At 40.2% G+C, this 117,972-nt stretch overlaps 9 protein-coding genes, 1 long non-coding RNA gene and 1 other non-coding gene across 19 annotated transcripts; 2 read left to right on the plus strand and 9 right to left on the minus strand.

Moving 5' to 3' along the window:
• Nucleotides 1-6,154: 6,154 nt before the first annotated feature.
• On the minus strand, nucleotides 6,155-8,911 carry LOC135633003 (protein WALLS ARE THIN 1-like). Its single transcript, XM_065141996.1, has 6 exons — nucleotides 8,634-8,911; nucleotides 8,327-8,389; nucleotides 8,123-8,239; nucleotides 7,627-8,047; nucleotides 6,686-6,837; nucleotides 6,155-6,600 (listed from the first exon to the last, which is right to left on the minus strand). Exons 1-6 carry the CDS (start codon nucleotides 8,840-8,842, stop codon nucleotides 6,399-6,401), a joined length of 1,164 nt encoding a protein of 387 aa, XP_064998068.1. The 5' UTR covers nucleotides 8,843-8,911; the 3' UTR covers nucleotides 6,155-6,398.
• Nucleotides 8,912-15,727: 6,816 nt separating this feature from the next.
• On the plus strand, nucleotides 15,728-17,184 carry LOC103973382 (protein RGF1 INDUCIBLE TRANSCRIPTION FACTOR 1-like). Its single transcript, XM_009387936.3, has 3 exons — nucleotides 15,728-16,099; nucleotides 16,229-16,489; nucleotides 16,605-17,184. Exons 1-3 carry the CDS (start codon nucleotides 15,896-15,898, stop codon nucleotides 16,851-16,853), a joined length of 714 nt encoding a protein of 237 aa, XP_009386211.2. The 5' UTR covers nucleotides 15,728-15,895; the 3' UTR covers nucleotides 16,854-17,184.
• Nucleotides 17,185-22,505: 5,321 nt separating this feature from the next.
• LOC103973381 (probable 2-oxoglutarate-dependent dioxygenase SLC1) lies at nucleotides 22,506-25,005 on the minus strand. The gene is made up of 4 exons (XM_009387935.3): nucleotides 24,609-25,005; nucleotides 24,278-24,525; nucleotides 23,229-23,547; nucleotides 22,506-23,043 (listed from the first exon to the last, which is right to left on the minus strand). Exons 1-4 carry the CDS (start codon nucleotides 24,897-24,899, stop codon nucleotides 22,771-22,773), a joined length of 1,131 nt encoding a protein of 376 aa, XP_009386210.2. The 5' UTR covers nucleotides 24,900-25,005; the 3' UTR covers nucleotides 22,506-22,770.
• On the plus strand, nucleotides 23,544-24,494 carry LOC135632357 (uncharacterized). Its single transcript, XR_010494684.1, has 2 exons — nucleotides 23,544-24,032; nucleotides 24,130-24,494. It is a non-coding gene; the product is annotated as an uncharacterized LOC135632357 (long non-coding RNA).
• A 27,047-nt stretch (nucleotides 25,006-52,052) lies between the features above and the next one.
• On the minus strand, nucleotides 52,053-60,528 carry LOC135633743 (uncharacterized). Its single transcript, XM_065143604.1, has 8 exons — nucleotides 60,405-60,528; nucleotides 58,364-59,444; nucleotides 57,040-57,164; nucleotides 54,909-55,538; nucleotides 54,504-54,807; nucleotides 53,910-54,075; nucleotides 52,586-52,688; nucleotides 52,053-52,496 (listed from the first exon to the last, which is right to left on the minus strand). The coding sequence occupies exons 2-8, from the start codon at nucleotides 59,432-59,434 to the stop codon at nucleotides 52,379-52,381; spliced, it is 2,517 nt and encodes an 838-aa protein (XP_064999676.1). The 5' UTR covers nucleotides 59,435-59,444; nucleotides 60,405-60,528; the 3' UTR covers nucleotides 52,053-52,378.
• A 684-nt stretch (nucleotides 60,529-61,212) lies between these two features.
• On the minus strand, nucleotides 61,213-61,375 carry LOC135634432 (U1 spliceosomal RNA). The gene has a single exon (XR_010495349.1). It is a non-coding gene; the product is annotated as a U1 spliceosomal RNA (small nuclear RNA).
• Nucleotides 61,376-61,514: 139 nt separating this feature from the next.
• On the minus strand, nucleotides 61,515-67,312 carry LOC135634121 (short-chain dehydrogenase TIC 32, chloroplastic-like). Its single transcript, XM_065144352.1, has 8 exons — nucleotides 67,063-67,312; nucleotides 66,260-66,491; nucleotides 66,064-66,143; nucleotides 65,288-65,441; nucleotides 65,030-65,108; nucleotides 63,869-63,953; nucleotides 63,186-63,232; nucleotides 61,515-61,805 (listed from the first exon to the last, which is right to left on the minus strand). The coding sequence occupies exons 1-8, from the start codon at nucleotides 67,166-67,168 to the stop codon at nucleotides 61,647-61,649; spliced, it is 942 nt and encodes a 313-aa protein (XP_065000424.1). The 5' UTR covers nucleotides 67,169-67,312; the 3' UTR covers nucleotides 61,515-61,646.
• A 2,151-nt stretch (nucleotides 67,313-69,463) lies between these two features.
• Nucleotides 69,464-70,811, minus strand: LOC103973378 (aquaporin PIP1-1). Its single transcript, XM_009387931.3, has 4 exons — nucleotides 70,423-70,811; nucleotides 70,054-70,349; nucleotides 69,841-69,981; nucleotides 69,464-69,767 (listed from the first exon to the last, which is right to left on the minus strand). The coding sequence occupies exons 1-4, from the start codon at nucleotides 70,748-70,750 to the stop codon at nucleotides 69,672-69,674; spliced, it is 861 nt and encodes a 286-aa protein (XP_009386206.1). The 5' UTR covers nucleotides 70,751-70,811; the 3' UTR covers nucleotides 69,464-69,671.
• A 2,066-nt stretch (nucleotides 70,812-72,877) lies between these two features.
• On the minus strand, nucleotides 72,878-81,165 carry LOC135634120 (uncharacterized). Of its 5 annotated transcripts, none has more exons than XM_065144348.1 (11): nucleotides 80,870-81,165; nucleotides 78,777-78,939; nucleotides 78,488-78,679; nucleotides 78,218-78,354; nucleotides 77,615-77,659; nucleotides 77,345-77,398; nucleotides 76,629-76,733; nucleotides 76,332-76,538; nucleotides 76,152-76,237; nucleotides 73,676-74,598; nucleotides 72,878-73,452 (listed from the first exon to the last, which is right to left on the minus strand). In XM_065144348.1, the coding sequence occupies exons 2-11, from the start codon at nucleotides 78,865-78,867 to the stop codon at nucleotides 73,172-73,174; spliced, it is 2,121 nt and encodes a 706-aa protein (XP_065000420.1). In that variant the 5' UTR covers nucleotides 78,868-78,939; nucleotides 80,870-81,165; the 3' UTR covers nucleotides 72,878-73,171. The 5 variants fall into 5 exon arrangements, with proteins under 5 accessions (XP_065000420.1, XP_065000419.1, XP_065000422.1 ...); XM_065144347.1 differs by having other exon boundaries at nucleotides 78,473-78,679; XM_065144350.1 differs by lacking the exon at nucleotides 80,870-81,165 and having other exon boundaries at nucleotides 78,473-78,551; nucleotides 78,647-78,679; nucleotides 78,777-78,867.
• A 926-nt stretch (nucleotides 81,166-82,091) lies between these two features.
• LOC103973376 (V-type proton ATPase subunit D) lies at nucleotides 82,092-88,978 on the minus strand. Its single transcript, XM_009387926.3, has 3 exons — nucleotides 88,842-88,978; nucleotides 87,746-88,641; nucleotides 82,092-82,373 (listed from the first exon to the last, which is right to left on the minus strand). The coding sequence occupies exon 2, from the start codon at nucleotides 88,565-88,567 to the stop codon at nucleotides 87,773-87,775; it is 795 nt and encodes a 264-aa protein (XP_009386201.1). The 5' UTR covers nucleotides 88,568-88,641; nucleotides 88,842-88,978; the 3' UTR covers nucleotides 82,092-82,373; nucleotides 87,746-87,772.
• A 521-nt stretch (nucleotides 88,979-89,499) lies between these two features.
• LOC135632726 (U-box domain-containing protein 33-like) lies at nucleotides 89,500-95,780 on the minus strand. 5 transcript variants are annotated; one of them, XM_065141436.1, is made up of 9 exons: nucleotides 95,196-95,780; nucleotides 94,727-94,848; nucleotides 94,337-94,461; nucleotides 93,567-93,671; nucleotides 92,555-92,990; nucleotides 92,036-92,176; nucleotides 91,256-91,786; nucleotides 90,395-91,174; nucleotides 89,500-90,005 (listed from the first exon to the last, which is right to left on the minus strand). In XM_065141436.1, the coding sequence occupies exons 1-9, from the start codon at nucleotides 95,371-95,373 to the stop codon at nucleotides 89,820-89,822; spliced, it is 2,604 nt and encodes an 867-aa protein (XP_064997508.1). In that variant the 5' UTR covers nucleotides 95,374-95,780; the 3' UTR covers nucleotides 89,500-89,819. The 5 variants fall into 5 exon arrangements, with proteins under 5 accessions (XP_064997508.1, XP_064997509.1, XP_064997510.1 ...); XM_065141437.1 differs by lacking the exon at nucleotides 95,196-95,780 and having other exon boundaries at nucleotides 93,756-94,461; nucleotides 94,727-94,750; XM_065141438.1 differs by lacking the exon at nucleotides 95,196-95,780 and having other exon boundaries at nucleotides 93,567-93,679; nucleotides 93,756-94,461; nucleotides 94,727-94,750.
• Nucleotides 95,781-117,972: the final 22,192 nt, after the last annotated feature.

A 117,972-nucleotide genomic window follows, 5' to 3' on the forward strand; every position in this document is an offset into this window, starting at 1 on the left:
ACGCAGGCGAGCAGGCCGCGCAGGCGTGTCTCGGGAGGCATGGACCGAGGAGCACGACGCAGGCGGGCAGACCGCGCAGGTGGGCTCGGCCGTATATGGCCGAGGGATATGGCAAAAAGCTGGGGGGCTTGATTCAAGCGGGCAGACCGTGCTGAGGTGCATCTCGGCGGTGTGGCCAAGGGACACCGCTCAGGCGGGCAAACCGCGCTGAGGTGAACTCGGTAGCGTATGGCCGAGAAGCTCGACGCAAGCAGGCTACGGCTAAGGGACGTGACCCAGGTGGGCAAGCCGTCCTGAGATGGACTCGGCAGTGAATATGGCCGAGGAGCTCGGCGCAGGCAGGCTGGCCGCGCAGGCGTGTCTCGGGGAGTATGGAGCCGAGGGGCACGTAGCAGGCGTGCTGGCCGCGCTGGTGTGTCTCGGGAACACGGAGCCAAGGAGCACGACGCAGGCGGGCTGGTCGCGCAGGTGTGTCTCGAGGATGATGGGAGCGAGGAGCACGACGCAGGCGGGCAAGCCGCGTAGGTGTGGTCTCGGGCATCATGCTGCCGAGGAGAACGACGTAGGCGAGCAGACTGCGCAGGCGTAGTCGCGAGGGCCATGCAGCCGAGTAGCACGACGTAAGCGGGCTGGACGCGCGGACGTGGTCTCGGGCACCATGTGGCCGAGTAGCACGACACAGGCGGACAGGACGCGTGGACGTGGTCTCGAGCACTAGGCAGCCAAGTAGCACGACACAGGCGGACAGGGCGCGCCGAGGTGGATCTCGGCAGTGTGTGGCCGAGGTGCTCGGCGCAAGCATGCTGCGACTGAGGGGCACCGCTCAGGCGCGCAGGCCGCGCTGAGGTGGACTCGGGCCGTCTAAGACTGAGTCATGCGAATGCAAAAAAGAGGGGGGTTAGGTCGAAGCTAACCGTGAGCCAAGAGGCGGTCAGGTAAACATGGAGCATTCGCTTGGAAGAGACTGAGGCAGGGGCTAGATTCCTTGCACGAGGATTACACCGGATAGCAACCGCAGGTGTTTGACCGCTGCTATGGGGCCCGCTACCCAGAGTCACTCCTCTTCCTTGCGGTCACCCAAGCCTCCGCCGCGATATACCGGTTAGCCCGCTGGAGCATATCTGGTACTGTGGTGGGGAGTCGCTCCACGAGGGACTAGTAGAATCTGGAAGGTCGCAAGCCTACCATAAACGCTTGCACTAATAGAGAGGGGTGAGTGTTCGGTAAGCTCCGGATTTGCGTGGCAAAGCGATCTACGAAATGTGAGAGGGACTCGTCCTCTCTTTGTTTGAGTCCGAGGAACAGTATCGCGGAGGGCTTTGGCCGGGCATGGGCTGCGAAGTGGAGCTCGAAGTCCTTGGCGAGTTGGCCGAAGGAGGTGATTGTGCTGATCTTCAGGCCGCTGTACCATGTGCGGGCTGGACCCCTCAGGGTCGTGGGAAACGCCATGCACATTAAAGCGTCAGACGTTCCATACAGTGCCAGTTGGGCACGGAAAGCGGCGACATGGTCCGTTGGGTCAGTGGAGCCATCGTATGCATCCAGAGAAGGGAGTTGGAAGTTCGGGGGAACCGCGTGATCTCGTATCTCTGGTGCGAACGGAGATCCTCGGTATGTGTCCACCCCGAGCTCTCCCTTCGAGTTGCGAAACTCTTTCTCTAGTTCGTCGAACCGCTGCCAAAGAAAGCGTAGCTGGGCTCGCAGGGAGTCCGTTGAATTCGGAGATAGTACCTCGGGCTCCGGGTAGCCGCACGGGTTTGTCCTCACTGGATCCCCAAGTGGGGTCGGTCTGACCCGAGGAGTAATGGAAGGCTCCAGAGGCGTCACGTGGGCCCAGGTGGGCGGCTCTTGTTGCCGTAGCAGCTGAGTCATAAGTGGGGGTGTCGGTTGGGAGACGAGTGGGATGATGGTTTGCACCATATCCGTTAGAGCTCGGACTTGACGAGCGAGGTCGTGAAAGGCCTCGGATGATACTGATGAGGGGGCGCTTAGAGCGCCCTCGGGCGTAAGCAGATCCGGGTTGTCAAATGAATGCCAGTAGCGTTCCGAGGTCGCGGGGAGGTCGTCAGCCCGCGGCCCGTCGCGCAAGGGACGCACGGTCTGCGCCCCCGCTAAGAACGATCCCTTGGCAGGGAGTTCGTTGGGATTAGTCTGAGGATCCCTCAACATTCGAGCCCTCCTTCTAGCGCCAAAATGATGCCGGGGGGGGGGGGCATCTGTTTAAGCCGTGGCCTTGGGGTCGTCGCGGCTCGGTTCGGGGGTCCGATGTCGGGGATCTCGGGCGGCGTCCCTCGGGGTCTCCCGGCGGCCCAGCACGGTGGTTTAGGTTGAGAGGTCGGCTTGGCGGGTCGGGTCGGGAGAAAGCTCCGTCGCAGCGTCGAGAAGGGGTGATCTCATCCTTCGCACCTGCACACAGGTCGGGCCGGGAGCTCGGCTCGACCCCTCCGACGATCAAGTTAGCGATGTGGAAAGGATTGTGGATGAGGCAGAAGAAGAACCTCTGAGTGTTGAGTGTTTTGTGTCTGAGTGAGTTCGTCTCCCCCCTTTGTTCGTTTAGAACTCTAGGGTATTTATAGATGAGCTTGATGTTACCTGATGTGGCTGCCTGTATGAGGCAGGCTGATAGCGTCTAACATGGGGCTGGGCCTGATTTAGGTGTTAATGCGCCTCGACCAGTGTTCCGGCTCGGTTAACCGAGTGCAATTGCGCCAATCGAGACATGAGGCGTCAACTGACGTCATGGTGTGTCACATCGCCATTTTTATCCTTATCAATATTGATGCATCATTATTTATACTTATCCTATCAACATAAAAGTTATATGCTGATAAAATATATAAATCTTTAACCCTTTATTTATATTCACTATATCTATATTTAATTCTTTTATGTTACGAAGAAACTTGACTTAGATATGACCAAAAAAAATTTATTTCTAGCATCAACTAAAAAAAAAGAGATTTTTCCTCGTATGATACACCCTCTTTAATGTAATAAGATCATTATCTTTATTTGAGATTATGATGTTGTCTTCTTTCTCCACTTGATAAATAATATTATTTACTATAAAAATAATATCATTATCTTCATGTTCACGAAAATGGATGAATTTGGTAATCCTTGTGAGATGATGATCACATCCCGAATCAACTATCCACTCACATTCGAAATTAATGGATGTTATGGCCTTAGGAATTTCAACCATAAAACATTTACCTTAATTCTCATTAGTAGCATTAGAATAATCTTCTTTATTTATAATATTTCTTGTGTTAATCTTAACATGATAATTTTTCTTATGACTTAACTTGTCATACTTATAATATTTACTCTTCTTTTTATTTATACTATTGTTTGAAGAAGACTATGATTTGTTATTAGCATCATTCTTTTTCTTTTTATCTTTATTAAAAAAGAATTATTTATAGAAAAGACATCTCTATCTCTCCCTAAAGTGGAAACTCTACTAAAGGATTGTTATTGAATCCATCATTTAATAGATGTAGCATAAAGAATATATTATTTTCAAATATCATAAATAATATAATATTTTCTTCTGTGCATCAGAAATATATTAATCTGAATTTAAGAGTGATATCTCTGAATATAAATTTTTTATCTTTAAATAGTCCTTAGAAATTGAGAGATCACAGTATTTATCAAATCATTCTTCAAATATTAAAGTTGAGCCATTTTGTTTTTGTTGAGATTGATATGGAAGTTCAAATGTGTTCAAAAAATAGAACTCTCTAATACAATTCTAATTTTTACATTTAATGTCGTTTATATGTCTTCATATGTAATATTTGGTACTGAAAATCCATCAATCACATCTCATAGATTATCTCTTATAGAAATAAATTTTTTTAAAATTTTATAGTTAGACTAATTAAGAAGTTTAATATAAAATTCATCAATTCGACTATTATAATCGATAGTTAAAAAATATTATTTTTCTAGTCAAGAAGATGTTAAATTATAAATTATCCATCTTCTGAATTAATCAAAACCTTTGGTGTCAGTGAAGTGCACGTCTTGATTGGCGTTGTAGCTCAAGCAAACGCGGGGATATTTATGACCATAAAGCTGGCGTTGACAGCGCCACAAGGAACAGATAACTGATCATCCATCACACACCACCAATCTGATATCCGTGTATTTAATGCTTCTCAATTAACTCATTCTTCTTCGAGTCCATCATGCGATATATATATATATATATATATATATATGAGCACCGAGGGAAACAAAAACAACATGTTCCACACCCGTAGTTCTTCTGCGACCACGGGATGGTAGAGGAAGTGCGCACAATGGAATGGGCGGCTCTGTGTACGTGCTACATGACATTGCATGGCTACTACATGTGTCGCGTCTCTACAGAGCAAGTACTTGGCGGTGTGATTGGCATGGCAATCAAACACCACACGATGGGCAAATTACGGTGGGTCTCGAGATAAGGAAATTAATGTTCCAAGTAAAAATACAATTTTTTCTTAAGGTAGTGGACGTATAATTATATCTTATGGTTTTGTTTTTATGGGAAGTGATTTCAGCTGGAAAGACGCAAGCACGATGAGGCAAAATTGCCGCCTAGTTTCAAATGGTTGACGCGGTAACACAACCGGAATGGCCGATGGTGGTGTCACCATTACCTACTTTGCAAGGTCTGAACTCGTGTGGAAATGGTGGCTGCTTTTTGATATGGTGTGAATTCTGCTCTGGAAAGATCCAATTTGACGTCTCTATCTCTCTCTCTCGTGACTCATAGGGCATGCGTGGTGTGTCAACCTACTACTATTCTGCCTGTGGAAAACGCTGTTCAAAAGCTTTATGATCTAAGCTTAAACTTAGTTACGAGGAATAGGAAATTAACCACCAACTTGTGTTGGGGACAGGTTATTGAAAGGGGAGAGGGAGACCTTAAAGCCATCTTTACTTTTAGTCTATCTACTTATTGAAAGGGGAGAGGGAGAACTTAATAGGTGGCTTAGTTTGCAGATGACTTCTCAACTTAAATTACATTTTTTTAAACTTCTCATCTAAATCTTGATTTTTTTTTTTTTAAATTAGGTCTTCTTTCAATAATGGAGGTAAAATATTAACAAAATTATATATATATATATATATAGCAATTAATAGTTTATTTCCAAAAACTATCCTTTCTGCCGCTTTAGAATATATTGAGCACATATTTTTTTGTTTATCAATTTATCACTACTATCTGATCGCAAAACCAAAGGTTAAACATTAGATTGGTCTTCTATCTGGATTGGATTATTCATCCCGAGTTTCTTAAGGCTTTGCTTGCCAACTTATTATGGGGAATTTAGAAAGTTGTAAATGAAATCAATTTTCAGGAAAAAAAAACTTAGTGCTAAAGGTATTTAGCCTACGCTATCCATTTAATATTTATAAAAGGAAACAACATAAGCAATCTTATTGACTTCAAATAGATCAAACCCCTGCTTGATCTTATTCAATTGAATACTAATGGCTCCAAAAGACCTCAAGTGTTTTTTTTTTCTTTAGTGGCACTCACTGCCTCATAGATTGCAATAGAGCAGCCCATTGGGTTGCCTCAAAGGGGCGAGTCACAATCTTTGGTTTTTCTTTTTTTCTTTTTGGTAGTATTTTATGAAGAATATTATTGTTAATTGTAATTACTAATATGAGATGTATGCCTATACCACATGTACACCATCCTCTTATCAAAAGTCTAATTCTTCTTACATATCGCTTCCTTCCTTCCTTCCGTGTAGACGATAGCAAATTTATAAATAAGAACAAAATATTATGAATGACATTGAAAATTGGGTATCCTACATTTGAACTAACGTTATTTGATTTTTAATTCTGACATTAAATTATTTTTATATAATAATAATCTGATTCTATTTTTTTATATATTTATAAATTCAGGTTTTCAGGATCCTAAGTTTGTGCATAGGCCATGGGGAAGAAACCGATCATTAGCATGAGATTGTCAAAGATTCAAGCATGGAAAGCCATCATAATATAGTGCTTGCTTTGGTTAGTGGGTCATGGTTGATGTGACTGAGACTGTAGGGTGATTTGAAGACCATGCATGCCGCCTTCTGCTTGTCACTCTCTAGTCGCTGGTGGATCGATAGAGATGAACAGACACTCCAAATGATACCCAAAAGATGCTCGCTCCTCTGATTCTGTTCTACAGGTTTATATCATACAAACAGTGGAAGATGGACAGCAAACAAACCAAAAGCAAACTTAGTAGCTTCTTCAAACAGGGCACTCATCAATCTCATCAAGGAAAACACAGACCAACCGTGCTGAACACATCTACGTCGACTCTGCTTTCAAGCAAACACCAGTCTTCCTCCTGGCAATATCGCATTACGATTAGTCTACGGTTTGGATCACACGTTCTCAGAGGGTGGCGAGGGCAACAGCGGCTGAGTTAGGGTGGAAGCTTTCGGCGAAGCAATGGGTCTGACGCCGTCATGGTCGCAGGTGGAGGAGACAACCATGGCTGCCTCCTTAGCAGCGAAGGCTCGCTCTTCACTCTTTCCCCACAGCACCAGGTACAGCCCAGCTATGATGAACACGGCACCAATAATGCTGCATGAATCATTGAAACAAAACAGAGAAACTTAGCCGACTCTAAAACAAAACTCTTTGTTCTTTGACACACACTGGTCAATACCCGCCGAGGTAGAATTGCTCTCCCAAAGCAATCGACGCCATGATTGCAACAACCAGAGTCTGGACTGGCTGGTAGACGGCCACGAAGACAGGGCCGCCCCTGTCAATGCACCATATCTGCACAGCGAAGGCGATGCCGGAAGCAACAAATCCCTGCATAGAATTCATGTCAAATATACTTCGTTATGCAGTCGGTATCACTTTAGTTTCTAATGGCTCCTTCTTAGCCTTCGTAACATAAAAGTTTTGGGTTTGTAGCTGCACCATCTAAAATTGCACACGTATAATTAAAGGAAATCTCTCTCTCTCTCTCTCTCTCTCTCTCTCTCTCTCTCTACCCTAATCATTCGCCACAGAGTCCGACAATGATTCATAGGGCAGTGCCTAGTGGAAACTTTGTCGCTAATTATGCCCACCGCTGAGTTGGACACTGAGCACAACATAGATATATTTGCTTCAAATCTACAAGGAAAAAAAGCTGGGCACAAAGATAGCTTTGGCCAGCCAGTCTATAAAGTATGCGAGCAATAACAAGGAGGGAAAAGAGAACAAGTTCTAGGGTGGGTGATGACCTCGTGTTTCCTTGCATGATTGCAAGGATCCTAGCAAGGATGTCAGTCAGAACATGTGGGAGAGAACAAAGCACTTGAAATTTTCTGGAAAAACGCAAATTGGAGCCTTAGCTCCTTTATTCCGTTTCCTTAAATCTTTGGTGGTACCTGCGCCCTTTTCACTGTTCGTGCTTACAGGGCATGGAATAGCATGGCTGATTCCTCTAAGCATTTTTCTTGGATAGGGGCATTTATTGGAGTGAATGATTGATTAGGTTTGGGAGACACTTCATTAGGTCATATTTCTTATGAATCATAGTAATTGGTCATGCTTTAAGATTCCGACACTCATGCATCCATGCACATCCGGAACTAAAGATGGAAGGCTCACCGCGTAGAGGATGGTGAAGAGCTCGCCGCCGGAGTGAAAGATCCAAGCATCGGCGTCCCTCTCGATGAAGGCGGCGATGATGAGGAACTGGATCACTCCGAAGAAGCACGTGTACGAGGTCACCGAGAGCCTCGCCGGGTACTTCTTCAACACGGGCGCCTGGAGCACCAGCCACCCCGACCACGACAAGCAGTGACCGATGAGGAAGAGGCAGCCCAGCGTCCAGTTCTTCCCCTTGGCATCACCCAACCACAGCATTGTGGACGCGGAGGACGACGGGGTCGCTTCGTTCAAAGTGCGCGACGGGCTGAATATGGAGGGACCTTTGTACAACGTGATGATCGTCGCGCCGCCGACGCAGGCTAGAGTTCCGACGAGCTTCGCGATCCCATCGCGTCGGTCGAACCGTACCTTCTCTATTCTGCTCGAGACAAGTTTTGGGAATTACTACGGACCGAGAAAGCAACCAAGTGAGGAAAACGTGAAGGGATGTCACCTGAGGGCAGCAGCCATGGCAAAGGTGATGGCTGGGACAGAGTTTTGGATGGCGGAGGCGAAGGTGGGAGAGGTGTTGTCGAGCCCAAGCAGATAGAATCCCTGGTTTGCAGTTATACTGATTCCACGTATCGAAAACTAGGGTCAATATCATCGCTCGCATCCATCGAATCAGAGCAAGAATGTCTTAAACAAACGATCTTACCCGCACAAAGCGAGGAAGAAGAATTGGATGAGGAAAGAGAGCGTCATCGCCGGCCTGTCCTTCCTGCATTGACCAACACCAAATTAGAGCTTTACGTGATCTGGTTATATGACAAGTTCAGTGAACGCCCGTGTCATTGGTTGAAATTTGATTAGTTGGTACAGATTAAGCTTGAGAAGCCAATCAGAGTTTCTCGATCGTCAGTACCCCGCCGTCCATACGAGGGACATGGCGTAGGTTATTAGCGCAGGAGCCAAATCTAACAGTCGTGTGTGGAGATGCAAAGATGGAGCCATCGAGGTCGTACTTCTCGAGGAAGTAGGCGAAGGGAACGAGCAGGATCAAGGCGATGATGTTCCGGTACACGGGAAACACCACTTTACTGATCCCCATATTGAGGGCCGCCCGGGAGACGACATGGAAGCCGGCGTACCCGAACTGCAGGGCCAGCATGGCCACATGCAGCTGCACCCTCTCCGGCACGCCGCATATGCTCCTCGCTCCGGCCTCTGCCATCCCTCCACCGCCACGACTAACGATCAACCAACCACGACGGAGACAGAGAGCGAGAGAGGGAACGAAGGATGAAGAGGTGTGATGCTCGGTGGGGGTCTATATATCCGCGAGAGAAGAAGAATGTACGTGTCACTGTCAGCGTGGAGTCGTCCCCACCGGCGGCCAGGCTCTAATTAAAGATGAAAAGCTTCATTCCCCGACTCGAGTCACGACCAAAGTCACGACCGAGGAGGTGGCGCGCATTCGTGCCTCGGATATGCGCCACGGCCTAATCAAAGAGACGTCACGTCAACTGTCGCATGTCCTGGGTGGTCGACCGCATTCTCCATCGCTGCTCTTCGGCGCATTTCAACAAACAGTTGGATCTTTGGCGAGCAGCTGTTAACGATGTAGAAATTACATGTACAAAAAGGAGTAGAAATCTGCTCGCAGGTCCGACCGCCGTGGCCTTTATCCATCGGCGATTCCTTTGCATTTGGCGACATGCTGCTAATGATGACTAGAACCGATGGGAGGAGGATGGAGAGGACGCACGGGTAGGTTTCGTGATGAGCCCCACCTTCCGGTGGCGACTGACCTTACAACATGCTCGAGGTATCTCACTTGTACTGCACATGCTCATGAGAGGTCACCAACAAAGCAGGCTTTTCTTTGTTTATTCCTGTTCACATAGACCTTCCGGATGTTGAGGGCGGTATGGCTGTATGAATTGAATCTGTACGAGAGAAGCACGTAGCGATCATACAAAAACGTCGCCTTCGTCGATGACAACTCCACATATGTCGCATGGTTCTTCCATGTCTACTGCAAGCTAACGTATGTATTAAAAGATACTGATCGAATGGTGAAATCAGTAGCAGCACTGTGGCCGACAGGGACACATCGTGAACTGTATGATACGCTCTGACGTTTGATTACGGAGACGCGACCTCACTAACTCTTCAATCTTCGACATAAGTACACGCTCGCACTGTCATTGTTAGAAGCACAAGTTTCGAGCTTCACCTGTCGTTCTCTTTCCCATTCGGCGCAGTAACACGCGTTTCACTTTTCACTGTTGGGGGGTATCAATTCACCAGCCTTTGTCGGGTAAAAATCATGAGAATTTCCTTGAAGAGAGGAGCTTCTTCCACCTCGTGAAACATTCTTTACCTAACATACGTCAGTACAAGAGTAACTTCGTTGTTTAATGTATGAATTCCCACTCCCGGAATCTGCTCGTGCACTTGCTTGTGGGTGTTTTCAGGTGCTGAGCTTTCCTGCTTTTAGGGACAGCTTGCCCGCCCCAATAGAGACAGGTCATCAATTTAATATATCTCTCCAGTGTGCCCTTAAAAGAGTTGTGTGGTAAAGAGAATTGCATTGGCTCTCTTTGCTTTCACTTTATAAAGCACTCTCATCAACCATCACCGCCACCACCACCACCACCATCACCACCGACAACCAATCTCTTCTCTGCTACTTCATGCGGTGTGGGAAATGTCTCGCAAATTCCCATGCACAGTCATATGCTATCATGTTGGGTAACTGCTGGTGTGTATGCGAGAGAATCTGCTTCTGGCCACATGTAAGATCAGGTCAAGAACATGAGTGCACATGAATGGGAAGGTTAAGCAAGGTTGATCTATAATTATCTCTGTCCTTATTTTATTGACTTGTGAGGCTACTTTGCCCATTCAATGATTCTACATGTTTCTTAGCTTTTTTTTCATATCTTTAATATTAAATTCAAATAATTTTGATCACGCTTTAATTCGAATCAATATGATGATTCGTTAGTTTCAAACTCAACTAAGATCATGCTAACCTGAGACAATTCGATCTTGATTTTATTAAATATATATCTATATCTATTTATATTATATTTACAAATATAAATAATATTATGGGATGATGGTTACATTGTTAAGTTTAATTCAAAAGACTTGGGTTGGACTCTTGAGAAAGATATTTAGTCTCATTAAAATGTTTATAAATTTATTTTTTTTAATCAAATTTACCCATTATAGTTATACATATATTTTTAAATTTTTAAAAATTAAATTATATTTTTTTTAAAATTATATATATATATATATATATATATATATATATATATTATAATAATAATAATAATAATAATAATAATAATAATAATAATAATAATAATAATAATAATAATAACGATTCGAACCAAAACCTTCCGAACTAGAATCGATCGATTCCAAAACCGACAATTTCGGTTCAATTCGAGAATCGAATCTTTTGACGATTCGATTTTAATTTTTTTTTGTTTTGGAAAATCAGAACAGATAGATAGTTCCGAAATCGAAATCGTGGCAAAGGGCTATCTTCGAGGATCAATGTTTTAATATAAATAGCTTAGCTTATAGAATAGTAATTCCTAAGACGATCGAGATGAGCTTATAATTAATTAATTAAGTAAAAGCTGTCAAACAGCCAAGTACTACTACTATTATGACTCATCTATTAGCAGCCGGCCGACATCACGCACGAGACCATACTGCAAAAGGCCACTCGTATCATGCAGATTCCTTCTCCTTGTTGCCAACAGCCACCACGTTAGTGTGTCTACTTCTGTCGATCAGGAAGTCGGATTCATGCTGGTGAAACTCCCAGTGGTGGATGCACAGTGTGATATCTCTGATGACTTTTGTTTGGCCTCTTCGCCGGATGAGGGGATTCTCGCAGACTCCAGAGGAAATGACAAGGAGATGCGGAGTCGTACAGTGGCAGGTCCTGCTTTGTCCCTGTCCAACCCAAACGCATGCTTGCAAGGGCTCGATGCCATGGAACGACTGCAAGTTTGCTGCTCCTTTGCCCACTCGTCGAATCTTAAAGGTGACAACCTTTGCGCCGGTGGTCGTGGCTGCTAGTGAACTGCGTCCAGGGGACTCCTCGTATAAGATTACTACATGTACAAGGACTAACTTGTTTTGGAACGATGGGTTGGTTGTCCGTGAGATTAGGTTCATTCTTCGCTCCATCGTGTGAATGGATCCATTTGCCCATAAACACATGAAACTTGCTCTGCCGTGGCATCACCATTAAAAGAATGAAATCTAAGTCAAACATAAGCGGACGATCGGTACAGAAGCCACGTTTCCAAGTCCTATAAAGCTTTAAACATTTAGGGATGATGATCTACTTGCAAGTTGACCGTCTGCGTCTGGTCCACCTATTGGACCATGGACATGGGAACCATACCCAACCGGTGCATATGAAGACATCCTCAAGCTGCCATGGCTCCCTGTGCTGCTGATTTCTTCAACAGGAGGACCAACCGAGAGGCGGTTCCACCACCATCAAACGTGCAGCGGAACCAAATGATCGCGTGGAATATGTGCATCATCGCTTGCGTAAATTCTACTACCAGTGACGCCCACAAGGAAGACTTAGAGAAGCATGCATGTGTGAGACGACAAAGTTAAGAACGAGTCTTATCGGAGAACATGACGTGCTTAATTTGGTTCGGGGTAGCTATTGATAGCCACAATACGATGGGGTGTTGAATAATTCGACGAGATTTATGGATTGCGTCGAAGATGAAGAAACGTCAGCGTTCTATGGATGCATCAAAGAGCAAGGACTGAGAGTTCTTTATGCGTTGGGAGAAAGGGGAAAGGGGAAAGGCGAAAGAAGACGACGCATCATCAGTTCGAGGGTCAAAAGTTGCAGCAAACACACCACGCCCACGCTCCATCATGAATGCCCCAAAAGCTTTTGGGTGCTCTCTCCATCCGACACACACCTCAACAGGGTGATACATCCCACCGAGGTCACTAATTGGGATGAGGGGATTGATGAGCGTTCGAATCCCATGAAAGCAGCCCACCAGACGTCGTCCCACCCGGATTCCTCCTCGCCGCTGCGCGCCCTCGCCCTCGAGCCATGATGGCGAGCCCTGCGGGGGCGATATGGGCGGGGCAAGATTGCTGCTACGATGCTACAGACCTGGATGGGCGGCGCGGACGAGGAGACGGCACCGGCCGTGGGGGAGAGTGCGTGCGGTGGCGACGGGCGGATCAGCACACAAGGTTGATTGGCACGTGGAAGACACGAATAGTTTGGATCTCGTAATCTATGGATCCAAACACAAGGATCGACATGAGATCGGGAATGCTGTTTGTTTAGTTGATGGAAATGATTTATTTGTGGGACGGACCATAGGAGACGCCCCATGCGGTGGGGCCCCACGCATAAAGGGTTATGAGAAGCTTTATGCTAAAAGGGAATCACTTTTATGAGGTGATACTGTGAATCGAAATGGCCATCGTTGAGTACCGTGTATCCTAACGTGTGATGCAGCCGATCATTTTGACCACTGACGGATCATTCCTTTTGCGTCAAGATCCGTGCATGCGTCCTTGTCACGGGGGGCTTTCAATTTAGGATAGGAGAGTTTGCTGTGGTGATGTGGGCCCACATTGTGAATTGGATCAGCCCGAACTCGAGAAGGGCCCATTAGGAGCTGTGCACATTCGATCAAAATTGGCATGTTAGATTTGACCACTATACTCCCAAAGCATGTCAAACGACCGAGTAAGTACTTTTTTTTAATTTTATTTTCACTCAAATTTAAAGATCAATACAGTTGTTTAGGGAATAGTTTTTTTTGTTCTGAAATCTGAAAGGTTCTCTTTGGATTGGTAGGCCACCTTGCCAAGTGATATACGGTGATGGATGCATGGGTTCTCTTTAGAGCAGTGGGATCGTCTCTCTCACTGATGCTCGATGGTATTTAACTCGAGAAGCCTCGATGAACGCCTTCAAAGGAGTATATTTACAAGGATAAAAAAAAAAAAATCCTTATCGCGTAGTTTAATTATCCTCAACCTCCTAGCAAATATTAGCTCCATCTTTGTCACATGAAATATTTTGCATGCATATTCTCGCTTCACGAAAGCTTACTCGTTGGCGACGTATCTTCTCACAATCAATTACAATTTGACCATCACATATTTGGATTTAACCTTTTGTTTTTTTTTTTGGTCACACAGCCCATTTCAATTTTGATCATCTGCCATATACCACTAACTAATGTTACTTATCTTCATCTTTATTTATTATGATCCGAGCCTGATGGGCTAACTTATCTTCATCAATTTCATTTAGTCTAAATCACTAACCAAAATGCTTAAGTTAAAGTTGATAGTAGTATACTCATCATACCCTTATAAGTCAATCTTAATCTTACCCACTTTCGACGTGGGACTAATCAGGGGTGTTACATTATTGATATATTATTTTTATTTACTCGATTTTATCTCCATTTGGCCAATGCTCCTATCCTTTCTAGTCAACATGTCATTAGGGTCTGACGTTACAAGTTTTATAATATGACACTAATAAAGATTTCAACTCGACTCCATTGTTTTGATCAAGTATTACTTCTAACTTTTAAGTTAACCCAACAAAGTGATTATTTTATATCCTCGATTCAAATAATAATTTCATGATCTTATTGATGGCCGAAGGATGTGTTTAATCATTCCTAACATTTACCATGACTTCGATCTAACGATCATATGCCACGTTATAAAAAAAGATTGCTAAGTACAATCTTAAGAATGCATAGATGGAATCATTAAAATCAATAAAAAACTTAAGAAACTTTATCGAGTATATTCTTCAACGTAATTTTTATATAATTTTGAATCAAGTGTCTAGGGCATTTCAAAGTGGACATCGGTTGACTTTGACTCTCCCTATCTATTAAATCAGAATAATACTACTTAAATTTATAATAAATTATATCGAGTTTTATGTGATATTAATGAATTTTTTTATTTTTAACTTTTGAGATAATATTTCTTTGTATAAAAAAAATGATCGTGTAGGTCTGGAAATGCCTTCGACACCGAAATGAAAAAGAAAAAAAAAAAAAGAGCCAAACGATCCTGACCATGAGTCTCATCTGTACGGGCCAAGTCCCAATGATTATATCCGCTGCCACGTACGGGCTTGACCGTTTGTCGAAGTCGCGCGATCGATTGACTTGGGGTGCGAGAGGTGGTGGGGTCGTCGGTGAGGGTGATACGCCTCTACATGCCCACGCCTTCAACTCGTGCCCGCAATTACTGCGTCGGGTCGTCCTGCTGCCGTGCCAAGTGTCCATTTTTGGGTTTCTTTTTAGCGGGTGCACCAGCCGTTCCCGTTTAGGTCCCATCTTTGACCTCTTACCGAACTCTTACAATTCCGCGCCCGCCTTCGACTCGGCCGTCAAAAAAACGTCGAAATCCGTGCGGCTTAGTGCCTAACGCATCTGACCGCAGCGAGCACTCCCCGACGCCCCCCATCCCACTTTGCGTCCGGGATTCTTTTCGCTCCCTCACGATCCCGTGTCCCCGTGAAGCCGCACACGTCACGCCACACGCTGGCCACGCGCTCCACGTGGGATCATCCCTGGGCCCAGCTCACGCCCATTCGACTTCCCATCTTTCCTTGCCCCCAAAAAGGGCAAGTTTCCAACCCCCACACCAAGCGTGCGCCGCTCCCCCCTCCTCATCATCCGGCGCGCGCCGGCCCTCACACGCAAGCGTTCCGGGCGCCCTCGATCCGACAAGTCACATGGGTCCCGCATATAATTGCGAATCATGTGAAGCCACGTTACTCGACAGAATGGCCTCCGTGTTGGAGATCGAACAGCGGATCCGTGGCTCTTAGACCATCGCGTAGCCCAGCTGCCGACCTCGGCGGGGGAGCGCTTACGAAGGGACGCGAGTAACGTAGGCCGAACCACAACCCGATCCAACGGCCTCGTGCCCTCCCTATCTACCCTTCGCACGATGCCATCCGTTGATCAAATCCGCTTTGCCTCTCTTTCTTTCCTCGTTCACCGCTTTTATTTTTGTTAATGTTTTTCCCCTCTCCGCCCACCCCGTTGTTGCTTTACGGGTTACTGAGTTCAAAAGTCTCTTGTTTCCTTCCCCTTTTCCTCTCCTCCCTGCCTCTTCGCTTCCCTTCCCTTGCGTCTCCCGATTTCCGCTACCAGCCTCCGCCTCGTCGCGGTGCCGACATTGATCGGAGCCGTTGGATCGGGCGCGGGCGGCGATGATGATGAGGAGGGTGGCGGCGTCGCTGGTGCCTCCGTGGCTGGAGCCCCTCCTCTCCACCCATTTCTTCGCCGCGTGTCCTCTCCACCCGGACGCCCCCCGCAGCGAGAGCAACATGTTCTGCCTCGACTGCGGCGCTTCCGCCGCCTCCTTCTGCTTCTATTGCCGCTCCGACCGCCATTCCGGCCACCGCGTCATCCAGGTCAACCACATTAGCCTGTTCTTCTCTCGTTTCTTTTCCTTTTCTCGTTTTTCGCCCCTCCTCCGTTCAATTGTCGGTGACGAGGGCGTCTTGTTTTGTTACTGGTGGCGGCGGCGGCGGCTGTGGCAGATACGGCGGTCGTCGTACCACGACGTCGTGCGGGTGGCGGAGATCCAGAAGGTGCTCGACATCAGCGGCGTCCAGACCTACGTCATCAACAGCGCGCGCGTCCTCTTCCTCAACGAGCGGCCGCAGCCGCGCGGTACCGGACGTGGCGGCGCCTCCGGTTCCTCGGCTGCCGGCCCACCCTCCTCCTCATCACCCCACACCTGCGAGATCTGTGCCCGCTCCCTCCTCGACCCCTTCCGCTTCTGCTCCCTGGGCTGCAAGGTCGGTACACATTCTTCCCCTCCTCCAATCGCACCGTAATTCGCGCGCCCGACCCAAGCGATCCTAATTAATCCAACATCTGACGGTGCGCACGCACACAAACCAAAAAATGTAGTTGGCTGGGATAAAGCGCAACGGCGACGCGACTTTTGTGCTGCACCCGGGCGACGAGGACGCCAGCGGCGGCGGGGAATCATCGTCGACAGCAGCCGCAGAGGAGAGCAAGGGTGGGCGGAGGGGAAGATGGGGTGGGGGATCCTGCGAGGAAGTGGGCCACGACGCCCGAGACCCCGCGCGTCCTCCGCCCCCGCCGAACTCGAGAAGGCGAAAGGGCATCCCCCACCGCGCCCCCTTCGCCTCCTGACCTGCTGCAGCATGTGAATTACTAAGAAGAAGAAGAAGCAGAAGCATATATTACTATTAAAACAAGACGAGCCATTTAGATTCAACGCTTCCCATCCCAGGAAAACTCCTCCTCCTCTCGGTAATAGCACACGGCAACACAAAGAGAGAGAGAGAGAGAGAGGGCCAAACCGAAACAGGTGCAAATTCTATTCCATTCACAGTGCGAGTGTAATAAGTGAATCATTGATATTACAATTATGGTTATTCGCTGTCTATTCTTATGCGATGCCTTTATAACGAGGCAATCCTTCTTCTTTTCTCTCCCCATAAGAAATGTAGGTCTTCTCTCACTTGCTTGCTTTTGCATAGAGCCTCCACTAGAGTTCCTCAAATTATTAGCCGCATTCATTGTCACATTATGCTGTACAATATTGATCTCGCATGCATTGTCACAATATTAATGTTCTCTGTGAGCTGTGCGCACATCGGAAGGCATATGGAAGGAATAGTTCCCCCGATGTGAAACTTGTTTACTCGAAATGTTGCTTCCTGTCACTTCAAACCAGATGCCACTACATGTTGCAGCGGTAGCATCGTTGGTCTTTATCGTCTCTATGCGAATATAGAATTGAATTCTACCTGTGCATGTAATGAAATGGTAGAATTTTATGAATCGTATCGAAGCTTTATTGGTGGAGAAGAAAAGGTTTTCAGGTTCGTGCTAGTTGGGGCATCTGATCTAGACAATTCTGTAGGTGGCGGATCACTTTCTTTGTATTGTAGACAAGTAAGCTAAAGCACAGTAACAAATAATAGCATCAAGTAAGGAGTAGGTCCTATAGATCAAACATGTACTTCCCCCCTCCCCCACTCCAGTGAATGGCATCAGTGAAATAGTTGATGTCACCGGCAATGACACAAGTGCCGACTTGATGTAATGCGGAGGGAGGGCGTCCATTTGCATTAAATAGGAGCAGGAGCAGGTCCAGGTTGGCCGAACCCAGCGCATGGTTGATGAGGACGACTGGGCCCAGGAATGGGCGGGGCATAGATCTAGCTAGTCTTTCTCATGGCTTTACACCCATGAACGAAGTAGACGAAGAAGAAAGATCGACTGAGGTCGAGGACCAGTATACGTGGGGCGTCCTCCTTGGCTGCTTTTTCTTGACGAATTTTGTTGACAGCCTCATGAGACGGGGATTTGAGTTCCATATGAACTGGCTTCTTGAAGGCCTGCTAGTACGCCCTCGGCAGGACCACTTTGGGCTCTCTCTCCTCCTCCCCTTTCGCTGCGTGAGGACCATGATGAGGGCGAGGCGGGTGGGGCGTTCTAGGAAGATTTCTTAAGGGCTAAACTAATGGTAAATGGTCGGCCCTCGTCTTCCCGGTGTGGTAGTTTAGTCGGTTAGGTCTGCTGTTGAGCTGTAGGTTGCTGTCACAAACCTTCTCCGGCATGTGTCACTCCTTCACAAATTAGGTTCAAGATTCCCCTCATAATGATTCGCTTCCACCGCCCCTGTGCTTTGCTTTCCTGCGTGCAGCGTAGCACCCTATGTTTCACGCCATGAACGAGTCAAAAGCCACCACTTATGTGCTGTTATGGCAACTTCTCCACCGGTACATGCTATTGCGTCCTTTTTGCCGTGCCGCGGTAACACTTCTGAACTAGAAAAGTACGCTTCGGCGTTGTACGCTCGTCACTGAGATGATAGTTGACAGGAATAATCTGGGCCCCGCGGGTGATGTCATTTTAACCCTACCTTTGATTCTACTCTTTACGGCTGCAGCAATCGATGTACTTGATCTTTTCCTGACGGCTCATGTCGCGCCTTGGGTGCATCGAATTACGTGCACATGGCGGGTAGATCTGAGGAACGTAAGCTTCTTTCTTCCTCCGGGGGAGTTGTTACAACATCACTCGTGAGCCAGCGGACGAGCCTTGAAGCTGCTCCGTAAGCCAGCGGATGAGCATTATAAATCGTTGATGGGACGTAGCAGTAGTACTTGAAACAGATGCCCTTCGTTTCGGTGGTGGTGTGAAGGCATCCCATCCCATCCCATCCCATCGATCCCTCATGTGCATAACTTTCCGATGTGTCTTCTCGCTGTGTCAGATCGAACTCTCGCTACAGCGGCCACCCGCCGGCCTGGAATCGTTTTCGTCCAGACAAGGTTGCGAGAGTTAATAGACAATAACATCGTTTTTTTGATGGCGATGCTTCACCTTCTTCGCTTCACCGGCCCAACGTAGATCCTTTGTTCTTTTCATGGTTGTAAATGCCACTCGTGTTAATTACATCGTGGGCAATGTAGACAAATAACGCCACGGTAGAGGCCAAGGAAGCTCGAGTTACCGTCGCCCTGGTCACCACCTACCGAAGCAAAGAGAAGGTAGCGGAAGCACCCAGAAGAGGCTGCAGACGAACGGAAGGAAAGGAAGCAGAGTCCATCACCGAGGAGGAAACGCAGGAAGAGGAGTTAAGAGGTGGCGAATCGAGGACAAGAAAGCAGACCCTCAAACTCCCAAGAAAGTGGAACAGCCTGATCCGCGAACCAGAAGCGGAGGGACTGAAGCCGATGCACCCGGGGCTGGGAAATCGTCGCGGGGGATGGCGGCGGTCGACGGCATAGTGTGCGACATGTTCGAGAGGCCGCCGGACAATTTGCTGCATGACCGATGCTGACACGGTTACACAGCGAGATGATTCCTAGTAGTGTGGTTGTGGAATTCTCGAGTGGGACAAGGCTACCGCTAAGGGTTTCTCGGCTTTTGTCGGGCTCCCGAATCCATGTGGCTGGGTGAGATCGGCCGAGGCCTGTTCTTCAAACTTGGGTGGGCGGTTCAATGGGCTCTGACGTTGAGAGCCTGAATGTGCCAAAAGCATTGTGACATACATACACCCACTGTTCTTCAATAAACTCGTCTCAGCTTTTTTCCCTCTTTTGGGTTGCATGGGATCTTTCGGCTGCTGTCTACTCACCGCATGAATAGAATGCGAGGCGAGGTGTCCAAAGTGCAAAGTAACAGCCCACACTCCAAACTTAAACTCCTCCCTTTAAAGCCACCGGATTCCGCCGTAGACCGACCGCTTTGCCTCCTCGCCTCCTACTCCCCTTTATGCCCCTATCGCTTTGCTTCCAACGTTCACCCTCCTCCCTTGCTTTGCGTTCGTAGATGCCCACATGTGGCTTTCGTCACGCTGAAGCCTTTCGTAAACGCGAGTCTGTGAGCATGCATCATTCGTACTTTTTAACTGTTGATCGGTTCGCTGCAGAGACTGGACACCCCGAAGCCATTACCATACGTCCTGCTCTCGTGCCTTCACGTCTCGGAATGATGATGCGGTCTATCTATATCCCTGTCGTAATCAACGACTGTAATGTGATTGATTCTTAACGAGGTATGCGAGGTGGGTAGAAAATTGTTTTCGCTCCTTCCCAGCATAGGATTCCCCGAAATGGACGCCGACCCGTGTCGTTTAGAATTTATACCCACCACACGTGTACGCTCGGCCGCCCCACAGGGGGAGCAGGACTTCAACTACGGCGCGATCCCCGTGAGTTTTACCTGTTGATTGCTTCACGCTGGCCTAAAATTCCTTTTTTTTTTTTTTTCCTTCGAACGAAAATACATAAAATTCCTTATGGCATTCCTACAAAGTCAAGGTTACAGTACATGGAGATTACATATCACTTTGACCGTGTGAGACGCACATCAGTCTTATCTCTATCTCTATCTCTATCCTAATGTTGCTCCAACCAGGAAAGCTAAAGAATCCAAGGCAAGCTTCATTTGCTTAATGCGTGCAACGTAGAGCCCATAATACCATACGATGCACGTGAATATGACAAGAAACATTTATCATTGTATAAATATGTATACTTTAGTTCACAATTTATTTCAGATCGATCTCACCTAATATTAAATAGATTCCGTAAGCGACGAATGCGTAAAAGCCGAAACGTCGCACCTTCCCATCTCTTGGTAGCTATAATTATCGAGGAGAGAATAACCAAAAATTCTTATAGCTGATGTGAGCATCACTATCTTCAATTACGCTGCTGCTGCAGCTGCAATAACTAAATGTGGCCGATCCATCACTCGCATCATTCAACCTTGTACATACGTCACAAAGGCGAAAAAAACAAGAAATAAATATGTAAAAGAAAAAGAAAACGAAATACAAAGACAATATCACCTTGGATCACAAGGTCTAAGGAACCATATCAACTGTCACCTCACATATAAAAAGCTTCTAACAAGAAGAAACATAGAAGATTATGAACCAAATCCTATCAGATCTGAGTGCACATCCATGAGGAACAGCAAAAATAAGCTGAATGCTGCCATCGATCTTACTTGTCGTCTGGACTATCACACCTTTGCCTCTTGGCATGTCGCGGTGGCTGATCTATCCTCGAGAACAGCTGCTCCATCTCTTTGGCCCCAACCACGATGAACTCCACCTGGTCCGGCCGTGGCCGCCTCCTGCTAACGGAGATCCTCCTGCGCTTCCTCGGCGCAGGCGGGCAGTTCAAGGGAGTAGATGGCAGCTTGCTCTCTTCTGACGTCGGAGTGTGGCACCCTTCATTGCCGTCACCATCTCTTAATGGCGAGGTGGTTCTGCCGTCGTCTTCTTCTGATCTCACTGTCACGATGGGCCGCAACACTGGCTCTGCAGCCGCACAGCCACAGGATAGCTTGGGGGAGTCTGACATACTATAAGAGAGATAACACTTCCCCTGTTAAACGGGACAGGGATAACATATATATATATATATATATATATATATATATATATATATATATACGGGCGAGGGGAAAGGACGGGAGGGAGGGTGGCAAGGCTTAACACGGAAGGTAGGGTTTGGGGAAAGAGTTATTGCTCGGCCAGTAGGTGTTACGCAACAATATTCTCTTCTTTTCCATCCTCACTCTCTTCCGCAGCGCTCTAGTGCTTTCTTCCAAGATGATCTCCTTGGCTTTTTACTTTTGCTTCATGGGCCCTTTGTAAGCTATCTTATCTTCTTGTTCTTCTTCTTCTGTCCGTTCTAGGATAGAGACAACGTGATGTGTTTCCATGCTTACATCTTTATCTCTTGTTCTGTACCATCCGCAAACGCTCAACAAGCAAGGATTAATAGCAGTGGTTGGTCAAAAACCTAAAACATGGTGACTGGCAACCCCCAGGGGACTAATTAACCCTTTATTCTCTCCCACATAGGATACCTTCCCGGGAAAGCAAGAAGGCATCCTACCTTCCTGGTTATGGTGCGTAACGATGGGTAACGGTGCGGGGCCCTGCAGTAACTCAACCCGCATTGGATGCCGCTGGAGGCATTAAATGCGCGGATACATATATATATATATATATTTTCATTTCTTTCTTTTTCTGTTTGTATGGATTAGGAGAATTTTGACTTGAGTCAAAGAAATAGACACGCTGGAGGCTCGTGATTCACGGTTCGCTGAAATTAAAACTGCATACGGATGGGCCAACATCAATCATCAGGATTATAGGTTCTCTAGAATTAAAGAACCTCCGACATGTATTCTACGAGTCGAGGCTCGATTTCGTGCATGATCTCTAAAATCGGGCCGTTCGGACCGGGCTCCAAGCCTTAGGTTACGCTCTTCTTCCACTAGACCACCGCAAGTTCAACAGATCACTGAGCTGTAGGAGTTCAACCTACTAAAGCTTTCTGGTGCACTTGATCAGGAGATTTTTACACGCAAAAATGAATGCTGTCTTCTGTGCCCTCTCCGTGGGGGGGGGGGGAGGGGGGTGCCGCCTTCTTTGACTTCTTACGACGCTGAGGTACAGCGCAAGAGGACGATGAGTCGAGTTACACTACACACATACTGCCCGACAAATATTTAGGTTACAATGCATGGACTCTTACGGACATCTCACGCCACCGAAGATGCCTGCACCTCATTGACTTTTGGACCGCACCTCATGGGGAGGCAACTTCCTCGACTCCAGGAAGCTCTTGCGCTTCGGCTCGTGGGAGGATATGTAGTCAAGGAAGGCGGCGAAGTCGGTGTCCTTGTACAGCCTCGGGTTCTCCCGGTCGACCAGCTCCGGCGAAGGACTGACCACGCTCGCGAAGGGGAGGCTGTGGAGGGACGCGATCGACATCCGGGGTTTCGTCGAGTTAACGACGACGCGATGCAGCACGCTCTTGTACCTCCCGTTGCTAAATATCTGCGTCGGCAAATCCAACGAGAGCCATTAGTTGGAGGCATGAAGGAAGCCACCCGTCCTGCTTCCATGACGCGTAAATTTTAAGGTCCGTAGGATAATGCTCGTCGTAACTTGTGAAGCAGAAGGCGTCCAGAAAGCCACTCATGCTGCTTCTAATCCCGACGCAACAGACATCGAACACTGACCTCTAGATGATCGCCGATGTTGACCACGAAAGAGTTGGGAATGGGCTCGACGGTGATCCACTTGCCGCGAAGTTGAACCTGGAGCCCCTTGATATCGTCCTGCAACAGGAGAGTGAGGAAGCCGTAGTCGGAATGGGGCGGCATTCCGAGTGTCAGATCGGGTTCAGGGCAGGGTGGATAGTAGTTTATGACCACGAGGTGCGTTCCATCATCGAATTCCTCGAGGTAGCCACTGTTCACTCCCAGGATCTCAAGGACCGCTGCCATGATATCACAGAACAAGGATTTGATTTGCTTAGCATATGAAACCGCCTCATCCCTGCATCAACCATAACATCAGATACAACAACTACTTACTCCTACAACATTCCATGATTATCTAGTCGGATATATTCTGGACAGTGACACAGAAGCCATGATTAATGATTTGCTTTTCTTTCGCTGGCTTCTTTTTGCATATCCTCAATAATAGCATTTTTCTTCTTTGTCACATAAAAGCATTTCTGGCCGGTAAGAGTGACATAGAAAAAAATATCACCCAGGCGACCAACCACATAGATAACGTTTGATCTACAGAGAGCTAAGGTTGTGGCTGCAGAGAAGGTTCCTAGAAGCATCTAAGAGTGACAAAGACATGCGAAACATACATTAGTTATCTATATGACTGAAGTGCTACTACCATATATTCTTTAATCGGGGGTGGCTACCTGTGCTACCGGATGTGCTGGCTCACACTAATGAAGTACCGACAGCCCCAAAACCAGTTAATCTCAGAGCAGCTATGCACTGGGCACCACAGTGCATGTTAGTAGACTTGTCCCCATTGTTTCCAAATCTTTTATTTAATAGATCACTGCTTCCGAGTCTACTGCTATGACGGCTATATTTATCTGCTGCATAGGATTACTCAACAGGGGGATGGCATCTCGTTGTTTCCAAGATTTTGTGGCAGGATTACTGTGGGATGAACGTTGACAGCATGGGCAATTGTGAATGAATCAAGCGAATGCATTCTGATGGACAACACACCACGTGGGAGGGAGCCTCACCTCAAATCCATTGGAGCAGAGGGCCAGAACGGGAGGACCTCCTCCAGTGGATGGCAGCTGAGCTTCAAGAAGTCCCTCCAACAGAACACGCTGTCCTGTATCTGGTTGTAGCTGGTGCCGTACCTCACCGGCCCCCTGATGTCGCTCGTCATGTACTTGGATCTCTCCTCCAGTGGGAGCCCGAAGAATCTCCTCCCGACATCCATTATTCTCCGTAGAGCTTCGCTGCTCATGCCGTGGTTCACCACCTACACGCAACACACAGCGATCACAACCATGTTCTATAACGTCTACCGATCATATGAACTCAAGGAACCACCAAAGCAGACACCTGGAAGAAGCCATGCTCCCTGCAGGCTCTATCCAAGCACTCCAAAACTCGACCGCGATCCGGCGTACGCAGTCGAGCCACATCAATCACGGGCAGCCTTAGATTGGAACCAGTGTTATCCTTCCTCTCATGTGGAGCAACTTGAGGCCGGTCCGGGACAGGGAGGATGTACTTGGCAGGGACCCTCGAAATGCCACTCTCGCACAGGTGCCTTACCCCCTTCACGTAGTTTTCATCAGCTGTCTCTTCTTCCCTTCCGCCAGCCCCCACCACCACGTCCATTGCCACCATTTCCTTGGTTCTTCTGCTTGAGAAAAACCTGGACAGGGTGTGTATGAGAGAGAGAAAGAAGGCAATCAAGTGTGCTGGAAGAAGATGGATGGAATGCGATGAAGGGGTAGAGGTACATATATATATATATATATATTTTAGACCCGGAGGGTGGGGGTTTTGGGGGTGGTAATGTATGGCCATGGCAACACTAGAAGGAACTATTCCGAAACCGCGGTCTTTCTTTCGGAGCTCCGTAATCCGGACCACGGTTCACATGCTGGCGTCACGAACAAATCTCACCCGAAAGCTTCGATTCGGTCATTTGCATGGTTCGACGCACTATATCCCAACCATCCAAATGTGGTGGCGACGATCCACACACATCGACGGCGCCGAACGGAGTCCATCAATTGGATCATCAAACTATTCGTCGGCGACCCCAACCCCGAGCCCAGACCTGGTCAAACCGGCAGTCAATTGGGGTACGAGCTGACTTGCCTCCACCACCCGATTCCACGGCATAATAATGATAATAAAAGATCGAGGAGCGAGTCGTCGGCTCACTCGAAGCAAGCAAGTTCGGAAGGCAAGAGGGAGGTTGACCTTTTGGAGCGTAGTGATAAGAAAAAGACGTGACGTCGCGTTTCAGCGTCACGTTTTGTTGGGGGGGATGGGAAGGCTTCAGCTCGGAAATAAGAATGGACTGGATGAGATCGGAGATTGCAGATCTAACGCCGGATGCTGTGTGGTCGGGTGTTTTGACTTGCGGCGGATGCAAACAAATCCCTTCTCCATTAAACAAAAATGGGGGAGAGAAATTGATGCCGCTGGTTTCATCAAGAACGCAGAATTGTCCATCTACTCGGCTGCCGAACTACCATAAAAGGATGAAGTCAGAGAGCACTCCGACGGTGACACGAAATTTTCTTGCATAAAATAATGATCAAGTCAAACAATAAATAATTCCGGAATCAACTAACGCTGCACGGAGGTTGGTTGCCCGCTACCTCTTCGAAAGCACCACAAATTAATCGAAGATTTCTATCATCTTCGAGTCTTCTGCAGCTCCAGATAAAGAATATTTAGTAACAATTTCATCAGAGATTGTGCCAGAACAAAGTCATCCAATAAGAGAGAGAGAGAGAGAGAGAGAGAGAGAGAGAGACAGAGAGATAAATTATGTGAAGCAAGGATGACAAGCCGGATGACAACTGCTCCGACCTGATGGCCAGTGATGCAAGAACACATGGCCGGCGTTGTGCAGCTGGGAGCTAATAATACGATGATGACTTCCTAAAAGTTGGTGTATCGTCTGAGATTGGTATCGACTCCTACGTTATAGGGGTTGCGTGGTGCTCACGTACGCTGCAGCTGTTGGTGGCAACATGCACACATGCACAGCATTATTAGCGTTGCACCTCTGGCTCTCAATTTAAAAGCCTATCTAAAATTTTGGACCCCGTGCTCTTCATCCCATCATTGCTATATCATCGAATAATGTATATAATTATTGATTGCTGTCGAGCATAATGAGCATGATTAGACCACCCAAGAATGAATGGATGACTGCTGGATCACAATACCTGCAATAACGCACCGAAAGGGAATCAGACAAGTCATTTACCATCTTACCCACGAGAAGATGCACCATTCAACAGTGACCTCCACAAGCTATCGTGCATGAATTAAAATAGTAATAGATGAAAAAAAAAGCTATATTGATGCACAATTCCTTTTGTATCTCTGAGAGCAATAGTATGTGCCTAAGCACCCAATCTTATGTTACATCTGTTGTTACTCTAGTGGATATCTGCGTGCATGATGCAGTGCGGGTTGGATCCCCGAGTAAGAATCCTCTTTTCCGAATCAAATCCGACGAGAAGCAACGAATTTGTATAGCTTATAATATAACTGTCATCTTAACGAGATTGGATATCTCGAGGGGTAAGAACCCAGTCATTAATATCAAATCAACAAAGTGGAACAAAATCAATGACCTTTGTGATCTCTCTAGGAAAAGATTTGGTGGTGCTTTTGTCTTTCTTTTTTACTCGGAGATTGATCCCACCTGTTAGCCAAGCCGGCTACACCATATCCCTAAGACACTGAACTTTAGAGGTGAAGATGAAGATATCGAACACAATGTAAGAAAGATTTGGTGGCGATCGAGTGACTAGATCTTCTTACGAGTCTTCTCTGGCAAGAATATTCTATGCTGCATGCTTCTCCGTTCACTGGACGTATCCAAGATGGTGGTAGTTGGAATCTGGGTATGGAAATATGACAATTGATAAAATTAATTTAAATAATTAGGATTTCGATGAGTAGTTGATTTTTTTTTGTGCATGGATAAGAATGAGAAGGTCCGTTGGACTTTAGTTAGTTTTTTTTTTAAAAGTATACTTTATCCTTTTGACTAATATAAGTTTAAGATGATAAGTACTTTTATTATATTCTTTTTCTTTTACTTCAAGATCTACAAACACCAAACAAACATAATATCAAAGTCTTATTCAAAGAAGACCAGCATAAATATGTTAATTAAAAAAAATAAAAGATAAAAGAAATAAGAAGACTTACATCTTTGTATAACTTACATCATCTCATTTTCTCTTAAACACTCTTACATTCATGATATATGGAATAATATCTAGCATAAATAAATTATTATGTAATGTTTCTTGATTTTATTATCCACTATTACTAAACAACCATTATTCTCAAAATTAATTTATATCTACTAACTATCAAACATGAAATGGAAATAATATTTTTGATAATAGAAGGAATAAAATAATATACATCCAATATAATAATAGCTCTACCAAGTATATGTAAAGTGACTTCGTCGACAACAACAATAGTAACTCTTGCTCTATTGCCCATCTTGAGATCCATCTCACCTTTCACCAATCTCCGAGATCTTGCTAGAATCTACAATAAATTACATATGTGATAAGCACTATCGAAATCCAATACCCATGTATTATCATAAAAATCTAACAAATGGAGATTGATAAAAAAATACCTAAAGCTTCTACAAGCTTCTGTTATGCCTTTTCTACAAGGTACTCCTTATAGTTCTTCTTCCAATATCCATCTTTGCCATAGTGGAAGGACTGGTCTTTGTCATTCATTGGGTCATTCTTGGCAATCTTTGCTTTACTCGGTCTGTCGTTGCCTTTACCCTTTAAGCTTATTCATATTAACATTTATGATGAACTAAGAAAAAAAATCTAGTAGGGACTAAAACACAAGATCCACACACATGTTATCCTCTAGAGCCATTCTTAGACCTATGAGTTTTTCTATCTACTCAATCATCTTAAAGATATGGTTATGAACCGATGTCTCCTCAGTCATCCTAGCATAGAAGAGACTCTTAAATATCTCATATCGTTGAATCCTTCCCTGTTCCTCAAATAATTTGTGGAGATGCAGGAGAATGAATTTGACATCTATCTTTTTATTCTGTCTCTATAACTTGAAAGTCATAGAGCCCAACATATAACATTGAGCAAAAGTAGAGTAATCTATATACTTCATGTAGCGAGTGATCTCATCATCGCTTGCCCCTTCCTCGGGTGTAGGCATCACTATATCAAGGATTTACATGATTTTCTCCATCGTAAGAATGATTCTAATGTTGCGGAGCCAATCCGTGTAATTTGGACTAGTGAGACGGTTGACATCAAGTATGCTACATAAGAGATTTGAAAGCGACATGTTTCTGACAAACAAGAGATGTAGCATAAATAAATAACATGTAATTTTTGTAAAAACATAAACAATCAAGATAAGGACTTCTATCTTAATCTATTCCTATTATTTTCTCGTAAAATATATAACTCTCTCCAATTTGTGAATCAGAGTTTCCCAACAGATCTCTAATAGGGATCGGGATCCAATTGGCATCTTAACATAATTTTGAGGGACTCGACCAATCATGCTAAGCCCAAAAAGGCATGCAACTCTTCTCGATCACAACTAATTATTATTCTTGTCTTGTTTGGCCTCCGAACCATCATGGTCTCGAGAGACTCGACCAACCATGATGTTCGGTTAAGTCATCACCATCGTTAAAAGATAAGTTTGATTCGATGATATGCCCTCAAGGGACTCGACCAAACATACCACGTCCTCAGGTCACCGCTGACACCTCTATGTCATAGGCAATATATCGAATCATGATATAGGTGAGTCTCGAGGGACTCAACCAACTCAACCTACGCCGAGAATTGATTTCTCCCTATAACAATGGAAGGCCATGTGGGTCAATCTAATTACCTCAAGTTTATCAACTTAATATTATCGAGAGGGGAGACTTTGATTTGGTCTCCTATGACGTATCATACATATATATATTTAATATATATTTTTACATCACATGCAAATATATATACATATCTAATAGGTGTATAAGTAATCACACATCATACGAGTAATCACACCAAATAATCATGGACCATAATCTAATATGATCAAGCCCGAGCCAATGGGCCCAATCACTTACATCATAATCTATGTGTGCATCGACACATCTCTATGCCCTGTGATCGTCCATCTCGTCCTAATCGATTCCGTCAACATCTCTATACGTCGCAATCGTCCATCTCAACCTCATGAGTCCCGCTATCGCTTTTACGCTCCTACTGTGCCTCCTTGTGTAATTACAGCACAATCACAAGCACGTAGGCCCGATAATAAATGAGAAAAAATAGAGGCTCGCAAGGCATAATAATAATAATAATAATAATAATAATAATAATAATAATAATAATAATATACACATGTATCACATCACATGGTCCATGATTATCTGTCCACATCATACATCACCTGTACATATCACCATGTAGGACTACTAGATAATAATAATTAATTAAACTATTTAATTAATTATGCTATAGTATTTTGGAAACCCTACTAGAGGGTGCCCTACTATGTGTCTAGGAAACCTTAGCCACTAGGGACTCACCTACGATTAGGAATCCTAGGTCATAGGGCTGCCTTGTGTGGCTTGGGAACTCTAGCCACCAAGGAGTTCTCTGCAACCAAAATACCCTAGCTATAGTATAACCTTGGGCGACTAGGAAGCCTAGCCACCAACTTGCCCCATGTAGCTAGGAATCCTAATCGTTAGGGTCTCCTTGGAGGCTAGGAAATCCTAATCGCCATGGGTGCCCCTTGTAGTCAGGAAACCTAATTGCAGGGGCTGCCAATCCTATAGGTCGAGAGCACCCTTGCTACTCTCGGCAAAGCTTTTGTCGAGAGCAGCAAGCTGTGCTCTCAACTAAGGCTACAAGCAGCTTTCAACCAAATTGTAGTGTAGCAACGGTTGCTACCCTCTCTCCCCTATTCTGCGACAATAATTTTGACGACAAAATATTGATCTAAAACACCTTTTAGCAAGGAGAAGATGTTCAGTCCAGATCTCATGTCCGAACCCCTACTCGTCGTAATACTTACCATTTGTGTGTAACCCTCTAAGCCCAATATCAAGTTGGTCATGAGTCATGCCTATCAGAACTCTTTATAGCTTAGTGAATTATTATCTTTATAATAATTCACTCGACTAATCAACTATAGATGTACTAGGCTACTACGCCGTAGTCCCCAGACTATATAAAGGAATCCAATCATTTGGATCTATCTATTCTCAATTACCATGTATCTATAGTCCCTAATCCATTTAATATCCTAGAGATAATATATCGTGTATGGTGTTTTCAAGCCCATATAGTTTCTACTTGAGTCTCACTCTAATCGGATTCTCCCGTAAAACTCTCTCTCTCAATCCGAATGACTATGGTTAGGGATTTGTTTGAGAAAGAATACATGGAATATTTCTCTCATGACACCAAGGACGGATGATCCTATGTCGATAATCAATAGCCTTCGTAAGGTTGTCTGTCAATTCCGATGATCGATTATGCTAGATCTAGAACATCCAGGTCGATAAGTTTGATATCAAAGAGTGGAGTACTTATATAGGATATTCTTAGTGTCTCAAATCTAAGGTCCAGATACACCACTATGATGATGGAATTACTGTTTGGTAATGAGGTATCATCAACTATCTAACATTCATGAGCAGATCAATCAGTGAACTTATTTTCCAATAAGCACCTACGCAATATCCCTAGTGTCCCCATGAGCAACTATGAAACTAGCTGCTTTCATCACATAGACGGGTGTACAACACATCAGTATATTCGGTCATCTTGATGTCATTCTCGAGTGACCAATGTTTGGGATTATTTAGGATCTGGCGAATTGGTTTCATTATCGTGATCTTATCACGATCCAATTCCCATTGCATAGATCCATAGATATCGCAATATATGCAGCATGCAAGATAAAGTAATAAAATATCAAATACTATACTAAATAAACAGAATGTATATTATGTCACATGTGTCATCATTCACGTAATTGGCTTACAGGGCACATGTGACTAGTAGTTACTCCTACTTTATTACTTTCACTGACGATTTTACTTGGTATGAACATATATACTTGATGAAGTATAAGTTCGAGGCCTTCGAGAAATTTAGGGAATATAAGAATGAGGTAGAGAATCAGAATGGAAAGAGTATCAAGACTCTTCGATTAGATCGAGGAGGTGAGTATTTGAGTACATAGTTCACACAGTTCCTCAAGGACCATGACATTCTATCATAGTGGACGCCTCCTTATACACCTCAGCTTAATGGTACGTTCGAAAGGAGGAATCACATACTATTAGACATAGTGTGGTCCATGATGAGTTTCACTGATATACCTATCTCATTCTGGGGATACACCCTAGAGTCCACATTTTACCTTCTGAACAGAGTTCCAACTAAGTTAGTAGTGTTAAGGTTGTTAAGATATGAAAAGAGAAAAAGCTTAATCTTAAGGTTGTTAAGATTTGAGACTGCCCTGCTCACGTTAAGAGACACAATCTCGATAAGTTATAATCCAGGACGGAGTGGTGTAAGTTCGTGAGATATCCCAAGGAAACTTGTGGGTATTATTTGTTTAGAAATCTTTGAGGGTGACATCACATGCGCAGTGGAAGAACAGAAAACAAAATCCCCTATTCCCAAAGAGATGTTCGTCATCGTGCGAAGATTGATGCGCAAAATCCATGAAATAGAAAACTGCGTATAGTAAAGATTGTGTTACCTAGGGAGATCGTATATCCTTGAATCCTTGCATATATCTAGGAGAGGGTGAAGGAGGTCAAGCGCCCTCCTCTCTAGCGGTGATCCACACAGTAGGGTTGTGTTAGGACCCTTTTTCTGAGCTTTTGAATAATGTTTATTGAGTTTGTTTAATCTAGTTGTTTATTGAGTCGGTTTGGTTTAGTTAGAGTCAAGTAGAGGTTTATTTAATATTTATTTATTTTAGAGTTCAAGTCCTAATGGACTTTGGGTGGAACTCTATAAATAGGGATGTAACTACTTCTTTTCAACTATCTATGAAAAATACTATTCTGTCTTTTGACAAACCCTAGGAGGCTGATCCCCTCGAAGTGATCAAGGAGGGCCAATCCCCTCGAAGCGATCATTATCATCCACATTTCTCCCCTTTCTTCCACGATAAGACTTTAGGGTCTTATCATTTGGTATCAGAGCAACGATAAGACCTTTAGGGTCTTATCATTTGGTATCAGAGTAACGATAAGACTTTAGGGTCTTATCATTTGGTATCAAAGCAACGATCCTCGACGTTCTCGCTGTAGTTCGTCATCTAAAAAAAAAAAAAAATTTGTGAGGGCGAAGCCGGCGGCCACGCACACTGTTCCTTCTCAACCAAGAAGGAACATTTGCTTCCCGGCGCCGACCACCCCTGCTTTCCTTCTCTTCCATCGCCGGCGCTGCTTCCTAGTCGGCGCCCACCGTCGCCGCTGCTCCCCGGCCAGCGCCCACCGCTGCCGTTGTGCCCCGGCCAGCAACCTTCTCACCTTGCCTCCTCGCTACCCGCATCTCGCTCGAGCAAGAAGGGCCGCGGTCGCCGTTTCCCAGCCAGCAGACCACCCATCACCGCTTCTACCGTCGGCGATGCTGCCCTAGTTGCACCACCATCGCTGCCTTCCCTTGGTTGCAGCTTCGGCCGTGCAATCTGTCGGCGTCGCTGTTTCTGTGGTGCGATAGAAACAGAGTAGCTGCTGATCCCTCTACTGCCGTAGGCGTCGGTTGCCTCTACCGCCGGCGCTGTTTCTTGACCACTTCAACGCCACCCCTCTCCCTCATTGCCAAGCCACCACTGCTACCAAGCACTGTGCGACGACCACCACACGCCTCCCAACAGCCGATCTCCCTTGCTCTGCATCCGTGGTGACCGAAACAAGGCAGTTACCATCGTCGCAGTCGCGGATCCCCTTGCTGCTGCGAACGCCAGTTGCCACCACCGTTGCCACTACTGCCCAGCCAGCGATGACGCCGCTCGCCGCCCAGCCTGTCACGACCCTCGCTGCCTCCTTCTCCACCGCCGCCGCTACGCTCCGGCCAGCAACGACTACTGCTGCCAGCCACCGCAGCCTTCACTCAACCCCCTTGATCTGCACTGTTGCTGCAGCCCCTTTGCTCTGCATCTTTGCCGCTGCCATCGGTTGCCACCACTACAGCCTTAACCCCGACCGCTTCAATGCCACCTCCGTCTTGTTCTGCCTCCGCTGCTGCAGTTGTTGGTTGCCATCACTGCAGCCTCAACCCGGCTGCTCGGCGATTGCTTCCTTGGGTCACAACAGTCACAACCGTCGCCTTTCAGCCTCGACGCTCTCATCTCACATAGTGACAAAAACACAGGGCAGCAACTCTTCCTCCATTGCAGCCACCATAGCGGCGAGTCCTTGCCGGCGTTGCCCCCAACCACACCACCATCGCTGCCTCCCAGCCCTCAGCAGCAGCGATCCCTCCATGCAGTGACTGCAACAAGCATCGTTGCCTCTCACCAGCGCCTCCTTCCGCAGTGTGACAGAAACAGAGCAACGCTGCCTTCCATCCGCACCGTCACAGCCATCGCAGCGGTGAGCCCTTGGCGGTACTGCCTCAGCCGCACCACCATCGCTGCCTCCAAGCCCTCAGCAATAGCGATCCCTCTACGCAGCGACCGCAATAAGCATCGCTGCCTCCCACTCGGCGACCGCAGCTACATCCCCGCATCCTCGCAGCAACCCTTCATTCCCATAGTGTTGCCACCGACTGCGTCACAACAGCAACACCGAATAGGGCAGTGATTGATGCCCTTGACCAACACTAAAAATAGGAGTTGAGATTACAGATTTGCAGTCTTATGAAATGGCCACCGATAACTCAGTGAAAGCACAAATGGAAGCGTTGGAAATTAGAATTGAGAACCGGTTACAAGAAGTACTTAATAATTTCAAAAAGGACTTACTGGGGAGCCTTAGTAAATTTCAACAAGGTGGGAACTCAAGTTCTACATTGCACAGATTTGAAAATACTAGAAAAGGGTCCCAAGATTGTGACACAATCTACTTATACATGAAGGTGGATGGACAGCTCTAAAAAATTTGTTAGACTTCTACAGTGTTGGAATATCAGAGTAGGTTTGAAAGATTATCAAATCAAGCTAGAGATTGGTCGGAACGATAACTTCTGGATACATTTATTGAAGGTCTTATTCCAGAGATCCGGTGTGAAGTTAAGGCTCGTCAACCTCGCACTATGATAGCTGCGATCTCATTCGCACATCTACATAAGAAAAAAATCAATAGGAAAAATCATGGAAACAGAGGTGACAATAACCAGATAATCAGTAAGCCACCAGCCCTATCTATTCCCAACCAAAGCCTTGACACCCGAAGACTAACCCAGGAAGAACTTAAGGAAAGATCAGCAAAGGGTTTGTACTATGATGAAAAATGGAGTATGGAGCACCGATGTAAACAAGGGCAACTTCTGATGATTGAACCAATTGGAGAGGAGCCGAAAGCTAAGAATGTGGACTTCAATCATGAAGGTATAAATTCTAATGAAGACCTTGAACCTACCGTAAATACAATGCATACATTAGCCGACTACTCTAACCCGCAAAGTATGGAAGTTGCCGAAACTCTAGAGCATCAGCCTATTATAGTTTTGATTGATACTAGTAGCACTAACAATTTTATGGACAGTGAGATTGTTGACCGATTGGCCCACCACATTGAAGACTATGACATATTCGAAGTAAAGATCATTGATGGACGGATTTTCACTTATGATAGCAAAGGTTCAAAGATAAAATTGATTATACATGGCCAGAAGTTTCATGTGACGATTACTATATTGAAAGATCGACCTGTTGCTTACACTATCAAAAAGTGGAGACCATACTTATTTGATCAATGGGTTGTGATGCGTTGCAGATAGTCTATAGCTAAAGTGCTGAAAGAGAAGCTCCCCGAGATTGATGCTGCTCAGCCTTGAGGATAAGGCTGATTTGAAGAGGGAGGAACTGTTAGGACCCTTTTTCCGAGCTTTTGAATAATGTTTATTGAGTCTGTTTAGTCCAATTGTCTATTGAGTCGGTTTGGTTCAGTTAGAATCAAGTAGAGGTTTATTTAATATTTATTTATTTTAGAGTTCAAGTCTTGATAGACTCTGGGTGGAACTCTATAAATAGGGATATAACTGCTTCTTTTCAACTATCTATGAAAAATACTATTATGTCTTTTGACAAACCCTAGGAGGCCGATCCCCTCGAAGTGATCAAGGAGGGCCGATCCCCTCGAAGCGATCAAGGAGGGCCGATCCCCTCGAAGCGATCATTATCATCCACATTTCTCTCCTTTCTTCCACGATAAGACTTTAGGGTCTTATCATTTGGTATCAGAGCGACGATAAGACCTTTAGGGTCTTATCAGGTTGCGACGACGCTCCTCAAAACTCTAGGCCTGCTTTGAGGTGGAGAGGGGGGAGAAGAATAGGAGAGGTAAGCAAAGGCTCTCTCCTATGAACCATTGAATCCCTCTTATTTGTAGAGGTCTCATGTCAACTTAACCCTAATGGATCCTCCCTATTGAGTATTGGATCTTCATACAACTACCCAAGCCTATTAGATTAATGGATTTTTATCCAATAATCTCTTATGGGCTTTTATTGGATCTCATTCATAAGATCCAATAATTCATGGGCTTATTGGATATCCAATAAGATATGAGGTCTGGCGGATATCTCATATCCGAACCTCTACTCATCGCAATGCCTACCATATGTGTGTGACCCTTTAGGCCCAATATCGAGCTGGTCGTGAGTCATACTTGTCAGAACTCCTTCTGGCTCAATAAATTATTATCTTCATAATAATTTACTTGACTCATCGATTACGAACGTACGAGAACACTACGCCGTAGTCCCCAAACGATACAGGGGAATCCAATCCATTGGATCTATCTGTCCTCAGTTACTATGTACCTATAGTCCCTCATCCGTCTAATATCCCAGAGATCGTATACCAGGTATGGTGCTATCAAATCCATACGGTTTCTACTCGAATCTTACTCTAATCGGATTCTTCCGGAGAACTCTTTCTCTCTCAATCCGAATGACCCTGGCTAAGGATTTGTCTAAGCAAGAACATATGGGATATTCCTCTCATGACACCGAGAGTGGATGATCCTCTATTGATACTCAATTGCTCTCCGAAGGTTGACTGCCACTCCTGAGGACTAGCTATACTAGATCTGTGACATCCAAACCTATAAGTCTAGTATCAAAGAATGAAATACTCATACAGAACATCCTTAGTGTCTCAAGTCTAAGGACTAGAGACATCTCTGGGACTACGAAATCACTATTTAACAATAAGGTATTATCAACCATCCAGCATTCTATAAGTGGATCAATCAGTGAACTCATTTTCCAATGAGCACCTGTATTGTATTCATTGTGTCCCCACATGAGCAGCTATGAGACTAGCTGCATCCATTATATGAACGAGTATATAGCATACCAGTCTGTCCGGTTATCTCGATGTCCCTCTCGAGTAACCTATAACCGGGATTATTTAGGATTTGTGTTTAAAGGCGAATCGGTCTCATTATCGTAATCTCATCACGATCCGATTCCCATTACATATATCCAAGGACATCACAATATATACATGCATATATACAATAGTCAATATAAAGTGATAAATGCCAAAATATAATAAGCAAAACGATTGCATTAAGTCACACATGCCATCACTCACGTGATTGGCTTGTTGGGCACCTATGACTAGCATTATTTCTATCATCCAGAAGACCAAAATGTCTTTATAGCCAAGAGAGTAGTATTTTTTGAGAAGGAACACATTCTTGGTAGAGACAATGAGAGCGTGATCGAGATGAGTGAGGTTGGAGAACCTCGCTCAAGCACTATTCTACAACCAGAGTCTGTTTAGGTACCTAACACATAAGTTTTGACTTTACATAGATCCGATAGAGTACCCTATTCTCTTTAGAGATATGTAAGACATATCAAAAGAGAGAATGTTGATGATATTAATCTTCAGACCTACGAGGAGGCTATTATGAGTATAGACTCCGGGAAGTGGCAAGAAGTAATGAATTCTTATATAAATTCTGTGTACTTTAACAAGATTTGGAACCTAGTTGATGCGCCCAAGGGTATTACACCCATTGGTTGCAAGTGGATCCTCAAGAAGAAGTTTAGAGTAGATAGAAAGATAGAAACCTATAAAAGGCTAATGGCTAAGGGGTAGCATCAAAGGTAATGTGTTAACTATGACGAAACCTTCTTACTCGTAGTCATGCTAAAATCTAACTGAATTCTATTAGCTATTGTAGTATACTATGATTATGAGATCTATTAGATGAATGTAAAAACCATGTTCTTCAATGACAACCTCAAGGATGAGGTGTATATGATATAGCATGATGGATTCGTGTCCAAATAGAGTTCAGATAATGTGTGCAGATTGCTTAGGTCTATCGATGGACTAAAGCAAGCTTCATGAAGTTAGAACATAAGATTTGATGAGGCGATTAAATCTTATGACTTTGTTAAGAACAAAGATGAGTCTTGTGTGTGTAGGAAGGTAAGTGAGAGTGCTATCATATTCTTGGTATTATATATAGATGATATCCTAATTATTGAGAATAATGTAAGAATACTCACCACAATAAAGGTTTGGCTATTTAGATATTTCCCAATGAAGGACTTACGGGAAGCATCATATATCTTGGGGATTCAAATCAATAGAGATAGATTTAAGATGATACTTAGCTTTTCCCAATGTAGTTACATAGATATTATTGTCAAAATGTTTGGTATGAAAAATTTTCAAGAGAAGACTCATACTGATGAGATATGAGATATCCCTTTCAAAGAGTATATCCTCAAAGACTTTTAAAGAAAGAGTAAACATAGATAGAATACCCTATGCCTCAACGATAGGGTTTATCATGTATGCTATGCTATGTACTATTGGGAAATCTTGGGCGACATAACATGTGTAGCAGAAGAATAGGAACATAAATCATAGATTTATCGTAGAAAAAGGTTTCTTATCGTCGTGTAAAGATTGGTGTGCAAAACCCGCAAAACCGAAAAACTACACATACATAGGAGATTGTGTTATTTAGGGAGATTGTATATTCCTAAATTCTTGCAGATCTATGGGAGAGAATAAAGAAGGTCAATTATTCTCCTCTCCAGTAGTAATCCACATTGTCACAGACTTAGCTGGTTTTGCCTAAGTAGTGCGGCACCCTTGCGTGTCCGTCCGCAAAGGTCAGCCTCCCTGAAGCCTCCTATGGTCCCTTAGGACCCACAAAAGAGAAAACGGGTGAGAGAAAATACCTCATTCGGGATCCACAAGCAAACATTTTCGAAAACACATCATAGACAATGCAAATTACAAATAGACTTTATAAGCTCTGAACAGTTGCACAACAAAAGGTAAAATGATCCACTACAGACCGAGAATCTCTTACACGTGTCCACATGATACAACCTTTATTTACAAGCCTAAAGCGGCCACCAACCTAACTAAAATGGGACTATTAAGCCTTCGGTCGTCCCTCTGCATGCTATGCAGAGCATGAACATACCAAAAGACACGGACATACATAAGCATTACATCAAACATCCTGTTTAGAAGTTTGTCCGTGACATTCTCCCCCACTTATTTCTTCGACATCCTCGTCGAAGCCTTTACCGACACTACAACTCCTTGCCTTTGCTGAGTCTTCAATCTTCTGCTCCAGTTGCAATGCGCCTCCTGGCTCCCAACTGCTCTCCGTTGCTATTTTTTGAGTAGTCGAACCTTTGATCTGTCATGCTGCTTCAACTCGTCAATGACTCTGACTCTTGTGTGGGGTTAGCTGAGTTGTGTTGATCCCTATTGGTTCCTATGGATCCTCTAGATAAAGGAAAAGACAATCCTTACTGCGCCAGTCTCTCAAATGCCTCATGCTGCTTGAACTAGGTGGATGCTTGTTGAAGCTTTAACGAGCATCGTCTCACAAACTTCTAAAGTTTTGGGTCCTTCCTCCATAAAATTTGCTCATTGACTCTTTTTTCACTTAGTTGTCACATCCAAGTAGGTTCGTATCACTTCTGCTTTCGATTGGCATTTCGTTGGGAAATGAAGCGGACAATCTACTCTCAGTAACACTGATCACCGTTGGTGAGGATTTGACAACTATTGTCTTCCATTATCTTCGAAGAGTCTTTGAACATATGCAGAGCTCCTCTACTGGATAGATAAGAGAATTAGGGTACTCGGTTTCGCCCATTCTCTTAAGAGTTGAGAAGGCAAAGGTTACTTGACTTCGCCCGCCTCCTCGAGGTTGTACTCCATGCATCGAGCTGGTTACTAGCCTTCGCTTGCTCTTTGCTCACACTTCTGAAGCACTTAAAGTGTTTGCACTCCTTGCGTTGAGTAAGTTATTATGATTCACCTTCTCAATGCCATCGAACTTCTGGAATGCAGGAAGTTTTCACCCCAACTTGGAGTAATTCTCTCATAGGTTTGGTCGCCTCTGGGATTGTACCGTCTTCTCCATCAACCCTACCGCCTACTCCACTGAGTAGCAAAGGTACAACACCGCGTACTACCTACTTTGTTCCTTGGTCATGCACTCTTGCCTAACCCAAAGTCCTTCACTTTTGGCTATCTTGATGAGAAGCTTGTTGACACCGGTCTTACGAAGTTCCTTGGCCTCTGCCCTTCAGCCTTGTCTCGATACTTGGAGTTTGCCTCTGCATGCTCCACCTCCTCAGCCCCTGTCATGACCAAGCGCTCTCCCTCCATAAGAGCAAGGGATCAATGACTTTCATGGAAGTCCCGCCTCTACAGTACCATGATGCTACCATACCCATGGCCCTACTATCCGTCGCCTCACATCTACATCCCTTTTTGTCAAAATAAGTAAATATGTCTCTGTGGCACTCCTCCGAGTCCACCTCCATTCTAACTGATGCTTGATTTTGGGTAGCTAAGTCCCTCTGGACTCGTCATCGCTTCCTCACCCCTTTCGACCCCCTGCTTCAACACCTCTGTGTTCTCCAAGCAGCTCCCTTTGGTCGATGGAAAGATAGACTACAACTCCCATGCATGGCCTCTGCCATCACGTTGTAGGGTTTGCACCAATTCTGTTCTCCTTAGCTTCCTTGGTAGCAACGTTCGCTTACTCGACCTTGTCCTCTGACTTGCCGGGCTCCCTTAAGCGAATATGAGCTCTGGAGCAGTCCAACTCTTCAGCTGCTTCGATCATACCTCTGTATGATCAAGTCCCTCTCATAGGACTTACTGGTACTTGCATTCGAACTTTTCCCTTGGTGGAACACAGCCCCCATATGCTGATGACCAAGGTTTTCATCCAATGTAAAATTCGATGCACGCACGGAAGACCCGCCTCTACAGTACAATGGCCTTCACTCCTTGAATCCATAGCCCTTCTTGCCGTTGTGTTGTTCACCGAAGTAGAGCTTCCAGTAGCTCTCGATCATACCTCCATATGATATAGTCCCTCACGGGACTATATCGTGTGTATCGCATTGCCACGAACTGTTTCACCATGATCCACTGCACCATGTCGCCTCCTGGTGACATCTCTATTGCATTCTTATCCTTGTGGGATGAACTCGAATTGTGAACCCTTCATGTGTGGCCTCTGCCAATACATCATAGGGTCTCTTCCACCTTCGATTTTATTCGCTCCTTTGGCAATCAACCTTTATCCACCCACTCTTGGGTCACACCCAAATGAAACACCGTTGTAGTGCACCATTGTCAGGATCCTGGGCCTCTGCCCCTACCAGCACAATCTTCGCTACGCACCGCTTCCTTCATGACAACTTGAATGGCAACTCTGTGGTATATTCTTCAAGAGTACCCGCCTCTACGTCCTCTTGCCCCGTGCTAAGGCCTTCTGAACCCAACTTCGCCTCCGCAAATTGAGTCGTCTTAGTTCCTCCATCAAATGCTCCTTCGAGATAAGGTGCATATGCCCAAAAGCTCCCTTCGTCTTTGGCACCATGCAAGATGAGTTCGCTCCGTCAGAATGAATGACCCATGGAACAACATGATCCTGCTCTTGCCTCTGCAAGAGTTCATGTCCTTGACCTCTGTCTAAGGAAAGCACTATGCCTTCGCTCCATGTTCCATCTTCTATGTTGGCTCCCTTCATGAGGCTTGGGTACTTAGCCAAGTTACACCCAAGTTGCTCCGCTCCTCGTTTTTGCATTGAGTTGATGGTGGCCCTTGCGCCCACCATTCTACGGGTCAGCCCTCCCTTGAGTCCGATCTCCATATCGACTCCAAGTGTGCCTTCATTTATGTTGATTTGGGTCGCTCTCCCACTTGATCTCGCAATACATCCACTAATGCATTCTCTCGAGCGAGATCATACGACGATTCCTCGCCGCTTGCTCAGTCTATTGAGCTTCGTGGAGTTGTTGTTTGTTGAGGTACTCCTTCTCAACATGTGAGGTTCGTCCCACATGATTCTCCCTCTTGAGAGCCGGGACTTATCCCTCCTGGATAACTGTCCCATTGGATCAATATCTCTCTTCATTTCGGAGACCACCATCCCCTTGGACTACTCCGATCTGCTGAACAAACTGTGCATTGTTCTGCCTCCTGCAAATGCACTTGCTAGATTGCGACTCTACGTCAATACAGCCCCCGCTGCACCACTCAAGACCTAGCAACATGCTGAACTTGTTGCACACTTCAGCCTCCTACGGACGTATCCTTCACATGCCGAAGAGAAAGTTTCAATGCTCCATGGCGCCGAGTTTCGGTCGCCTTGGGATGGCCATGAACATTCCATCGTCCACATATAAGCCCATGCATGAGTACCAAATTCTTCGAGCTAGCAATTCCCCTCACCTCTATGAGCTTTGCATAACTCTTTTGGTCGTTGAGCAACTCATTCCACCTTGCATGGTCTCATCCTTTACCAAGTGCCTCGCTTGTCTTGAGCACCATCAAGTATAGTTGTCAACGTTGAGCCGTAGCTCAAACTCAGCCATCCCAACCTTTGTGCGCTCCGCATTCTTCCAAGCTTGCTTGTTCTCGTGGTGCCTCTTGCGTGAAGGGTTGGTCATTCCTCTGAATGCCAATGTCAGATGCTCGCTCTTTCAAGAGACTTCTTTTCCCTACATCTTCATGCACGTTTTTCCCCAAATGGTCGCGCGTGTGCTGACTACCCTCAACGCAGCCACGCTAGGTCCCCCACGTTTGCATGCTAAGTGTTTCCATGAGTGCTTGTCCTACTCTGATACCATCTGTCACGGACTTAGCTGGTTTTGCCTAAGTCGTGCGGCACCCTTACGTATCCGTCTGCAAAGGTCAGCCTCCCCGAAGCCTCCCATGGTCCCTTAGGACCCACAAAAGAGAAAACGGGTGAGAGAAAATGCCTCATTCGGGATCCATAAGTAAACATTTCCGAAAACACATCATAGACAATGTAAATTATAAACATACTTTACAAACTCTGAACAGTTGCACAACAAAGGGTAAAATGGTCCACTATAGATTGAGAATCTCTCACACGTGTCTATATGACACAACCTTTATTTACAAGCCTAAAGCAGCCACCAACCTAACTAAAATGAGACTATTAAGCCTTCGGTCGTCCCTCTACATGTTGTGCAGAGCATGAACATACCAAAAGACATGGACATACATAAGCATTACATCAAACATCATGTTTAGAAGTTTGTCCGTGACAACATGGCAGGAGCTACGAATACGCTCCTCACATCATGTACCACACAATTAAGAAGGCACTACACCCCTTCTTGTTGTCCACACGCCTCAAATATAGGCTATAAGTTGAGGAGAAGAAGGAGAGAGGAGAATAAGAGGTGACAACCAAAATGAACCTAGCCTATGGCCATTTGGTTCTTTCCTATTTCTAGAAGTCCCCTATCAACTTAACCCAATGGATACTACCTTATTGGGTATTAGATCTCTATCCAATTACCTAAGCCTCTTATATTAGTTGATCTTTGTCCAATAATAACTTATTAACTCTTATTGAATCTCATCTATGAGATTCAATAATTCAGGGGCTTAATGAATATCCAATAAGATAGGGGCTCTAGTGGATATCTCATATTCGAACCTCTACTCGTCATAATACATACAATATGTGTGTGACCCTCTAAGCCTAATATCGAGTTGATCATGAGTCATTATTATCAGAAGTCTTTCTAGCTTAGTGAATTATTATCTCCATAATAATTCACTCGACTTATCGACTACGGACGTATTAGGCCACTACGCCGTAGTACCCAAACGATACAAAGGAATCCAATTCTTAATATATTTGTCCTCAATTACTATGTACCTATAGTCCCTCATCCATCTAATGGTGGTACCGCCAGTACCTCGAATTCCGGGGATGTGATACTTTTTTGCTCCAATTTTGAAGTTATTGGGGTCTATAAAAACCCCACCCTTTTCTACATGAAAGGGCACGAAAGTATTTAGGATTAATGTTTAAAGATAAATCGATCTCATTATCTTGATCTAATCATGATCCAATTCTCATATCTATGAACATCATAATATATGCAATCGAAAAATAAAATAAAAAAATACTAATAAATAATAATAAGTAAAAAGAGTATGTATCGTGTCAGGTGTATCATGATTGTCTTGTAATGCATTTATGACTAGCATTAAATACATATTTGTGAGGTATAATAATGAAACAAAAGGTTTAAACTTTATTATTCTATAACTAGATCATAAGTAATGATATTATTTTTAATGAAGATGTTTAAAACTCTAAAGTTACAGCAACTGATAAAAATGTAGGAGAAGAAGTCTCTAAGAAACATGGTACATTGTCTATTATTAACATCTTACCTGAATCTTCTCATATTTTAAATTATTCAAATTCAAGAGATTTTAATGATAATGAAACACTTGAAAAAAAGAAATATAAAGCTTGAAAGCTAGTAGATATAATCCATAGGAAAAGACTTGAAATTATAATCTTTCATAGATATAACGTATGATGATATTACATATTTTGCTATTGAAAAAAAAAAAAAGACTTGAAAGCTAGTAGATATAATCCATAGGAAAAGAAGTAATTAGACTCAAGTGGATATACAAGTCAAAATTTAATGCTGATGACTTAATACAAAAATATAAAGCTTATTTAGTTACTAAAGGGTATGCTCAAATTTCAAATATTAATTAAAAAAATTCTTCAATTGTTAGAATTGATATAATTAGAACAATATTAGCATTGACAACACTAAAAAATAGATGTATTTCTTAATTTGATATTAAATCAGCCTTCTTGAGAGTGAAATATTGTAAGAGAAGGTTAATATAAAGCAACTTTAAGGATTTAAAATTAATGGGTAAGAAGATAGAGTGTATAAATTGGATAAAACATTATATGGTTTGAAACAAGTATGGAGAGTATGGTACAACAATGGTGCACTAATTGCAGCAATGTACTCTCTTCAACATAATTTTTTAAAAAGTTTAATTGAGCCAACTTTATATATAAAAACCGAAGGTATGAAAATTTTTATTGTCTGTTTATATATATATATATATATATATATATATATATATATGATATAATTTATACTAAAAAATTATCAGATATGCTTGTTTAATTTAAGAAAAATATAATGCCAAATTTTGAAATGACTAAATGAAAATTATTCAAGATGCAAATAGAATTTTTTTTATGCTCAGAAAAATATGTTGATGATTTATTAAAAAGTTTTTATATGATAATTTATAAGTCAATAAATACTCCAATAAATATAAACGATAAACTTATGTCAAATGATAGAGTTCAAAAAATAGATGAGAAATAGTATAGAAGTTTAATTAGAGGGTTAATTTATCTCATACATTTAAGATCAGATATTATGTTTATAGTTAGTTTATTATCCGAATTCATTTACAGCCCTAACAAGCATCACTTTAGAGTAGTAAAAGAGTTCTTATATATATTAAGGAAATTCTTAATTATGACATCCATTATGAGTGGATTTAAAATTAATAGGTAAGAAGATAGAGCGTATAAATTGGATAAAGCATTATATAGTTTGAAATAAGCATTGAGAGCATGGTACAATAAAATTGATAAGTACTCTCTTCAACATGATTTTTTTTAGCATTAAGAGCATGGTACAACAAAATTGGTAAGTACTCTCTTCAACATAATTTTTTAAAAAGTATAATTGAGCCAACTTTATATATAAAAGCCCAAGGTATGAAATTTTTTATTGTTATGATATAATTTATACTGAAAATTCATTAGATATGCTTGTTGAATTTAAGAAAAATATAATGTCAAAATTCGAAATGACTAATATGGAGTTTTTGCATTATTTTCTATGAATGAAAATTATTCAAGATACAAATAAATTTTTTTTATGCTAAAGATTTATTAAAAAGTTTTCATATGATAATTTATAAGTCAGTGAATACTCCAATAAATATAAATGATAAACTTATGTTAGATGGAGTTAAAAATATAGATGAGAAATAGTATAGAAGTTTAATTAGAGGATTAATTTATCTCATACATTTAAGGTTATATATTATGTTTGTAGTTCGTTTATTATTCAGATTTATGTACAGCTCTAACAAGCATCACTTTAGAGTAGTCAAAAGAGCTCTTATATACATTAAGGGAACTCTTAATTATAACATATGTTATGAGTCGATAAAAGATTTTAAGTTATATTTTTATATTAATAGTGATTGGGTTGATTATGTTGAATCTCGTATTTTGATGATGAAACTACTTGATATATGTTTATGATTTAATCTGCGTTTTGAGTGACGCAGGATGCTTCGATCAGGATGAGACAATTAAAGCAGGAAAATCATGTTGTGCCGAAGGAACATGTCAGAAGATTGGACGTCGGGCCGGTGGATCGGTCGACGTATCGACAGAAGGCTTCGGGCCGTGAACTCGGGCATCGGGCCAAGAAGAGCGGGTATTGTGCCAAGGATATCGGAGTTGCGGAGTCAACTGGCCGATTGGGCAATAGGCTGCAGGAGAGGACGATGCGCCGAAGAATCGGACGAAGCGTCGAGGGACCAATGACATGTCGGACAACTTGGTTAATTGCTTAGGATTAATTGTCTCGATCGAAGTTTTGTTTTTTTGTGCAGGATTAACTATGATAACGATGAAGACATAAAGCGAAACAAAGTGTCGGAGTCAAGCGCGAAGGATTTGTTGCGAGTTCGAGAGTTCGACGGAAGTCCGAAGGTTCGTCGGGAATGCTACCGGAACTAGCCGAGAATGAGTTGGGAGCTTGCCGAAGGGTTTTTCGGAAGCTCGCCGGAAGGTTCGTTGGAAGTTCACGGAGCTCGTCGAGAAAGATCGGAGCTTGCCGACGAAGCTCGTTGAAACTCGCTAAGATCAAATCGTGAAGTCTAGGAGCTTGCCGGGAGTCCGCAGAATGGTTTCCGAGAGTTCATCGGAAGACCGCCGGAAGTTTGCCGGAAGCTCGCCAGAAGAAGTCTTGACTTGCGGACTTTGTAATAGCTTAGAAAATGTCTTTAAATTCATAGTTAGCACGTTAATTAGGGTTAGGATTAGGTGTTAATCCTATAACCCAAGTAGGGGCCAATTAGGCCCAAGTTCGGACTAGTTTGGACCAAGTTTGGAGCCAAACCAAGTGAGCTGGAATAGTGAAAGAGGTGTAACCGCCCCAGCCAAGAGGTGCAACCACCCAGGGCTCAGTCTCCAAGCGAGACTGGGCGGTGCAACCTCCTCTGTCAAGAGGTAGCACCGCCAGAGCTCAAGTTTCGAGCTCTGCCAAGAGGTGCAACCACCGAGCTCGGTCTTCGAGCTCTAGGCAGAGAGGTGCAACCTCTTTGGACAGGAGATGCATCGCCTGAGCTCGGTCTTCGAGCTCTGGCAGAGAGGTGCAACCACCTCTGGCAGAGAGGTGCATCAGCCTGAGCTCAGTTTCGAGCTCTGCCAGGTGATGCAACCACCGAGCTCAGACTTCGAGCTCTGCCAGGCGATGCAGCCACTGAGCTCAGTCTTCGAGCTCTGGCAGAGAGGTGCAATCGCCTGAGCTCAGTCTTCGAGCTCTGCCAGGCGGTGCCACCTCTCCAGTCAAGAGGTGCAACCGCCTGATCCCGGAATTCCGGGATTTGATCGTTTTGAGCTCCAAATTTGAATTGGGTTGGGGCCTATAAATACCCCACCCATTCAACACTGAATTGAAATAGATCCACACCGAATTCTTGATCTTTTTAGTGATTCTAAGAGCTCAAATTTGTGTAAAGTCCTAAAGTTCTCCTCCTTCTGTTCTTTAAGTCTTGAGTTGTAAAGAGAGGAGAGAAAGGATCTGTAAATGTTGTCTCCTAAGCCTGTCAAAAGGAGAGAAACTGTAAAAGGGCAGTTAGCCTTCGCCCATTGAAGGAAGGCAGCTAGTTGACGTCGGTGACCTCGTCGGAGGAGGAAGCCAAAAGTGGAGTAGGTCAAGACTGACCGAACCACTCTAAATCTCTGGTTTGCTTTTACCTTGAGCACTTTATCATTACTGCAAACCTCCTACATTGCTACTGCCCTCTGCGCCTTTACGAACGAGTTTCTAAGCTCTGATCTTTCAGAATCTGCATTCAAACGTAAATCATGTTTTCGTACGATCTTCACACTGCAGTTTACGCTTACATTCGGATTCCATTTATAACTGCAAATTGCTTTCTACGTAAAACGCTTTTCAAGGTTCAAAACTGCTTTTAGACGCAAAACTACATTTAGACGTAAAATTACGTTTAGACGTAAAACTGCGTTTAGACGCAAAACTGCGTTTAGACGCAAAACTGCGTTTAGACGCAAAACTGCGTTTAGACGCAAAACTGCGTTTAGACGTAAAACTGCGTTTTGACGTAAAACTGCGTTTGGACGTAAAACTGAGTTTAGACGCAAACTGCGCTTAGACGCAAACTGTGCTTAGACGCAAACTGCGCTTAGACGCAAACTGTGTTTAGACGCAAACTGCGCTTAGACGCAAAACTGCGCTTAGACTCAAACTGCACTGTGATTCTGCTTTTATATCGAAATCATTTTTTTATCGGACGAACGCAGCTTTAGCTTTTAAATTGCTGTAAGATTTCCGCTGCACTAATTCACCCCCCCCCTCTTAGTGCTCTCGATCCTAACAGATTATATAAATGATAGAAAAAATATCGTCTTAGCGCAAGGGTGATTTCATGGATAACAAAAAAAAAAAAAAAAATGTATTGCTCTATCAAACTTTGAGGTGGAATATATTATAACTATAAGTACGATATGTTAAATAATTTGACTTCAAGAAATTCTAGCTATTCTCCAAAGAAAACAAGATGGATCAGCTAAAATTTACTGACAATACGCCTACTATTATGATGATAAAAAATTTATGTCTTTCTTAGATAAATCAAACACATCGAAGTTTGACATCATTAGTAAACTGATCGATATAACATAAATTTAAATGGACTATTGTACTACTAAAAATTAGCTTGTCAACATCTTTACAGAAGCTTTTAAAAAAATTATCTTTTTGAAATCAACTTCAAATTATAATTATTTTAATTAAGACAGTATGATAAAATTAATTCAAATAATTAGGATTAGATATAACAAAAGATAAAAATCTAGATGAAGGTAAATAGATGAACAGTTGGTTTTTTGGTGCATGGATGAGGAGATTCATTGAGTTATAATTGATTTTTTTTAATTTATAAACTTATATTTTATTCTTTTAATTAATATAAGTATGAAATGAGTCCAAAACACTTAATTCTTTTAATTCTCCAAAACAACTTTTTCTGTGTCTCGTTAAAGCTCCGCTGAAGGTAAACAACAAAACCATTCGCAGATTTCATTACAAGCCGACCGCAAGCTGATCGAATCACTTCATTCTCTTTTTATATCTTCTCCATATTTCCTGAGCTCGATGCTTGCTAGTGAATCTGATTCTGAGATAGATTGGATGATCGTTGTCAGAATATTGATGCCGAGTGGCCAAAGTACTCTTACGCTTCGAAGAGTCGAGCACAAGCCATTGCTTTAGGTTTCGGTGATGCGGCAGCGAAAGATGAGTCTGCGCACTGTAGTCGCCATGGTCATCTGGTACGTCCATCAGAAACAACACATCCCCACCACCTCTCCGTTCTTCTTCCCACTGACGCAAACGAACAACTCGTGATATGTTCTTGGGATGAGGGTGCACACGCCCCACCAAAACACCACCCTGAGAAGGACTCACTGTATCTGATGCCTCTCATCAACATCTGCTGGCCATAGTTTTGGAGTTACTGAAACCCCTTCTTGACAGCATCTGCGTTGGCACACGTGACCTACGGATGGATCCAATTGTACTGTGCCCATCTTGTCGTTGGTTCTTCGTTCGATGCATGGAAGGGATCAGCATCACGACACCCAATAATTTAAGCCTATGTACTGATCGCCCTTTCATGTGGCTCACATCTTTGGTCTCAGATCCTCTCCTCTTCCAATTTCCATGCAGATGTCAACGTTGAACATGTCAATTCTCATTTGATCTCCTTCGCAGAACCTGTAAATTATATATATATATATATATATATATGCTGTTGTTTTGCAGATCTTTAGATAACTCACTGCGGTTTCCGAAAAAGATTCAAAACATTTATTGCCTTGTTTGTCACCGATTGGAAGTATGCAGAGAAATTTTTGTGGCGGGAGGATGACAATGTGTCCAAGTAAGAGGAAGAGACCATCACTGTTATATGCTAAGACTGATAGATACTACATTAATTGTAAGATGAGGTCCAGTAAACAAGAATACACTTCCGATTACAAATACTTAACTGTTTGATATATGATATATGATGAGACGAGGATTGTCGCACGGGCAAATTCTATTTGGTATCCCGTTGAAGACGAGATCTTTGGTTAAGCGTTCCTCATGCACTGTTCTGTTCTTATAGAAACTTATAGAAAGATGATGAAGAAAAGCATATATTCTCGTTATATAAATTGTGCCATGTTGGTATCTACTCATTCCAACACATTATTCGGCCTCGTCGTCTCAATTATCAAAATTATGCTAATCATAATATCCAATGATTTGATAAATTTATGATGAAATAATGATCGATAATTCTATTATTCACATTAATAGAAGAAAGAAAAACTTCATCTCACAAAGGATAATTAATCATTAATCATGTTCCTATGAGTTTGACACATCCAAATGCCGTGTATGAGGAAAGAAAAATCTCTTTCATGAGATTTGTTTGTGATATGATTTGGAGGATCCCGTTTGGGTGCATTGAACCTGTCACGGATAAGGATACGAGATGAAGACGAACATAATGTGTTGGTTTTTTCTTCGTTTAGTACTAAAAAGAGAGTCGACATCGCATTCAATCATCCTCAAAACTTGTTCGATTCGGATCGAAGAACACGCAACAGTTCAAATCACGATGAGTGCGAAGAATGAGTAGGTTTTGTCCCTTGTTCTTGGTTGGATGCATCGTGGAGATGAACGTCACGCTCCCCAATAATGCCACTCCCACCCCAATATTTTATGCCTGGCTTTTCGGCCTCTCTCATGCATCGTGGTTGTGACTCTCGCCGTAGCTGCGCCGACAGCAGCGTTGAAGCGAGGTGATTTCTTTTTATTAGTTTTCTCGGAACCCCGAATGGACATGCAAGCAACAGTGAGGCTTTGATGACAACAGATTAAGCCGATTCTTTTATGTATTTAATTTTTTTTAATAAATAATGAAGTTGAGATTTGATTTATCTTTCGATAAATTTTTTATCATATAAACTAGTTAATATATTTTATTTATTATTTATCATCGATGCGAACATGCAAGCACCAAATTTTTAATTGATTCCCTAAATATCCCTCGTGGATCGTGTGGTCTTTATCGATGATAATATCATTGTGGGATTGATTCTTGGGAGACAATAAAGACGATCATGAAGCTTCATCAATGATAATGTCGTTATATCATGAACTTAGTTGATTTTGCCTAACTCATGTGACACTCTTATGTATCCGTTTGCAAAGGTCAACCTCCCCGAAATCTTCCATGATCTCTTAAGACTTACAAAAGAGAAAATGAGTTAGAGAAAACACCTCACTCGGGATCCACAAGCAAACATTCCAGGAAACACTTCATAGACAATATAAATTACAAACAAATTTTACAAGTTTTGACTGATTGCACAACAAAAAGTCAAAATAGTCCACTATAGATTGAATATCTCTCAAAGTGTCCATATGATACAACCTTTATTTACAAGTTTAAGATGGCCACCAAATCCAATTAAAATAGAATTTTTAAACATTTAATCGTTTCTCTATATACTGTGCAAAGCATACATAAATTAAAAGACATGAACATATATATATATATATATATATATATATATATATATATATAATATAGATATTACATCAAACATCTGTTGATTCTTTGGAGGCAACGAACACGATCACAGCAGCAGCATAGCGGAAGGCTACGGGCAAAGGCAGCCACAGCTTTCTTTCTTTCTCTCTCTCTCTCTCTCTCTCTCTCTCGCTCGCTTTATTTTTTATATTAGTTTAAATTAAAGAGAAGTGAAGTTGACTTTCTCGAAGTTACCAATTCGAAGAAAGTTTGGTTTTCAGTTGATGTTGATCCCAATTATACCTATATATATAATCAACTATTTGCTTGATCATCTTAACCATCACCATTTGTCGTGCCACATTTATTCAACTATTCACAAGCAGACCTTTCCATGCAGAACATTTGCATGGAAAACTTGCTAAATGTAGATTACACGAAGAATCATACCAATGTAACATTGAACATTACAAGAGGTGCCATTTCGCCATTCCACTTGAAACATTTTGCCTGCTCCAAAAACCACAAGAACAACAGAGGCACAAAAATAATAATGTACAGCTTCGGGTTGCTCGACTCCTTGGTCAGTCGACACCCGCAATACTCGGCTGTCAGCAACTCATATTCCTTTTCTTCTTCTCTCATGATGAGTTTCCTTCACATTACAGTATCGAATAGGCTCGGACCACCTCAACGATGGGCGCACGACACAACGGACACTTGCCACCACTTCGGATTAATTCATTGGCACATTTCCAACAAGTGCACATGTGCCCACATCTGATGAAGCAGAAAGGGGGGGGGGGAGAGAGGGGGGATTAACAGTAAGTTGCAACCAAGATACATATACCCAAAGGATGTACGCGAACCTGTACAGAAGGGAATCTATCTGACTATCACAGCAGATACAGCAGGTGCCCTTCCTAACTTGACTCCATTTGGATCCATCATCGGATGACTCCTCACACACACCTGAAAACAGACTCATTTCAGTCAACAAAATATCAGAAAAGTGCCAAAAAGTTCTCTATTTCAAGCCAGAATATGCTGAGTCAATCTGAATATTCTGAAGGGCAAAAAAGACACTCTAAAAACGAATCAATCTACAAATATGCTACAAGAATTATTTTGGTCTAAAAGAACATATTCTGCCCATGATGAAGGCCTCAAGTTGATACTAAAAGAAACATGAGAGTTTCTCTCTGTGCCACTTCTTTGCAGAAATGATTAAGACTTAGCAGTTATGTCCTTCCTGAGAACAACCTCGTACATGAACCCACTATGTTCACCAGCAGAAATCAGCATTCCCTCTAACCTGAGGTTAAGATGGGGCTACGAACAAACAAAACCAACTATGACCATTTAGACCCAGCTCAATAATTAATTCTGATTCACTTAATCAACAGGCCAAGATAAAAGCCACATTCGAGATTCAGCTTATAAAGTAGCCAAGTAATATAACCATGATCAGCTTGCAAATTTAAATAATTCAACAACTCAGCTGGACAACAGATTTCTCGATCAAGCAAACAACTCAAGTTGCAACATAAGTGTTTGAACTTGAGCTTCAGCACGAGTGCCAAACTCAGATCAGCAAGATGGATTCCTTGAAAGAGGCTAATATATTCTTCATGAGAAATGTTCCAACTGGACACGTAAAGAAGATTATGAAAAAAAGGGAGAACGAACAAAGGTGGTGCACGGTTTGGATGTGACAAAAACTTCTAATCAGTTTTGACAAAATATAAAGACGAGCATAACAGAAAACACCAGTACTGAAGAGGGCATAATGACAAAGAGGACAGATGGTTGATCAAGGGCATTTTGATGCTTCCGCATTATGATAACCTAGGCTATTTCCAGTCGTACAGTCATGGTATAGCGTTGGAGAGAATTGAGCATGCTTTTATATGAAGCAGAAGAGAATGGCAGTGATTTGATCATCAGCTAAATGGGAGTGGCTATGATTCGACAGTTAGCTATGTGGCCACGGGCAGACATGTAATCCATACTGAGTGCAGTAGCTACATAATCTAGAAACCATATGTGAGACATTCAGAGATATTGATTAGAAGGAAAAAATGCAACTGATTCAGAAGGTGGATGTATCGACAAGATAACATTTGGATTTAAGCACCATAGATATTTCATTAGAAATGCAAATGATGATTTCAATGAAGAAGTGACATTGACCTTGTCTTCCAACAGCACGATTCAAAGCAGCAGAAACTTCCTGTCTAACAGAACGCTGCAACTCTAGTTGCATGTCCATGCAAGCCTCCAACATTCTCTGCATATTGCTCATCCCTTGTTGTAGTCTAGCCATGTCAGCCCTTAAATCACTAATAGCATCCCACTCCTGCATCAATAAAGCAACTTCAGGTAGGAAACAATACCATAATATATAGAACAGGCATGAGTACAAATAGGACAATATTAGACATGAAAATATAGATCAAAATGCATCAATGTGTTACTCTCAGGTGAGGTACAGTTAGAAATTACTTAGCTAAACAGTCCAACTTCAATAGCTACACAGATGAGTGAAATGTGGTAATTAAGTAATAAAATTAATAAATTTACATGGTGGTAACATCTTGGTAGCATCTCAAGAGATTTGTACTTAAATTAAGAATGAGGAAACTATACATAGTAAAAAGCATAATGACTTCTTAAGTTAGTTTTGAACCAGTCTATGCATCGAGATTCATCTTTTAAAATAAAAGGAATTTGGTTGATAGCAGGCTTTAGGTGATGAATCCACATGTTATGGGCAAGATAGCGCACAATTTCTGATCGATGCATGTTTTGTCTGGACCAATTGTTGTGATGTAGGCCTGTGCGCCATATAGGTTGTCGGGGCGGCAGTGGTGGAGGTGGAAACACACTTTGAGGTCTGTCTACAACATCCTGAATTTCCTGATTTAGATCATCATCTTGGTTGTCCTCATCTTCTGGTGAATTCGGAGAAGGCAAGCTTCTTTGCAGATCCCAATCAACAGGAGCTCTGCCTTGCCGTTCAATGTAGGACTGTATCAATTGGTCTAGGCTTTCACGAAAACCACTATGAAGAAGATTAGAAACACTTCTCCTGCAAGGTAGAACAACTGATTCAGCAAATCATAACCGAATAAGAAAAAAATTGAAATTAGCATTAAATCAAGCTCAAATCTTTAAGATAACCAAAACTACCTGCTTAGGAGTTCCCTGAGTTCCATGCTATACACATTTTCATCATCAGGTGGAATAAATCTACTAACTCTTCTAGTTGGACTTGATCTTGGATCTCTTAAATCATCAGACTGTTCATCATGCCAGGTCTCTTCAGTATCATGAGATTCATCTTCATGCCATTCCTCGTGCACTTCTGGAAGATGGCTGTCCTCTTCATCTCTGTTCTCTGATGTGTCATGTGACCAGTCTTGGACTACATTTTCCTGCCTGTTTCCATCAAATTCTTCTCCAGCATCTGCATGCCACTGACTGAAACCAACCTCAGTACTTGCTTCAGAATCTCTAGTCTCCTGTGCTGCTTCTTCCTGTAAACCAGCCAGCTGAGTACCAGATTCCTCCATGTTGATAGTATTATCGGTACGGCTAGTCTCCAATTCGGTTGTTGCATGTGTTTGGATCAGTTGATGCGAATTAATGTCCTCAGTTCTAGATTGGTTCTGGTCCTGATTATCATTAGGTAGCTCCAGGGTAGTGCCTTCTTGAGAATGATCAGTTCTAGCAGTAGCAAAGTTCTGACTTGCCAAAGCATCATTATGGCTGTTTGCTTGAACACGAACAATGTTCTCTAATCTGAAGCGAAAACCCTCTCTAGATGGAAAAATTTTTATCTCTTACTATTTACACAATTCAGAATAGATCTTTATAACAAAAGCAAAACATGATATTCATAAAAGAATTCTTCTTTGAAAAATGAATAATTGAGCAATCAGCAATAAGAACATGTTAGATTCGCAACCTTATAGCTTTAATTGTTATTGTTTTCTGATTTAAATGTGGATACTAGAACATCTGGACCATTTCTAATAATACGAAGTTCATGTGTCCGGATCTTGACAGGATTCAAATAACATATGACAATCAAATAAGAAAATAATGCATGGTGTCATGTTTTCTTTGCCAGATGAACATGATTTATAAAATTCCAGATCTGCAGAAACCAGTGCCCAAAGATTGATGTTCCACTTAATCGATTTGGAGATTACTGCATTCAATCACAACCAAATTAAAGCAAAATTAGAAATTAATATACAAATACAAATTAAGTAGACAAACAGCTAGGGAAAGCAAAATTGCTTGGGAGCAATAAGAAATTTGCTATGGAAAGCAAACACTTTAACTTCATCATACATCATACTGAGAAAAAAGAAACCGAAATTTCTTCCAAAAGGGCAGCCCAATGCAGAATTTGTCATTGATACAAGTCTTTCTCTATCTGTACACACTCCCATTAGATATCTAGTTCTGAACATTGCTGCCTTCTTGGAACCAAAGTCATAAAGGGAAAGATTTTTTGTTTCAAGATGTGGAAATCTCCACTCACTTTGATAAACTCCAGCAGAAGTTAATTGTTACATATTGCCTAATAAATCTGTTACAACTAATAATTGCAAGTATTGCAGACCCTACAGGTTAATTGGTCCTTCATATATTTTCCCAAGAATTTGCAGAAAATCCTATATAGTCCTACTTCCACCTGCCAGGAGGCTAGTCGAACATCCCAGTTTATGATACAGATCAATTGAACATAACAAAACCTAAGCACATGTAAGATCCAACCTTTGGTACTTACAAACACCAACATGTATTCTTCACTCATATATTGCAAGGCAAAATATCCGACACCTTGCTCCTAAGTATGTTTGTTGTGCAAATGATACATTCCCCATATTGTGATGATGGTCCCACATTCACAGGGACAAAAGATATTAAAATGAGATTTCAAACAATAAAATATTAAAGAGAATTTTCACTGATGTGAACTACTCAGTCCAATAATTTCTCTCATGTAAGCTAGATATGCCACATATTATTAATAAGAAATGACTAAGAGGCACACCTTCAATCACAACTCTTCTACCTATAGCATACTTCTGTGCATTAGATAAGGTGATCGTTACATGTTCTTGCTTACTTACTCCACCTTTTTACTTCAGAATGTTGCCACCAACATATCTACTATTCTTTTTCTCACCTAAGCAATATTCTAAGCTATCATTACAGAAAGATAAAATCAAATGGACTAGCAAAGAGACCTTAATTCACCATGGTAACAAAATAATTGTAATTAAAATGGTAGAAGAACACATACCTTAGACCAGATACACGATGACGTTGTCTGAGCTGACCTATTTCTCTTGCTGCTACTGAAGGCTGTCTCTCTTCATCATCCTCACTTGGCCTTTCATTTCTTAAGAATCTACCTCTGAGTAGTGACTGGAAGAAGTAAAAATAATCAGACTTCTGCACCATTGTCACAAAAATAATATTTCTTGAAATTCATCAGATAATGTTTACAAACTCAGTTACCATTATAGGGCAGAAAATGCATAAAGAAAGATGCTACCATTGTAGGGAACATGTCTTAACTTTGCAGTAAATCCCAGATGGAGATATACGTAAAGTTGGTTAGTATACCTTTCATCGAAGTCTCTATGGTATAGAAGTTCAAAGTTTCTTGTTAAGCGGTACTGAAAAATATTAAAATCTTGGAAATTGAAGACAGATTTGCCAAACTAGAACAAGGTTTCTCTGCAGAAGACTGTCTGCATTCAGGGAATACAGGCAACTGCAAGACTTATGTGCATCACTTGAATTTGAGTAACACAAGGAACAAAGGAGTCTCTGAATGTTTACACAACACACAACTTGAATATTCACAAATATAAATGCAGTAATACTTTCTTATTCTTATTTTTCTCTTGCACCATTGATCTCAAGCATATTTTGTACTTGCCTTAAAACTACATAAAAAAATTTAAAAGTAAGAAAAATCAGAAATAGAACTTGTTTTACCTGGGGACATTAAATGAGGGCAGCACATAACAGCAACTGCAAGATATTTTGGTTATTATTACCTACTTTGCCTTCATTAGATCCACTGAATTAAGACTAATTAATATTATGCAAGTGAACTCAGATGAAATACCAACAGAGTTGAAATGAATCAGGTGAAACCCGTGGCAATTATAAACTCAACTCAAAAGTGAAAAAAAAAAAGGGGGAAAGAATTGAAGCCCATTAAGTACTTCAAACTCCAAACTTGAAGTACGCAAGTATAACATAAAATTGTTATAGGAGTCCACCTAAACCAGGTCAATCGACATCTCAACTTAATCTAAAAGAGCAGTTTCAAGAAAATTTGGTGTTGTAGTCAATTTATTAAGTTCACATCCTTCTCTTAATAGTATACACTAAGATGGACTTAAATTCTTTTGGAAGAAAATAAAATGAAACATGTGTGCCAATTTCTGCTGTTTAAATGATAAGTTAATGAATGCATGAAATACAACTGTCTAACCTTGGATCCCAACACCATATTTCCAATTTCCAGTAAAAGGCAGATTGATTTAGATTGATATATTTGTTAAACTACAGAAGATCTACTCTGGTACCCAGCAATTTTGGCCGCTTACTTGAATACGACTACGATGAGCAAATTCGGAAACTGCATGATGCTCCGACAAGCTCTGAAGCTCCCTCTGCCTTTCTGTCATCATCCTCATGATCAGCTCAAGTCGGGCCTGCCGCCCTCGCAGCCTCAGCAACTCTCTTTGGACATGCTCTGGCTGGCCGTCCTCATGATCCGTGACTGATCCATCATGATTCCTCTCCCTCTCGCTCTCTCTCCTGCTAGTCCGAGCATCTCTCTGCTGCTGGCTGGCCATCTGCACCCACTCCCTCACCAACCTCACCCTCTCCCTTTCAATCTCCCCAAGCCACTCAGCCCTCTGGGTGTCGTTTCTCGGAGAGATTCTTGATTCGGTGTCCGACATCCCGCTCTCTGTCATCCATCCACGAACGATCTGCCTCACTCTCTCCCTCTCGCCATCCCCGAGCTCAGGTGATTGCTCCCTGCTCGACCTCTGATCGTCGTCCTCCTCACCCGGCCGTCGCGATAAATCCATGCCCCCATGAGTCCACCGGTCGTAACCGTTATACTCGCTCTCGCTCGCGGCCGCCGAGCTGCCGCCTAGCTGCCGGACGTCGCCGCGGCTCCGATCGCCGTCCACAGAGTCCGTCGCGGTATCCCTCCGCCCCCTTGCAGAAGCCGTAACGTGCTCCAGTTCGCGCCACATCTGGAGGATGGACGACGCGCGGGCTGCCGCGGGACGCTCCACCGGAGACGAGGAGGGGGACCGCCCTGGCTCCCGGAGGAAGGACGAGTCGAGCATGGAGACGGTGTGGAGGCCGGCGAGCGCCATCAACTCGGTCTCCCGGTTCCGCCGCTCGATGGTGGTGATCATCTCCTCGGCCTGGCGGGCGGCCCAGCGGCTGAGGATGCGGGAGTGCCGGCGCGCCGCCGCGGAGGACTCGGCGAGCTCGTCGCCGTCGAGGACGGAGCGGCGACGCCGCCGGGCTAGCTGGTCGTCGTCGTCGCCGACGCAGAAGGAGGAGGAAGAAGAAGCGAGGGCAGCGGCGGTCATACATCCGTCGAGGTGGCCGCGGACAAGCTCCTCCAGGAGGTTGGAGTCCAATTCCGCCATTGCCAACGAGCTGTAAAACGACTCCCCCTCAATCGAGAAAGGAAGAAAATTACCAAGATCGAACCCTAGACAAAGATCATTGAATAAGGGCCACGAGGGTTTCTGGTGGCGTGGGAGAGAGAGAGAGGAATAACAGGACGAAGATGACGAAGAAAACCCTATTAATAATTATTTAACAATGATACTATTATCATCATCTTTGTAGCTTTATTAAGGACAAACAATAAATTAAGACTGTTGTAGCGGATCCTAAGAGAAAGGGAATGAGATCATTTGCCACGAAACGTAAGCTTAGTAGAAAGAAAAAGAGGTGACCCCAACTGGATATTTGTTCACCTTATTGGTTTCGATGACCTTACAAGTCGCACATCGTTCCTTCACGTGTCGGCTACTTGGTACAGTCAACGGAGGGTGGGCGTCTCACCATGAAAAAGTCGGTGCGAGTGGTGCCTTGGATGTCACGTCACCGATTTGGATGAGGACGCGGCGGGAAGCCACGTGGACTTGTAGGTTTCGTCTCCCTTTAATAGGATCCCTCCGTCTCTGGTATTCGACAACGAACTCACGAGATTACCCCAGGAAGAGGGCGCCGGAAGAAAGCATCGGAGTCCAGATGGCGTCGATCTGACGGTGAATGGTATGAAACCAACGATGGATAGTAAAAGAAGAAAAACCGATGGTGATGCGGTCATCGGTGCGTGGGCTTTGGGGACGATGGAAGTCCAACGCCCTCGAATCATCTAAAGGAGACAAGTAGAAGAGAGAGGAAGGTGAAGATTTGTCCGACTCCTCGATCTATTATTTGGCTGGCACAAAGGAAGGAAGGAAGGAAGGAAGGAGGAGGAAAGAAACCGTGACTCAGACTAAGAGCTTCGTACCGACAACAGAGTATGTAATAATATATTCGTATAACGGTGCGCTATTTAACCATCGGTGATCTGAAACCAAAGGGAGATGGAATTGACAGTACCGGGTAGCCGCGCAGTCAGTCACGGATCACTTTGGCGTTCTCGTCCCAGGATATGCTGTCTTCTCGCATCAGAAGCCGGGAACTCATTGCTTCGGAGTTCGGATTACTCTGGGCTCACGGTGCTCGATGGGGACGATCATGGGGTAGTAGGCATATGCAGGTAGGTCGCTGGCGGAGCCTCTTTTTCTCTGAGGTTCTTTCTCTCTTGTGTCTGCATCTCGAATTTAGTGTAGTGTGGGATTAGGGAGTTAAACAGGAGGTCTCCCACGAATTTGATCTGCCTGGGGATTGAAAGGGATAGCATCGAAACTCCGGTAAGAACTGTTCGGTAATCCAATGGCAGTCCATGATGTCGAGGATATAGATCACGACGCATTCCTGATGGTCCCTGACATCGTTCGTTGCGAGCGAGCGAGCGAGCGAGCGCATCCATGAGGGTTTTTAGGTTCAAAAACGTACTGCAACTTGTTCGAAAGATCAAGATCGAGGTGCATTGATGTGTAAACATATCCTACCACCGCAATTCTAGTTAACAACCGTCGATAATGACAACTTTAAATGTGTCGAGCATTCAAAGCTGACGTTAAACACCGACGAAAATTGAGTCTGATCCAAGTTGCCCGTCAATGTTACGTTAGTCATTGATGAGTCCATCTCATTACTTTAATGAGTCTGTCACCTGGATGTGGATGACGGCTACTAATATGCTTGCAATTTGTGTCCATCGACTACAACCGTACAGTAATTATTGCTTGTGTTAAAAAAAAATGTCTTCCTTCTTCCGAGAGAAATTTTATGTTAGATTTGGGTAGGGGCCGCGCGAACGCGAATCCCCCTCTACCACAAATTATGACATCCACTCTCCCACTTGGGGGAGATGGTAAGCCAGCGATCCTCCCACGTGCAATAGAGGCAGCTGGCTTAGGCCACGAGCCTTCTTGATCGCCCGTCGACCCTGTCCAGGTAAGTATGGTTTCCTGACGCGGGGGTGCTCCCTATCTTATACACCTCTCGCCCCCTTACTGCATCTAATATAACCGATGTGGTACTATTTGCATCTCACAACCACACCATTCTGAACTCGAGAATTCTTTTCCAAGAACACTTGCATAAACCCAAATGGTATCACGTCCTTTATCGATAAATTAAATCCAGAACAAACCACAATAACATCCTTGGAAGTATTTATTTGTTCTGACAAGCAAATACTTGTTATACTATTAACCATAGGTTTCAAACATATCAGGTAACTAAATCTACACTGAAGTCCCACAGTTTCTTCGCCAAGTCCACATCCTTGGCTTTTGAACTTGACTCAGCTAAATTGCTGTCGCAAAAGTACCTGCCACTCACCTCCTTGACTTGAGGATGCAGCGCTACGTAGCATGTGGTTGCTGCCCCCTGTCAAGAAATTGATTGAAAAAAATCACCAGATATTCCAAATTAATAAATCAACTGAGTGATCTTTTTATGCTTCACTTTCTATCAAATGGACAACATGAGATAGTGATGACTGATCACTTCATATATCACAACGGAGTATCCATGAAACTGCAAAACTAAATCCGTGGATGTGCTTGTTTTCCTTTGTTAGATATTTTTATTTCTTTTCCAGCTTTGTTGAGTGTAAGGAACATGGCTAATGATACTTGAGTCCTTGGAATGAACCAGATAGTGATCGGGAATGGATTTGATCATCTTAAAGTATTTCAAAATTATTCATCTCACACAAGGATTTATATAGAACAGAGTAGGCGTTACTAGTAATTTATATTTTTAAACAAAAGAAAACACAGGACTGTATTCCTATCTGAGAATGTATATGAATAAGACAATTGCAAGGTCAAGAAAGATCCTTGTCCATTGGACTGTTTGATGTTACAGCAAACACTTGCAAAGAGAAATGCACAACATGCCACATGATGTACATGAATTTCCAAGTAAAATGACATTGTAAACTATGACAATACTTGATGAGCAATACATGCATATTGGTGTGTGACACAAAAATTTAACAGTATTCTTGATTAAAATGATTATAAAAATTCCTTATCAGATTAAAAAAAATAAAAAGCTAAAAACTTAGATAACTAAATAACTATAGTAGTCATTTGAGTTTTTCATATTTCAATTCGACTGTGTTCAAGGTAAGAAATGGATGCATATTAAGCTCCTTGATTAGTCAAAGCAGGTAATAAATAAACTAGAAAATCAAATTCTAATTGATAATCACATTTTATGCACCGATAACATGAAACCTCAAGCTTCATGTTAAATAAATTCTATAAAATAGCATAATAAACTCAAGTCATGGTTTAATATTATGCCAGGCGAGCGCGAGGTGATTTTATTGACTTATATCTACAAAAATAGATGTTGATCTAGTAATTCCATAATCTGGTGATCTGCCTACATAGTCAAAGTGGCAGAACCAAAATTTTGATACCAGCATTGGTACCCACAAGGTTTGTGTGTACCAGTCAGTATGGTATTGTATGCCCATATCAATCAAAAATTGTTAATAGATTACTTGATACGTCGGCACCAAAAGACATGGTATGGTCCATAAATATGGCATCAACATAGGATCACCTTCACCACCAGTCCGCCAGGTCCTACTTGCTTAATAATTGACAAGAAGAATGCTATCTTTTGGTTTAGTTTAATTATGTCAAACATGCATTAATGTGTGAAGATGACTCAGATGCTAGATAGCTATTGTTTATTGTTTGCAAGGACTCGACTCACTAAAAATATAAACAACACAAACATAAAAAATACCTGCTGCACATTTTTCAACACTAGCTTCCCGAGCGTACGAGCAATGACTGCATTAGATCAAAAGAAGATGCACTGTGTTAGATGAAACATCAAGGACTCAAGCTTACATTTTAAAACTGAAAACTTCTTAGATGAACTTAAATGCACATATTTGGTTTTGGATTGTGAACTAAATTAAAGCATGAGTAATGTCAGAAATTTGCCTGTGACCATCAGTTCAATCAAGCACGCTCAACCAGGTGTTACACAAATCAACTTAGTCTTCATTTGGTAACTACCGATGCATAAATCATCCCATAATACAATTATTGACAAAACAATAAAGATCAACATTGGAGTGGTGACGAACCTACTATGCAAGATTTTCATCATTGTGAATTAAAATAATCAATATACATGATAAATATATTCTCTAAGGCCAGAAGTCTTATCAGAAAAGTTGAATGTCCATGATTGGTCACAAGATGAGATTAATGTCGTTTCTCACTTGAGGCTGTCTTGTATATCAACAAAATAGCTTTCTATTCATCTATATGATACAACAAATTGAAAAACAGCTTCGTAACCTGCTTTGCCACACATTATTAAATACTCATGTCCAGAACCATGAATCAAGTACAAGCATTCTCATGTCCAATAAATCAAATATTGCAAGAAAAACACATGGAGCTCTATTTGTTTACCATCTATGAAACTGTGGTAACGAAGAAGATTTGTGATAATCGATCCAGGATGAAGAGAATTGGCAATTATCTCCACCTTCTCTTCCTGTTGAGACAAATAAAGAAGCCAGCTGATAATGTTCCTCATATATGCATATCAAAATCAATAGGAATAATAGCATGATACAAGGAAAAACTCCAAAAAGCTTGTTGTCAGTTAACAAGTATTACACGACCACAAGCAAAATTCAGTTCACTTTTGGCCCACTATTGATGGGTATAAATTTCCATTAAGCTAAGAACCTGTGAAATTTATACTCCTGATAAGCTTACTTCAGTCTCAGCATTTATATTTACATTATCAAGTGTTAATTGAGATGCTTCTTTTCATTATTTATGGTTTTCATTATGCAGAAAACAAGGATCCTATTGTCTTTACAGATTATGGAATCTTAAGGAATGCATACCTCCATTTATCTTTAGACCATGGTATATTGGGACCAGGATCTCAACATCACAGTCCTTCCTCTTCTAGTTACTTAAGCTATTTTTTTGTGATATAGTTATTGTGCAACGTTTTTTTAAATGACAACACAGATTATGGAATCTTAAGGAATGTATACCTCCGTTTATCTTTAGACCATGGTATATTGGGACCAGGATCTCAACATCACTGTCCTTCCTCTTCTAGCTACTTAAGCTATTTTTTTGTGATATAGTTATTGTGCAACTTTTTTTTAAATGACAACACAGAAATAACTATTACATAATGACAGTCAACATAATTTTAAGACCATCTATGTCCAGATCAATGTAATATGTAACAACGACTATTGTCTTCAAAAATTTTATTTTCAAATTTTGAGCAACTTATCAGAATTGAAAATTGGTTAGCACCTAGGAACCTTCATGAGTGACAAACGGAGCCAAATAGCACCCAATAGCTTGTTCCCTGACATGGTAACAGTTGAGTGCCGAGCTAAAGAACCAATTGATGCATAAGGTTCTTAACAATTAGAAAATTGTAATGCCTATTTGAGGACATCTGTCATATAAACGCAGTAAATCAAGCTTTACAACTGATGAAGGATATGTTCCAAGAAATAACTGAGATATTCACACTAGATTGTGAAAAATGGAAATTGTGTTATAATAATAGTTGCAGTCTCTAGCAGAATGAACCTTGAAGCATTTTGCAAGTTCATTAGCATGCAATATATTCGCAAGCTTTGACTGCCCATAGGCACCAATGCTGTTGTATCTGCAAGGAAAAAATTATAAACCAATAAAGAACTTCTTCCTGTTTCATCTTGTCTAATATAACCTGAATTTAGACCAAAAAGAAAATAATAGTACAGCATACAAAAGATCAGAAAATTTTGGCCCTAATCACAGGAAATCTCAAGTTAATATATTCAGGAACACACAATTCCATCGTACCCTGACTGATCATTTATTTTATCAAAACGAATTCCTTCACTGTATGCAAATCTATGCCCCTCTGATGAAACATTAACAATCCTGCCTTCTATTCTGGATGTACGGGATGCATTCTTCATATTGTCCAATAGAAGGTAAGTCAGAAGAAAATGGCCTGCAAAACATTAGAGTGAACTTCAGACATAACTTTGGCCATTAAACACCAAATTGGAGAACATAATTAATGTGTAAAACATAAAAGGTTGAAAATGTCCAAAATTAAAATGTAGAAGAAGGTTCAATGTTCCATACAAGCAGCAACAGTAAAAATTTGTTGCTCCCAACTGAATTATTCAATGAGCCATCAAATCAGTTCTTATTAACTCCGATAAAATAATCTACGGTCTTCTGTGACCATCCTGGTTATATTAACCCAAAATTTCCCAGACCACCTTGTCAATATATTCCTGATTCTTCCATGGGCATGACAAAACCATGTTAGATGACATTCCCTGGATGCATGCAAATCTTGTTATTCTATATTCCATATTAACAACATGCATTCGTGCATACATCTAAACATCCTCATCTCTTCAAATCTTTGCATAAGTCTTTCCTAATAGTTAGTCACCTACAGTGCTTCCTTTTCAAAAAAAAGAAATATAAAATGCTGAATATTTTTTTTTTTGGAAGAGAATAGAAGATTCCCATATATTTAGTTGTCATAAAAAAAAAATTAAATGCTTCTGCTAGTGCATACAAAAATCTCAGAATGGCCAAGGCATCGGAGCTCATACCAACATGGTTAGTTGCAAATTGCAGCTCAATACCATCTTGAGAGAGTGAGAATGGAGTTGCCATTACCCCTGCATTGTTGCTTCCAATGACAATAAAAAAACACGAAGACAAACAAGCGAAAGAGTTTAGTAGATGTTGAAAACAGAATTTTGTGTATCTCAAGCAAAAAAAATAACTCGTAGTTGGGTCTCTTACATAAGGATGTTCAGAGGAAGATTTAAGGAATTGAATTCAGAGGCAAACTTTCTCACTGATGCCATCGAAGTAAGATCCAACTCCATAACATCAACCTCGGCAGCCGGAATTTCCTTTAAAATCGAGTCCTTTACTGTGGCACCTGACGACAAATTCCTAACCGCCATAACTACGCGAACACCTCGAAGTGCAAGAACCCTGGCTGTTTCAGCACCAATTCCACTCGATGCTCCTGCAACCATAAGCATTCAAGCAAATATCACACAAGGATCACTAGTTCACTACCTTGTACAACAAAATATATCAAGGAAAAGGTCCGCAATTAGCTATAGAACTACTTCAAAAATATTTTAAATCACACAAAAGGAACTGTTGTATGCTATATGACAGCGTGGTTCACAGGATATAGCAGATATCAAAATCAAAATTCTCAGCACCCCCAAATCAATCTTGCAGCTCAATTAGAAAGCAGACCCAACAATAACAGCCGCTTAATTGAAGACCACGGACTCTATTACGACATGTAAGGCAATCTTTCCTCGTCCTATGATACCCATCCCGAACAATTGAGCATTAGGTCCAAAACATCGAGGTATGTCTAACGATTCTCCATGTCATCGTAGCTTTGATTGTTTCTCCTCTACGATGGCACTCCATAATTACTTCATCCTACGAGATAATCTGATACAAACGCCGCATCAAGAGAGAGAGAGAGAGAGAGAGAGAGAGAGAGATCTCCCGAGAGAGTAGCGAAGCTAAACAACTTCCGAATCAACAAAAAAAGAAAGAGAGATCTGGCGGACCTGTGACGACGGCGGTGAGGCCGCTCCCATCTAATCCTTCGGTGACCTCCTCCGCGGTGGATGACCAGGAGAACCCCGACGCCCCCTTCCGGCTGAACGGCCACATCTCCCTCTCCGTCCGTCTCGCCCTTCTCCCCTTTTGGTCTCTCTGTCCACGATCTTGCCGACAAGGTTTTGGGGATTATATCCGCGCTCCGATCCGTTGGAGCAGAGCACCGAGGAAGGAACGCACGAAGCCGCATCATCCCACTTGATGTGTCCACGAGAGAGCGAAGACTAATGTGGCCGCATCGCGACGTTGTCATCTGTGTCGGTCAGCGTGACGGACCAGATCGGACTGGGTGGGCATTGGTTTCGGTGGCCGGAGATTCGTGTCCTCTTTCATCTGACGGTGCAGATTTGATGAAAGACCGGAGGTTGCGTGACGTCATGACTACGCCATCCTGTGGAGAATACTACCGAAAATCTCATATCAGTTTTTAGGTCAAAAAATTTAAATGACGTGTTATTATTTTTGAATGATTGATTTGAATAGAATTGGCTGATAGACTTACGAACAATGGTATTGTAATGATGAAATAATATTATTGGAGATGATGTTAGGTTTTGACTTCTTAGGAAATACCCAATTCCTCGACAATTGCTATTAATTTGAAGCTTAGCAATTAATCCTAACTCGAGTATTCATTTTTCTATCCAAACATAATTCAAATCTAAAGGAAATGAATCCGATTTCATTGGGTAAAGTAAATATAGATTGATATTTACTAGTAACAGAATGGAAACGAACATGATACAAATAAATTTCATTTTATTACCCTAATTCGATCCTGCCTTGATATATTTTTTCTCTTCATCCAATCTAGTTTTAGATTTGAATTAAGAATACAATAATATGATTTAAGTGAGTCAAGAAAATCCAACTATACCCCCCGAATACAATAATATGATTTAAGTGAGTCAAGAAAATCCAACTATATACACCCCCCCCAAAGAAAAAAAACACTAAAGCCATATCATTTTTGGCAAAGCACATCCACAAGCATAATATATTGGCACAAAAAAATAGTTACCTAAAATAGGTTTTTATTTTATTTTATAAATTTACGTTCATAAATGAGTTTAGAGGGTTCGAAAGATAACACAGAATATTATATAAATTTTTTTTTTAATGACAAAATTGTGAACCTATGACTTTTATAATTATCGTAAGAAAAAAATATTAAGAAAGATAAAATTTTAATTATAAAAAAGTCAATTAAATACTATCCCTTATAATTAGACCTCTTTAGCATCATAGTATCTAGACTTATAAAATTTATATTAAAATTTTTATAATTATGAAAGTGAAACATCTAGTTCTATTTATCCTAATGTCATCGATTTCATCGACGGAAGTACAAAAATAATAAGTAAAATGATAATTTTAATATCTTAATTATATTTTTAATGGTGACGAACGATAATATTATTGGGAGTCACGTGTGACTATTGTCAACGCTCTACATTTGAGTTAGCGTTGCTTGACAACTTCATCGACACTAACATACTTGTAGAGCGTTGATATCTACATCATCATCTCACCTCTCGTCTCTCTTCTCATTCACAATAATATCATCGTTTGTCTTCATCGAAAACGTAATTAAAATATTAAAATTATTATTATTTATTTTTTATTTAATTTTAGTTTTTAAATTTTAAAGATCAAAACGGTAAAAAAAATCCAAGTCCAATGAGTAATTATAATTAAACCCAAATAAGATTGAATTTATCTAACATAAAAATATATATATTTTATGTTCTCTGGTCTACGTGCAAATAAATGCTTTCTTTTTCAAAACAATCACGCAGAAAATCTTGCAGGTGTCTGTCCTGTGGAGAAGAACGTGAAGAACGGTGGGGTGTCTCGAAGAGCAGACGAAGAGGCATAGAACACAGGTGTGGCAGGTCATCCTCGTCGCCAAAGACCGTGCCCTGAAGAATCCCAAGTCCCAAAGCTTTCAGTTGCAGGCAGAAGCATCTTCTTCGTGCATGGCCTCATCCCACCAAAACCCGTCTGCTTTGCCAAAAGGAACATGGGAGGCACTGCTTTGGACGGATGGGAAAACCAGGCTGCCAGAACCACACCTTTAGCAGCAGCCCCCATGTAGCAGTTGGCCTACCACGCCGCTCCCATCACATCCCACCTAAAGGTTCTCCCCATCACCCACCATCATCGTCCATCTGTGCCACAGCACCGGCCACCATCATTGTTTTGAGAGTATGCCACTCGCTCGATCTTTCTTTTACCTCCGTCCTTGCCTTTGTTTTCCATTACTTTATTTCACTCCAACTTTGGTGAGATAAGATGAAGATGTTAATAACTATATGCAAAGAGATAAGGTTTCCCAACAAGAGAATATGCTTCGGAAGCTGGCAAACACCACATACTTAGATCGAGAGACACAACGACATGCATCAGTACTTAATTTACACTCTTGATCGACAACCACAGTGCTGTGCAAATCACAGTTCTGGAACACACTCCAAGCCAGAAACAAGCCATGATGAAAGAAAGGCACACAGAATCATGAGACAGGTGATTATGAGAGGAGATGGAAGGCTCTCTCTCAGGGCCTGCTCTTGAATGGGATCGCCCTGATGACTATCTGGTGGTAGATGGCAGCAAGAGCAGCTCCAATGAAGGGTCCAACCCAAAAGATCCACTGAGACAAGGAAACAGGACAGTTAGTAAGTAGTGTCATCTGAGGCTTGTGAGGGTTCCACAGACACACTTACATGATCATCCCAGGCATGCTTCTTGTTGTAGATGATGGCAGCGCCAAGGCTTCTGGCAGGGTTGATGCCGGTGCCGGTGATGGGGATGGTAGCCAGGTGGACAAGGAACACGGCAAACCCAATGGGGAGGGGAGCCAAAATCTGCACAGATGCGTAACACTTGTTAGATCAGATCAACCATGGTCAACATCAAGAACTTGGACATGTACTCACGGGAACATGAGAGTCCCTGGCGTTTCTTTTGGCGTCAGTAGCAGAGAAAACAGTGTAGACGAGGATGAAGGTGCCGACGATCTCAGCACCCAGGCCATCACCCTTGGTGTAGCCAGGAGCCACGACGTTAGCTCCGCCACCGTTGCTCTCATAGAGCCCCTTCTGGTACCCCTTGACCACACCGGCACCGCAGATGGCGCCCAGGCACTGCATCACCATGTAGAACAGAGCCCTGGTCAGCGACAGCTTCCTCGCCAGGAACAGCCCGAAGGTCACCGCGGGGTTGATGTGGCCACCTGACGATTTAGCACAAGTGAGTCGACCAAAAGGTTTCAGAGACCCAAATGGAAGGGAAAGCAGATCCCTTACCAGAGATCCCGGCGGTACAGTAGACCAAGGCAAAGATCATGCCACCGAAGGCCCAGGCAATCCCTTGGATGCCCACCGTGGAGCACTTGCTGTTGGACTTGACCACGCCCATGACCGTGAGGATGGTGATGTAGAGGAAGAGGAAGGTAGCCATGAACTCCGCTATCCCAGCCCTGTAGAAGGACCAAGAGGTGAGCTCCCCGGGCTCGAACAAGGGAGCCGGTGGCGGTTCCTTGTAGTCCTTGTCGCTCTGCGCTGCCGTTCCTATCGGCTGCCTCTCCGAGAACTTGTTTGCTCCCAACCTCACATCTTCCTCTTTCCCTTCCATCTTCCTGTTTGCTTGTGGTAAAGGCAAGCACGACAGACTCCTTGAGTGGAGGAATCAGGGTGTCGTTGGGGCTTTATAGGCGTAGAGGCGGGGTGGCGTGGTAGCAGATGGGTTGTGCTGTCTCGCCACGAGACTAATCGGAGATGGAGTACAGTGCTAATAAGATAGATAGGGATGATTCCCTGATGGCAACATGGCGTGCAATTGTGGCCTCGAGGCTTCTTTCTTTACCGTCCATCTGCTTTTGCTTTTTGACCTGCTCCGTAAAGCAGCTCGGCTACGTCGAGGTTAAGAATGGCAAAAGCTTTTCCCGACGCTCGGCTCGAGGCGAAGCGGGTTTGCGTTCCTCTTTACCGCTTCTTCGTCGTCCCGTGGGTGAGCTGAGGAGGAGGGAGGACACGACAAAAGCAGGGATGATGAACGAAACTTCGCTGCGTCGGAAGCGCTTCCCAGTGAGAGACGACCGTTGCGGCGTTGCGGAGCGAAGGGAGGACGTGCGTTTAAAGTTGGGATTCGCAAGACAACGGCTACGGATTCCACGTTGGCTGTAGCCATAATGATTTATATTTTAAATTCTAAAATTTAATTCAAATTATCGGGTTAATTATGTATATAGGTGATTTTTTTTTTAATTATTTTGATAAATTCTTGGAATCAATTTATTTTTATCTCTCTCTCTCTCTCTCTTTTTTTTTTTTTATAATCTCGTTGGACTTACCATTACCTTTGTAAATCATCTTAGGCTTATCTCACCCTTGTGCGAGGAGAGAAGGGATACAACGATGATGATTCTTATTATCCTTATCTTACAGGCTTTACATGCAAAAAAAAAGAAAGATTTGATGGGGTTCACGAAGGTAGAGACAATTCTCGTGCAAGGAAAAAAGAGGTGTAGCGATGATAGCTTTTGTCGTCCTCGTTTGTAGCTCTTATGCATAAGGAAGGGTGATAAGATCATTGCCATAGCTGCCTGCAAAGGGGTAGGGACAACAAAACTGATCGAGGCAAAGAATAAATAATTATTTATAATTTTTTTTAAAAAATATTTTGAATATATATATATATATATATATATATATATATATATATATATACATATATATATATTTATTTATTGGACGTGAAATAGGATTCCTAGCACTTGGTGTCACACTCGACCGCCTCACATGTCACAGTGGCCACTGATAGCAATGTTTGGCCGTCGTCAAATACACTAGTGTATTTGGCGGTGCAGATGACAGAGTCGTATCGTGTCGTGTCTTCCTCGTGGAATTGATGGTTGATTCGATCAACAAGAACGTTCGATTGATATCAGACAAATGCTACCTTGATCGCCATGTTTGATTCTTCATCTCGCGTTGATTAACCTGCGTCACGTCGTAAAGGATTGCATTGTTACCAGGAGATGACCTGCTCTTTACGAACCGTCGCAGCGAGCCAAAAAAAGAAAGAATAATAATAATAATAATAATAGTTATTTTTATAATGATAAATGAATAATTATTGCAGGTTCGATGATTTAGATTAAGTAAACTATTTGTTCTCAATAGATTCTTTGGACCATTCACTTGCAGACAAGAAAAGAAGGTGGAGATGACATTGAAATGTCAGCATATTGCCGACGCACGTATTCCTCCTCCCACGGATTGAAGAAACAGCCAAAGGTTCTTTGCTGGCCGCGAAACGAAAAACCACACACACAACCACCGCTCTCAGATTTAAAACAAACATTTCCACACCGCGCTTGGCCCACGAGTTGCCCTAATAGGACCTTTTGCGGTCGTGCCACGCGTCGAGCATAAGGGCCCCAACAAGCGCGTTTCCTGGTTGCACACACAGTTACGGTGATGTTTCGAGGAAGAAGAATTATTACTAACGCCTAACGAGGAGGAGGTAACCTCCGAACGAACATTAATATGAATCTTCCTCTTCGAGGTTGGGTTTGTAGGGCAGGCGAGGGACCTCTGGCAAAGGCAAACCTTCGGCCTCTGATAACCTGACCATTTAATGATATATAATAGATGGTTGCCAAACGACAACAAGATGCTCTGTCATGTGGCAGCATTGATAAATCATGCCATGTAAAATTAAAAAAAAAACAAAAACGAAAAAGAGGAGAAAAAGGTGTACAAACAAATTCGACCATTGCACTATGATGGGAAATCTGAGAGAATCTAGAAATTGACATTTGGAACAAACTGAACAGGAGAACAATGGGAGCAGATTATTACAACATTAAACTGCGCCTACAGACTACCAGTCTGCCGGAAACAAAGGAGAGAAGCCTTGAAAGTTTAGACAAACATTTCCAATTACTTCTGCCCAAGGGACATAAAATAACAGAAGACCTCTGCTAAAACTGGTGCCTCTGTGTATAGACTGCATCTTACACTGAAACTGTACCCATTATTCCACCTCAATCTACTCACCTAAAGCAGTACTCCGTTGCTTCGCAACATATTTTAGTTTGTAATTTTTGTCGGGCTTTGTTCTAAATTTAGGCTTGGATGAAGATTCGATCAAATCCACTCCAGGCACCCCACCTTTTTCTCCGCTACCAAATTTGCCATGTCCAAGGCAATCATAAGAATGTGGCCTTTCCTCAGAGCAATCATACCGGGGATTATCGCAGCTATCATATGCTTCAGTTTCAGATGGTAGAACTAGCTTCACATGATCTGCAGCAATGGCCTCCTTCCATCCTGCATAATATTATAAGCTTATCAGATTAGTACACTATGATCAATACAAAACAATGCACACCTAGTTGATCACCATGCATAAAAAAGAGACTCTTTATTTTTTTCACTCAACATTGCTGTACAACAGATATGGTTCAGTTCACTTGTTCACAGAGATTAAGTTAAAGAGGGTACGGATCACATACTTCAGAAAGGAGGGACATTAACGAGAGAAAATTCTTACTCTCTGTGAGAAAAGCCTCTGCAATTTTGCTTGAGAACAACAATGGCCCTGCACTTGTTTGGGCTGCCAAAGAGTCCTGCTGTGCCCCAGGAACACTGTCTCTCTTCTCAACTAAAGCAAGATGGGTCTCGCTGGGAGAAACTTGGTCAGAATTTTTGGCCAAAGACACATCCAAGTTATAGTCCTTCATATCAGATATAGTTGTCAATTCATACCCACTTTCATGGCATCCCACGGGTTTCCACAGCATTCCTGTTGAAGATTTGACATTGTTGTGTTTAGTACAAGGCTTGACCAGCTTCCCTTGAGAAGATTTAGATCTATCACTGCTTCCAAGTGCTACACATATTGAACCAATTATAACCTTCGAACCATCAACATAAATCGAATGATCTTGATGAATCTTGTCCATTCTGTCATATGGCACCTCCTCTCGCCTATTTTTCTGGGTCCAAATCTTATAACCAGTGGTTGATGAAGCGGCCTTTGTGTCCTTATAGAGACCATTTTTTTTTGGACCTGAAAATTTTGCAGCAGGGACCTGAAATGTACCAAAACCATTTTTAATGGTTTTTTTTGGTTTGGAGAGTAAATGCTGCGTGGAAACAGGATGTTGTTTGTCATTCATCTGATTTTGAACAATATACTGAACTGCAACCTCGGTATCCACATGCATCCTGAAGTCGGTAGCCATAACAGGGTCCAATGATGGAGTAAAATGATGGACTTGGTTTTCTGATATTGCTGGGGTATTCAAATCTGAATGAGATGAAGTCCTTGAACTTGATCTCCCAGGGAATTCAGTTTTGCCGTCTGTACTTCTAATTGAACCGATCCTATTTTCTACACCAATTAAGTCCTTTGTTTTCTGTTCTTTCTGCCTAAGTTTCTTCAATCTTTTCCTTTCCAGAAGTTCAGCTTGCCTGTAATCAACAAGTCAGTTTTTCATCAAGAAAAAGACAAAGATCAAACCTAGGTACTCTGCAACGATGAATGATATCCTTTCTCATGATTATTAGATAGCCACAGAAAAGAAAAAAATATATATATCTACAGAAAAAAATTAGAAAGCAAAAAAGAAACTATTATCACTATTAGTGTGTGATTCTACAATAAACTTAACCAAAGGGTACATACAGAACACACTTAAATTCACAACATGGTTGCGTCCTAGTACTCTAAAATCATGAGCTAACTGGTTCCAACTGTTATCAACACAAAGTTTATAGTTTTCATTACATCACTGATACATGCCATAACGAATCAGCATTTATGAGTCAGGATATGATATGCCATCTGCCAGGCAAAGGTTGGTCTACTGGCTGGCATGAAAACACAGCATTTGATAGCAGTGATAGTGAGAAAGTAACAACGTTAATTTGAATCTAAATTGCCTGCATTAGTTACATAATTAACATGGTCCGCACAGATAGTCACAGACGGATACAAGCCCAACATTGTCAGGGACTATACAAAACGCCTTTATAATGCAACCATGATTACTTCCAGATTGAATTACAGTAATAATCAATTCCGCAACAGCTGAAAGCGTGACCTTGAAGTGCAAATATGATTGCTAAATTAAATTGTGAAAGATATTCAAATCCAATTAGCTGTTTCTACAAACAGAATCATTTGAATGACTTCTTAAATTCACAAATTATCAAGTTTCATATGACCATTTTACCAGGGTGCAATCATTCAGGAATGTTAGAGGGTCGACCAAGGTATAGGGAGCACTTCAAGGCTGACAGAAAGTAAAGCCGATTTACAAAACTCCAATTTTACAAACTCTTCTCAGTCATAATTCCAAATTATTCTACATCTAGTAATAGCTTGATTTGATGTGTTGAGTTAATTGTAGAAACGCTAAACGAGTTATCTAAAGCAAGGCCTTCTAGCACAAATTTTCACCCATAACTATTTTATAAGAAAACTAATGATCAAAGACTCTGGGGTACTACATAACTTCATATGTCAATGAAATACTTGAAACTCTTCTTTGCAGCATTATTAAAATTTTTTTACAAAGAACAGACAGGAAGCAAGCATATGCATTTTTTGTCCTTTTTCTTTAACCTCTCAACCTGGCATGTGCACAAAGAGTTCAATTGTAGTGAAGCTGCCACAGGCAAGAACTACATGTTATCTGAACCACAAAATTGCTGATTAACTGATTAATAAAACAAGAAATGAAGGTAGGACTCCAATCTTTAGAAAAGGTGACTAAATTGTCACCCTTTCACCATGAGATTCAAAAATAATGATTAATGCAAACCTTTGGTAATGGTCTGTTAGAAATTGCATTATAACCTAGAAAGGCATCTTCATGAATGGACACAAAAATTAATAATTAACAAAATAAGAAAGTCAAATCAGATCAAAAAAATCTACCCAACATTTTTTTTTGTTTAATCAGATATATAAGATCACTATAACAACGTTGGTTCAGTCACATGTTAAATCACCCAATTACCTTCTCTGAGCAGCTTCCTCTTCCTCCATGAGCAACTTATGGCATCTTAAAGCTTCAGCATCCTTGTCAGCAACCCATGATTTGACCTGTAAATTGGATCAATTTGGTCAAGACTTTTCTTCTTCCTCACAACAAGTAAAACGATAATAAAACATGAAAATATGGAGGACTTCACCATACCAGTTTCTGCTCAAGCAAGAAACTAATACAAGCAATGAGGTTTTTCATTTCCAGTGCAATCTTTGATACTTCACCGTCAAACACAAACTTCTGCAAGGACACAGCTGTGCCAGTGCACAAAAAAGTATTTTCACTTGCATCATCAAGGATACTAAAGAGTTTCTTGGAGCATATCGGTGAGCTGGCAGGCCTTGCTTGGATCACATCCTGCAAAATCATCATAGTTCGATAATGGTACTTGTGACATGCAGATAAAAATGAATAGAGAGCCTGCTATAAGTAGATTATGCCCATTACCAATAAAGCAGATCCAGCCTTTGCATATGTTTGCGGTAGAGAATGAAAGAATGGCTTTCCAATCCATAATGACAATACCCTTATGATTGAAGCACCACTAACCTCCTGAAAATGTGCTATTTATCAGAGTCCTCTCAAGAAAGCCAGTGCATCATCAGCATGCATCTTCTCAATTTTCCAACATGACACAGATGATGATGCCCAATAGAGTTCATTTAAAGTGACTATGGAATAAACTAATGTGCATCTCAGTAGGTGCAAAAGGGGAGAAGGAAATTTTTTTTGTTATGTAATTGATTTTATTTATTTAACTTTTATTTCCTTTTTTGTTGTGGAAAGTGATAGGGTTTGCTTGTCAAACCCTGCTGCTAAATTCTCACAGTGGAAATTTGGAAAGGATGATTTTGATGTAGTCACTTTTATAAAGAATAAGATTACAACTAATGCAATCATGTCTTTCACAATTTAGATTTATATATCCATTTATTTATCATTAAAAAATTCCATAAAAAGGACCTTTAAATTATTATTTAATCTGCAGAGAGTACGAGTCTAGATGGTCTGACATTCTTTTTTTTGGATGACAGTGTCCAAGTGAAAACTCTGTTGGACTTATACATCTATGCACCTCTACTAAAGGTTTATGTAGACAAAAAACAAGAAAAACATTTGAATTAATTTATGTTCTTTTCAAAAGGTTGAAGTGAAAACATCACCTCTATGGACATGTTTGTGAAAGAAAGAATTTCTTCGGCCTTATCCGAAGATAGCTGAAATTACAACATGCAAAGAAGAATTAGTGTCTGAGAGAAAAAAGGAGCAAACTAAACGACAGTTGCATATGGCTGATAACTGAGCATGATCCAAGACCAAATCCAAGTCCAACTGCTCGTATGAATAGGTGTCTTCAGTGAAAGTTCGATATTATGCTTCAACTTGCTTAGCCATATTTACAGTTTATATTCCAAATTCAAGCAAAGTATTACCTTATCCCAGAAGGCACCCAAATACTCCCTGTTCCTTGGAAAATCCTACAAAATTGTAACCACCCATAAACAAGAAAAACCATATGCAAAAGTTAAAAGTTTTAAAAAATAAATAACAGAAATGATATCTTATTATGATGTGAAAGAACAAATTGTTCCAAGGAAGTTCATATGATCAATTACATGCTCAATTCTGGTATGTTCATAAAACTCAGTCAGAAAAGAATAATGATAGATAAACAAATGGTTCATGCAATACCTTTTAGCAGGATTCTTTTGATAGAAAACCTGTGGACGTATAGATAGATAGTATAGGACTCCAGGCAATAATGCAAATGACCAAAGAATAGGGGAAAATGGAATTGTGAACTATTTGCAGATGACATCTTAATTTATAACTTCCACAAATGCTCGAAGAACAAGAACAGAAAGACATACTGATTTCTTTTTGGAAATTTATAAGTAGTTTAATTCCAAAAGAACAAACGATTAGTTATTATTATAGGCATCCATGTTCAGGTTAAAGACAATAATAATGCTTTAAAAGGAGATCTCGTTAATGAAGGCCATGCTGCGAAAGGGAGATAGGGTGGAGAATAAGACCTTATCAATCTTTAAGGTACGCCTATGCACAAGTATGTGTCTTCTATAATTTATCATAGCGCAAAACTCTCGAGAACACTTTTCACATTTCTGCAATTGCACCTTAGCTGGTGAGAACAAAGGCCATCCTGGAAGATCTGGCAAATTAAGATAGGGTTCATCTATTAACACCATGAACAAACCCACTTTGATTTAGCAAGAATTATAACCTATCGCTAGTTATATCCAAATACCTTCTTTAGAGACTTGACATACATTTTTCAGGCTCACCGTTTGCCCTTGCAGCAGCTTGAGCAAAGGCTAGAACAGCTTCAGGAATTTTGAGTGCTTGCATCTGTTCAGATGAGGTTTTAGTCCCCTTGATAGTGCTGCCACTATCCTTTGAAGAACAACTATCTTCCATAGCCTCACTCATGCCAGCAGTCTCACCTTTGAAAAGTTCAAGAATGCTATCCTTTCCTCCTACAAAATTGTCCAACAATTAATCTTTAGAAAAATTGCTGCTTTCCTACTGGTCTAGAGCATTGGAGTAAATGAATCCAGTGAACAAGATTATCACCAGTTCTACAGACTGAAAGAAGTGTTTCTTTATCAATTGCTTGTCTAATGATGTTGTTCAGGGAGTCCTGCCCTTCCTTGCCTGGTTTCATCTCCCCAAATCCGCCACAAGCTCTTGATTTAGCAAAAAGAAGTTCAACCTTTGCAAGAAATATGCTTGGTTTCTGTTTGTAAAGAATACACAAACATAAATCAATGTGAAATCCAAGAACTATATCCAAAAACACAACGAGGCATGTCAGATGAATAAAAGAATGATCAGCCCTTGAGAAAATCAGAAAGAAATCTAAGTAAACTATTGCTTACTCGACAAAGAGGTACTGCTGTCAGTGCTTTGATACAAACTAGTTGGCAAATTGCAATGGCTAACCACAAGAAAGGAGATACAAGACCAAGTACAATTAACAATGAAATGGTTCTAAAACTTGCAGTAGCTATGTTGCAAACAGAATATAATAGCACATTGACATACACAAGCAGAGCTCCAAGATCACAGAAGTATCAAAAGAACATATAAATTCTTTTTTCGTCTAATAAGTACTTGTTGTCACAATAAGCATTACCAGATAAACCCTGCTAAAGTATCAAGCATCCATTCATTGAACTAGACACGACTGTCAAGAATGATCAGATGTTTTAGACAAAAGGAAATAATATAATATACAACAAACGAATATATGAATCAACAATTTCTGATTGTTGATATTGTCGACAATATTTTAGATAACACAGGCACTAGACAGACAGCTAAAGGACCATATACTGCTATCTCGATCTAGGTAACTAGCCAACTAAATGGCCGCATACAACCAATGCCCACATCAGTTACAGTGGCTTTAGTTAAACCAACAGAAGCAGTAGTTGTTGCCTTACAACTGCCAGATAATGCTGAGAAAGGATCTCAGATGAGTGTGCCTTTTCCAACTCCACTGAGACAATAACATCTAGCATCTCAGATGAGTGTGCTGACATAAGTTCACAAGTATTTGCAAGTTGCATCATGGAGAAAGAAGGAACAAGAAAAAGAATAAAAAAAAAAAGCAAAAGTACTGTGACATGGAGATCTCTGCATTTCTCATCTTCTTCCCAACCTAAAATATCTTTCCAGATTTAGGCTCAAAACACAATCTACAACTTAGATAACAAACTTCTAGGTAGGTAATCTTGTTACTATCTAATATCCAAATTAAGTAGCAAGAAAAAGATGTAAGAGAACAACAAATGGATTATTTACTTAATTCCAGATCATAATAATTGCCTCTACCACTTTCTTAATTTATCATGAGTGTTATTTCTCTTCTTACCTTGTGCCCATTCTCCACTAAATGCCATAATGACGTACCCTGTCTACCATACAGAATGAAAATGTATGCACTTCACAGTTTGCATACAGTACATGTTATCTGAATACATAACAAGTTACTTGAATGTAAGCTATATAATTAATAAGTATCTCAATATTCTTAACTGACAGACTTGTCAACTTTATTGAAGAAGTGTCAAATTTGCTTCAAAATCTAATTTAAAAATACTACATAAGTTGTCATTTGATAAGACATACTTTTATCAATGAAAAATTAGCTGAAGACTTTAACCAATTATGCAGCCATGAAAAGGTTATAAGGTTAATTAGAAAAATGTTAATTATTTCAATTAGCAAGGAGTGTAACAGGGATAAACAATCATGATTGTGGAACTGTTGCATTACATGTGTCAATGCAATCAAATCTAGAATCTCCAAAGAAAAACCTGCTTCCCAAATAATTACCTAAATAACAACCTCCAAAAGCACTTAGATTCCGAAATTTATTGCCAATTACACGACATTTTATACATAATTATCGAAAGCAATCATTGACACTGCACAACATGAAACTGAAACCGAGCTAACATCGGATATGCATCCAAAAAGACATCAACTGGTGCACAAATCACAAATTAGGATCCTGATCTGGTACCAATACATGAACCCAATATTACATATCATGTCATAATAACAAATCAAACGTCTTGACGTTCGACACCAAGATAACCATTCGGAGTTCAGCTCCAATGTAAAAGAAACCAAAACGATGAAACCAAGGACAAACTCACCAAGGTCAGAAACTAAAGACGATAGTTGTAGGAGATCAATAACGATCCAACTTGGGAGAGACCCCGCAACGCCTCCGAACCGCGAGATCTCGGATCGCCGCAGGAACGATCAATGTGAAACAAAGCGGGCAGAGGGCGAGACTTCGATGCGGATTCAAGAGATCGGCACCGGTAGGAGGAGGGCTCGGCCAACGGGGAATCGGGGAGATCGGAAGGAGGTGTCGCGGGGGAGACGAGGGCGGTGGAAACCCTAGAAACGCGGTTGTCGATGGAGAATTCTCGAAGGAGACGACGAACTGGGAGAGACGGGCGGGATTATATACATATATATACATATGTATATATATGTATACATATACGTAAGTATATATATATATATACAGATACATATGTGTATATATACATATGTATATATATATACAATTATATACCTACGTATATATATATATATATATATATATATATATATATATATATATATATATATATATATATATATATATATACATGTATGTTTATTGTATTATCTATGGTATAAACAAAGGCACGATGGGGCAGATGATGAGTATAGGCGTCGAGAAGTCTTGGTCATTGATATCCGTAGACGTGAGCTTAGAGAGTTCGGATCTGTTATAGTAGTCGAACGTTTCTAGATGAGGATTCTCAATAGTTTTATCGGATGAGCAAGAACGAGAAGAACTATCAACACATCTCACAACTATTCATCCAATTGCAGGTGATCGATATCTGGATTTATGAAATTGTTGAGATCAGTGGCATCTAAATCATAATGGGATCGACATCCGAGACCTGTTAGCGATAAGAAAAACTAGCAACAGGTAGACACTTCTAAGTTTGGCACATGTTATGTATATGGCTCGATGTCCTACTTAAATCAATGCTATCTCATTGATCATAAACGCATCGAAATCCGAGTCAAGCAGTAGCCCAAACTTGCAGGCTGAGTTTTCTCTCAGCCGCATGAAATATTAGTTACCCATCACTGCTGATCGCCTACAAACAATGGTTATAAAAAAGAATTTTAGCATGCAAAACTTGCATCACAAACGTGATGGAAGATTTAAAATCGCAAAACTTACTTGCATGACCAGAGCAACATTATCTAAGAACGGGGGATGAGTAAATATAAACTTCTTTACATGACTTAGATTTCTTTCGTTACTGATGAAAATGCAATCTAAGCAACAAAGATTGTTGTAACTAAAGAAAAAAGGAACACTTTCAGCTTCAAATTGATCGATATGAACTGTGCAGTGTGTAAAATCTTTAACATAGAAGCATGCTACATCATACACTACTCAAGAAAGTACAGTGATTTATTTATTAGATCTATCCATAATATCTGATAAGATTCCTCAAACGTAGGTTTTGTAATAAATTCACACACCCATTGTAATTGAACCGTACGCCACAAATAGTAGGGGAAAATCTCCATGGATACTGCTGCTGTGAGCGTCCTCACGTAGTGTGACATCCAGTCACTCTACAAAAATGCAAAAGTTGCATTAGTTGGCCAAATAGAATGGTGACCATGGCAGTGTCATTCTATATAACATAGCTAAAATTACTAAAACAATAACTCATCAAACAACAAACTCTGAAATTACAGATTAAGAGAATAAGCATGAAAGCACTGATAACATTGCAAAACTAAAAAGTAGAATGAAATCAGTTTAAGTAGTCTAAGCTCAAATGCGGAACAAAAAAAAATAGCAGGTTCAATCATGTAACTTTCCCTGTTTGTGTAAACCAACTTCACTCTGAAAATCCATAATGCTTATATGTACATAATCATTGTAAAAACAGTCCAGCTGCGAAGTCATGTCTCATGGGAGTTATTAGTAATTAAAAGTTATCTTTCACTTCATCCATAGCAAAACTCTAGACAGTAGAACCTATACATTGCAAACCCAAAAAATAGACATTCTCCAAATTTCAAAAACCAAGCTTCCTTTGGAAGCTTAGCTGATGGTGATCCAATAATAGCAAAGGAGGGAGACACTTGGTACTTTGGCAAGAAGTTTTGATTATAGTGAAAATAACAGACGCAGTTGAGAGAGAGAGAGAGATGCAGTTGATGTTGCCTTAATTCTTTAGAAAGTAATATTATGCCTTATTTTACTTGCATAAGAAGTATGACAAAGCAGGCGGCGGGCGCGCGGGGGTGGGTGGGTGGGGAGAGGAGGTGGTGGGGGTGGCTCGGTTTTGGGGTTTTGGGGGTGTGGGGAAAAAAAAGGAACATAATAAATAGACAGAAGCCAATATATAAGCAACATTAAACTAAAATGAAACTCCTAGAAGTTAGATCTGCAAATAGGTTTATTCTAAATCTCCATTGAAATAGATGATCAAAAGTACTGCTAAACTCAAAAGATTGAAAGAAAACAACAAATACTATCAATATAAAAAGAAAAGTCAACTAGAAACTCTGATTTGCACAATAACTATGTGACATCCACAAGCATCTTGATGCAAATGGTTATTAAATTTAAATCTCATGATAAGTGATCATTGGTAGGCGAGCCAAGGATGACCCAATGAAATTGGTAGGAGAGCCCGATCATCAATGCCCTGAATCCTAGCGTCACTTGTACCAATACCAACTTTCGAAGAGTATGCTTGTTGGGCAACCTAAAAAACAGTGGGTAGCTCACTGCAGTTATCCATGGCTAATAATCTAGCACCATGGTTAATGCTGTACGGACCATTTTCAGTCAAGATTAAAAATAAAATGCAGATTATACCAGCAACAACATGTTCATCTACACATATATGAAATTAGGACTTACATTGTCCAACTGGCACTTCTTAAATCAGAGGAATCCATAACTGCATGAGACCAATCCATCCTTCATGGTCCACAACCAGACTGATGAATTGGTGCTCACTTAGATCAACCCAATAAGCTAAGAAAGATTTTAGACTGAGATGATATTAGACAGTAATACCTATAGCAAATATGTTAAAAACAGTGATTTAAAAAGCGCTAGGCACCAAAAGGCGCCAAGGTCCAAAAGCGCCCGAGGCGCTAGGCGCTCGCCCGAACGAAACGAGATGCTAAAATATTAAAATATATAATATAATTAATAAATATAATTATTTAATAGTATTAAAATCAAAATAATATATCATTAATCTAATAAATACAAATACATTATTGTTACTAGTATACTGTTAACAACAAGGTTCGCTATACCGTACCGTACCGGCGTTTCGACCCGAGCTCGGTACGGTACGGTACCGGTGTACTGGGCGGTACATCAGGGCGTACCGAGCGGTACACTCTGGTGTACCAAACAATTTTTTATTTTATTTTTCATACTGTAGCACTATAGCCGAGCGGTCCGCGTATCGGTAATCTGTCGGACCGGTACGTACCGCCCGGTACGGGCGGTACGCTTCGGTATGACAGACCTTGGTTAACAGTATATAGTATACTGTTAACAGTATACTTTCGAAAGAGGAGAAGGAAGAGGAGTGTAAGGGAAGACCGAGGGTGTAGCGACAGCGGTAAAAGTGAGCAACGGCAGCGAGAGCGGCGACAGTGGCAATGGCAGCGGTGAGCAGTAGCGGGAGCGGGAGCGGCGAACGGTGACAGCGATAGCGGGAGTGGCGATAGCGGGAGCGGCAGCGAGCAGCAACATCGGTAGCGTGAACGCGAGCAGGGTTAGGGTTGGGCAGCGGCTGCTGATATCGATGCTTTAGTTGGTTTGATTGAACCAACTAAAGCATCGGAGACCGAACCAGACCTAAAACGTTGGTTCAGTCGCCTGGTTTAACCCAGGCGCCCGCCCGAAGCGCTCGGCGCCTGGGCTCGGGCGAGCGCCCAGGCGGCGCCTCTTTGAAGCGCGCCACCTGGAAGTGAAGCGAGGCGCTCGGGCCTCGCCTCGCCTCGCCCGAGCGCCTAGGCGAGCGCCCGAGCGCCTAGGCAAGCACCCAAGCGCCTATTGAAATCACTGGTTAAAAATATCTAATAGATATCCTTCAAAGTCTAGAGTCTAAAGATTTCTGATGTGAGGTTGTTTCAGCAGGCTTTGCAGCTTGCAGCAGCAAGGGCTGATGCATAGTTGTCTTTGCTTCAGAGTCCAGATATTCAAATTCCATAACAATTATTAATATGAACTCTAGAAGTTTACCATTAAGATATTTTTTTTTATTGCTTGTTGAACCAAAAGTATAAAACATTAGATCTTTCAGTTCCATGGATATCATGGTATATAATTCCAAAAGTAGAAAAGACCCTGATTCCTACTGAAAGAGCACAAACTTATCAAACTCTCACTTATGGAAGCTAAGGACATCAAATTAGGGTGGCAAGAGAATGTTTCTGGACCAGTTGACCTCCTGGGTTGATTAGCAACAGCATTGCCCAAAAGAGTGTTTCTGCTATGTCCTGCAATTGGACTCGTACTATGCCCAAAAGATTGAGTCAGGCCGATCATAGTTCACGTACCAATACCAGAAGACAGTGCCAACTCTTAACTTAACAAACATGATCAAGCAAATTCATTACCATAGTTCTGGTCAATATTTGCTGGTGATTTATTAAATATCATAGTAATGGCAACTTCACACGACATGTTCCAGATTGCATTAGCTCAAAATGTAACAGATATTTTCAACAAAATACCTTGATAAGCATGTCAAAGATAACTCTCATCGAATTCCCACCTTACAGGTCAATAGGCAGTGAAGCACAAAATTTCAATAAAGAACTCGATAGATGTAGTCTGGCACCAGAAGATAGGTACACAACAAGACAACACAATTTAAGTTCCTCTTTGTTGATTTTGCTCTTTATTCTGATTTCTAAAAGCAAATGCATGAAAACAGAGACATAAAACATGTTTACTACCACCTCTTTCTAACTTTATTTGATGAAAACATTTACATTGTTTCCAGTATTCAAATTAGTCCAGTCACCATCATATTGCAAAAAAGGCCAAAAGTCTCTAGAAAATAAGAAAGAGCTAGTTCAAACCTACTTAACCATGGTTTGAACTCTTGGGCTGCATCACAGAACATCCATCTCCATGGACCCAGGTAACCGAACAGACACCTCTTTGCCACCCAAAAAGACATCATGAATTGTTATCTTTTATCCAATTCCGTTGAGGAGATGGCTTGATTAACCATTAAAAACAAGAAGCAAAGTTTTATTTATCTGAAAACAAGTTGAGTTTCCTTAATTTTATTATTTTTATCATAATTTGTGTCATTGGTGGGCACTTATATTCTTTAATGAGCACTTACATCCTTTAGTTCAAAAACTAAAATAATATTTGTTATGATTAAGGTTTCGATTGCTATTTCCTACCAAAGTTAATGTACAAATTTCTTGATATCAAATTCAATTGGTTGTTACTACTCCAATGATTCAAGCTGAACTTATAGTCATGAATTTGATTTAAAACTTTAAGGCTCTAATTAAAAACCATCCTTAATAAACTTTAGTGCTATGACAAGATAATTGCGTATACTAACATTAGTCCATACACATCAATCACCTAGCAATTAAATTTATACCCTCCAAAGATGCAAGAAAAGATACATGCCGTGTCTATTCCTAGCTATTTACTAAATCTCTATAAACATAAAATTTGCTCATATCCTGCATTTTTCGAAGCTTCTCCATATAGTGCATGCAGTAGTATATACAGTTGCACAGATTTCTGAAAAAAAGAAATTTATTGTCAGGAAGTACAGCCATAAAAACAAATAGTGAAGTCCCAGTTATTTAGGGTAATCTACATGGATCTTCTTCCACCATAGAAACAAATAGTAAAGCCATGATGCCACATTTTATTGTTTATATGGCAATAAATCTTCCTCTTTGATTCACCCATGATGAATCTCTAAGTCTCCTTTGGTCATATTCATATCATATCAAGCCTCAATACCTAATTTCATACTCAATCAGAAACACCTTAATTGTTAACAAATAGAACTTCTTATGCTACCTTTCTAGTTACCCAAACATCATAAATTGGAAGTATGTAACTTAATACCAAATCTACATGTAGGACCTACTTTATATTGTAGATAGGTAATAATAATCTATTGTCAAACTATCAATCTATTCAAGCCTGAAATTTTATCATAAGCACTTAATAAGCTATTCGAGTGATAATAAAAAGGAATGGAGCACATTTCAAAAAACTTACAGGTGATTTTACTATGAGCCATGTGTTATAGCATGATAACAATGATGTAATAGTAAAACCAATTTTGAAAAATGAGGAAGAAGGATGTATCATTTGAGACTACAAAATCCACATGCAGCTACATCTTCCATTTGCAAACAGCATATGCGGCTGCATGTCCACGTGTGAACTCTGATATTCCATGCAACCATTGAGCACATACGCCATTTCAATGTGGTTATATGATCACATTTCTTCTTGGACTGTAGTTTACAATACTGGCCAAATATATTGGCAACCTACCAACCTAAACCAAAACATTAATCACGAGCACAATAACTTTATATTGTAAGACCTGTCAACTTCTCCAAGCTCTCTATGTTGTATAGGTTGAATAATTTTCCAATTTTAGAAATTATAAATGTCTTATTTAACTTAGTTTCATCTAATCGTATGCAACAAAGACTAGAAAATTCTAAAAGCCAAACCGATGGAGATTCTGATTGCAATTAAAATTGTTCAGTTCTATATATACGAAGATAATGGTATGTTGTAGTCTAGCACATCTGTGAATTGTTAAAGACACAAAACCAATATTATTAGAAGCTAACCAAAGAAATATTTCAATACAGATTTGTTATGCAAAAGATCGATCACTAACCACAAGAGAAAATTAAAAGCATTATCTAAAATAACAGTTAGTGATACCAACCGCAGGATGCTAAAGATTTATATGGCATCAAAAGATTATATCTTCATCCTTCTCAACACCAACAGTGAGCAAGTTGTGAGCTGAATTTATTGAGATTCCCTTCTTCAGCGAGATCTTCTCTGCATATTGTTCCTCAGCAAAATTCTTTGCAGCCTGTTGCTGCCGTTCAATCTCACGTTTCTTGTACCCTTGGATCTTTTTAAGACGGAAGAAATCTTCTCGTTCAAGTTCATCAAGCTCCCCCTTGATGTAGTTAATTGTATTTTCAAGCCGTGGCTTGACAACATTCTCAAGTGCATTGACCCTCCTGTTGGTAGTCTTAATGGCCTCGTCGAGGGTAAGGAATGAGGTCTGAAGGGAAGCAAGCTCGACAAGGACCTCTATTGCCTTGACATAGGCCACACGACAAGCCTGAATCTGTTGGCCACCGCGTGCCAGACCAGTGAGGTCCGACTTGGCATCCCCAGCGCCATGGTCGACAAAGTGTTCAAAGCGCGGTAGCTTGACGCCAGCAACATTCTCCTGGCGGGACCGAACTCGGAGGGATGCAGATTTAACGGACTCAAGCACCACATGCTTGATATTGTCTCCTGCAACGTACTTGACCTCGGTGAGGGCAAAGGAGGAGTTGCGCATGATCTCACCCATGGATTCCTTGGTGGAGACAATTTTCTTCAAGATCGAGCGGAATTGCACCGTAAGGGCGTCACTCTTCTTCTTGAGAAGGGCGTGGCCTCGGGTAGCGCCGACGAGCCGGGCCTTCATCACCCCGAGCATCGTCACCGTCGGGACCACAGTCAATCTCTGTCCTTGGCCGGACATCCTTCCCTTGTTGCCTAGGCTTCTTCCAAGGGAGTAGGGTTAGGGTTTCTTGCTGAGGATCAAGAGTCTGGCTTCTGCAAGGGATTCCGCAAGCATTAGGGTTTCGTTGAAGGTAAATCATGAAGAATTGCGTACTTGGATTCCATGTAACCACAGATCATCGTTGCATCTAAAATGAAAGATAAACGAAGGAACAAATGGGCGAAATTCGAGGAGATTGTGCTCTTTTCGATTGAAAGAAGGAACAGCAAGATCCGGTGATATTGATCGATACCAGGAGATCGATCGCGGACGGAGTGCTCTGGGAACCTCCTCGGCAAAAGAGCGCTCTGTTGGTCTCCCCTCTCTCTCCTCGGATTCGCTCTTTCGGAGGCAAACAGTCTCATCGCGAAACTGGAAAAGATATAATTTGGGGCACAAATCATTTTCTGTATTCGTGGACAAACTTTGGCCGTCCGCAAGATTTGACGGGCCTATCTCGACCGTAAGAATCACCTAACAAAAAGATGGAACGATCTGATTGGGTTTTAAAGCCTGTGATTTAAACGGGACACAACACCTGATCCGTGCTTAATAAGACGGGAACTAACGGGACGTTGATTGGATCCATTCGGACCGATGTTAAACGAGTCACTTGCGTCGCATTCCCCGTCGTCCCGCTGCGAACTCGCAAGCCATCAAGCTATGGCCATCGCTCTTGGGAATGCCGACCACCTGATCCCTGTTTCTCCTAAGTAGAGTGCTTTCATCATACTTTGTGATCTTTTTTTCTGCATTCCTCTTTATCAGACTCTGTTCCTCATGGGTTAGAGGCAAAACATTTCCTGTAGACCTCTTTCACGAACTTTTATAGAGCCTCATAAGACCAAAAAAAAAAAAATTACATTTTAGGTTTATGGAGAGATAAAACTTCATGAAATAAGCAGGCAAAGTACTATCAAGCGATAGACATTCAAGAAGAAAAAGGATGCCGTGTACATTGTATTGACAAAAAGTAGCTCGACTTTACAAGCTTCAAGAAAAGAAGATTTGCTTGAAGTAGGAGAGGAGGACAGCATTCATGTTAGAACAAATTAGAAACAAAAAGGCTTATTATTGTTGCTATCTTTGCTTCAGTTCAAACGCCAACGTTTGGAAAGGTACAAATGTACAAACATCACAACTCATTTTATGTGCCAGCAATGAACTTTTTTCTTCAACTTTAAAGAGCTAATTGATGCCTTCAGTTTTTCTTCTTTTTCCTGGAACTGTATCAGTCTTGCTGTTGAAGCCATGCTTGAATTGCAGAACGAAGGCCGTAATTGGGGATTAGCTCGTGATGAGAAAGCCTGAGGTTCGTCATCGGTGATGTGTCTCCGCCACCACGAAGCCATCCTTCAATAGCCTCGGCTTCATATGTGAAGCCATCTGCTGCAATTTGTGGATCCCTCATAATCTCCTGCAGTATCATTCGTTAGTAGGAAATCAAATTGAAATGGTAACCACAAGAGATGCTTCTACAACTTTTAGTAATAAGTAGATAGACAAAAGGATGTAATGCACATATTGGGTAGTAATGCTTACGACTCGAATGAATTATCTTACGAAAACTCAACTGTGAAGAGGGTAGAGTTGCATTTAAGACAGGTATGTGTCGAACATAGATTTTGACTACAAAGTTCAAAGAATTTTGGAGTAAAAACTGATGTGATTCAAACCATAATAGCAGATTTGATCCATGGTAGTCAAATTTCTTATCTGTGAAAGGCTTGTAACAAAAGCACAATGCTACATATTATCAGAGTGCCTACAACTAAAGATACATGCACATAATGTGAAATATCATACCTTAAATATTGGACAGATGAAGTAAGAGGGAATGCTGCTGCTGCTGCTGCTGCTGTCTTCTGGGACTAATCTAATTGATGAAGTTGATAACCTGACAAATGAGACAGACTTCATCAAGGGCTCGAGTATCCTCCATGCCTCTTTTGCATCTGGACGGTTCCTCGTATTCATCTCACAGCACTTTAGACCCAGTTTTGCCAACTTCTCGGCCTGCACGTAAGGCCAATCTCCCGCCGAAGCATCAAATATCTTATCCAAACATTTCATATCCAATGCCTCCTGTACTACTCTGCTGATTCCAAGTGCAGGCCTTCCCGTCAGAAGTCGTAGTAGTATGACTCCAAAGGAGTAGACATCGGACTTTGCTGTGATTTCTCTGGATGTCAGCAATTCAGGGTCCATATAAGCAAATGTCCCCTTGGGCTGTCGTGTGCAATGGTAGAGGATGGTGCTGTTAATTGACTGGATGAGCAAACGCCAGATGCCAAAGTCACCAAGCTTGCTCACAAAGTTCTCATCAAGAAGTATGTTTGCAGGCTTAAGATCACCATGGACTATATTGGGAGGTTTACAGGAGTGGAGGAAGACGAGAGCAGAGCATATCTCCACAGCAATGCGAATGCGGGTTTGCCAGGTGAGTGACGGAGTGTTGTCCATGCAAGTAAGTCGGTCTTCCAAGTTTCCATTAGGAAGAAACTCGTAAACGAGAGCCAATGCTTCTGGGCATGCTCCTTTGAGAGCGACAAGGTTCGGATGTCTTATATTACTCAAAGTATCCATCTACAGAAACAAAGTCATGTCTGTTTAGGAAACAACACTTTGTAGCATTAAATGTATGAAAAATTATAGGATAGTATTTACCTCCCGTTGAAATTCTATCTTTCCTTGCATGCCTCGAGGATCCAACCTCTTTATTGCTACTGTCGTGTGGCGAAGGAAACCTTTATAGACGCATCCGTATCCACCTTCACCGATCTTCGATGATTCATGAAAGTTCTCGGTCGCTTGCACCAACTCCGAAAGGGAAAACTCTGAGAAGGTTTCTGCTCTCTGAGTACAGATTGTTGCATCTCCTTTCTTCTGATGCAGCTTTTCGTTTTCTCTAACCGCATCGTCTCGCTCCTGACAGATAACCTCATGCGCTTGTCGGATCGAATTGAGGTGATTATATGCCTCAGACAATTTTCCTCTAGCATCCTTGAGAGTTTGCTCAGAATCAGAAATCTGTGGTTGTAGTTCTTCCATCTTTTGACGTGCTTTCTGGAGTTCTTCATGGATTTCATCTCGCTGTTGTTTCAGTGTTAGCAGTTCCACTTTTTCTTTTTCTAGGGTCTCTTCAGTTTCTTTCCTTAGTTTGACCTCTGTGGTGTACAAAATCTCAATTACTCCGACCTGCATAATAATGTGTGAGATGACAGGACTATTATTTTTATTTCATTTGATCTCTTTCATTTAAATTCTACATGTCTTTGAAAATCATTTCCGAAAGAAGCATGACTTTGTTAGTGGGCTCCAATTATAAGGCATATAGATAAAAAAAAAAAGAAAAATTTAATTACAGCTTGGAACCCCAATATGTTTGTTAGATGTAATTCATAGAGTTTGACTCATGAAAGCTTCTTTAGTAATCGGACATCTTACCTTCTGCATAGAGTTGTTGAAATTTTTTTCGACTTTCTGTCGTTTGAAAAGCTCTTCGTATGCTTCACGCTTAGAGTCTTTAGCTTCGCTAAGGGCAGCTTGCAACCTTTTATGCATGACCTCGTCCACGCCACGATCTTGCTGCAATATATAATAAATTTTAGGAAAATTTTCCTCCTAAAGACAGAAAATTTTACGTTAACTTCATTGTCTTATTTACTAAAAAAAATATTGTGCTTGTTCATCCATCCATCACAACTATTCCTACATGGCAATTCATTGGACATTGCCACTTGACCTAGTATGAGCTCTGGATGCAGACCCTACACTAAAATATATGTGAACTCCAACTGAGAACTCTGTTTGGTTCCCTTTTCAAGGGGAGAGGGGATAAAGATCAATTGCTCGGGCTCCATTTCCATAAAGATCCTCTTCAAAATGATGATGGCAAACAAAATTGTTAATCATTTAATTATTTCTTCAGAGAAGGTAATAAGAAAAAAACACAACAAACTATACCAAGTCATGTTGCGGAAACCGAAACAGATGTTCTCCGGAAGGCAAAACGAGCGACCCATCTTCTTTATCCACGTCCTGGGGTTTCACCGGCAATGAAGTCATTCTTCCAGATGCTTCAGCAAACTCTGAACCCCTTGAAATATCATCCCACGGATCGATAACGCTGCCTTCTATGCTGCCAGATATTGATGATTCGACGAGTCCTTCAGCGGGCGAAGCTGACATTGTCAACTCTGGGCACGGTGTAAAATTTGTAGATCTTGACCTTTGTGAAAATAGATCTTGCATCATAGGTGTAAGACTTGAAACATTCACTCGCTTCCCCTGTGCTTCATGTAACGACAACCTTGATCTCTGCATTTCAGATTGGCTCGAGATGGAATTCGGAGTTCCTGTTGGTGATTGGGCTATAATAGGTCCATCAAGAGAAGCATCCCTATGAATAAGATCCAAATGTATGATGACAAAGACTACATACTATTGGAAATATAACTATCTTTCTAAAGAGGCCATTACTGAAAGAAAGAAAATAATAAGCAGAATCACGGATGTGTGAGTTATAGATGCCACCATCCATGATGAATTCCTATATTTTCATCAGAAGGAGGATAAGCCAATTCGTTGTTTGCTCTAAAAGATGATGTAACGATGAGGATGTGGATGATCAAAACAAGGACTTTGTTATTAGGGGAAAGAAAGAAAGGCTGCAGTTGGCAATGTGATGAAGGCAATATCTATCATTGGTTGAACTCACACACATGCATCGAGTACAATACTGAAAACTTACAGCAAACCGAAAAATCAGCTTACACGCTTTAAATTTGTCATGAATTGGGATGGTAGAAACTTGCAAATTTTGGTTTATACATTCTAAACGGTGTAGCTGATCGGTTCATTTGGCTGATTAAAAGAGACCATATATTAGTCCGACCATATAGATAGATAAAACCTGGAAAAACGGTTTGCAAGGATGAAAACAGGCCAAATTCAAATCAGAAAGTTTGGATTTTACCTTGTACAGATTAGATTTCCTTTGCAGATGTACCAGATCTTGCATGACGGATCAGCATGCTCTTGCACGGCAAGAGCTGTCTTCGACTTTGGAGCCTTCATTCTCCTGCGATTCTAAAGCTTTAGATTAGTCCAGAAGTTGACAATAGCACAAGCTTATCATTAAAAATAAACAAGTCAACAAGACAACCTGCAGTCTTCTTCGTTGCCAAGGAGCTGCTCATTTGAATCTTGGGGGATGTGTTTCCCTTGTTTGACATTAGAATTTTAAAAGTGGTTCTTCCACCACTATTCTTAAGCAAGAACAATAATAAAATAAAGAAAATACAACTTAAAGAATGGTTTCCATCTCGTGTCACTTGGTCAGATGAACTGAACTTGGGTTCCGAGTACTGCATATAAGTTAGCACCAGAAGTCTCAATCGGTTCCCGATCAAATCATGCATCGGACAAAGAGTCGGTAGCAGAAATCAGCTTTTATCAATTGAATCGACAGAGGTGCAGATATACACTTCGTCATCCATAATATTTCTAATTGAAATGGCCCGAGTGGTTGTCCGAGCATAAATCTCTCAAAAATTTCACTTGAAGGTGTAATCTCTTTTCTGGTAGAAAGCCTTGGGAATAATCCCCTATTCAGTGTCCTAATTATTGAAGCCACATGATCCTTTACTAAAAAAGGCCATTAATGCTTAAGATTTTTCTTCTCTTCCGGTAGAACATTTAAGAATGTTATAATATCAATGGAGAATTTGCATTTGCCGGCCATACCTTGAGTAGTATCTGTCTTCTGCTGCTCCCATTACAAGCTTGGTGATACCATGTAAAGCTATGAGCTCTACCAATCCTTTTCCGACATCATCCCTCTCGATCACCAGTTTCTCAGCCTTCTGAACCTATAAAATCGAAGAGGTTGCTCGACGAAATTAACCATGATCCACTCTCATTTATAACAGAGATGATTCTGTTAATCTCACAAGTTACCTTTGTTTTTTCATATAATCAGAGAGATAAGATGATCGGGAACCAAATTTCCGTAACAAGTCAACATGAAATGTTTCGATGAATAATTGATTATAAGTTAAGAACAAAACAATTGATGATCACTATTCCTAGTGAAAAATGGAAGAACTGAAGATAGTTGGGGAGCAGCAAACATACCTTTACACTTGCGCACATGTTTAGATACTCATCGACACATTTATGCATCTTCTCTCTTTCGATGTTTCTGTATGCAGTAACCTCCTGCTCCTCTAGCTGGTTTGCAGGGAACCAACCCAGTGCTGCAATTGAGATTGGAAGAGAGAACTTGAGCTCAAATGCAATGTTCTATTGAATGAAATAAGAATGCTCTTCCTTTCACACGAAAGTTCACATGTAGGTTCGATGTGAAAGTGAATGACCGACCCCCCACCCCTCTTCTTCTTCTTCTCTCTCTCTCTCTCCAATGGCAATGGCGAAATGCCCTAACAAGAATTCTAAACAATCTTCTTAAACAAACAAGAAGAAATTATCATGTTATTTTACTGAATTGTGTACAATTGTGAGACATCAAATTAATTGGAAAAGCCAAAAAAGATCGATCTTTGGGTTCAGCATTCTTGGAGAGGAAGGAAGGAAGCGAGCATACCAGTAGGGACCTTCTGAGCCGTGCGGTGAACGTGAACGACGGTGATCTTCCTCTCCTCAGCGGTGTTCTGCAGCACCCATACGAAGTTGGCCCTCCCCTCCCTCACGTCCTTCTCCACCGCCACGTACACCCTGTCCTCATCCTTCATCTCCCCGTGCGGCGACGCGGACGACTCCATCGGCTCCTCCACGATCTCCCTCAAGCTACCCCGCGACGACCGTGCGCTCCGGCTTTGCTCGGAGCCAGCCAGCGTCGTCCTCGGTCCCTTCCACGGTTCGCCAGCGTCGTGACACGGAGGAGCTCCAAGAGGCTGCTCGAACGCCTATTAACTACCATTTGGGGAGCAGAAAGGGGCGCCCTTTATCCATACCGTGCGGAGATAAGTTGAGGAACAGATGTGAAGGCAAAAAGCACGCAACGTACTCCGAACTCCTCCCCACCTCCCCTTCCTTTATGCCACCTGTCCTCATTTTGCTTTCTCTTTCGGCCTTCTGCTGCCTCCGGTCGCAAACAAGCTGTCTCAAATTGGAGATTGGACGGTGGAAGGGACTCCCGATGGGAGCCTCGACTTCGTCAGACCTCCGAAGGAAGTGATGTGTACTGACAGCGTATCCGCGTGTTCCGTCAACTTTACCTGCTCTTGCCATCTTCTCTCTGTCGTCTCTCTCTCTCTTACTAGAACTCTTCCTTCATAGTCCAAGAACATGCTAGGTCATTTCAAGCAAGATTGCATCACAGTTGGCTTTAGATAGATATATCTACATTCTTATAACACCTTCAGCAACTGCTCCTTACGATGGCAGCACAGTCAGTGCCAACATCTGAACGTGCAAATGTGTGACGACTGGGAATCATCACCCTCTGCTTCTCTTTACTGCAAAGGAGACAAATCCGAAGACTATTGCCCAAAGGTGGATCGAGTTCTATCAGTGAACAGACGAGTCAAACGTGGACAGAAAGGCGTATCATTGTCTCCTGTAGATCTTCCCAGTGCCGTGTCGCGGAGGGCTCCGGACGACGGATGAGAACACACCGAGTCGAAAGAAGAACGATGTTTCCTCGCTGTAGAGACTTCAGTGGCGTCGTCCGCATCACTCCCAGTATGCATTGAACTGTGATTGGCCAAGTTTGTCAAATCAAGACTGAAACCATGCAATATGCCTGGCAAGTCACGCCCTCTTTGGTGAGAAAATAGCCAAATGGTACATACGGCCATTCAATGAAAGCTGCCTCCTTGCAGGATCAACCCGATGAAACAGTTATCTTTTCCTCGAGGAAACCAAAACGCATCAAACTTGGAACATGTCATGCATTAACTTCATGCTGCTGCGTCAGTGTTAAGCAGGTCGCAGATATAGGAAGCATGATATGTCACTTCTCCCTCCATCAGTCAGCAGCACTTCATCCACGAAGAAAAAGTTTTTGGATCAGCATTCAACCGAGTGAATGTGGTAAAGTACTCGAGCATTTGATCCAAACAAATACGTAAAAAGGAAATAAAAACACTTGTTTTTCCCTCAAGAAACCTTACTTTTGGGACTATCATGTCACTTTATATTGCATAATTTGGCATTCTTTTGTCAAGATCAATCTGATACGCTGCGTTGCATATATCAGTGCAGATTCATATATAATGATTTTGGCCAACCTAAGAACAGGTTTGGGTTCAAGAAAGGATGTAAATGTGGTCTGGAAAAAGAATTAATTGCATTATTCTGGGGAGATAAGCATATTATTATTTGCTTGCTTCTGCGGCTCCAGTTGTGCAGATAATGAAAGGATGTCTTCTTGTAAGATTTTGTTTCGTTCTCATTCGGAAAGGATGGTGAATGGCCCACCCAATCGCCTCATCAAGACAGAGAAAGTCAGCAACCCTCGGCTGTGTTCTTCAACTATGATAGAGAAGTAGGTGGGTTCGAACATGTTAATATCTAATTCATTGTGGCATTCATAAAGAATCTTGTGATGGTATATAAACTTGGAAACTTAGGATATGCCATGGTACATGCTCCAAAGGTCTGCTTCCCCATGACGAGTTACAGGCATTTCTTGTGATATAAAAAGAATCAGTCAAATCTGTCATTAAACTCCAGCTAATATAGTATGTCACTGGAGATCAAGGAAAGGGACAATAAAGATGAAATAAAGCTAAGATTTGAGTTTGTCCTCGTGGACTTCAGATGTAGTATGGAGAAGGATGTCAGACATGATTTATAATGTGAAATCAACCTTTCTATGTGTTGAACTTCTATAATTATATCATAATAGTTATGTGAAAGTATTTGGGGAGGAGTAGAAGAAGATAGAGGAGCAGGAGAAGGAGATTGGTGGAGGAGGAGGCAATAACGAAGGGAAAAGAGGCTGAGACAAAAGGGGGAGGATGAAAAGGAAGAGAAGACAAGAAACAGGAGGGGAAGGAGGTGGATGAGGAGGATGTGGTGGAGGACGAAAAGGACGAGGAAAGTTCGATTAGAGGTTTAGAAATATTTTGATCCAAATTGGATCCCATCGATTCAATAGAAAAAAAAAAAAATCTTCCTTAGTTCTAAGATCATTTAATGTAAACGGTAAGAGCGTTTATGTTCAAATAGAAAAAAGGGGTACCCCTCCTAAAAACGAATATAAGGGTGTCATCCGATAAAAATCATTATGATTTAAAAAAGAAAAATTTAATAGCACCTTTTTTTGTGATTTAAAATATTTTATTTTAAAATTTTAATATTGTTAAGATATCTCTTTGTAAATGGATGTTAATATTTTCAACTCATCAGTTACTTTCAATAAAATCTTTTTACTTGTTTTATATTTCTTTTTATTTCATTCTTCCCCTTCTTCGTAAATGATTGGAGCAATCGTTAGGATTGTAAAGTTACTAAGAGAGGGGGGTGAATTAGTGTTTTCAAAAAATTTTAATTTGAAAGTTCGATTAATGAATCCGTATCGAAATGTGATTAACAAAAAGTACAAATAAGGATTGCTTAATAAGTAAATCAGTATGTAATAATAAATTATGACAAAAAAAGAAATATAAATCGATTTATAATGGTTTGGTCGTCCCAACCTACGTTCACTCTCGATTCCTTTTCGTTCAAACCCATTGGCTTTTACTACCAATCTTCTTTCAATGGGTGAAAATCAACTATCTTTATTATAACTCTTTCTCTTTTTTATAGATTTAGGAAAGAATCTTTACACTTCTCTTTTACAAATAACCTCTCACATCCCTTAGAATAATTTTTAGACTCAAGGAGCAAGAGACAACACTTTTCAAGCACTTAAAAATCACAAGCATTTCATATTTTGTGAAGCAAATATGAGAGGGTATTTATAGGCCCCAAATAGCTTCAGAAATAAAGTCAAAAATTTAAATTCCTAGATTTTTGAGGTACTAGCAATACCACCATCTGTATTGGGCAGTACATAGCTTGAGCACTGATGGTATAATCGCCTAACATAACCTAGAAGATTGTGTTTTGGCGACACCACCGTCGGGTTTTCTGAAGAAATATATTTCATACTTTCTAGCATGCATCGTAATATCAAATCATAAGTTAAGATATTATTGTATGTATAATTCCAAATCATCAAGTACATCAGAGTTGAGACATCATTATATGCATAATTTTAATTCATCAAAATTTTAAATAATCAAAGAATGAGTACATTTAATTTCTCCCCCTTTATCATCAACAAAAATAATAAATATGAGAGTTTTTGTTTCTCTTTAAAATATACAAGCTAGTAATTCTTTGCTTCTCTTTGAAATGTGTAAGCTAGCAAGTTTTTGCTTCCTTTTGAGATATGCAAGTTAGTAAGTTTTTGCTTCTCTTTATGATATGTAAGTTAGTAAATTGTTGCTTCTCTTGAGATGTGCAAGCTAGTAAGTTTTTGCTTCTCTTTGAGATGTATAAGTTAACAAGTTTTTGCTTCTCTTCGAGAAGTGTAAATTAGTAAGTTTTTCCTTCATTTTAAGATGTGCAAGTTAGTAAGTTTTCATTTCTATTGAGATATACAAACTATCAAGTTTTTACTTCTCTTTGAGATATGCAAATTAGCACTTCTCTCTCTCTCCCCTTTGTCATTATAAAAAGAAGAGAACGATACAATGGTGTAAAATTTACATCAATGTTTTAATCATAACATGAAAGATATTAATATCAAAAATAAATTTAAATCATAAGAGATCAATCAAGTCATAAATAATAAAAAATTAAGATAATAATTTATTTTAAAAAAATTATATAAGAAGAATTCATACATTTGGAAGATTCGACATGCTGAATTCTCTTTTAATAAAATTAAATTATTCCTCTTTCAATGGATTAGTATAAATATATGATAATTGATATTTTATATCAATAAAATCTTAAGATATATTATAATGATTAATACGATCCCTAATAAAATGATGTCTAATATCAATATGTTTGGTTCATATTGATATTAGACTAGTGTTTTTTGACAAGTAAATTGTACTAGTGTTGTCATACTTTATATGAATATTTTTCAAGCATAGTCAATAATATTCTAAAGTAATTTTCATCCAAATTATTTGTGCACAACATGCACCTATTACTATATATTCAACCTCGATTGTAGATAATACAATAAAATTTTATTTCTTAGAAGACCAAGAAACAAGTGCATGATTTAGAAGTTGACACATTTCAGAGGTATTTTTTCTATCTATTCTATATCTTGCAAATTTAGCATTAATATATGCAATCAAATCAAAATTTTTAAATTTTGGACGCTATGATAATAGATTAGGAGTTCCTTTTAAGAATCTAAAAATCCTTTTAACTTCTTTATAATGAGATTGTTTAGGATTGGATTAAAATATTATATAAAGTCCAATACTAAATATTATATCATGTATAATTGCAGTAAGATATAGCAAACCACCTATCATACATCTATAAGTCTTTTGATCAAAATATTCTCCTTCATTGTCCATATCTAATTTAATAGAAGTGCTCGTTAGTATGTTTATGACCTTAGCACTATTTAAGTAAAACTATTTTAGTAGTTCCAAAACATATTTAGTTTGACTGATAAAAGTTCCATCACGTAGTTGCTTAATTCACAATCCTAAGAAAAATATCAATTCATCCATTAAACTTATTTCAAATTCTTGGCTCATACTTTTGACAAATGATTCACATAAAGATTTATTTGTAGAATAAAAAATAATAACATCAATATAAATTTAAATAAAAAATATTTTTAAAAATATTTAATAAATAATATGGATTCGACCTTGTCTTTTAAAAAATTATTCTTAATAAGAAATGAATTAAGTCTCTCACACCAAGTCTTTAGGGCTTGCTTTAATATATAGATAGCCTTAGATAACTTATAAACATGGTTTGGAAAAAGAATATTCATAATTCTGGGTGGTTGCTTAACATAATTTTTTTCGAAAATAAAACCATTAAGAAAAGTACTTTTAACATCCATTTGAAATAACTTAAAATTTTTACAATATTCATAGGCAATGAGTATCCTTATGGCTTCAAGTCTTATCGCAGGAACGAAGGTTTCTTTATGGTCTATACATTCTTCTTGGTTGAAACATTTGGTCACTAATCTAGCCTTATTTCAAACTACGAAACCTTGTTCATCTTGCTTATTCCTAAAGACCTATTTAGTATCAATTACGAGATGATCATTAGGTCTAAGAACAAGTGTCTAAACCTTATTTCTCTCAAATTGATTTAATTTTACATGTATTGCAAAAACCCATGCCATCTTTGAGAGCATTGTCAATGCATTTAGATTCAATTTTGAGAAAAATAAATAAATAAAGAATGAGTTTAAATATATTTTGATATATCTCCAATGATTAGCTCCTTAGGGTATGCATTTATATACTTTCGTTCCTTAGGTAATAATTCTTTAAAAGTAGATACATCCAAGTTGCTTGGGAGAGGAGAATTCTTATTCAAATTCAAAATCATCATTAAAAATATTTTCTTAAATTCAGGAGACTCATTAGAAACAACATGGATGGATTTCTCATTAACTAAAGTTCTTTTATTGAAAACTCGATAAACTTTAGAAATTGAGAAATATCCAAGAAAAATATCTTTATCGGATTTTGCATCAAATTTTCCTAAAACATTCTTTTCATTTAAAATAAAATATTTATAATAAAAAAACTTTAAAATATGAAATGTTGGATCTTTTATTGTTCTACAATTCATAAGAAGTTTTAGATAGTAACGGTGTAAACGATTTTGTTCATGACATAGCATATTGTGTTAATGGTTTTGACCCAAAAATATTTGTGTAGGCTATGTTCATTAAGCATGGTTCTTATCATATGGTTCTTATCATCTGTTGTAAACTCCTATTTTTTTCTCTTAATAACTTTATTTTATTATGGATTTCTTGGAGTAGAGAAATTATGATCATACCCATTTGAATCATAAAATTCTTGAAAATCATGGTTTTGAAATTTACCACAATGATCGTTATGAATATAAGAAATCATAAAATATTTTTTATTTTAAATTTATTTATAAAATTTCATCAAACATTTAAAAGAATCACTTTTATAAGTCAAGAAGTATGTACAAGTATATCTAATATAATCATCAATAATCATAAAAGCATATTTACTATCTCCTAGACTTATAATATCAATTGATCCAAATAAATCCATATGAATTAATTGTATTGGTCTAGAGGTATTTACTTGATTTTTAGGTTTAAAGCTATTCTTTATTTGTTTATATAGTTGGCATGCATCACAAACTATATCTTTGACAAATTTAATTTTAGGCATTTCTCTTGCATATCTACAAGAAATGAATGTTTGCTTTATGTACCTATTTAACTTTGGGTTCCTCATGATCAGATCTATCTATCATGACTTTTGACATTAAGTCATTTATGGCTCCTTTAGGAATCCAAACTAATTTATATAAGCTATATTTTTTAAATAAATATTTATAAGCATAATGATCACATCTATCATAAAAATTATATTTAACTTTAAGGGAAATATGTAATGTGGGTCGTTTTACAAATGTAGTTGGCTTTTGTTGAGTGTTACAATTCATGAAGTTGATTCTTTCTTTTTTATATACATGACCTTTATTAGCAATAATCTTGTTTAAAAATTTATTATTAATTTTAAAATTTTCTAATATTTATGGTAATAATATATTTTCTTTTTTGAATGAATCTAACTCTTTATATTTAGTGTAAGGTGTTAACAAGTATTTATTATATTTATTTTTTAATTTATCAAATTCATTAGAGAGAGATACATGATCCTTTTTTTAGTAATTTATATTTTTTATCAACTATCTTAAGTTCATCATACAAATCATGAAATGCATTAAGTAATTGATTATAAGGTAAATAAGTATTCATTAGTTTGCTATTCGTCTTCTAATGCACTTGATTTATCTCAAGTTGTCTTGAGTGTTTTTTTTGTTGTACTAGTAGCTTCTTCTTTAGTTATGGTGAAGTATCCTGACTTTTTATATTAATAACAAATGATTATGTCCTTTTTAAGTTCATTTTTATTCTTAGAGTCTTGTTTTATAGGATTTGCTTTGTTCATTTTTATGAGCTTTTTAAATTTTCTTGTAAGGAGTGTCAAATCATCATCATCACTTGAGCTTTCGGTCGAGTGGTCTTCTTTGGTTCTAAATATAATAAAGTTCCTATTCTTTGAAAGTTATCCTCATGTTCATTATGTGCCTTGCAAGTCATTTCACATATTATTAATAATCTTATGAGTTCTTCAAGAAAAAAAGTTGTTCAAGTCATTTGCTTCTTGAATTGTAATTATCTTTGGATCGTAGTTTTTTGGAAGATATCTTAAAATGTTATTAACCAGTTTAAAATTAATATAGCATTTTGTTGGAAAATCTATGGGCGACATCATATATGCAGTATAAGAATAAAAAGAAAAATCTCATATTTTCACAAAAAGGTTTCATATTCGTGCGAAGATTGGTGTGCAAAAACCCATGAAACTAAAAACCATATGCGAGATAGTTGTATTACTTAGAGAGATCGTATATCATTGAATTCCAATAGATCTATGGAAAATGATGAAGGAGGTCAACTATCCTCTCTAGCGATGATCCACACGATAGGGGTTGCGAAGATGATCCTCGAATTGATATCCAAATCTTCGCACACCCCAAATAAGGGCTGCTCACTGAAAAAGAGAAGGGAAGAGGAGAATAAGAGGTGGCAGCTAAAACCTATGACCCTTTAGTTCTCTCCTATTTATAGAGGTCACCTATCAATTTAATCCTAATGGATCCTGCCCTATTTGGGTATTGGATCTCTATCCAAGCCTCTTAGATTATTAGATCTCTATTTAATAATATCTCATTGGCTCTTATTGAATCTTATCCATATGATCCAATAATTCAGGAGCTTATTGGATATCCAACAATATAGAGGCTCTAACAGATATCTCATATCTGAACCTCTACTCGTCGTGATACCTACCATATATATATGACCCTTTAGGCCTAATATCAAGCTGACCGTAAGTCATACTTGTCAGAACTCCTTCTGGCTTAATGAATTATTATCTTTATAATAATTCACTAGACTCATCGACTATGGACGTACTATTCCACTACGTCATAGTCCCCAGACGATATAGGGGAATCTAATCTTTTGGACCTATTTATCCTCAGTTACCATGTACCTATAGTCTTTCATCTTTCTAATATCCCAAAGACTATATACCGGGCATGGTGCTATTAGGCTTATACGATTTTTACTCTAGTATTGTTCTAATCAGATTCTCCCAAAGAACTCTTTCTCTCTCAGTCCGAATGACCATAGACAAGGATTTGCTTGAGTAAGAAAATATAGGATATTTCTCTTATGATATCGAGAGCTGATGATCCTTTATCGAAACTAAGTAGCCCTCATAAGATTGACTACTACTCTTGATGACCAATTGTACTAGATCTAAAACTTCTAAACCTATAAGTTTAGTATCAAAGAGTAGAGTACTTATACAGGACTTCCTTGGTGTCTCAAGTCTAAAGACCATATACACCACTAGGACGACGGAATCATTGTTTAACAACGAGGCATCATCAACTATCAATTATTCTGTATGTGGATCAATCAATGAATTCATTCTCTAATAAGCACCTGCATTGTATCCTTAGTGTTCTCATATGAGCATTTATGAGACTAGCCACCTCTATTATATGAATGAGTATACAACACACTAGTCTATTCGGTCATCTTAATGTCCCTCTCGAGTGACATATGATCGGGATCATTTAGAGTGTATTTAAAGACGAATCGCTCTCACTATCGTGATCTCATCATGATCCGATTTCTAGTACACAGATCCATGGACATTGTAATATACATATACAACAAGCAATATAAAGTAAGAAAATATAATAATAATAATAAGCAAAAAATATATATATAATAGCACACATGTCATCACTCACGTGATTGGTTTGTAGGGCACCTATGACTAGCAATCTCCCACTTGACTTAAAGCCAATTACTTATGTGTCTAATCTCCATCAGACTCCTATGACGCCCAAATATAATATGAGACAATTATTTTATCAGTGGATTTGTGATGTTATCTTCGAATGAAACTCTTTCCATTGCTACATCTCCTTAGGCCACGATATCTCTAATCAGGTGGAACCTCTTTAGAATGTGCTTAGACTTTCCTTTGCTTGAGCAATTACCTCGTTGTTGTCATAATATAAGGGAATTGGCTTCTTGTTGCCTAGCATGACTCCCAAATCTATAATGAACTTCTTTATCTAGACTCCCTCCTTTGTTATCTCTACCATAGTAATATACTCTGCCTCTATGGTCTAGTCAATAGTAGTATCTTGTTTGGAACTCTTCCAGCATATTGCTCCTCCATTAGTGTGAACACATACCTCGAATTAGACATGCTGTCATGGACATCAGACTGAAAACTCAAGTCTGGGTAGCCCTTAATCTTAAGGCTACTATCTCCATATAATAGTAAAATATTCTTAGTCCTTCTCAAGTATTTAAGGATACACTTTACTACTTTCCAGTGCTCCAAGCCTTAATCTGCTTAATACCTACTTGTGATACTTCGAATATGTGCTATATTAGTCCTAGTACATAGAATGACATATATGATAGCCCCTATCATTGAGGCATAGGGTATCCCATCTATGTCTACCTTTTCTTCAGGAGTTAGGAAGATTCTCCTAAAAAATTATATCCTATGTCTCATCGGTACGAGACATCTCTTGAAAATTTTCATGTCAAACCTTTTGACAATGGAGTCTATATACTTGGACTGGGATAAACCAAGTATCCTTTTAGATTTATCTCTATAGATTTGAATCACTAAGATATATAATATTTCTCTTAAGTCCTTCATGGAGAAATGTCCAAATAGCTAAGCATTTACTATGGAGAGCATTCCTACATCATTCCCAATGATTAAGATGTCATCCACATACAGCACCACAAAGGTAATAGCGCTCCCACTTATCTTCTTGTACGCACAAGGCTCATGTTCATTCTTAACGAAGTCATAAGATATGATCGCCTTGTCAAATCTTATGTTCCAACTTTAGGAAACTTGCTTTAGTTCATAGATGAACCTAAGAAATTTACACACCTTATCTGAACTTTTTTTGGACACGAATTCCTCAAGTTGTATCATATATACCTTCTCCTCGAGGTTGCTGTTGAGGAATGTGGTTTTCACATCCATCTTCCAAATCTCATAATCATAGTGTATTGCAATATCCAATAGAATTCAGATGGATTTTAGCATAGCTATGGGTGAGAAAGTTTCATCATAGTCAATACCTTGCCTTTGATGATACCCCTTAGCCACTAGCCTCACTTTATAGGTTTTTACATTTTCGTCTATTTCGATCTTCATTTTGAAGATCCACTTGTAACTAATGTGTACGATACCCTCGAGTGCATCAACTATATTCTAAACCTTTTTGGAGTACATGGAATCCGTCTTAGAATTCATGATTTATTACTACTTTCCAAAGTCTACACTTGTAATAGCCTCCTTGTAGGTCTAATGATTAATATCTTTAACATCCTATCTATTGATATGTCCTATATATCTCTCAAAAGGATGAGTTACTCTACCGGACCTACATAAAGTCGGAACTTATGTGCTAAGTACCTGAACAAACTCGGGCTGTGGAATGGTCCTCGAGCTAGGTTCTCTACTCTATCATGCTTCCACTATCTTCACCAAGAATATATTTATTCTTAAGGAATACTATCATTTTGGCTACAAAGACCTTTTGGTCATCGGGGTGATAGAAATAATACCCACGAGTTTTCTTAGAATATCCCATGAACTTACACTGCTCCGTCCTATATTCTAACTTGTCAGGGTTATATCTCTTAACGTGGGTAGGAAAGTCCCAAATTTTAACAATATTAAAATCAGATTTCTTCTATTTTCATATCTCATATGATGTAAATACTATCGACTTAGTTAGAACTCTATTTTGCGAACTCTATAGTGTATCCCTAGAATGAGACTAGTGTTGAATCTTGGATTTTGATGATGAAACCAATTGATAAGTGTTTATGATTTGATCTATATTTTGAGTGACGTAGGATGCTTCGATCAGAGAGAGACAATTAAAGCAGGAAGAATCATATTGGGCCAGAGGAAAACAAGTCAGAAGATTGGACGTCGCATCGATATATCGACAGAAGGCTTCGGTCCATGGATTCGGGCATCGAGCCAAGAAGAGTGGATATTATGCCAAGGATATCGGAGTTGTGGATGTCAACTTGCCGATTGGGCAATATACCGCAAGAGAGGACGATGCGCCGAAGAATCGAACGAAGCATCGATGGACCAATGACATGCTAGACAACATGGTTCATGCTTAGTAATAATTGAATTATATTTTATATATGCAAGATTAACTACGATAGCAAGGCATAAAGCAAAATGAATTCTCAGAGTCAAGAACGCGATTTCGTTGGGAGTTCGAGAGTTCATCGAAAGTCCAGACGTTCGTCAGAAGTTCTGCCGGAACTAACTGAGAAGTCTAGGAGCTTGCCAAAGAAGCTCATCAGAACTCGCCAAGAAGATCATTGTGAAGTCTAGGAGCTTGCCGGGAGTCCGCTGGAACATTCCTGAGAGATCATCGGAAGTTCGCCGGAAGCTTACCGGAAGAAACCAAGACTAATCAGACTTGATTTACTTAGAATATGTCATAAGAATCATAGTTAGCATATAATTAGAGTGTGATTTGGGAGGTAATCCCATCAACTCTATTAGAGGCCAACTAGGCCCGAAGTTAGGCTAGTTTGGGTCGGATTCAAGGCCCAACTAAGATGCTGGACCTTGTTTGGTAGTGGCACCGCCAAACTGGGGCGGTGGCACCGCTTGGGACTCAGTCTCCCAGGAGCTCTGAGTGGTGGTACCACCCAGTGTGAGTGTAGGCAGTGGTACCACCAGACTAGGCGGTGGTACCGCCCAGTGCAGTGTCAGTGTCAGACTGACACTAGCGGTGGTACTGCCCAGCACAAGTGGTGGTACCGCCCGTACCTATGAAACCCGAGATGAGACATTTTTAGGTTCCAAGTTGAATCAACTTAAGACCTATAAATACCCCTCTCATCCCTGGTTAACAAACACACAACTGAGAGAAAAAAAGAAAGAAAACTCTATTGCAATTATGTGTGAAACTCCTCTCAAAGTTCTATGTGTTAGAATAGGTTAAGAGAGGAGTAAATGGGGGTGTAAGGGTTATCTCCTAAACCCGATAAAAGGAGAATCGAGTTGTAAAATGTGGTTAGTCTTCACCTATTTAAGGAAGATTGATAGTGGATGCTGGTGGCCTCGACGGAAGAGGAATCGATGGAGTGGATGTAGGTCATGACGATCGAACCACTATAAAAATCTAGTTTGCTTTTCTTTTGTGCAATTTAGCTTATTACAAACCTCCTTACTTGCTCATTACACTCTTATGAACTACTTGAAGTTTAATATCTTTTCGAGATCGGTTTTATCATACGAAGAATTTTTCGAACTGACGTAATTTTACCGCTGCACTAATTCACACCCCCCCCCACCCTCCTAGTGCTGACTCGTTCCTAACAACTAGTAAGTCGATGAAACTTATCATAGACCGTACTATGTCTAACAGTATGCGATTCCTTCTTTTAATACACCATTGAGCTGAGGTGTATAAGAAGGTGTCCATTAGGATCGAATCTCATGGTCCTTGATGAGCTAGGTGAACTCTGTACTTAAGTACTCACCTCCTTGATCTGATTGGAGTCTTAATACTCTTTTTAGTGTGGTTCTATACTCCATTCTTATATTCCCTGAATTTCATCAAGTACACGTGTTTGTACTTGGAGAAATCATTAGTAAAAGTAATGATCTAGGAATAACCACCTATGACCTAAGTTGACATACGATCACATACATTACTATGGATGAGTTCTAGCAACTCAGTGGCTCTCTCTCCGGTTCTACTAAATGGAGAGTTAGTTAATTTTCCACGAAGGCAAAGTTCGTAAGTTGCATATGACTTATAGTCGAATGGATCTAGGTATTTATCCTTTAGCAACTTTTGAATCATTCCCTCATCGATATTACCTAGCCTACAATGCCACATGTATGCATTGTTCACCTCATCTTATTTCCTCTTGGGCATACTTATATTCATAATATGTGGAGCAGTGTCTAGCATAAATAAATCATTTTATAATATTTCTCTCGTGATGATCTTATCATCTAATATTATTAAACAACCATTGTTGTAACATCCCTCGTTTCTAAATTTTTATATAAGTTTCTAATTATAATGTAAGTATCTATTTTAAATTCTATAGAAGAGCCTAAATATAAATTTGAGAACCCATTTATAAAATCTGGAGACATGTTTAAAAAAAATCAAAGGACCTAATCATAAATATAAATAATATAAGGACTAAAGTATAAAATGCATAAAGAAACAAGTTCCCGCCTAAGCCTTTCTACTTTTGTTCCTAAGGAACCTAAGAAGACAATTTTTTGTAAAAGAGACAAAGAGAGAAAGAAGAAAAAATAAAGAAGAGAAATTTGGGGCTTTGGAGTTTTTTTTTCAAATCTTCTCATTTGGATTAAAATTTTTAAAAGATAAGTATTCTAACCCTATTCTATAGAAATATTAATATCTGTTTTTATTTTAATTCTAAATAATTCAAAAGATTTTAGCTTAGAATTAGATATTTCTCTCATTTACGTACACAACCACCACGAATCTAAATTTTTTGGTAAATTGACCTCTTTGCATTGTTTGACTTAACTCTTAGTATTAAACTCTGATTTAGGTAAACCCTAATTCATTTGAAGGTAGACCCAAAAATATTTCATTTGATATCTAGACTGAAATATTTGGAGTTTAAATTCCTACTCAAACTTCTATTTCAATTAATCATACAAATTCTACAAAATAGAGATTATAATTTCTGAACTTTTGACACTAAATAGCTTATAACCTTTTGTTGAGAATTCTGATTTATAAAAAACATAATTTATTAGAAACTAGACTTATAAATATTTCTGTGCATACCTGATTTGAAATATTTGGATCTCAAATGTCAATTAAAACATCTATTTTTATCGACCCTATACCTTCAGTAAAACAAAGCTGAAGTTTTCTGATCTTTTGTCACAAAATTACTTGTAACTCCCTATTGGAAACTCCAATTCATATAAAACTTAATTTATCTAAAATTAGATTAATATCTATTTTAAATTATGCTATTTTGAGTAAATTAGAATATAATTAGTTATTCAAATAATTCATGAAATATGCCTCTCGAATTATGCCAGAATTAAATTTTAATGATTTTGCCTATTCATGTTTCATCCCTTTGGAAATTATTTTTCACTAAAATTTCTTTTTTTAATTAAGCTTTATATTATTAATTTGAATTATTGTAATGCTTATCTTTAAATTATTTATATTCCTGAATCTATTATGTAAAGTTTATAGTTGCATCACATTATTTGTATAGGCACATGTATGTTTCGTTATTTCGCATGTGCTTCTGAGATATGTCAATCTTATTATTAATATTACCCTTTTTGTACTCAGGTATTTGTAAGAGTATTTGGACCTTTGCTAGAAATGGTAAAAAAATTATCTGGACCTTTTCCAGAAATGGTAAAGAGTGTACGCTTAGAGCTTACGATGCTCTATTGGCCCCCTTTGGCTTCATCTAGACATGGATGGATGACGCTCCTAAATGTGGCAGATTATGTTTGGAATCCCACTTCATGTTCTATATATTTGATATGATATTCAAAGCTTTGGTTTTATATTTCTATGTGTGCTTTGTATAAGAATAAAATGCATGTGACATCAAATATGACATACAAGCTTATGTTTGTTATTTGTTCACTTGATATGCTTTGAAATATTTTGTATGTCATTGAAATATACATCATTCCATGCATAATATCATTATAACTTCTCTCCCTTTGTCATCAACAAAAAGGAGAAGTGCAACTATCAATGTTTTAGAGATATAAGCTTAGGAATTTAGTAAATTTCTCATCACTTTAGAACATGTAAGCTAGTGAGTTCTTTCTTTTCTTTTGAGAAGTGCAATTTTTTCTTCCTTTATAATGTTCAAGCTAGCAATTCTAGCAAGTTCTTTATTATACAAGCTAGCAAATTTTTACTTCATTTTAGAAAATATAAGCTAGTAATATTTGAGATGTTCAAGAAAGTAACTTTTGCTTATTGAAATATGTAAGTTAGCAATCTTTGCTTCTCTTTTGAGATGAGCAAGCTGTTGAATCTCGAATTTTGATGATGAAACCAATTGGTAAATTATTTGATCTAATCAATGTGTTGAGATAAGTGTGCAGGATTAACTACAATAGCGATAAGGCGTAAAGCAGATGATGGGCCGGAGTCGAAGACTCGGACAATGTACTGGGAGCTTGTCGAGGGTTAATCGTGAGATCACCGGAAGCACACTTGAAGACACTCCAAAAGCACGTCGGGAGATCGCCGGAAGCACGCTGGAAGACTAACCGAGAGTTGGTTGGGAGTTTGCCGGAAGACTCGCCAAGAAGTTCGCCAAGTGAAAAATTGATGTACCGGACCATGCTTGTTTTAATCGTAGTTAGAATGATAATTAGAGTTGATTTTGAAGGTAATCTCATCAACTTTGTTAGGGGCCAACTGGGCTTGGAGCTAGGATGGTTTGGTTCGAATACAAGGTCCAACCAGGTTGCTAGACTCTAACCGGCGGTGGCACCGTCAGGGCCGGCGATGGCACCGCCTGGAAAGCAGTGCCCCTAGGATTTCTAAGGGGTGGTACCGCCCAGACTGGGCAATGGTACCGTTGGAAGTTAATGCTGCCAACGGTGGTACCACTAGAGCTCGGTCTTCGAGCTCTGTCAGGCGGTGGTACCACCTAGTGTCAGGTGTTAGACGGTGGTACTGCCCAGTAATGATGGTGGTACTGTCAATACCTCGAAAATCCGGGATGAGATACTTTTTGGCTCCATTTTTTAAAGATATTGGGGCCTATAAATACCCCACCCTTTTCTGCATGAAAGGGCATCGAATTGTGATTATAATCTTGAATCTTTGGGGTGTAAAAGTGCTAGAGTTTTCCTCCTCCCTCTCTTAGTTATGTAATCATTCAAGAAAGATGAGTAATGCTTGTAAGGGTTCTTTCCTAAACCCGATAAAATGAGAAAGAGCTGTAAAAGGGGGTTGATTCACCTATTGAAGGAAGGCCTTTAGTGGACATCGGTGACCTCGATGGAGGAGGAATCCGAAAGTGGATGTAGGTTGCATTGACTGAACCACTTTAAATTATGGTTTGCATTTTGTTTTGAGCAATTTACTTTAACTGCAATTCATTTCATAGCAAACTGTTTCCCCTCCTCATCTTGCTTTCACTACGTATACGCTTTTATACGTTTCAAGTTACTATCTTTCTAAATCGATTTTCATTGAACGTATAAAATATTTTACGAAATCGAAGAATTTTTCGCTGCACTAACAATTGATATCAGAGCAAGGTTCACTCTCGTTTAGTTTAAAACCCAAGAGAGATGGCATTTATCGACAACTAAGAGGGTCATTCAATTACACGTCGACCTATATTCAATGGGACGGATTACATATATTAGAAAACTAGAATGAGGAACTTCCTAATTTCAATGGATTTCGAATTATGAAATATTATAGAAAATGTGTTTTAAAAGTCTTCTCTTTCAATGAATAATTGGAATAAGTTGGAGAAGAAGACTTTTGCCTTAAACGCCAAGGCTATGAATGTCTTATTTTGTGCCTTAGATAAAAACGAGTTCAATCATGCGTCTATTTGTCAATCAACTTTTGATATTTGGCATATACTCGAAGTGACTCATGAAGGCACTAGTAGAGTGAATGAGTCAAAAATTAATCTTTTAGTCCACACTTATAAGTTATTTCGAATGAAACCGAGTGAGACCATTGGAGACATATACACCCGATTTACAAATGTCATCAATGGTCTAAAAGGAATTGGTAAAAGTTTCTCAGATTTTGAACTTATTAATAAAATTTTAAGAATCCTTCCAAAGATTTGGGGCCCTAAAGTAACGGTCATTCAAGAGGCCAATTATCTAAATAATTTTTCTCTCGAAGAACTAATTAAGTCACTAATGACCTATGAGATGACATGTAAAGCTCATGAAGAGTTTGAGGATACCCTTCCAAAGAACAGGAAGGATATGGCACTAAGAACACAAGAAGACCACTTGAAAGAAAATTCAAATGATGAGGATTATGATGATGACCTGACACTCTTAACAAAAAATTCAAAAAAATCATAAAAAAAAAAAATTTAAAAATGACACTAAAAATAAATTTAAACCCAAGAAAGAACAAGTGATATGGTATGAATGCAAGAAGCCGGGACACTTCAAGAGTGAATGTCTCCAAGCAAAGAGGAAGCAACCAAAGAAGAAGAGGATGACTCAAGTGCATACGAAGAAGAGGAGCCAACCAACACCGAGCAAGTTGCGTACTATATGCTAATGGCTATCAAAGATTAGGTAAGTAATTCAATTGACACAAATTTATACTTTGATGAACTATTAAATGCTTTTCATGATTTATTTGATGAATGTAAATCAATTAGTAAAAAATATAAATTGTTAAAAAGGAGCATGATTCTCTTATTAGTGATTATAATAGATTAAAAGTTGAGCACAATGATAGTTTAGCTCTATCTATGAAATGTGATGAATTAGAAATACTTAGAAAGGAAAACTTGCTACTCAAGGAAACCCTAGAAAAATTTGAGGTTGGTAGCAAGTCCTTGAATATAATCCTTGCCAACAATGGTCACGTTCATAAAAAATGTGGAATCAGATTTGTAAGTAGCTCTCACCAAAATCAACCACCTTTGTTAGAGGCTCTATTTTGCATGTTTCATCCCGAAATAAATGCAACTTTTGTTTTAAATTTGGACATATAGCTTATCATTGTCCATTCAAGAAATGTCTATATAAATTGATTTGGGTTCCTAAAAGAACCTCAAATAACTTAATGCAACATAATAAGCTATGTAGATCGATTTTTGAGGTACTCAAGGTCAAATATATACCTAAACATTATCCTTTTTTTATAGAAAAATGTACAATCACAAGCTATGAGCAAGAGATGGTACCTTGATAGTGAATGCTCAAGGTATATGACCGGAGATCCATCTTAATTCTCTAAGCTCACTAGTATAAACGAAGGATATGTCACATTCGGAGATAACAACAAGGGTAAAATCATTAGCAAAGGAACCATAAGTAATAAATCCAACTTCTTTATTGAAGATGTGTTATTGGTTGATGACTTAAAGCATAACCTCTTAAGCATTAGTCAATTATGTGATAAAGTATATATTATTAAATTTAAATCTAATGCTTACATTATTGAAAAACTGTACAAAAACACATCTTTGAATGCACTAAAATAAAATAACATATACACTATTAACATTAATGATCTTTGTAATGAAATATGTTTTTCAATTTTGAATCACGATGCTTGGCTCTGGCATAGGAGATTGGGTCATGCTAGCATGAAACTAATCTCTCAAATCTCATCTAAAAAACTTGTGGGAGGAATTCCTCACATTAAGTTCGTTAAAGACAATATATATGATGCATGTCAACTAGGAAACAAATAAAATGTAGTTTCACACTAAAGAATCAAATAAGCACCTCTAGATCATTGCAATTGATCCATATGGACTTGCTTGGACCAATTGCTATATCAAGCCTAGGAGGTAGCAAATATGCTTTTGTTATTGTTGACGATTATAGTAGATATACTTGGACTTACTTCTTAGTATACAAAAATGATTGCTTTAGGTATTTCTCTAAGTTTTGTAAACTTGTTCAAAATGAAAAATGTTTTATGATTTCGTCAACTCAAGGTGATCACAGTGGTGAATTTTAAAACTATAATTTTTAAGAATTTTGTAAATCTAATAGATACAACCACAACTTCTCTACTTCAATAAATCCTCAACAAAATGGAGTAGTAGAAAGAATAGAAACTTATAAGAAGTGGCTAAAACCATATTAAATGAACATAGTCTACCCAAATATTTTTAGGTCGAAGCCATAAATACGACATGCTATGTTATGAATAGAGTTCTAATAAGACCATTACTTTCCAAAACTCCTTATGAGTTATGGAACAACAAAAAGCCTAACATTTCATACTTTAAAGTTTTCGGGTATAAATATTTTATTTTGAATGAAAAAGATACCTTATGAAAGTTTGATACAAAATCCAATGAAGGAATTTTTCTTAGTTATTCTTCTATTTCAAAGGCTTTTCGAATCTTCAATAAAAGAACTTTAGTTATAGAAGAATCTATTTATGTTATTTTTAATGAAATTTTTAAAGTTAAAAAAATAATTTTGATAATGATCTTGAATTTGATACTTTAAATTTAAATGAATCATTTTCTACATCTAGCAACTTGGAGGTATCTTCTTTCGAACATTCTTTACTGAAAGAATGGAAGTATGTAGATGCTCATCCTAATGAGCTAATTATACGAGACACATCGAAAGGGGTTCAAGCTCATTCTTCTCTTAAGAATTTTTATGCCAATGCGGCTTTTCTCTCCCGGATTGAATCTAAATACATTGATAAAGCCATGAAAGATGATTCATATGTTATCATAATACAAGACGAATTGAATCAATTTGAGAGAAATAAAGTGTGGAAGCTTGTTCCAAGGCCAAATGATCATTTAGTTATTGGTACTAAATGGGTCTTTACAAATAAGCAAGATGAATTTAGTATCGTGGTTAAAAACAATGCTAGATTAGTGGCTAGGGGTTTCAACCAAGAAGAATGTATTGATTATGAAGAAACTTTCGCTTCTATGTCATGATTAGAAGTCATAAAGATGCTCCTTGCCTATGCTAGTAGTAATAATTTTAAGTTATTTCAAATAGATGTTAATGCTTTTCTTAATGGCTTTATCTCTGAATAAGTTTATGTTGAACAACCTCCCGGATTTAAGAATAATAATTTTCCTAATTATGTGTTTAAATTGATTAAAGCTCTCTATGGATTGAAACAAGCCCCAAGGGCTTAGTATAAGAGACTTAGCTTATTTCTAATTTATAATAATTTCTCTAAATGTAAGGTCGATACTATATTGTTTATTAAAAATTTTAAAAATGATTTTCTTATTGTTCAAATTTATATTGATGACATTATTTTTTGTTCTACAAATGAATCATTATGTGAATCATTTGCCAAAAGTATGAGTCTAGAATTTGAAATGAACCTGGGAAACTAACCTTCTTTTTAAGCTTACAAATTAAACAATTTAGCAATGGTATTTTTCTTAATCAAATAAAATATACTTTAGACTTGCTAAAAAGATTTAATATAGATAGTTCAAATGCTATCAACACTCGTATGAATACCTCCACTAAGTTATACATTGATATGGAGAAAGCTTTGATAAAAATGCTTATAAGGGTATGATATGTAATTTGCTTTACCTCACCATAACTAGACCGAATATCATGTTAAGTGTAGGACTTTGTGCTAGATTTCAATTTAACCCTAAGCAATCTCATTTAAAAATTGTTAAAAGAATATATAGATACCTAAAAGAAACTCCTAAACTAAGTATACTAAATCTCATTTAAATTAAGATTATGGTATCCTAAATCTAAGAATTTTGAATTGCTCGGTTATGCTGATGCAGATTTTGCTATAGTTTAGATAGAAAAAGCACATCAGGAATATGTTTCTTGGTCTTCCAAGAAACAAAACTCGGTTGCATTATCTACAATCGAAGCGGAGTACATAGCAGTTGGTGCATGTTATGCTCAAGTTATATGGATGAAAAATACTTTAAAGGATTATGGAATTGACCTGAAAAACGTACCTAAAAGTGTGATAACACTAGTGTAATATGCTTAGCAAAAAATCCTATTCAACACTCTAAAACTAAACACGTTAACATTAGACATCACTTCATACAATATCTTGTTAATAATCATGATATAATATTAGAGTTTATTAATATGAAACATCAATTAGTCGATATCTTTACAAAACCATTAAATGAAGAACAATTTGATTTCATTAGAAGGGAATTAGGGATGTTAAATTGTCCAAATGCATGAATATTATTGAATTTCATTTTTGGACTTTCTCGATTTTTATTTTACAAAGTTCACTCACTTGATTCATGAACTTATAGTATGCATTTTACGAGTTTTGTATGATGAATCAGGTATATATTTTATGAGTTTTATATGATGTTTTGATATGGATCTTCTCCTCTTATGATGCAAATTTTACATAATGATGTGTGTGAGTGTGTGTGCTTTATGAGCAGTGCTCACTGCTTGTAGGCAGTGGTACCGCCCAACTGGCGGTAGCACCGCCAGTTGTCACATGTTGTAGGCGGTAGCACCACCCAGCCAACGGTGCCACCGCCTGCAACTTGCCCCCTTATAAACACAAGTTAAGGCCGGTGGTAGAACCGACCCCAATACATTTTACACTCCTCCAAACAGCTCCAAACATATTGCTCTCCCTCTAGTAACTCAAAAATCCCCACTTCCCACTAGATCAAGGATCAATCTCCGACATTCTTTTAAAGATCACTAGAAAGGAGAATTGGTAATCTCTACACCAAATTGTTTTCCCTTTGTATTACTTATTCTTGGTTCTTATTTGTCTTTATTATTGTAGTCTCAATGGGTTCTAGAAGATCCTCCAAGGACAAAGGGAAGAGGAGATTAGATGAAAATTATGACTCCCCACTTTTCGATTCTAATCAATATGTCCTAAAATTTTCTTCCAGAGAGCCTAGACATGTTTAAAGGGTAAATATATTGATTTAGATGAATTCAATGATTTAGAATATATTCGATGGTTTACTAGACATTCTCCCCCTCTTTCAAACGAGTAAACCTATCTACCTTAGATTTGTTAGGCTATTTTATAATAATTTACATGTAGATGAAGACGAAAATGTATCTACCTATCTATTATGACATTATATACCCATTACGGATAGAACCATTTGCAACATTATAGAAATTCTAGTAATATTATATTTTTATACTTATAGTTAGTTGAATCTTTATATATGTTATGAAAATATTATAGATGTTATTAAAATATTATTGATGTATTGAAAACATTATAGATGTTATTAAAATATTATAGATGATATTATCATTATTCGTAGAAAATTATAATATTATATTTTT

This window comes from Musa acuminata, chromosome BXJ3-3 (genome assembly GCF_036884655.1).
Source record: "Musa acuminata AAA Group cultivar baxijiao chromosome BXJ3-3, Cavendish_Baxijiao_AAA, whole genome shotgun sequence".
In the NCBI taxonomy this organism is placed as follows: domain Eukaryota; kingdom Viridiplantae; phylum Streptophyta; class Magnoliopsida; order Zingiberales; family Musaceae; genus Musa; species Musa acuminata.

Excerpts from the sequence above, each read along its gene's own strand:
- LOC135633003 (XM_065141996.1), bottom strand. The coding sequence starts at position 8,842 with ATGGCAGAGGCCGGAGCGAGGAGCATATGCGGCGTGCCGGAGAGGGTG. Across the intron at positions 8,048-8,122 it reads GCCATGGCTGCTGCCCTCAG|AATAGAGAAGGTACGGTTCG; the intron begins GTGACATCCCTT and ends TGTCTCGAGCAG. Across the intron at positions 6,838-7,626 it reads TCTTCACCATCCTCTACGCG|GGATTTGTTGCTTCCGGCAT; the intron begins GTGAGCCTTCCA and ends AATTCTATGCAG.
- LOC103973382 (XM_009387936.3), top strand. The coding sequence starts at position 15,896 with ATGATGATGAGGAGGGTGGCGGCGTCGCTGGTGCCTCCGTGGCTGGAG. Across the intron at positions 16,100-16,228 it reads CCGGCCACCGCGTCATCCAG|ATACGGCGGTCGTCGTACCA; the intron begins GTCAACCACATT and ends CGGCTGTGGCAG. Across the intron at positions 16,490-16,604 it reads TCTGCTCCCTGGGCTGCAAG|TTGGCTGGGATAAAGCGCAA; the intron begins GTCGGTACACAT and ends CAAAAAATGTAG.
- LOC103973381 (XM_009387935.3), bottom strand. The coding sequence starts at position 24,899 with ATGGTGGCAATGGACGTGGTGGTGGGGGCTGGCGGAAGGGAAGAAGAG. Across the intron at positions 23,548-24,277 it reads TCTGCTCCAATGGATTTGAG|GGATGAGGCGGTTTCATATG; the intron begins GTGAGGCTCCCT and ends TGGTTGATGCAG. Across the intron at positions 23,044-23,228 it reads ACATCGGCGATCATCTAGAG|ATATTTAGCAACGGGAGGTA; the intron begins GTCAGTGTTCGA and ends TTGCCGACGCAG.
- LOC135633743 (XM_065143604.1), bottom strand. The coding sequence starts at position 59,434 with ATGGCGGAATTGGACTCCAACCTCCTGGAGGAGCTTGTCCGCGGCCAC. Across the intron at positions 57,165-58,363 it reads CTCATCGTAGTCGTATTCAA|TCACTACTCAGAGGTAGATT; the intron begins GTAAGCGGCCAA and ends TACTTCTTCCAG. Across the intron at positions 52,497-52,585 it reads ATAGATTCCCTTCTGTACAG|ATGTGGGCACATGTGCACTT; the intron begins GTTCGCGTACAT and ends CTGCTTCATCAG.
- LOC135634121 (XM_065144352.1), bottom strand. The coding sequence starts at position 67,168 with ATGTGGCCGTTCAGCCGGAAGGGGGCGTCGGGGTTCTCCTGGTCATCC. Across the intron at positions 65,109-65,287 it reads AAAATAAATGATCAGTCAGG|ATACAACAGCATTGGTGCCT; the intron begins GTACGATGGAAT and ends TTTTCCTTGCAG. Across the intron at positions 61,806-63,185 it reads TGTTGAAAAATGTGCAGCAG|GGGGCAGCAACCACATGCTA; the intron begins GTATTTTTTATG and ends ATTTCTTGACAG.
- LOC103973378 (XM_009387931.3), bottom strand. The coding sequence starts at position 70,750 with ATGGAAGGGAAAGAGGAAGATGTGAGGTTGGGAGCAAACAAGTTCTCG. Across the intron at positions 69,982-70,053 it reads CCAGGGACTCTCATGTTCCC|ATTTTGGCTCCCCTCCCCAT; the intron begins GTGAGTACATGT and ends GCATCTGTGCAG. Across the intron at positions 69,768-69,840 it reads AGCATGCCTGGGATGATCAT|TGGATCTTTTGGGTTGGACC; the intron begins GTAAGTGTGTCT and ends TCCTTGTCTCAG.
- LOC135634120 (XM_065144347.1), bottom strand. The coding sequence starts at position 78,867 with ATGAAACCAGGCAAGGAAGGGCAGGACTCCCTGAACAACATCATTAGA. Across the intron at positions 78,355-78,472 it reads AAACGGTGAGCCTGAAAAAT|ATCTTCCAGGATGGCCTTTG; the intron begins GTATGTCAAGTC and ends TTAATTTGCCAG. Across the intron at positions 76,734-77,344 it reads TCACAAACATGTCCATAGAG|GAGGTTAGTGGTGCTTCAAT; the intron begins GTGATGTTTTCA and ends GCACATTTTCAG.
- LOC103973376 (XM_009387926.3), bottom strand. The coding sequence starts at position 88,567 with ATGTCCGGCCAAGGACAGAGATTGACTGTGGTCCCGACGGTGACGATG.
- LOC135632726 (XM_065141436.1), bottom strand. The coding sequence starts at position 95,373 with ATGGAGTCGTCCGCGTCGCCGCACGGGGAGATGAAGGATGAGGACAGG. Across the intron at positions 94,462-94,726 it reads ACATGTGCGCAAGTGTAAAG|GTTCAGAAGGCTGAGAAACT; the intron begins GTATGTTTGCTG and ends TCGATTTTATAG. Across the intron at positions 91,175-91,255 it reads AGATAGAATTTCAACGGGAG|ATGGATACTTTGAGTAATAT; the intron begins GTAAATACTATC and ends TTGTTTCTGTAG.